The 144,179-nt window shown below is 38.1% G+C and overlaps 3 protein-coding genes across 4 annotated transcripts in view; all 3 read right to left on the bottom strand.

Moving 5' to 3' along the window:
* Window positions 1–9,098, bottom strand: part of DUT (deoxyuridine triphosphatase) — an 11,898-nt gene extending 2,800 nt beyond the window's left edge. The window contains exons 1-4 of one of the 2 annotated variants that reach the window (XM_090270571.1): window positions 9,059–9,098; window positions 7,899–8,037; window positions 5,911–6,002; window positions 3,740–3,784 (exon numbers count right to left, since the gene is read on the bottom strand). In XM_090270571.1, the coding sequence (XP_090126697.1) occupies window positions 3,740–3,784; window positions 5,911–6,002; window positions 7,899–8,037; window positions 9,059–9,083 (301 nt within the window). In that variant the 5' untranslated portion in view covers window positions 9,084–9,098. Of the gene's footprint in view, window positions 1–3,739; window positions 3,785–5,910; window positions 6,003–7,898; window positions 8,038–8,563; window positions 8,799–9,058 lie in introns of those variants that run through there. The other variant, XM_090270570.1, reaches the window with a different exon arrangement.
* Window positions 9,099–30,938: 21,840 nt separating this feature from the next.
* Window positions 30,939–116,933, bottom strand: SLC12A1 (solute carrier family 12 member 1). Its single transcript, XM_090270569.1, has 28 exons — window positions 116,882–116,933; window positions 115,163–115,782; window positions 104,909–105,043; window positions 104,681–104,756; window positions 99,189–99,284; window positions 98,581–98,676; window positions 96,506–96,645; window positions 94,675–94,785; window positions 92,106–92,217; window positions 90,456–90,583; window positions 82,705–82,789; window positions 81,180–81,331; window positions 79,941–80,048; window positions 79,495–79,618; window positions 77,577–77,678; window positions 75,448–75,603; window positions 72,316–72,415; window positions 71,357–71,468; window positions 63,132–63,272; window positions 60,692–60,798; window positions 56,958–57,040; window positions 46,329–46,472; window positions 43,743–43,874; window positions 43,396–43,507; window positions 40,842–40,928; window positions 33,720–33,855; window positions 32,223–32,290; window positions 30,939–31,233 (listed from the first exon to the last, which is right to left on the bottom strand). The coding sequence occupies exons 2-28, from the start codon at window positions 115,577–115,579 to the stop codon at window positions 31,098–31,100; spliced, it is 3,396 nt and encodes a 1,131-aa protein (XP_090126695.1). The 5' UTR covers window positions 115,580–115,782; window positions 116,882–116,933; the 3' UTR covers window positions 30,939–31,097.
* A 6,375-nt stretch (window positions 116,934–123,308) lies between these two features.
* On the bottom strand, window positions 123,309–123,727 carry CTXN2 (cortexin 2). The gene has a single exon (XM_090270565.1). The coding sequence runs from the start codon at window positions 123,668–123,670 to the stop codon at window positions 123,425–123,427; it is 246 nt and encodes an 81-aa protein (XP_090126691.1). The 5' UTR covers window positions 123,671–123,727; the 3' UTR covers window positions 123,309–123,424.
* Window positions 123,728–144,179: the final 20,452 nt, after the last annotated feature.

The following is a 144,179-nucleotide window of genomic DNA, read 5'->3' as shown; positions in this document are numbered from 1 at the left end:
CATTATTTGTATGTATCTCTTACATATCACTACACATTCAGGTTACATCCACATTTCTGCTATAATAAACAAAGCAGCCCTGGACATATATCCTTGTGTATTTGTACTTCTTATTCTCACCAAATAGTTTCCAAAAAGCACTTCTCTGGGTCAAAGTGTGTGTACATTTTAAATTTGAATGGACAATCTGAAAAAAAGGTGTAACACTTCAAACTCCCATCACTGAAATTTAAGACCCATTTCCAAAGTTTTGCAGTACCAGACGGTAACCATCGTTTTCATTCCAGCCAATGTAATGCGTAAGAAATGGTACCTCATGGTACTGTATTACTTGGTTTCCCTGATCACTACTAGTGAAGCTGGACTTTCCTCCTCTGTGCAATTGTTGCACATTTGCATGTCCTCTTCTATATTTTGATATTTTTTTCTTATCTGTTTATTTAACCCTTTTTTCATATGTCTTGCAAGTATTTATTTTTTTAGTCTATGCTATCTTCTACTACACAAAAAACACTCCCTTTTTGTAAGGGCCTTTCTTTGCTATCCTCAGTAAGTTGTTCCATCAAATTCAAATGGCTGGGGGTTTTGAATTCTGCAATGCCAGGTGACCTACCAAGATTTTATGCTTGGCACACAAACATGGGAAAAACCTTCAACTAACTGAAAGAAATGAAGTTGTTTGAAATCAATTAAAATGTAAGGAAGAAAATAAAAGCTCTCAATTAAAAAAAATTTTAGCATGAATGCCAACAGTATAAAAAAAACCCAATAGTTCTTATTTCATTTACCACTCAAAGGCAATTTGACCTTCAAGAAAAATCCACATAAGGGACATATGTTATATCAGGGATATTTCTCTTCATGAGAAAGCAGAAAAGTATTTCAAATTTATCACTGAAAAAATCATGGATTGGAACTGGCAGAGTGATTAACTGACTAGGCAAAAATTTTACTGTGTCAAGACTTTGGCATGACATTTGCTGGAAACCTTCTTTAGTGAAACTGTGCACACCTACCAGATGTGAATTCTGAACAGAAACCTGCATACTCAACTTTTCCCTTTGACCCTTATTTACAGCCTGAGATTTCTAACATCTCTTCTCTGAACTAAAAACTGTGGCCAACTATGATAAACTTGTGCCTAAGGGACATTTTTAAGGTATTTTGTCTCCAAGAATACACCACAATGTAATTTTATAAATAATACCACACCAACCACCAGGCAAACTAACTTTCCATTTCTTTTACATGCTTTTTTTTTTTTTTTTAAATCAGAGGGTTGTTTTATTAAACAGAGCAAAAATTAGTAACAAAGGTTCCACATTAAAAAAAACTTAAGTCCCTAGGGCACAGGAAATAGAACTTGTAGGATCTAATATGTATCCAACAGTGTTAGGTGCTTCACATATATCATCATTTAAGCCTCCAACCCTTCACAGGTGGTCACACTCATTTTCACTGTTGCTTATTCCAAAGCCCATGTTCTTTTACCAACCCTTTGAAATTTCTTAAAACACATACAAATTTTTATTTATTTATTTATTCTCACCCAAGGACACAGTTATTGATTTTAGAGAGGAAGGGAGAGAGGGAAGCATTGATGGGAGAAACATTGATTGATTGCCTCTCAAACGTGTCCCAACCAGAGATCAAACCCACGGGTCCATGGGACAGTGCTCCAACTGAGCCACACTGGCCAGGGCTAGAGACTATTATTTAAATGTCTTTAAGTTATATGTTAAATTACCACACTTTACCTTGTGAAAGTTATTTTTTGAAAAACAAGCATAATGAGCCCAGACAATCCTCAACCTTAGTGGGCTGTCCACTCCTGCTGTCAAGCTCAGCTTCTCTCAGGAACTACTTTTGGGCTCCTGTCTTGCCCCACAGAACCATCTAGTGATACCATGGGGAGCCTTAAGGGGCAGGCAGAAGGTCGCCCAGGGACAGGCCCGATCCCATGCTTATCCCATGCTTAACCCATGCGGTGCATGTGACAATGAGCTTGGTGGATGCAGCAGGGTGATCCACAGCATTTAATTGTGGTGGAAAGAAGAGCAGGTTGTTATCATATGAATGGAGATTCCAGTTTTTAACGTGTAACTTGGACTTATCTTTGAGCCAGTTTTCTCGTCTGCCAAAAAGGAGCTTTATAAAACTGGAGGGAGGCAGAGAATTGAGAATACCCATTTATATCAGAAGGCCAAGACGTCTTGTTAGTGAAGCAATATTACGGGTGGAGATAAAGAAGGGTCAGAACGCCGCTAGCTGTTTCTGATAGTGGCACCAAGAAAAATGTGTGGTGTTATCTTTCCTGATCACTTCCAAAACACTCACATTCCACGAAACTCTTCATGAGTCTATCAATTAAAAGCTTTATCTAAAATTTTTTAAGATTTTTAAAATTGTTGACAATATTACAGATGTCCCCTATTTCCCCCCGTGGTTGCCCACCTCCACCCAGCACCCCCTCCCTTGCCTCAACATATTTGTTGAGGATGGACATGCTTGGAGTCACACTATGGCAGAAATTCCTGTTTTCATAAAGTGAGCATAGGCTTTTTTCTTTTTCTGATTATTCCTATTTCCACTTACAATGGAAACTTCAACTAAGTATTAAATATGGTTCTATGTTAACAGAAAATAAATCAGTGGTTACCTAGGGCTGTTGGTTTTGGGGGAAAGAGGGAGTGAATACTAATGGGTATGGGGTTCCTTTGAGAGATGATGAAAATGTTCTAGAATTAATTGTGGTGATGGTTGCAGCTCTGTGAATACACTAAAACCACTATGCTATACATCTTAAATGGGTGAATGCCATGAAATGTAAATTATATCTCAATAAAGCTATTTTAAGAAAATTACTTCATATGGTACAAATTAAAGAGAAAGTTGGAGGGAAAAAATTTAACAAACAAACAAACAAAAAAAGAACAGTCAGGACATGAGAACCCTGTCAGTGGGCTCTGGATCCCAATAACAAGGAGATCTGAAGCAAGGGAGGCACACTGGGAAGGTGAGGATTTCCGCACAGTAAGGGGCAGTTAGGGATCTCGCACGCATGGTTAGCAGAGACAAGGCTCCTTCATGAAAGGGACCTGGTGAGGATGTTTTTGACTTTGGGAGACACAAGTAAGGCTTTGTTATACGGGAAACAGGAGCCACAAAGAACTTGCTCAGCAAGAAATTTAGATAGGAAAGCAATGTCGTCTCTCCTGACTTTAGGAAGATTCTCTTTTGTATTCTGCCAAACATAGATACCTCTCTTAAGGAAATAAGAAAATTCTTACAAGATGCAACTGCATTTTCTAGAAACTTTTGCTTAGGTAATAATAATTTTATGTATACTTAGTAATTATTTAAGCAAAATATAATTGCTTATATGACATAAAAGCTTTTTCTCCCCCTATAATAACAAACCTTGTATGAATGGAGTCAGTTTTGGACTAAATGCAGATTATCACTAAACCAGGGCAAAAATCCTATCTGTCAGATAGTGTCCAGTTAGCCTCTTAGTAAAACAACGTGCATTTCATATAATAGTCATCCAAAAATTAGATACAATCAAATAGCATTCGAAATATCATAATTGTCTATTATTCAGATAGAAATTTCTGAAAAGACACAACAAAAACCATTTCTTGACTTGAAGATAAAAATAGTTTGTCATTTGATTACTTCCTCTTAAGCAAAGTAAATACTTAGAAATATTTACAGAATAAAAATGTAAACATAATACCTCCTACATCTATGAAGTGTTTTGCAGCCAAGCCAGAACGTGGAGCTAAAAAACAAAAAAGGAGAAATTGGCTGTTTTAAGGTGGAAGATCAATTACTAGATACGATCAACTCATTTCCTACCATTGACATCTTCATCTTAACTTCAGCAGATGGTTCAGAATTAAAGAATACACTTATTATACTGTATTACCCAAGTAGAACAGTTTAGAAAAATCTGACAAGGTTTAAACTGAAGCCAACCTAAGCCAGTCCCCCCCCCACTACTCTGGCCTGTGGTGGTGGAGCCATGGACTGCTGGGATAAACTGAAGGTGAGCAGGTGCGGACAACCCTCGGCTGTGTAGAGGTCCGGCCACAGGGGAAGCACTGTTGTTGGTAGGGGCATGGAACAGAGGAAAGGGACTTTGAAACATCAACAGGTTGCCTCTTATATGCATCTCGACAGGAGACAACCCACAACCCAGACATGTGCTCTGACTGTGAACAGAACAGGCAAAATTTTGCTTTGTGGGTAATGCCCAACCAAGTGAACCACACCCACCAGGGCTCGGACTTCTAAGATGTGAGTTCTGAGCTTGTTGCAATATATTGTAGATGGGGAGAAGTGTGGCAGAGCTTAGTCTAAAACTTGGGACTCCTCGTGATACAGATGCCAAAATACATGTCTGCATGTAACAAATGAACCAGAGTAAATGGTTTAATATCAGTCAAGCAAAATGCCAAAAGCTAAACCTTAAAAATTCAATTTACTATGCTTCTTGTTCTTAAAATAATAAAATAAATAAAAAGCTAAGTTTATACCTTATACTTGATGACTTGAGCATCAGGCCTACCATTTATTTTATTCCAGAATAATTTAAAACCCAGAATCTTTGTGAATAAAGGCTGCCCCTTCCTACCTTTACTTTTATTTCACTCCATCTCCTGATCACCACCCCTCCCCAAATACACTAAACACATGGCCAAAAAGAGATGGAGAGCTTATCTCATTTTTCTCCTCAAGAATTAGCAGTTCCCACTCCCATGACTAACACAATAGTGGTAGTCTAGCTACTACCTCCTCCCCCAGCCCTGGGGGAGGGGTCACAGTTCCATTTGCTCCTTTATGTTTACTCTGAAGTTGGTCAGAAAGTAATTATGCTCTTGAAAAGTTCTGAACTCTCTTTCCAGTGACAACTGAATCACTCCAGAAAGTCAAACCTGTGAACTTACACTCCATTTTCTCCTAGCCCCGCCCACTATGAGGTGTGTCCCTCAATGAAGACTATCCCTCCCCTCACACATCCTAGGGGGGCAACCCCAAGGGGGTAAGGCTAAGTGACCTGATGGACTCTGGGACCAACAGGGGTGAGAAGTCTTACTCTCATGACATAAAGTACCATGTGCCACTATCCTAAGCCTGTCTCTATTTTCTTACATAACTAACATTAGCCATTCTCATCACCATCTTCACAAAGAAATCTTGACTTCACAGGCAATCTGATTTTTGAAGGGGGAGTTGGTGGTAGCACTGGAAAAAGCACCTGTTAAAAAATCACATATATTTTCAGTTTTTTCAGTGAGTTAGTTGTGAGAACCTCTTGGACCAATGTGAGTCTCCTCAAAGCTGCAATAAGGAACCAAAAAATAGCAGAAAGGCAAAAGCAGATATCGGCATACCTTGTTTTATTGTGCCTTATTTATCGTGCTTTGCAGATAACTGCATTTTTTACAAATCCCTCCACCAAAAAAAAGATGACAACTCGCTGAAGGGTTAGATGATGATTAGCATTTTTTTAAGCAATGAAGCATTTTTTAAAATAAGGTATGTACATTTTTTTTAGACATAATGCTGTAGCACTCTCAATAGACTGCTAACATTATAGAGTAAACATGAACTTCTATGTGAATGGGAAATCAAAAATAAATAAATAAATAAAACCAAACCATGCACCTCGCTTTATTGCAAAACTTGCTTCACTGCAGTCATTTGAAACAGAACCCGCCTCTCCACCGTGTGCCTGCATGGAAATGCAAGTTTTCAAATGGCTGCAGTTGCCGCCACTGTTGGCACTTCTTTATTTTAGGACACAGGCCAAGCAATATCCCATCCCTCACTTATACCCTGGATAAAACTAAGGTGAAAGGCATTGCCACAAAGGAAGAGCACGACAAACCCTTAGTCACTTACCTACTCTTCCATAGCACCCAGCAGGAAGAGCGATCTGAAGGTCGGTTTTCACAAGGGCTTTCTCCATCGGTGGAACGGTGTAATCATAGGCACTAGGATAATATAGGAAGAAAATAGCTGGTATTTAGATAACAGTAATTCTCTATGGATTTTTTCTGGTGAAAGTGGGGGCAAGATGTAAATGTAGTCTCCCCTGAACAAAATTTGGTGGGGAAATTGGTTAATTATTAGCAGGAGGGGGCAGAAAAGGCAGACTTTTGAAAAGGTGTATGCTTCACTAACACAGTATGAAATGTAGAACAAAGAAAGAAGGGTAAATAATAGCTAACACTTATGAAGTCCTTACTATGCCCAGGCACAGTTCTGTTTGCTTTTTATTATAACTCATATATTCTCACAACAGTCCTCTAAGGGATTATGGAAACCATGCAGAAGGAAAGGGGAAATGGGTGAAACATGAAATGGGGTAGAGCTGGGTTGCATGTGCTCTGCTGGTCTTGGTAGTATAGCAAGCACACCAAGCTGCGGCCATGACTTTCACTGGCCAAGGGAGAGCTGACCTCTGGGAACACAACCCTGGAGATAGACACCGCTAGGGAACTGATTCTCTGAGGTCCAGCCAGGAAATGCTACTACTGTTATTACTGTAGCCCCTTCCTGACAGAAATTTAAAAAGCAGAACTGGAAGTTATTTTGCAAACCTTCATTAAACCAATAAAGCAGTAGTATATTTTAACTTCCCACACTGAAATTTGCTCTGAAATAGTTAAAACACTAATTTATTAAAAAGATCAGTTATTTCCACATCTATTTCAGTGTATGAAGCTGCTCAAAGTACCTTAAATCTAAGTCTCTTCTAAGACTCAGAACAGTGCCTAGACATGGTATAGACAAACTACATGTTGTCAAGGTATTTTTATTCATCAAAGTTAAGGTCCTGAACTATATCCCTTTCAGCTACAAGTCATACCTCACTTTTCTTTACTCCCTTATTATCATCGTGCACTTCTCTTCTCCTGTCCTTACTTATGACTTAGAGGAGTAGTTTGCACATTAGAATTACCTGGAACGCTTTAAAATACAGTACATCCTAAAGGCTCAGGACTTAGGCATGTAATAAGCACTCCCTACCTCCAGTATCGCTTTCCAGTTATCTTAATCCTTCTAAGAAGTGAGAAAATAAAACAAAACCACTGCACTCAGGGTCAAAAGTTCTATTACATTCAAGCTTTAGGGCTATCAATTGAACTCTTTATAAACTCCCTCATCTATAAAAAGTAACACTCACTATTCAGATTGTTGTGAGGACTTTGGAAAATAGCATGTGGAAAAGTTTTTATTACAGGTAAAAAGTGTACACATGAAAAGCTGGTAGTATTACCAACATCCCTGCTTTTCACATGTAAGCCCTTTCTGAAATTTCCTGTCCTTAGGGCGAAGTTAAATATGGACGTGTGGAAAAATTGTATTAACCCTTAGGACAAAAGCAGGCTTCATTAATCCTGCCTAGGTATTTTCACAGTAGGCACCTAGGCTTCCACCCTGGCTTTTCGTTCCTTTGGGCACAGCATCGCACTCAGGCCTTGAAGGCCAAGGTGGGCCTTAATTCATCTCCACCTTCCACTTAGACAGCCATAAACCAATGTCTCAGAGGACAGTTATGTATATTTACTTACTTTCCCAAACTCTTTGCCCAAATCCCTACTGAATTTATGCTACACAGGAAAGCTAATATTTTCAACACTAAATGTCGGAAACCCTATATATATGCAAAAAACATTTAATTCTGTAATCTTTTAAGTGAGTGTTTCAAGCTGTGGCATGGCAGCAGAGGGCCTGAATGTAAGCTAACGAGACTTAAAGCTCTGAAGTCGGGAATTAGCCTTCTCTGCGAGAGCAGGGCTGGCGGGAACAGAAGGCGGCCCTCTCGCGCTCTTCGCCGGGACTGGCCTCCCCGGGCACAGGCGGCCGGCGGTCACACCACCCACCTGTACAGGTCGTAGCCGGCGGCCCGCGCGGACCCCTTGGTCGGGGCGGTGGCGTGCTCCGAGAGCCGGACGAAGCGGAGGCGCGTGCCCGCCTCCTCCGCAGGCCGGGGCCGCTTTCTGGGGGAAACGACGGGTACCTCTTCAGAGCACGGCATGGCAGAGCAGAACGTGGGCGAAGGTGCAAGCAGGGGAACAGGAAGGCGCGAATGAGCCTAGCCGCCAGCTGAGCGCCCAATTCTTAATTTCCCGTCGGCAACGCCCCGCCCCAGCCGCCCCTCCTGGATTAGCCCATAGTTTGGCTGAGAGGGGAGGCGGGGTTCGAATTTGGCGCTGGAAACCATTCTCCGAAAGGACATTTGGGATCGGAAACTACTGAGCCTTTTTAAACTTTCCAAACTTGGAGCACAGATCTAATTCAGGGCGGCCTCCTCCACCCACACAATAAAAAAATAACAAACACCCCACCGCGCGGGGGGACCTGCATGGACTCGCTTTCGCGCCATGGGGGCTGCGCGCCTACCCTCTAACCCCGCCAACCGAAGCCGCAGGATTTCCCGGGTCTGGCTTATCCGCCCGCCTCTTCCCACACCTCTGGGTGGGCGTGGGGACAGACGGCCGCGCCCCCTTGCTCCCCACGCCCTACGAAACGTGGGCCCCAACATTACTGGCGCTGTGACATCCTCGGCTCTGGCTGCGAGCGCTGGGCAGCACATTCCCCGGCGCGAAAGCGGGGTCCGAGGGCCCGCTGGGCCGGCGGAATCCCGCAGTCTCGGCTCCGGGCCGTGCGCTGCGCGCGTCTTTACACACTGAGCGGAGCAAAGACGGAAGGAAATGGTAGCGGAGCGCGTGGCGAGGGCAGAGGGATGTCATTTGCTTCGAGCCTCTGGTGCTGGTTGGCTATTCCGCTGCTGCCCGCGCCTGCCGGGTCCACACCGTAAACTGACCTCGGAAGCAGTAACCGCCGCCGTCTGACGAGGGGCGCACAGAGGCGGTGCCTAGGCCGCTCTCCGCGGGGCGTAGGCCCTGGGACGCCGGGTACTCGGCGCGCTCTAAGTCCGGAATCCGGCTACCTCTGCCTTCCTCCTAGTCTCATTTTTTTTTTCCCGGGCCCCCTTTTCCCAAGACTATCCGTGAGGGGCCCTGCCTGGCTGTTGACTTACCGGGGGCGGCGCCCCCCGTGGCCATGACTTCCCGGGTAGTAATCTCGGCCGCAGAAGCAACGGTGCCGCAAAAGCAACGGTACCGCATCACAGAGCCCGGGACCGCCCGCCGCGCTCAGTGCTGCGCCCCAGGGGAAGGCAGCGTTCTCGATTTCCTCGGCACACCTAAGGTGCGGGTGTGTTGTCACTCTTAAGCGGGGCGGGGGCAGGGTCTTAAGGACATAACCTCAATGACAACCCAGTTGAAATCCTAGCACTGTCTCGGATGATCCCACAGCAGCGCCGAGTCCCCGCCCCCCGTAGCTGTGATTCACAAGGGCCACGCCGGTGTAATCCACAGAGGGGATGGCCAAGTCACTTTCTGTATAATAGTAACATTATTTTTCTAGGGTACAAATGCCTTCATTTATCTCCGAAACTGACGCAGCAATATGAATACCAAATTGCAATGCACTTAGTCAAAGTAATTACAAACTATGGGGGCGGGGCAATTTTAGAAAAATGACAGAAAAGTTAGGGCATTACTGGGGAAGTTTTCAATTTCCTTTCTGTTTCTTTCCTTCCAGGCCCCACCTTTTCAGTCTCTTACAGGCTCTTCCTAATTGTTGGAATTCCTCTGGGTGAGGTCATGGGTTAGACTGTTTGCTCTCTTTTCCCATGGCTTTAAATATTACCCATACCATACCCTGAGGTCTCCTCAAATTTATACCTATGGCAACACGGTCTGGGCCCTGCTACTTCTCCAGCCTCAACAAGAGCCATTATCCCACTCACCTCTGGCGGTGATCTGGCCATAGTGGTTTTTGAACAGTTTGTAGACACACCAGACTTTCCTGCTGGGGAATCTATAGCATCCATCCTCGGTTGAGCTTCATGGGTTTCAAGTCTCAGTCTCAGAAAGGCCTTCCCTGACCAACTTAACTGAAGTAGTTGTCCTGTCTTCTCCACACCACCATTTTCTATCACAGGAATTAGGTTTTGTTTTGTTTTTTTCTAACTACATCACTTATTACTGCAACTGTACTTCTTTTACTGCATTTATTTTCTTGTTTACTATTTGCTCTAGTAGACATAATCTCAATGAATGTTGGGGCCATACATGTCTTTATTCACCTTTTTATTTCTGGGGCCTAGCTTAGTGTCTCGCTCAGAATGGTGCCTGATAAATATTTGTTTTATGGATGAATGGTAGAGATCTTATTGCCTCTTCCATTGGGCCCCTGTGTATGATCACTTCTCAAAGTCCTGATTTTTAATCAAAAGGATTTTTTCCAAATAATGCTTTTATAAGGCCCCAAATGAAAAACAGCTATTCCTGCCCTATCTCCCGGACAAACACCCTCCTCCAGTCTCTCTCCTCAGGGTTAATACTTCAGATTCACAGAGATCTGATTAAGATCACTGGGGAGAAGTAGGAGGGGCCGTAGGAGGAGTTTGTGGAGGCAATGGAAAGCAGTCTAGGACGGGATTGGCTGAGAAGCTGAATGCCTCCAAGGCCAATGGAAATAAAAAGAGGGCTGGCGCTTTGTCTCACAAGCTTTTCTGGCTTCTGAGCTGGCTCACTCTCAGGCTCTGCCTCTGCCTCTGGGCTCTGGCTCTCCTCTTTCTTGAGGATGCCTGTACTATTGTGCTGCAGCTGCCTGCATAGTCCAATGGACGATATTTTATATGGGAAGGAACTCCAGGCACAGCCTGGGTTGGGGCTGGCCTGGCAGAAGGTGACAGGTTTATTCTTTGGGTGTTCTAGAGGGAACAGGCTCTGAGGCAGAAGCTTGCTGTTCTTCCGGAATTGTGTAGCTTTTGTGTATCATGTAGTTTTAGTTTGTAAACTAACCCTACAGAAACTAACAGAGAAAAAGAGGAGAACTTGAGTGTTGGAGTTTAGCCTTAATTGATAGGCTTACGTGATTAAAGCTGTTACTTAATAGGCTTAAGTGAGTGCTTTTGAATAAAGACTCCTTCCCTTTATCACCAAACCTTTGTTTCTGGCATTTTGCCTAGATGATGGTGACAGGCAGTGAACCCCAATTTGCTGTTCAGTATCACTTCCAACTATTTGAAGCTCTTTCTACTGGAATTTACCTCCCTATTTCTAAATTATATGTTCTATTTTTTTTTTTAATGGCATAGAACTTATCTTCTGAATTAGGGTAGTTGAGACTCAATTTATTACCCTCCTCTCCACCTCATTCTCCCAAAAGTTTTGAAACAACTTTTGGATAAACCGTTACTACTTACTTTATAATGACTATGAAAGTATTTACTGTTGAGACAAGTAATGTAATACGATTATTTTTTTTTCACTTGTCCCCGTCAAGTTAATAATTGCCTTATTTTTCTATTTGTCTTTATTGATAGTGGTGTTTTTAACTCTATTGCTTGTTTTTTCCAAATGCTCCAGTGGATCCAATACCTTAAACATTTATCACAGCAAATGAAACACTGAAATATATCAAATCCTCTTATCAGTTCCATTGTCCCTTCCTTACTCTCCTCTATTCTCTTCTTCCAATGTGTGCAAGTGACCCTCTAGTCCTGCTGAATAGCTGTCATCCTGAGACTTTCCCTCAGACTTGCTTATTGTATTAGAACCCTGGTTTTATGGATCGAGTATCTTCCTCTTAGTTTACTTCTCCATTTTGCTGAATTATTTTCTGTAGCATTTTCCTAAGGAAGTTCACAGGAAAGAGAAACCATCTGAGTCTGCATATCTTGTAATGACCCAGATATAACTCTCACTTCATTCATGAAACGTCCTTACAACCAGTACTGAACTCTGCATTATCTTATCTCATAACACTATATATCATTCATTAGCTGTATAGTATTGGGTAATCATCTCATGTGTATGAACTTTATCTTTCACATTAATAAGAGTCATATGATAAAGCCAGGTATCGTTTATAAAACAAAGAACACACCCTCTCTCAAAAACAAAAATTATCTGCTTGTGTTCTGGCAAGATAATCAGAAAGCATGGGTGATAGCCATCTTGTTTATGGAATGGGTCCAGTAATATATGCATCACAAGGAGAAGGATGAGTACAGTACAATATGATATTTTGAAAGAAACCATATTCACATGATTTTATTACAGTATATTATTATAATTGTTCTATTATATGTTGTTTATCTTATTGTGCCTAATCTATAAGTTAATTATAGGTATATATGTATAAGAAAAAACAGTATATGTAGGGCTCGGTACTCTCTGTAGTTTACTGTAAGCGTCCACTGGGGGTCTTGGAATGCACCCGTTTCTGATAAGAGAGAACTCTATAGTGATTTCTCTCTCTTTAAGAGAGACTTACATGGTGATAATTTTATGCAGTTTTATTCTAAGGGTTTTATAAATATTAACTCATTTAATTCACAACAAGAAGAAACAAGTGCTATTATTATCTCCATTTTACAGATGGGAAACTGGAGCACAGAGAGGATTTTTTTTTTCCCTTTTCTTTTTTCTTTCCTTAGAGCCAGGATTCAGCTTCAGATAGGCTGGTGTCGGAGTCCATGCAGTTAGCGGCTCTGCTCTGTAGGTGTATGTGCCCTATTGAGACTGGTAACTTTTAAATACCACATCTGCTGTTGGCTGTGTTCCCCAGGTCTGGGGAGGATGTGTGCAGTGGGTTAACCAGGCACCCTAGTTTCACGGTTGAGAACACCCTCCTTGTTGAAGCAGTTCCTAACAAGCCACACTCAGGTTTCCTCCCTCCTCACTGGCTGCCTCTTCTCAGTTTCCTGGCTTCTCTTCTCTTCTGAACCTCTCTTCCTGCTCAAGGTAAAAAAAAATCTTCAGTCTTTGTTCTTCTCTCTCTCTCAGACCTTCCATTACCTAAAGAAATGCTCCTCCTAGGCACCACTTGATTTTTCTTCATAGCGTGTGTTGCTACATGAAATTACATATTTATTTAATTCACTTGTTAGTTGTATGTTTTCTCCACTAGCATGTAAGCTCCATTATGGACTTAAACTACCTTGGGTCCTTTTCAGATGGTCTATGTTTCTTCTTCCCCTTGTTCTTTTCAGATGTTCTGTGCCCAATTTAAAAACACTATACCAGCATATAACTTGTGAACTCCACAGAAATATTCTGGTTGGGCTCTCACATGCTTTTGTAAGAGCAGCACATGGATCTTACGCGTATAAGTAGATCATGAGATTGTCACTAAGTTGAGTGGCAGCTAAATAAACAAGAAGCTAGCAGCTGGTCTACCACATAGGCATTTATTGCTACAAAATTACTTTGGACTAACAAATTATTGCTGCATCATACTACAAATGTTTAAAGGGATCAGAAGAGTTAACATACAAAGACAGAACTACAGTTCTCACTGACACTGAGCCCAATCTCTTAACATAACCATCATGGAAAGTTGATTCTGAAATATGCCAGTGTTTATAGGAGTACCAGGAGATAAAATTCTATAATTACAGCCCAGAGAAGGACTACTGTTATTTCATTTTAAAGCATCATTGAGTTTTCAGGAAGTAAAGAAAATAAAAGCAGATGGCTTAAGAGCCAAAGTACACAAGAGAATCACCTAGAAAGAAAGCTTGGCCAAATGCACATGTTCAAACCCCACTTCAAACTGACTACTCAGAATCTCCAGGGTTATTCTTGCTGTTCATTCCTAGTTAAGAACGGGCAGTGGTCCCCAACCTTTTTGGCACCACAGATCGGTTTTGTGGAAGAGAATGTTTCTACAGACAGGGGGTCGGGGAGGAGGAGTGTGGTTCCAGGATGATTCACAGGCATTACATTCAAGTTCACCTCCTGTTGTGAGGTCCAGTTCCTAACAGGCCCAGACTGGTACCTGTCCGCTACCCAGAGGTTGGGGACCCCTGCTTTAGGGAATTTATTTCTAGAGAATGCTGGGATTAAGACATGCTAGAAAGAATTCTTTTACATTTAGCTAATATTACGAGCTTTACCAAAACCACTATGCTATGGACTGTTTTGATAGAGACTCCATTACTTAAGTATAGAGGTGAGTCCAAGGCCTTTGTTCTTAGCAATAAATTTCGAGTACAATTTTACTAAGAATAATTGCAGACCAAGCAACATTCAGAATATCTGTTTGTTTTTTGGTTAAGCCAAATGGAGACCATTAAAGCAAATCACGAAAGGTGCCTTATCAACAGTTAAAATAGGACTAAAAGTGTGAAACTCACTGTAGAATATAAAGTGAAATTTTGAGTAAAAAGAAACTTGATATATTTGACAGTTTTAATTGTAAGACTAGACAAAGAGGAAGGGTTAGTGAAAAGGGGAGTATGTGGACTAAACTGGAAAACTGTTCCATAACTAAGTGTTAGAATTCTGCTGTCTCTCCTGGCTCATATGATCTCTTTCAAATCATGTCTTCTTCTTTCTTTTTTTATTTTTTTATTTTTTTTTTATTTTGGTTTTTCAATTACAGTTGTCCCCTTTTCCCCTAATTTCTCTCCCCCACCCAACCCACCCCCTCTCCCGCAATCATATCCCTCCCCGCTGTCCATGTCCATGAGTCATTTATACGGGTTCTTTGACTAATCCCTTCCCTTACTTGTCCCCCTTCTCTCCCTCTCCCCTCCTCCCTGTTGACTGCTATTCTGCTCTTTGTTCTATTTAGTTCCTTTGTTTGTGTTGTTCTTTAGTTTCCTGTATTAGGTGATATCATGTCTTCTTCTTTCATCTTTGAAAAGCATCTGATTGGACTGGGAAATTAGCCATATAATGTATTATATTGTAACCATCCCGACTGACTGGTCCCTGGTTGAGAGGTTAATTGTCTGATCTTCTCTGGACAGACTGACAGAACTGGTTTTACTCCAGCACACCAACTGTTTTTATCAGTAGGGCAGTGTAACTAGCAAACACTGTGAGACTTTGTAAACCATCTGGTGAATTACTGTTGGTGATGAAACTCCTGGGAAACTTTATTGACCTATCTCTCCTGGGAATCTTTTCAGGTCATCTTCAGCAATATTCACTAACCTTCCAGCATGACCTTTGGCAGGTCCAGAGGATGCATCTCAGATCTTCTGATATTCAGAGCATAATTTGAAAAAAAAAAATCCCATTTGTAGACTCTTGAACAGAGCAGTCAAATGAACAGAGTGATTTTTGACAAGAGTGGGTGGAGTAAGTTTCTAAGATGGCCTGGAGACTAGAGAAACTGGAGAAATTGGAAATGTTCTATGGTGCTAATCCAAGCTTGAGGTGATGAAGACTGTATTAGTTTTTCAGTGCTGTGTAACAATTGACACATCATATCACCTTAGTGGCCTAAACAGCACAAATTTATCTTATAGTTCTTCAGGTCAGAAGTCAGACACAGGCCTCAGTGGGCTAAAATCAAGGTGTTGCCAAGGCTTCGATCCTTTCTAGCAACTCTGAGAGAGAATTCATTTCCTTGCCTTTTGGAACTTCTGGAGGCTGACCACATTCCCTGCCTTGTGACCTTCAAAGACAGCAATGGCAGGTTGAGTCCTCTTTTCTTATGCTGCCATCTCTCTCGTTTCTGTTTGTAACTGGAAAGCTTCTTCCCTTTTAAGGACTTGTGATTAGGTTGGGTCCACCCAGGTAATCCAGGAGGATCTCTTTAGCTAAAGGTCAGTGATCTAATCACATCTGCAAAGTCCCTTTTGGTATGTAAGGTAATATATTCACAGGTTCCATGGATGTCTTTGGGGGGCCATTGCTATGTTTAACATAAACCCCTAGAACAGATATTGTAAGCAATCAATAGGACTTACCTTTCAGCTGGGCTGATGGTGCATAAAGTCAATTTGCTATGAAAATGGGATAGAAGAGGTGGATGAAACTACTGAAATCAAACATCAGTCATTTGGGTAATTTCACCCCTGCCCACCATTCCAAGATATGACCAGGTCTGTCTGCCTGCTGCTTTTAAGAGGGAAATCCTGGAAATTATGAACCAATGGCTATCTTGGGGAAGCTTCTAGATCTAGGATCAATGAGCCTTACAACAGCCAGGTCTGCTCAGCAGTGTTTTCAGGGGTGTGCTTATTTTTTCACCTTCCCTGAGAGTGCTGGCGCCTCTCCTGCTGGCTCCTGGCTGCTGGGACCATCTGCCTTTTTCTGTTCCTCTCTTCCCACTTGAGTCCCAGCTCACTCAGGCCCACTTCCTGGATGGAGCAAGCGGGACCAGGGAAGCAGGGTATGGAGAATGGCTGTGAAAACAGAAAAAGATGCTGGGGGCCACATGGAATTGGTTACATGAGTGGGGCCCACTGGGAGCGGATTTGGGTGAGGTGAGTGTGGTGGCAATGGTTCTGAGCAGAAGTGAGCATGAGAGTCTTTTAGTACCATCAAGAGTGGTGCCAGCAGACAGATGCCTTACCTCAGACAGTTGTGATCTCTCTTTTCCTGAATCTTGTTGGCTGCACCAGATTTTCTCCATGACACTGAACAACTGTTGTATGGTTTTTCTGTTATTAGCACATAATTTTTCTAAATTAAAAAAAAAAAAAAGGACAGGAATTGAAGTTATGCTTTTCTTTTTATTGAAATTTTTTTGATTATGTTGTTACAGCTGTCCCAATTTCTTTTCTCTTTGTTCCCCTCCACACCCAGTGACCCCCCCTTCCCTCCAGTTGTCCCACCCCCTTAGTCCATGCCCATTTGTTGTCTTATAGTTCTCAACATCTTCCTATCTACTCTGCTTCCTCCTACTATGCTTCTTAATTCCTGTATCATCTCCCTCCCTTTCCCCGCTTCCCCCTCCCGTTCCCCATACCTATAATTCTTTTCTCATTCTTGTTGCCTACTTAGTTTGCCTTCATTTTGATTCCCTAACTTCTGTTGTTGGTTGTTGTGGTACAGTTTTCATTTTAATGTTCATAGTTTTGATCCTCTTTCTCCTAAACAAGTCCCTTTAACATTTCATATAACAGTGGTTTGGATCTGATGAACTCCTTCAGTTTTACTTTGTCCTGGAAGCACTTTCTCTGCCCTTCTATTCTGAATGATGCTTCGCTGGATAGAGTAATCATGCTTATAGGCTTTTGCTTTTCATTACTTTGAATATTTCTTGCCAGTCCTTTCTTGCCTGCAGAGTTTCTTTTGAGAAATCAACTGATAGTCTTATTGGAACCCCTTTGTACATAATTCTCTTCTTCTCTCTTGCTGCTTTTAAGATTCTCTCTTTATCTTTAATTTTTGATATTTTGATTATAATGTGTCTTGGTGTGGTTCTCCCTGGGTCCAGTTTTTTTTGAACTCTCTGTTCTTCCTGGACCTGTAAGTCTATTTCCTTCCCTAAGTTAGGGAAGTTCTGCTTCATTATTTTTTCACATAATTTTTCAATTTCTAGTTCTTCTTCTTCACCTTCTGGTAACCCTATGATTCACATGTTGGCCCATAGGCTTCTGAGCCTCTCCTCATTTTCCTCACTTTTTGTTTCTTCTTTCTGCACTGGTTGACTATTTGTTCCTTCCCTATGTTCCGATTTGTTGATTTGATCCCTGGTTTTCTTTACCTCATCACTAGTTTCATATGTGTTTTTGTCCATTTCAGCAGGACTAGCCTTCATTCCTTCTCTGTCTTTTTTAAGATCTGCTGTTAGGTCTGTAAGCATTCATATAACCAAAGCTCTGAACTGTGCCTCAGAAAGATTTCCTCTCTGCTGATCTGTTAGATTAGATATTTGCTGGCTGGTCAGCTGTGTCACTGGGATCTCTATCATGATCTGTGCCATCCTGACAGTTTTGTGTTTACCTTTGCTTCCTGGGCGGGGCTGTCACACCTCCTACGCTATAGAGGGCGGAGACCCATGCACTTGTCACTACCGGGTCACCCTTCTCACTACGCTGTGGTGTTTTGTATGGGGGTGGGGGTCCAAGATGGATTCTGCTGTTCACTCTCTACTGAGAGAGTAGGAGCCTCCTCCTCCATCCCCATTCCCTCTGGCCCTCACAGTCCGAGGCAATGGGGGTCTGCCTTCTCCGGCATTGGAATCGCAAGCTGACGAGTTGGTCTGCAGCTGGGGGTGCTCCCCAGGCACTTCTCACCTCCCCTTAAATACGGGTGTCTGTGCTTACCGCTGACTCACTGCCATCACTGCAGCTGCCGCCGCCAGCACAGCTTGACCTCTCCGCCCTTGCTTCGCCCCTCCTACCCGTCCAGATGAGCACCACTTCTTTATAACTTCATATGTTGGGCTTTCATGTAGCTTTATTTTCTGGAACTTCTGGTTATTTCTGGTTTTGTGGTAGTTGTAGTCCTTCTTAGTTGTGGAGGAAGGAGTGTGTCAGTCTAGGCCTCTATCTTGGCCAAAAGTCAAAGTTATGCTTTTCAACTATGTCTGTGTAAACAAAGCCAGTAATTACCAAAACTCAAATTGCTGCTAAAGCACTCCATATTTTAATGTTCACACTGTAGCCCTAGTTACTATGTCTCTGCATATATCCTGGGAAGTTAATCCTGAATTAGGAAACAGAAAAACTGATTAAAATAAAATTGGGCCAAGTTCATGATTTTTATATTTATAAGATACAAAATTTCTGTGAGGAAATATGCAATGCTAATTAAATTATCTTCCTGAGTGATAACAACAAACAAAGCAAAACAAAAAAGAAACCAAAACAATGGTAAAATAAGGGTAGCCATGCATAGAGATGTATGAATTAGGCTTGTTGTGGTTTCAGTTGATTGTGATTCAAAATTCTGTGCCTGTCAAACAACCTTTACTTACTAAGCTGCACAATCTCACTTCTTTCCAGTCTAAAGTAGATATTATCCATTTTTCACATAGCAATATTTCTTCACATTTTACAATTTTAACAAAAGGAATTTTTCACCGAACTTCGAAGATAGCATTATTAATTCTTATAATGTTTTAATCACTGTCTTTTTTATTGCCTTTAGGACAAAAGAGCAGTTAGAAATGTTCAAAGAAAAGTCAGCAAGGTGAGGGGCCATTGTTCTTGTGCCTGTAGGCATGGGCTAAGTGAAATTGAGTATTAAGGAAATAATGTAGAAAATTTGAGTCTCCACATTTTCTTTTAATAAATTGGACTAATTGGGATGTCTTTGCAACATATCTTTCTTTTTTCCTTCCAGGCGCACTGTCTGTCCCTGTCTACCTTGCTCTCTTGCAGGGAGGCTGACCTTGCCAACCTCACCAATGAGCTCTCCTGTCCTCAGCACTCAGAGACTCAGAGGGAGAGGGGAAGGGAAGGTCAGGGTCCCCTCTGCATGGCCTTGCCCCTCTGCTGAAGACCACTGCTCTTATCAATGTTGCCCTTTCTTCAAGGCTCTGGAAACTGCCTCGTCCGCTTTCCCTATAGACTTGGCAATGAGGTAAGCTTCAGGGTCATGCACTCTCTTTTGTGGTTTTGACTTCCCATATCTTGTTCACACCTGTATAAATCCCTCTTTGTAAACTTTCCTTCAAATATCCTAACTGAATTGTACTGGTTCATGTTACAACCCTTACAGAGACACAATCTGATTCATTTAGTCCTGCATCTAAATTCTTCCTGCATTCTGGAGCCACCATCATATCTTACCAGGACTAAGAAGTGATATCCCTATGTCTACTCTTTATAGCTTAGAATCTCAAGATTTCCCATCACAAACACAATAAAATCCAAGTTCCCCACCATGGCTCAAAGCCCTGTATGATCAGGCTCTTATTCCAGTTCATCGTCTTGAGTCACATTTATCTTTTAGGTTCTAGGACACACCAAGTTCTCTTTTGCTTGAGGAACTTTGTTCTTGTTACTCTGTCTGGACTCTTTCGCTCCCTGCTCTTCATTTGGTGAGCAGTGTCAAAGAAAAAAACAATAAGTAAGGAGATAGCTTTTACTAAGACTATTGCAATAGGAGAGCACCCCAGATCTCAAGATCAGAGTATATACTAACTTTATGTGATTGCTGTAACAAGTAACCACAAAATTCATGGTTTAAAACAGTGGAAAGTTATTCTCATATAGTTCTGGAGTCCAGAAATCCAAAATAGTCTTAATGCGCTGCGCTGCCTCTGCGGGGTCTAATGGAGAATCTGTTTTCTTTGCTTTTCCCCACATCCAGAGCTGGATTCTTCAGCTCATGGTCCCTTCCTCTATCTTCAGAAACAGTAGTATAGCGTCTTCTCTCTGAATCTGTTTCTCTCTGCTTCTGTTCCATGGCTGCCTGCTCTTCTGTCTGTAGTCAAGTCTCCTACTTCCTTCTTACAGGACCCTTGTAATTATTTTTGGGGTTCACCCAGACAGTCCAAGATAATTACCACATCTCAAGCTTTTTAATTGCATTTTTAAAAGCTCCTTTTCCATACATAGTAGCATCCATAGATTCCAGGGATTGGGACCTGGAGATGTTTTAGGGCCATTATTCAGCCTACTACTGTGTGTCTCAGCAGGGTGGTTTTGGCTTAGATTTTTATAGGGAGGAGTAAGCAAGTTACAGGTTGGGTTATTTACAGTTGGGATTGTGTTTCAATCAAAAGAAGTTTCAGTGAAATAGGAAATTTTTTTTCTGTGTCTAGGTAGTTTCAGGGGACAAACAATTCAATTCTTTGCTGATCATTCATGAGGTAACAGATTCAGGCAAAAGAGGACCTGTCTGGGTTTGGTTTTGTCACAGGTAAGTGTGGAAGTCTTCTACAAGTCTTATGGGAATCACGAGGAAGAGTGGACAGCAAGTCTTATCTAAGCCGTGCAGGGTACAGTGGTTACTGCAGTTAGCTGTTTTCTAGGGCACAAAAGAATGAGAAGTTGGGGAGAAAAGAAAGGCTGAGGTGATTTCTTAACTGGCACTGTTTTTCAAGAACATAGGGCTCGCCTAAGGTTCATCATTGTCAGCACCTCCTCATGAAATATTTTTTCATAGATACCTTTCCTGAGTACCTTATCTAAATACTGCCCTTTTCATTACTCTCTGTCATTGTTTCCTCTTTATTTCTTTCACAGTATTTTTAATAATCCATAATTATTTTGTGCACTTGTTTACTTGTCTAGCTAGACCATAAACTTTTTGAGGTCAGGGAACATGGTTGTCTTATATCTTAAGAGCTTAGAGCAGTGTATCTTTATAGCTTTAGAGCCTGGCATATTTTTACTGAATTGACAAAAGAAGCAATACCAGATGGCTGATAAACTCTTGAGAAACTGTCTAGTAATTACCTCATTGGTAGTAAAATAAATGAGAATAAAAGTAACAGATAAGCAGGAAAGAGCCAGAAGTCCCAGGCAGGAGGACCCACGTGTTCAGAGACACGCAGAGGTGTATGTAGAATGTGGGGTATCACTGGTGTGAGCTGAGCTGGGGACAAATGTTAGAGAGCAGCCCCCAAAGGAGGTTGGGCTTTATACTTCTTATTCCCTCCATGGTCCTGATTTATTCATCCTTTCAACAAATATTTGTTGAATGCATTCCACGTGCTAGGCACTGGTCTAGACTTTGGGGACACAGCAGGGAACAGATCAGACAAAAACAAGTCTGACAATAAAGAGAAGAAGCAATTAAAATAGTGTGGGGAAGTAACAGTGGAGATGGTGTAAAGTGCTTAGATGCTGGGTATATTCTGAAGCCAACAGGATTTGCTGATGGGTCAGATGTGAGGTGAGGGAAGGAAGTCAAAGACATTCCAAGCTTTATGGCAAGGATGGGGTTGCCGCTTATTGAGATTTGGAAGAGTGCTAAAAATGTTGCTTTGGGAAAGAAGGTCAAGAGCTCAGTTTTGGACACAAAGTCCGAAGTGCACAAGTATATTAAAAAAAATATATAGAATTCATTTTGTAAATGTACCTGTGAGCATTAGGAAATCATAGAACTGCAGATCATATCTTTCCAATGTGCTGGTTGCATTAACAGCTAGAGTAGTTTAACATCTTTCAAGACGTGATATTGCTTACTTCTCTGAACTTCTCACCTTCCCTAAGAATATTTCTACCACTTCTTTGTTGGGAGAAGTACAAAAGGAAAATTAGAACATTTTGGAAATAACAGCTGAGAAGTCTGTATGGACTTCTCTGTTTCCTGCTCTCCTGGGCATCGGAAAGCAGATGACCTGCGTTCAGAAATTCAGGAGAGGTTCCAGCTTTGGAGAAAGAGCTGTGTTAGAGCAGAGGCCTGTGCTCTGGCCCTCCAGGGCTCTGCAGCCCAATCCATATCCAGCATGTGTTTTTGTTTTTTTTTTAAAGTTGACTTTGTAACTCTGTCTCCAAACAATCTTCTAATGAGAGATGTTCCAGGCTGAGAAAGAAGGCAGTCTCCTTTCTCCAGATGTCATTGCTAGTCACCTTCCCTGAAGCAATGATATTACCTGGATCTTGACCTCAACCTCTGAGTTCTTCATTCCTCATCTTGAACTATCCAACCTGAAAATATTCTTTAAGTCTTAACAAAGAGTGCCATACATGCTGCCTTACTGCAGTCAATCCATGTAAATTAATTTTCCAGATAACTGAAGCTTAGCCATCCTACAATGTCAATCAAATGAAGGAGAATTTTTCTGAGGAAAACTGCACATTGTTGCTTTCTTAACCAGAGCACATGGAATAAAAATCACATTTTTCTGCCATTAGGCTGTCCTCTGACAAAGTGATGATGTCCTCAGGCTCATATGCCTCCCACACATATGACCACGGACTAATGTGTCTGAGGCTTGTATTTGCTTTTTAAAAATGTTTTTTGAAGCTTTGCTGCATCATCCCCGCTGTCATTTATTGCTGGTTGCTGCTAATTTAACATGTTGGAAAACACTGTGAGCAAAACCATGTAAACAGAACTGTGTCCAAATATTCTGTCTGAGAACCTTGTTTTAGTAGCAGAGGATCTTTGATGTCCTTTTCAGTTTTAACTTATTTTTATGGTTGTAGATTTCCTGAAAAGTGGGCATGATATATTGTGCGTAGATAGTGGAGCATTTACTTGGCTACTTCACAAGCCATTTTTAACTTTCTATCTGATTCCCAGCTTGACTCTTAGTAGCTGAGATGTGATCTTCAGAAATGTAAGATGGCATCCGTGGGAGGCAGAGTTCTCAGATGGTCCCCAGGCTTCCTGCCCCGCTCATGTTCATACCCTGTGTAATGTCTTCCCCCGAATCTGGGAAGGACCTACTGGTTAGGAGGGGATGTCACTGCGGTGATTTAGGTTCGTTACCTTATGTGTTAGGCAAAGGTGAAAAGATTTTGAATATGTAATTAAAGCCCCTAATCATTTGACTTTAAGCCAAGCAAAAGGGAGACTGACCTAAGTGGGGCTGACTTAATCAGGCAAGTTCTTTAAAAGAGGGTCTAGAGGTAAGAGGTTTTCTCTCCTCCTGGCCTTGAAGAAGCGAGCTACCATGAGTTCTCCAGCAGCAAGGAAAAGAGTTTGACCAAACCATGAGAGCTTGGAGGAGGACCCTGAGCCTCAGATGAGCCCACAGTACTGTCTCACCTTGACTGCCATGTAGTGACACCCTGAGCAAAGAACCCAGGTAAACTGTGCACTCTCAGCTCATGGAAACTGACATAATAAGTGTGTATTGTTTTAAGCTGATATGTTTGTGATAATCTTTTATGCACTAATGGAAAATTAATACAGCATCCTATTTGAGTTTTGTGTTTTAAAGGGCAAAAGAACACACAGGTCTTGCAATGAATGCAGGGGTTCACAGAGACTTTATTACATTATATAGTTAGCCTATCCTACTATGGATAATATCGATTCTGAGTTTTATTCAGCCCAGGAAATAAAACTCTAGAACCTGTTAAGGTTATATTTCTCATTCCTGAGTTTCAGAAACTAAAATATGCAGGGCTCTAGTGGTAAATCCAACCCAACATTTCTCTTCTCTATCACTTTTCTTTTCACACAGGAATCATAAATTAAAAATCTCATGTTTTTAAAAATAACCAAAATGAAATAAAACTAAACTTATCAGTAGGTGTATGGTGGGTTCAAGTTTGTTACATATGACCTTTACAATAAATACTACCTCAACATGAGTTAATAATTAAATAGTCTAGTAGGTAAGTAGTTTGTTATTTAATTTTTAAATATTATTTTGAGGAATTATTATTGGTGTATTATAAAAAGTAAATCTCTGTCTCACATACTTGTCCTTTATTAATCTCATTTTCCTCTCCAGAGTCAACCCTTATCAGTTTCCTGTGCATGCTTCGACAGGTATTTTATGGAATTACAAATAAATATTTGAATAATTATGAATTATTATTAATTACTAATCAACGTTATTAATTAGAGTAACTGATTTCCTAACAACAAGATCCTTCTGTATTCCTATATCTGTAGTCCAGATTATGGTAGATTATTATTTGAATATATTAATAAAATTGAATATATTATTATTATTCAAATATATTATTTATTTATTTTTAGAGAGAGGGGAAGGGAGGGAGAAAGAGAGGGAGAGAAACATCTATGTGTGGTTGCCTCTTGCACATCCCCAACTGGTGACCTGGCCTGCAACCCAGGCATGTGCCCTGACTGGGAATCGAACCAGCGACCCTTTGGTTTTCAGACCAGCACTCAATCCACTGAGCCACACCAGCCAGGACTGAATATATTATTAAAAATAAATAAAGTACTTTATTTTGGACTTTTACAAGAAAGTGATTTGTACTTTCCAGTTTTTGTAGTCAATGACAATGCTTTAGTATTGAGTTTCTACTAGTTTCACAGAATACTGAGGAAGGGAAAGAAAGTTTTATTTTGCTCTGTTCAGCAATAGCTTAAAAACAATGGTAATTATCTTTTCTTTGAAAGTTTAAAAAAGCCACCTAGAAAAAAATCCTATCAGTTGTTGCCCTTTGGAGCTATTTCTTTGACAATCTTTGTGTTTTATTCTGAAATATTAGAGTTCATTGGGTATTCTATTTCTTGGTTTTACCAATTTTTATTTTACTAGAAATTGATACATTTAATTGGAATTTAATAATTTACCCATCTAAAGTTTTAAAGAGCATTCTTCTCCAAATTTGTACCCATGGGTCCCTTGCTCATTTGCAAATTTGTGTATTTATATTTTATCCTTTGGCATTTTTTTCTTTTTTAACAATAGCAACAAACAGCATTAGCGTGTATCAGCTGTCCTGTTTTTTGTCTTCTCCGAAAATAATAATATCTAACACTTCATTAAGTATTTACCATAAAGTACTCAGCCAGGGCTGTGCTCAGCTATTAATACACATATTACTTCCCTGCAACAACCCTCAGGGGCAGACTCTTAATAATCCTCACGTTACATGTGAGAAAATGGATTCTTTTTTAAATTCTATTTTATTGATTATGCTATTACACTTGTCCCAATTTTTCTCCCTTTGCCCCCCTCCATGCAGCACCCCCACTCCCTCAGGCAATCCACCCACCATTGTTCATGTCCAAGGGTCATGCATATAAGTTCTTTGGCTACTCTGTTTCCTACACTGTAATTTACATCCCTGTGTCTGTTCTGTAACTGCCTAATTGTACTTCTTGGTCCCTTCACCTCTTAGGAAGCTTGGTAAAGATTCCTCCACTAATAAGTGGGGAAACTGAGACTCAACTCCTTTCTCTCTGACTCCAGAACCTCAGCTTTTAATTTTACATTTCTGCCTTCTTCCTTATTTTGTTCTTCATACTTTCCTTTAGTTATGTCCAGCTTCTTAAGTGGAATGTAAACTTGCATTTTCCTTATTTATTAATAAATGTATTTATAGGTATAAACTGACCTCTGAGTACTGCTTGATCAGCGTAAAATACATTTTGTTATGTGGAATTTTCAGTATCTTTTTTTGCTAAAGAGCCCCAAATTATATTTTTAACCTGCCTTATTTAGAAGAATTTTCTTTCCCAGTAAGGTTTTTGGTGTTATTGTTTATATATTTGTAAATAATGTTAGTTTTATTACATTGTGATATAAATGTGATATTTACTACTTCTACATTTTATAATTTACTCAGTTATCTAATATATAAATAATAAGCACTCTATAGATTTTTTTTAATGGTGTATTCTCTATGGGTGAGCACTGTTGTATTTGTTAAATCCATTTTGTTATATAGTTTGAATTCTCCTGTAATTGATCTGTCAAAGGTGGTGATATAGGTGAGCTATTTCCTAGGAAAATTGACTTTCTGTGACTCTCTTCTTATATTTCAAGCAATTCCTGTATTATTTATGCCAAATGCCATGCTATTTGTTTACCTAAAGCTCCATTATTATTATAGCTATATTGTGCCTATATATTTTTTATAAACATAAAATGATACTCTCCTGTCCTTTCTAATTCTTTTAGTCTTAAACTTTGAATAATATTGCCAACTCTATTCTTTTTGTTTGAATATTTCTATATATTTTTATTTTGTTTTTATTCTGTTAATATATAATTTAGGATATGAAGGTAGAGATAGTTTGATTTTATTTATTTTTATTGAATTTGAGAGTCTTTAAGAATGATAATTTTTTTTTTGCTTATTTCTTATTCTGTTCTATTGTATGATCCTATTGTAGAAGTTTTTAATGAGAATTTTTCTAACTTTTATTTTTAAAACTTTTTTTCTCGTTTTTATGCTCTTTATATATTGGAATTTACACACAATTTTGAAATTCCAATAGAAGACACATTTAAGCTATTCTTTTTAAAACATCATACTCAAATCTGTAATTATGTGAATTATTAATGCCAATAATAAAATAGTGTCTATTGGTTTTTCCTTGTAAGAAGTGCTGCATGACTAGCACTTCTGGTGGCCTGAGGGCCTGTGGAAGAATGGAGACACTGTGCCTGAAAGCCCTAAAAAGGCATCTCAATCAATACAACAAAAATGGTAAGTGATAGAATATTTTGTCATAGTCTTAAAGGCAGAGGTTTTCCTTCCTTAGTGGGACCTGAAATAATGGTGTGTCCAGAATGGTGTCATAGACAAGGTGGAATCTTTTATGTTCTCTTTGAAAACATTTTTTCTGCACAAGGAGGAAAAGACTGAAATAGTTTTCAACATCTGGATTTCTGAAAGAGGTAAGATTGAGCTACACACCAGGCTGTGGAGAAGAGGTTTTAGCTGTGGACCAGGGATGGCATGTGTGGGTGAGTTGTGTGTGGCTCTCTGAGGGTGCTGGGGTCACATGCTGGGGCCTGGAGCATGGATTTGTCCTTGCGGCTCTTCCTGCGACTGATGGAGGTGCCATGATCTGTCAGCAACTGGGACATCTGAGCACCGGAGTGTGTCTCACCCAAAGAGGAATTTCTTCTCCTCCCCTTATAGAGTCCAGGCAGATCTCATCCCGATGTCAGCATGTCCCCTAAATCTCTGTTTAGGAAAATGTTATATATATCTAGGTGAACTGGCTTTCAGTGACCCATGTGGTGACATCTAGCCAGCAAGGACCCTGCAGGTGCTAAGTCTTGTACCCACACTGCCAACAAGCAGGGGTAGCTGGTCTTCTGTGGGTGGCACAGGGACCTCCACCACACCACCTAGTATTGTTACAGTCCCCCTGTTTAATCTTAGCTAGAGGCCTGGTTAATATCAGCTGGCGGTGCCAGTTGAGTAACCCAGCAGCCTGAGAGCAGTGAGACCCAGGCACAGGATGTTCATCCCTACAAATTTTCTCTGTGTTAGGATGAGTTGTGTATTGAGGGTGGACCTCTCTTTGGCTCAGCCTCTGTGGCATCAGGTATCTCTCTGGGATCTTTCAAGGGCACCCATGAGAGGCCCTACTGCAATACCCAGGTCTGCTGTAAGCGCCCACCAAGCACACGGTTTGGCCTCTCTGGGTAGCCATCTCTGAATACTCTGGGCATCTGGAAAAAGGGCTCCCACTCAGTGTTGCACTCTCCTACTTCGGGCTTCTCACTGCCAGCTGCAGATTTGGGGAGGTGTTAGTGGAATTCTCCCAGGGTCTCCTGTAATGATTTTCTGTGACATGTTATTTTCTCAGGTGGATTGGTTGCAAGCTGACCTTTGACAGCTTCCTTCAATCTCTCCCAAGTAAACTATTTTAAAAAATGTTAAAACATGGGCAGCATCCTTCCTTAGCATCCTACTATGATGCCAGATTTTTTCTATTTTTATGTTTGTTTGGTCATTTCAGGGGGATCTGACAGATAACAGAGAAACAGAATTAGGTGCCTTTGCTCCAGTAGTGCAGTTTGAGTTTTTGGTCCATTTGTTTGTTTTTAAACAGAGGTCTGGTCATCCTGCATATAGAATGTCTGTAGGACTTACAAAGAGATACACTATGAAAATTAGTGATTGAATATTAGTATCTGAGACGTAGGGGAGGTCTGGGTTGGAGGGAGAAATCTGGGAGACGTCAGCCTGTGGCGGGAGTTAGACGGTCACTGAAACAGGAGAGACTGCCTAAAGCTGCGATTTCAGAATCATGCATCCCAGTCCCTGTCCCAGAGCTTCTGATTTAGCAGGCCTCTGCGAGTCTCCAAGAATCCACAACCTTTTTTTTTTTATTTTAAACTTCCATTGAAAGATTCCTAAAATTGAGTATTAAGAGAAGAACTTGTAAGGCAATGCTTCCAGCATGGCCCTATTCATGTAGGAAAGTTTGATGTTTATACTCACGTGTGAATAACTGCATGTTAGGGATGGTGGCAGGGCCATCACTGAGAAAGTGATGGTTTTGAAAAGTCCTTGCAGGGGAAGCTGATGAGAAAAGCCAACAAGGGGGAGGACAGTGGTGGCTGGGTGTCAGCGCACGTGCTTGTGCAGCGGTCTCCGTGCTGAGGAAGCCAAGTGTAGACACGGACGCAGTGGGGCTGGGTTAACAGAGCTGAATGCAGCACAGGACATGGACAGGACACTGATGGCCACAAAACTCTGTGTTACCTGACCGCAGCCCCCATTCTTTCATATTTCTGTCCCTTTAACCTATTCCCAACACAGCTGCTCTTGACCTTAAAATTGTCAGTCCCTGATTGCCACCCGTCTGTTTTCTCCAAGTCCATGTCCTTCTCCTTCGTTAACTTAGAAACCAAGGAATGTTACTTTAGTCTCTCTCTTGCCAGTAGCCCACAGGAAATTAAAAAGGAGTTTAAGGTCAAACCATTCATAACTGGCGAGGGTGTTTGTGTGTGTGTGTGTGTGTGTGTGTGTGCATTGTTGTTGTTTAACCACTACTTTATATGGCCCTTTTGGTTGGCATGGTCATGTCCCACCCAGACCCTATTTAATGAAGGACTCGGTGCCCGTGCAGCTCAGAGTGCTGTCAGCAAGAAGACTTCAGCTCTCAAGCCCTTCAGGGACAAGTTTGCACCCCCCTGGCAGGCCACAGCCAATGACTGATCAGTGAGGGAGAATAAAGGCCTAGCCTCTCAGCCCTTCTTGGGACTATTCTGAAGGGACTTTTGGTCTCCAGAGCATCCTAGGGGGTCAGTTGAGGCTGTCCTTGGGCCTGCATCACAGCTTACCTTTTCCTCCATCCTTCCTGCTTCCTCCTCCTCTCTTCTGGTGTTGATCCCAAGGGCACTCCTTAAACATGCTCCCCTCAATTCTCTTTGTCTGTTTCACTGTTACAGAAGTCATTACTTCTCACCTTTCCCAGAGACCCTCCCAAGTGTTTCAGAGAATGTCAGGCCAAGACGAAGCTGGGCACACCTGCCCCTGGTCCCCATGTCTAGTCATTTGAGGTGCATAGGGCTCAAGAGAGAGGGTCTAATCCAGGGCTGAGGTAAGTCGGATACTCCCACATTTGGAGTGGGGATAGCCTGCTGCTTAAGCTTTGCTGACTCTTGCTTCCCTGGTCATCCTGAGCTGAGTCTGTTCTTGGAAGTCCTAATCTTAAATCTCAGTTTAGACAATCTTCAGATGAGGCAAATGATAGACGTTTTCAGGCTCACATCTGCTTCACCATTGTACTGTGATCTTAGTGAATGGGAAATAAAAACATGACCTAGGCCAAAGCGAATGAATTTCAGTGCTTTTATTTCAGGTTTATGGTTTCCCTTATATTTTATCCGTTAGAATACACAGTTAAAACATATCAGGGAAAAAAAAATCAAGTCATTTATCAGAAAATAATATTTTGATGGTTTTTTTTTCAATGTGATTAAGTATTATACTAATACTAACAAAAATGGGGAAAAAATCAGTACTTCTATATTTCAAATTTTGCAAGTTTTCTCCACATCTTAATTGCTCTTTTAAATCCATATAATCACCACAGAAAGTAACTAAGTAAATGATTCAGGATCTATTTCTTTATAATGTTTGAAAATTTGTGGTTGTTGGTTTTCAATTACTAGACATCTTTGAAGATTTCATCTGTGCTAACCACTTAATTAGGAAAATATGCAAAGTAATACTATGAGGGAGATTTCAAAATATTTAATAGGGAGGAAAGTTAAGTTTTTATATTAATAAAGGAATATATTACACTTAATTAGAATATATGTTGCCTTCTAATCCAGCTAATACGCATTTCAGTCAGCAGCAAATTGAAGCTGTATGTTACTGTCAATGATTGCTCAGATCCCTCTAAGTATATAATCTGTCTTACATTAAATAACCTTATTTAGGTAACTGCTTTAAACATTTTGTAGACTCAAGTACTTCTTAAAGTTTTCAGTTATTGATTTTCAAATCTTCTTTGTAGGTATAAGCCTCTCAGAAGGGCGAGCATAATCACGTTTCCTGCCCAGCTGGCCTTTTCCTTTGATAAACACCCATGTTACTCGACCAGCCTGTCAATAAGCATTAAGTGAGAACCTGCTGTGGGGCTGAGGCCTCCACGGGGGCCTAGGAGCAAACAAAAGGTTAGTTTTGCCTGGAGAAGCTTACCATCAAGTTGCTGGTTTTCATGAGCATAAACCAGCATGGGTTTGCTTAATTTTCTTGTTTCTCAACAGCAATGACAAAGATGTTTTTCTTAGGTATATCATTAGCTTTGACACTACCCTTAAGCTGATAGGGGGGAAAAAAGCTCCTATTAACTAGTGAAAAAATGGTGACAAAGTTTATGTAGAATCCTGCAGCATAGTCTCCAGAGGTTACCTAACTGCAGATCAGATTTACAATATCAAGTACTGGACCGGTTCTTAATTATCCATACGTTAAGTTCAAATGTGTTCTAATTTTTCATGTTTTAAGAGTAAAATGTCAGGACATTTTTGTGGTTTCCTCTAACTAGTAAGACAGGAGGGAGGTTCTTCGTGAGGATTTCCAACCATGCCATGTACAACCAATCTGATATAGATCCTTTTCTTGCTACTGGGAGGCTCCTGACAGCATGGAAGAAAAACAGAAAACAAAGGTGCGAGTTACTACGTGTCATCAGTAACATCACGAGTTATCTGAGCTTTTAATAAGCAGCAGCCTGAAACTTTTTTACCCTTTCTCCAAAAAATGAAAGCACTGAACTTATTCTGAATATAGATACTAGACTGTTGTATTTCTCAGATAATACAGATACCTATAAACCAGAAAATTGGGCTTAGGCATTGTAGAGAAAAAAACATAACTATAAGTTTGTACTTCTCTTTAAATGGAAAATTTTATCAACCAATACTTCTCCCCTTTCTTGGCAGAAATAATTTTTCCCACTAGTTTAAAGCTCTTATATTTGGGAGAAACCTCAGAAGCTAGCTATTTGAACCACTCAATTCAGGAGACCATTCTATGTCTTTGATGGATCGTCCTCCAGGCTAGAGCTTGCTTGAAGACATATTATCTTTGTACACAGGAGTCAGTTCATGAGCTATAAATGTGAGGTTGTTGGAGATTTTCATATTTAGCTATCAATGTTTAGGTAAACAAACATCCATATTTTCAGCAGGTGCCCCCCTAACATTGGTGGGGTGGAAGATCTCACCTTGGTCTCTCCACGAACGGCAAGGAGCCTCGTGAATGTGCAGTGGACTCCGTGACTTGGGAGCACCTACCTAGCGAAGGGGCCTGTGAGCCTCATTGGCTGGCTTGAAGCTCGTTAGGCAGGAATTCCAGAATTAGATTCCTGGAGCCTGGTCTGGAGGGGCAGCCGGGCCTATAGGTGGGCACTGCCCTGGCACAAAGTACAAGTGGGGCCTTCTAAAGCCCATGGGCCCCAGTTTTCTAGGTCTCACAGTGACATTTATTTTTTTTCCACTGTCTAAAATCCCACATGTTCCAGTTTTTAAAGTTTCCACCTGAATAAGCATGAGCATTTACATTGATTAACCCATTTACCAAAGATTTCTCTGGAACATTCTTAAATGTCTGCAGTGATACTTACAGGACTATGAGATTAGCAGCTCTTGAGTGCTCCTGTAAGAGTTCATTCAGTCGAACTTGGCGGTAACTCTGTGAACAACATTCAGATTTTGTTGAGGGCAGTTTTCCCAGTATTTTAAATAAGAAATTTCTGTTCTTACCTCAAATTAGGGACAAGTAGAAAAGCCTCATTTTTAGAAAATATTGCAATGATTTCATTCAGGTTTGCAAACACACAGTGTTTTAAAAAACTCATGAGAAAATTTGGAAATATAAACTATAGAACCAAATTGTCACTGTACTATAGTGGCTTATTAAATTCTAGGGGGGGAGGGAAACCAAGCAAACAGCATGGATAACAGTAAAAAGAAAATGACAATGACCAGTTCTGGGGACAAGGTTTGTGGCTGAAGAAAACTAACCTAATCTTGATACCCGTTTGACATCTCAAGAATATATATTATATCCAAATCTACCTTTCTTTAAACTCTTTGCATATTTTATCAGCATAGGGCACTGGTTTCAACCAAAAAAGCACCAAAAGACTAACTTGGGAAAATAATTACACTACTATTCTGCAGTGATAAGAGCAATAAAATATATTATTATATTTCATTGGTTTCAGAAATGTGATTCCAGATATGTCCTTGGCTCAGTTATATGAAAAGTCTTTGTTAGAATTGGGCAGTTTGTTACGCACAGAGTTTATGCTTCTTAGTAATTTTTCCACCAAATTTGAAACGCTTTTACTATCTCTTGCTCTATTTTGTTCCAACTTCAGCTCCTAATGTAATTTATTTAAATTTTGTAATTTAGAGGTTCTTGTGGTCCTTCTTGAAAGTCCAATCCAATTCAAATGTCAATTCTTCTACTTGACTCTTCAGTCCCTGCCCTCTTTATCACCCTCATCATCACAGCTTTATTCAGTGCAAGCCAGATGGGGGTAACTCCCATCTTGTATTTTCTAGAAAAACTCACCATTTCACATCCATCCTACAATGTGTACCTGACCCAGCTTTCAACTTCATTATTCCAAGTACATATTTTCTCAGATCCCTATATTAATTTTCACAGCTGTCTTTATCAGGTTGAAATTCTTTGTTATTGTGTCAAATTGTAAGTCAATCTATCTTTACTTTGCATACATATTGACTTGACTTAAATTATTTTAGATGGATGGGTCTGTCTCCTGTTCTATAAAATTAAACTTGAAAGGAGTTTTCACAATATGTGTCAATAACCTGTGTTTCTTTTCTTTTTTTTTTTAACTGTTAAAAGGAATTGATTTCATACTAAATAAATAAAAAGTTTTCTAAATCCTCCCATCTGGTAATATAATTGAAAAGCACTTGAAAAACACAGGAACCCTGGATCTTAAATAATGAAATTCTGTGAACCCTGGATCTTAAATAATGAAATTCTATAATAAAGACATTACTTCTTGATCTTTAAATCAACCATTTTTCTTTTTTCAGCTAGTTAGACAGCAAAGTAAAAATTAAGGAAGACAGGTCTTTACCTTTTCCTTGACTGCTTCCAGTTCAGCATCTGTAATTTTCCACGGAGTTTCTCTCTTTAATTTCTCAGCAGTTGTTAAATCTTTGCAGCTTTCATGGAGCCGATATGGTTCTATCATCTCTTCAAAAACTTTCCAGCTGAAATTGGAATTATAAAGGATGCCTCACAGTGGGAAACTAACTCATTATTTCACAGATACTCGAGGTTTGACTGGCTCCACTGGTTGCACAATCAGAGCTGAGTGTCATGTAAATCTTTTAGGAGTTATCTTTGCAAGGGACATACTGTGAGTAAAATCGTGACTATATTACTACCTTCTTATCCAAGGAAAGGCCTTAACATGTTTGAGGACTTGTTTACCTTTTAGGTATTAGATTCTCAATATAAACACACAGACACATAAGATAGTAATTATTCTGTGAATACATTTTCTACACAGTATAGTCAAAGATACAGTTGTAATGTTGACAATTTAGTCCAGAAATGAGTTTCCATCCACCTAGTTTACAGATTCCATGGAAGACATGCATGAACCAATGTAGGAGATAAATTAGTTTCCTTGGGAGTGGGGTAGGGCTGCCCTCCTCACCTTCAGTCCACATGACAGCCCACTCATGGCAGGCAGGAGGTGTGGGCAGGTGGGAGAACAGCAAGGGCTCCCACAAGTTCAAGACTGTAGAACAATTTGAATGTTTGCTGCTAATAATGTAGCCTTTGTCCTTCTGCTATTGTTGCCTGAGCTTTTCAAATAACTATTGTTCAGGTGCATGTTAGAAGAAAGAACAAAATTCTGAGGCCATTTTAGAGTAATTAAGGAGAAATCATTTAGTAGAGAGCTAGAAGCAGCAATATGTCAGCATGGTGGAACATTTAAAAAATTGCTGAAAAATCTCACACATCTTTTATAACAATCTCATATATATATATATATTTTAATGATAGCACAAAACAAACCTTATAATTTATGAGAGCAGCTGTCTTTGGTATGCTACTCTAACAATCTCAAATATAAATAATTTTCTTTAGTTTTATATAACATAGCTGACTTGTAAATTAGTAACTTTGGAATGAGTGATAATTAGATTCAATGTGCTGTTAGGCTAAGAAATTAAAATATGAAGCCACGAGTTCAATGATGTCGTCAGTCGGCATGATTCAGGATTCGCAGGTCAAAGTGGCTAGATTACAAATGAGTAGAACGGACCTGCCAGTGTGCCTTTGTTAGGAATTGGAAAGATACTTCATGCAGTAGATTTCTGACACTTGGACTTATTTAGAACTGTAGACAATGACAGGGAAGGAATAAGACAGATATGCCCTATTATTCTTTCAACCACACGATACTTGCATTCACAGTTTCCTCCCACAGTGCCACACTTCCAGAGACCTTTGGTGGTAATCAGTGCAAAGGGGCTGGCCTCGGAGAGAAGCTGAGTTCTCCCTCCAGCTCTTCCATCCTCCTCCCCGACATGGATAACCTCGCCTGTAAAAGGGGGTGATGATGGCTGGCAGACCTGGCATGAGGATTGGAATGAGGGTCAGTGTGACGATTTTGGGGACAGTGCTATGAAAAGTGTGCAATGGCCTGTAAAAGCAAGGAATTTGTTCTACTGCACAGCCACAGGATCGAGGTGAGCAACTGAAAGGCTCTCTGTTCAAGCATTCCATATACTTCTTTTGATCAGGATAAGAGTTTTCTTTGCATCTTAGTGGGCTTATTAGAAAGACCAGGTCAAAAATAGTTACTTAAGAAAGAGAAGGTGGAATGGAGGTTGTTGGTTGTCTCCCCAGCACTTACACTAGCTTCCCTATTGTGGTCTGGGTGGGAATGACTCCATCCCCAGCATCGGCCAATCCACATGATTCTATTCTTTCTGCCAGAGTGGTTGGCCAAGATGGGCACATAACCCAGGCAAACTTGATGAATAGGGAGCTAGCATGCCTCTTGACCATAGTGAGTGGTGTAGTAGCTTAGATTGATACAGTCTAAATGGTGCCTGTGACCTGAATTCAATGACTAGAGAAGAGACAAACTCTTTCACTGAACATAAATTAGCAAATATGTAGTCCTGGTTGCTGTGGACAGTTATCTTGTTTTTATTAGCAAATAAAACTTTGATGATTTCATAATGAATGGTAGAGTAGAGAGAATGAAAAAGAGTTCTTGATTGCAAAATTAACTTTCTAGATCAAGCTTTGCCTAAAAACCAGAATAAGAGGGAAGACCCCCCCCCAACACAATTTACTTAGGAAAAACTGTGCATTTATTATTATATGTTTAAATTTCAGTCACCTTCAGCGTACGTTCCATTTGATACACTACACCTACTGAGACGTTTTTATTCCATGCTCAAAGCAGTTTTTGACTTGTTAATTTTGATGCCTTTTAGTGCTTCTGCCAGTTTTTGTTTCACCCCTTCCATATTCGCAAATAATTTCCCTTTGATAACTTTTTTCATCCAGGGAAACAAACAAACAAAGAGTCTCTTGGGGTGAGATCAGGTGAATGGGGAGGGTGGGGCATGGGGTCATGCTGTTTTTGGTCAAAAACTGTTGAATACTCAGCATAAGGTGAGCAGGTGCACTTGTAAATCACCCATCATGAAATGGGCAAACACATTGAAAAGGTCTTCAAAAAAATTCCCTGAAGCTAAACACAGCCTGTCACAACAATGCCAGCTATTACACTGACACAGATGGGTTCCTAGAACAGTCACCTAGTGGGGGTAGCCTGTACTACAAGGGGCCTGCCCTCCAGAAGATAATTCTGTTTTGTTTTGTTTTTTGGCACCCCCCACGTACACTTGTATTTTTCAGTTATGTGTGACAATAATTTCTATTAAGTCACTATGAGTTTTCTTTTACTTGCAATTGAAATATGCTAAAGTAACACAGAAGGTTATCATGGGGATGTATTTGCACATTTATGTTTTCTGAACTCTTACTACTCCTTGACTATGTTCATCTTTGGTTTCTTCATCTTAAGGCTCACTCTGAGCTGGTCATTTTCCATCTCCTAGCTAAGTGATCCAAAGTTAGCTGAAGATTTTTATTCTGATTCTCATTAAATGTGATTTTTCTTATATTTTTAAATAACTCAAGAATAGGCCAAGTATTACATGCTATTAAAAATAAATGAGATTTAATTCAATTAAAATATTAACTCTAGCTGTCTTGCCTTCTCTATCCTGTTCTTCATAATAACAAAGTATAAAATGTTTTTAATTGTTTAAAAATTTCCCTCCTAATTTATGTAAGATTTCTTCTCTCCAATTAACATCGGCAGCCGTCCGTCTTGAGAGACGATGGTGTAGCTTCTTAAGAGTCTATCTGCACTGCCGAGAATGGTTGTGCAGTCCGACTCGGGAGTGACACGGTATCTGTCTCCTCCCGTGTTGAATCGACATCTTACGATGACACTGGAGTGTCCTCTCCAGTGAAGCTGAAGCTGCAGAGCCTGGGCAGGGTGATATGGAGAGTCTGCTGTTGCCCATGCAGCAGAACCCCCCTCTCTTCGCAGCTGAAGGATCCAAGGGAAAGACGGAGTCAATACAGCTTGGCTTCAGGTGCGCCGCAGGAGTTGCCGGTGTTGACTACAACGTCAAACCGCCTTAGGGACTCCGGCTCCAGATTTTCTGTCGGGGTTTACTCCCTTAGCCTTTCCCCTGAAGAGGTATGCCGCAAGGCAGCGGAGGTTTTTTGGAATCAGAGTTTTCCTTCTCTGATGTGCCCTGACTGGAAGATCGAACCAGCGACACTTAGCTCGCAGGCCGACGCTCAATCCACTGAGCCAAACCAGCCAGGGGGACCAATTAACATACTAGTTGCTTTTATGACTACTCTAGCATCTCTAAACTAAATTATCTAGTTAATTGCTTCTAGTTTCTCTTGATTTCTGTATAAAGACTGTTGTTCTTTTGGCCTATGACTTTTAATTCAGTTACACAGTAAAAAATGAAATTCAACCACAAGAGCTTTTCAGTTTTTCCTGGCTCAATTAGTTTCTCATTAACTTTGCTTTTGTACTCACTCTCACCCTTGCTCTGTCATATAATAGATAATGTTTCTATGATAAAATGTCCCTATCAAGACCTACTGATGTTTTATGGTAGTTGAAAAATTTATTAAAGGCAATTTAAGGGCATGTAACATTAGCCTCCAAAATGGGAATCATTGACAAACTATCCTGGGCATTCTGCATCACCCAGTGACCAAAAACAAACAAACAAAAAAAAAAACAGTGACCCGGAGATAGTTGTTAATGGTAGCTAAGGGCTGCCCGGCCAAGAAGGTCCAGGTGGGAGCGGAAACTGAGCCAGTGCTCCAATATTTGGGCCCTGGGCTGCATTTGCCCAGAAGAAGAGTTGTCTTTCTCTCATTGAACTACTCAGTGATGCTGCCTTTAAAAAATTATCACAAAGGTGCCAGAGGTGCTACCAGTGGCCATATGTGAGATTTACTGAATGACCATTTGTGTTCTAAGATTTACCTTCAAATATTGGAACTGCCATTGCCAACATCAGATATGGGACTGCTTTATAAAGTAACATGGCATCAGCTATAGCAGAGGCTGAAGAGAGGGGGCAGCACGTCCAGCACACTTCCTCTTGGTGGCCCCTTGTCTTTGTGCCAAGGTAATTGCTGCAACAGGTCTCTAATTGCAGTGGAAATTTAATTTTAATCCCTCCCCTGCATCTTCCTCAAGACCTTGAAATATCAGGAAAAAAATCTCTGAGATTGTGAAAACTAATTCATTTTTTTTTTCCTGTAAGAAACGCCCCACTAAAATGGTGTCCATAATTAAATTTAGATGCCAGGAAACAAGCAAAAATGCCAGCGTCTCTGCTTCTTACTACTGTTCATAGAGTTTGATCCCTGAAAAGAGAAAACCATGGCACAAAGGTCAGAGGTAGTAGGATGAAGCATGGCTAGACTATGCTGGTCAATGAAAGAATGAAGAGGCATGGTTAATGGAAGCAGTACATCTACATTATTGGTGGTAAAACATAAATGATGGGTATGAGGAGGATGACCATGGCATAGACTAGCATGAAAGAAAGGGAAGGAGCCCTGGCTGGTGTGGCTCAGTTTGTTTGAGAGTTGTAATGCAAACCAGAATTTTGCAGGTTCGATTACTGGTCAGGGCTTATGCCTAGGTTGTGGGTTCAGTGTCTGGTTAGTGTGTGTATGAGAGGCAACCGGTTGATGTTTCTCACATAGACGTTTCTCTCCCTCTCTCTCCCTTCCTTTCCCGCTCTCTAAAATCAATAAGCATGTCCTTGGATAAGGATTTTAAAAAAGTGAAGAAAACAAGGACCTGGGTAGAGAAAGCCATATTGATGGGTAAAGAGGCAAAGATATAGGAACAAATTAATGAGCAGGCATAGACAGTCCTTGCTGATGATAAGACAAATAGCAAGAAGAAGAATCTGACTACAAGTAGGTGACAGATTTGTGCCCAGGACTGAGCCAGGGCTTACAGAAAATCTAAAGTCAGCAGAGCACACTGTGACTACCCTCCAGACAACAGTAAATGGCCCCATACTTGCCAAGCATTGGCAGGCTCTGGCGTGTTGCTAAGTGGCACGTATTAGGGAATTGTCGGACCTGCTCTGTTATGCAAGACAATGTATTTCCACCAGTTAGAGCTCCAAGCTGAGCTCATTTGATCACATCACTGCAAATACCAAGAAGCAATGACTTAGTAAAATTCTTCAAATGAAATATGGAAGGGTACCAGAGCTTATTGAATAACAACCCAGTTCATATCAAAATATTAATTCCACTTATCAAGGAAAAATCTGTTGTTAATTTTTCTTAAGTATTTGTAACTAGAAGTACAGGAATGCAAAGAACTTGTGGTATACATGATGTGAGGAAATACTGCCTAGTAATAACCTAGGTCAACCCTGACAATTATAGCTTATTACAGTTAAGGTGTTTGGTAAAGCCATTTTAAGTGACCCATAACCTTGGAGGAATCAGGAATACCCTCCAACAGCATGAAGTTCAAGATTGTGTTCAGTAAATAAAAATGCATCCTAAATTTGGATGATTTTCAGTTAGTTATTAAGCTCATATAGGATAATAATGAATCAAAATAGGGGAAGAGCAAGAAGATTTGGGGAGTCTGGAACGGCAACCCAACAACAGCAGGAAAAAGGAGAAATGACTGTCAACAGAAATGAGAAGAGGTCCAATAGGCCAGTGGAGACCTAAGTCATGCCTTTGTGACTCTCTCTACTCTAACCTTGGAGGCCCCATTCCACTCCAAATCAAACATGTAAAATTATATTCAGATGCAATAATAGACATGAATTTGGACTGTAAACAATTGAAAACACTTTATAATTGTTAACTTATTGCTCTAACTAGTTCACTTAATGTACAATCAGCTGTAATTTCCAGATAATCTTGCATCTCTGGGAACTCCTGTGAAGTTCTAACCTACAAATTGTTTTTAAATATCCTGGACTTGACAATTTTATAAGTAAGGAGGGTTAAAATGCTGTCATATTTTAAAGATATTTAAACAATTATTTCAATTTTGTTATTTTTGAATTTTGGAGCCAATACCTTTCCTTGTCAATCTTCACATAGTTTTAATGACCCCCTTTTGGGACCCTTATAGGCTCTTAAGTGTTGAATCCTTAGTGCCTGAAAGCTAAAATGGCCATGGAGGGCTGGTGTTGTCAGTGTGCCAGAAAGACACAAGCTGTTTCCATGTCTTCTTGACTGGAGCTCTCCATTCAGGATGCCCCACCAGTAACTTGAACTAACAGAAACTTGTCCTGCCTGCTCAAATCAGAATCCTCTCAGCTTATACTTCCTGCTATTCTTGCCACCATAGACACCAAGAACATGAAGGGCAATTCTAAAATGCAAACTATACTGTGTTTCAACAATTCTCCCTCTCAAGTTCATCTTCACCATAACAGTTTTCCTTCCTTTAAAATATACTTGATAGTACTATGTCATGATTAAATTAAAGTCCCTTTTTATCATATCCTATTAGGAAGTCACTGCAGTAAATGCATAACATTTTTATCCTTTTAATAACCAACACCAAAGAGTTGAGAGAGTATCACAGATTAAAAAATGGACCTTGTCAAATGTTTCATACCTTTCTTTGTTTGGTTTAATATTGATGTCACCAATGATATGGATGTCTGCAAATTTTATCCTAAATTTGCTCAGAAGGGAAGCCATTCTGAAAATATAAGAAAAAAATGTTGTCATTCCATATTTAGCTATATTTCAATCAAAGAGTTTTGTGTTTAAGATATCAAAAGCAGTTATGTCTTATTTCCACTTAGCTTTCAGACAAAGTCTTTGGTTAGTGTTTGATTTTCATTATCATACTTGATAGATAAGTATGGACCAAGCTATTCCACTGAAGGTAAAAAAAAGAAAAAAAAAATTCTTGTAGGTGCAGATACTGGAAATAGCAAACCCAGCTGTGCATTATGTTTCAGGGAAAATAATGTAGAGCTGTCAAAGTGTCTTTATCATTTGAAAAAAGAACAAGTTTTAATTTTTATTGACTATTATTTTGCTGATAATTTTTATAGTTTACTGTCAAAATCTGACAAACTAATAAGTATATTGTATGGATCCTGAGAAAGAAGATACCTACAGAGAAGGGCTCCTGGTGGCTAACTAGACTCAAATTTAAAAGCAGAGCCAAGCAGCTATTTCTAAATAAGGGCCTCTCACACAAACCACACTTCAGGGAGAAGCCTGCACTGAACTTCCTGTCTGCACTGTGTTCCTGCCATTGGAGCCAGCTCTTATAAAGAAATTCTTGGAATTGTATTTCAACCAATAGGACTGAGGCTTTCTCGGTCCAATCAGCATCTTCAGTTAGCAAAGGTAATGCTATAGCTACATCAGCATCTTCTCTGACTAATCAGAGTGGCTCCATTCTGACCAATCATGGCAGTGCTTTTTGGACCAATCAAGCTGTGACTATTTGTAGTCCCCATTTGCATGAGGACAGACCAGTCAGGGACCAGGGATGGGGACTTCTCTCTATAAAAGTACTCTCCACTCTGGTTTGGAGAGTGCACTCTTCCTTTCCACCAAAGACAGGGACTGCCTTTTCCCAGGTGGATCTGAAGAAGTCCCACTGGAGCAGGGCAGAGCAGAGCAGGACGAGCAGACGGGCACAGAACGGGCCAGTGCAGGTGGAGCGGACTGGGGCAGAGCACAGCCACTTGCCGCAGGGCCACCTCCCAACCGTGCTGTTTGTAGCTGTGCCGCTGCATAATTGAGCTGTGACACTACCGAGCTGTTTCACGGCTGTGCTGCCCTCACAGTTGTGCTGCATCACACTTGAGCTGTCTGAAGTGATTACAGTTTCCTTCTTCATCACACCCCAAACTGGGGGTTCCTATTGGTGCTGAATTGATGCCAATGACCATTGGGTGACAATATATTATTATATATTAGAGATTTTTCCCCCTGGAAACTGAGAATTTTGATATAATTTCAAGTTACAAAAAATTGTAGGGATACTACAAAGAAATCCCAGATTCATCAATTGTTTATGTTCTGCCCCATGTGATTTATCATTCTCTTTTTCTCCCTTTATATATTTATATCTATTTATGTCTCTCTTCTCTTTCTTTGCTTTCTTTCTTGCTTTCTACTTATCTGCCCACCTACCTATCAAAGACATTCTCTTATATAGAGTACAATTTTTCAAATCATGAAATTTAACATTGATATCATGCTATCATTTAATCCACTAACCATTTTTAACTTTTATCAGTTGTCCCAATAAGACACTGGAGACTTTAAGAAAATATAATTGTTGCAGACATCATGTTCATTTTCATTTTAATATGATCCTCTTTAAGAGAAATTTAATATATGATACCTCATAAGAAGAGGGAAAATACTTTAAAAAATCATTGAATAAGAGCCCATTGTTATTTTGTGCTTTCTGGAAGTAGGTTCCAGAAAGGGCTCAGGACTTGGACCTGCCATGAGGGCCTGAGAGCCGCTGACTGTCCTTCTTCCGCATTCTCACAACTACACATCTGCTCTTCATGAGTAAGTTAATAAAGATCCAGACTTACACTGTGAGACTTTCTTTGTTTTTATGTTTTGAATTAGAAGGAGTCTCAACGGTCATCCATTTAAACTCTTCCAAACTACAGATGAGAAGGCGGGGACCCAGATATGGGTAGTGCCTGTTGCGGGTCCCAGTCCCGTTGGTAGCACGGCTGGGACTATGACCAGGGGCAGTCTCTCAGTTCTCTTTTAACTGAGCAGTGCTAGAGTCACTGCTGGGAATTAACAAGTTTGGACCTCCCAGGAGAAGCTATTGGACACATATTCCTTCAGGCTCTGCTGTTCTGGGATACACTTACTAGTCAGAACACAATGAACTTTACACAGGATAATGATACTCGTATTCAAGACGAGATGAGGCTTCTGTGCCAAACTCCTTTTTGAAAGCGTTTATGGCAGAGGATAAAAGGACCTGAAGACAGTGATTAGAAAACTTATACAGATAATTTATTGCCTAGAAAACTAAGTAACCATGAGGCCTATCACAGTGGCTTGTTCTTTAAATTTACTGTACCTCAAAGTCACTTCAATTTCTTATAATTAAAGCATTAGAACAACAAACATCCATAATGTTCTAATAGAAGTGATAAGCTGCTTACGCAATTTTTTCTTCTTCAATTCGGTTCACCTTCCCTCCGACATAGATTCTTAATTTACAGTCTTTCCATTTTTTTCTGAGAGTCAAGATATAGGGGATAAGGAGTGTTAACCCTGAAAAAGAGTAAATTACGACAGAAAGATGAGTGTGTCTAACTGAAAGGAAACGAATGGCTTTGCATCTTTTTTTCATCCCCCCTTTCACAGCTCCTAAATAATTTAAAGTCTTTGGAGAACACAGAAATGTTATTCTTTAACTGGTATCTTTTTCATATACCTTCCCATGCAGTTTGTTAAATTTATCAACACAGAAATCCCACTCCCTGGTGCATATTCCAGAAAATGTTACCTCCATCATCAAACAGCCACCAAACATCAATTGTGCCCTTTCCTTGCTTCTTTTTAAATTGCGTGCTGGCTTCTACCAGTTTCTGGTTGAACTCCCCCACGTGCATAGACTGGATTGTGTTAATGCTGCTGTCTGTAATGAAAGAGAAAGTAGTATATCCATCTGTCTTTTGAGGAAAAAAACAAAATAACTCCAACAAATCTATTCAGAAAAATAGAGGAAGGGTCATGAATCTAAGAGCTTTTTCACTTACAGATAAATAATGAACTCTGTTTTCTGAAAAGGGGAGATAAAGGTTGAACATACAGTAATTTATATCACCTTTAGTAGTTCAAAAATACTTTTTAAACTTTACCTGATAATATGTTTTAGAGAGAGGAAGGAGGGGAGAGAGAGAGAGAGAGAGAGAGAGAGAGAGAGAGGTCAATGTGAGAGAAACATCTGCATCCTGATCCTGACCAGGGATGGAACCCCAACCTAGGCATGTGCCCTGACCTGGAATGGAGCCTACAACCCTTTGATGTATGGAACGATGTCACCCAGCCAGGGCCAAACATTTTTGATATTGGTTTTATGGATTATTTTCAGGTCCTTGGTAATTGGTCTCAGAGTAAAATTATTACCTAGACATGTAACAGTGCTAATAAGCTAGAAAAAAAATCCTGAGTTCTACAAATTTCATATATAATCCAACTTAATCATATTTCAACTTTACTTGAAAGCAGAACATGTGGTGATCAGTTTTCTGGAAAAAAGTAATTGAATTAGAAGTATTCCTTCATTAGGCAGTTCAATGGTGTAAACTCCACACATGCTCAGGTGGCCTGGGATAATGTGCACCTTGACTTTGTACGACCCTTTGGTCCTAATGTCAGCTGTTTGACTCCTCTGCTTTCTTTTCAAGCAGTCTTATGAGGCTTAAATAAAGCCATTTGAGCTATTTGAATTTCTGTGAATGAGATGAAAAAGCCAAAAAATGTAGAAAGACAGTTTTTTTACTAGAATTATAATGAAGGGTGCACATAAAATATTTTAATAAAAATTTTAATGCAATTTCCAGTCTAACATGGAAGCAATGAAAGTGTTCCAGGGACTAGGCTGGTGTTGGAATTGGACCCTTGTTTCTATTTGCCAGTAGGGGTTTCTTTACTACACTTTAGATATTATTTCTTATTTCCATGTCTCTCAAAGTTGTGACTTTATTGCTTATTTCAAAGACATGGTGTCACTGTAGTGCTCAGAGGAGAGCTGACAGCCGCTCAGAGCTTCCTCTCTGATCTAAGAGGTTCTAAAGATGCTTTGTTCTGTCTTTTGCTGTTTTCATGTTTTGGGTCTGTCCATTCTGAAGCAATTATATTATATTGTTTTTATCTCCCTAGGACTGCTGAGGGAGAAAGTAAATGAATTTACAAAATGGACCAAACTCTGCCCCCACTTACATGCACATCAAAGCATCCAGAGGACTCAAGTATGAATACCTGGAGGCAGAGCTGGTCCTTATCTAGAGCTCAAAAGAGCCGTTAACTAACAAAAGCCCAGAGCAGTGGAGGAGCCTACATTAGAGCTGCATCTGAAATTTTAGGTGTTGGATATAATACATAACATTATTTTGCTTTTCCAAACAATGAGATGTGTTGACTTTCAGAGGAGTGTATTTTTGCCAGAGGTATTGTGATGCAGAACCAGGCTTCCAGAATAAATAACGAGTCTGCCTTCATTAATAAGGACATTAATGCTGCCCTCCTCGCCGTCAGCTGAAGAATAGAAAGAACAGGACTGGGCTGTGACTCCTAAATTTCCCGTTGCTTTCCCAGGCTGTACTACTGAATTACAGCAGGTTCGATGGGCAGTTAACTCTTCTCACGCATAAACCAAATATTTGGAAAGAAAGAAACAGTTAGCATCCAGATGGTCTTGCTCTAATATTTACAGCCTTAAAGTCCTGATCATACCTCCAACTTCAGATTTAAACACACTTCCTTGAAAATGGCATTTTAAGGGTGACAATACATAGTCAGTTTTCTTAATAGCCCATGCAATATTCCAGGCACCTGAGGCTACCACTGGTATTTGAAGGGGTATATAAACACATATATGTTTTATATGCATATATAATTTTCGTCCTTGTGCAATAGTAGGAAAACAAGGAAACAAAACCAAGCCTTTTCCGGGGTAAGGGGATAGCCTCTTCAAAAAGTTGGATTCTGTCAGTCTAGCACAGAAGCCTGCTAAATTTCACTTTGGATCTTACTATTTGACTTGAAGACCCTCCTAGAGAAATGATCTTTCATGGGCCTCACACCAGTGAATGACTTCAGTTAACTAAGATTATTTGTGCATGACAGAAATAAATGTTAACATTCTAATTTTCTACCAGCAGAGGTCGCTATGGACCTCATTAAACTCAAAACTGCAGTGATTGTGGAAAGAGCAATTTAAAAACAAAAAAACAAAGACAAAAAATCCCCCAGATATTTGAATCGACTGTTTATAAAATTTATAGCAAGATTTTTTTCATTTTCCAGTCCTCTGTTCCTAGGATGTATACCTAATATTTAGATATAAGTCTACTGCTCAGCCACTTACCTTTTTTAGAAGTTGGCTTAGTAATGTTCAACTTGCCAGCTTTTCTAAACAAGCCTCGGATGCCTCCACTTCCTTCCTCACTTTCATTGTCTTTGATAGTGGCTTCCAAAGCCAGCCTCTCCTGTTCTAATTTCTCTAACTCGTCTGAAGAGAGAAGACAAAATCACTTACTCAGAGAGACAACGTTTTTAGGAACACTCACAAACTATTTTAATATTAAAAATGGCATATCTGCAATAAAATCATTAGCATAATACGGTGTTTTTCTGAATGATTATTAAAAGGTAATGTCAGTAAATTATATTAAGAAAGTGATAACTATTCCCAAAATAGCTCTATGTGTTAATTATAATATATGAAAGTTACTATGTTTTTACTTGTAAGGGCTGTTTAATGACATCTTTATTCACTTCATTTAAAACCAAAAAGCCAGATCCACTGTACATAAGATCGTATACACTGAAAGCCTCTGATTATCTGACCTGAGCTACTGGGTCAGATGTTTTACAGGTGGAAATGACAGAATTACAGATGTATACTAAGTATATATCAGGCACAAACAATGCCTCCTTAGTTGAAACATAAAATAGGAGAATAATGATTAAGGAAAGATAACCAAATCTTATAATAAACTTCATAAGCGCTGAATACAAATGACAGTGAAAGATATCCACCAACAATTCTTTCCTATAAACAAAATACTTTCTGGAGTGAGTGACCAAAGCGAAAGCAATGGAAGCTAAGATGTTTGTGTGCCTGTCTGAGTTCAAGTTGTGAAAAAAGGGTCTCATGACATTTGAGTCTGGAATAACAGTCAGGCTATGCAGAATTTCCTGTCCAGGATTCAGACCCACTATCCAAACTTCGATGTTGTGTCTGGCTGCCTTTTATCTTTTGGGGATTCTGATTGTGATAAAAAAAAATTCCTAGCTGCTGTGTAATGTGTTGCATCATTCTGTGACCTCAGCTTGCGTTGGATCAGGGTAAATAAAGACTTTCCAAGCAGTCATAGGACAGTGCTAAAGTGATGTGCATTCTCACGTACAGTGAGCAAGATGGCCTTCTTGTCAGATCCCCTCGTCTTCTTGCCTGCCGAGAACAGAGCCGTAGAAAATGAGCAATGTTCGAGACAAAGAGTAGAAAAACTCGATTCAGTGTTACAAAACCCAGGTAAGGCTTCTGCAAATGTCAACCCTCAGAGCCTGTTGCCTTACCTTTCTGGGAAGCAAAGCTATACAAACTCTAGATTTATCAATTATGCACTAACTAAATCTGTCAGGACAGTCACATCCCTAGACGGTGCTGTTATTCAGCTACACAGAATTGCCTGGCCCCTTTCCAGGTCTTAGCAATTAATCTTTTGCCAGTGGCATGAGATTTAAGGTCAAATCACCCATGTGATTTCCCCAAAGCTTCAAAGGCTCTCCAGATCAGCAGCTATAGAAAGTCTGAGAAATTAGACTGATGGTATTAAAGCTCAGAGAGGAGTTTCTTACCCCTGACTTTTGAAAGGTGAACACAAGCTGCACTGCACTGGGGTCATGACCGATTATAGCTCTGCCACTGGCTTTATGTGATATTAAGCAAGTCACTGACTTTTTCTATGCCTCTGATTTCCTATCTATGAAATGGAAAATTGTAACCCTTCCCCCTTTCCCTAGTATTGCAGAAAGAATAAACAACAGTTCTTGCATAGTGCTTTGGAGCTCCTTAAAGAACAAAGCAGCCAGTGCATTCTACAGCAGAGTATTTATGCAACTCCTGGAAATGGGTTTAGTCATGCAAAGCAAATTCAGTATTTTGGAAAGCCCGGGAGTTATTTTAGCAGCTACTATTTGTTACACACTCTCTAGGTGCCAGGGACTGTGTGCATGTTATTCCTTAGCAAACGACTCTGAGATAGTTACTGTGATTACCCTCATTTTGTGGATGAAGAAACTGAGGCTCAGAAAGGTTGAGTAACATGTCTGATGTCACCCAGCAAGTAACAGGATTCAACTATAAAGAGGTCTGCTTGATTTCAAATCCTGCACACTTCCAACTTGGAAGACCTTTTGCTTTTGGCTTATTGCTATTATTTCAGAGTTGTCTTATTAACCTCCACCTCTTCATCATCAGAGGAACCTGAACACTCTGAAGCACGTGGCATAATGGCAAGCTAATTCCCCCAAACACATCATTGCAAAGGGAGGGACCCTAAAGATTCAGCTACATGTATCAGGCTGCCCAGAGCAGCAACATCGGCAGCTTCCTGGCCCTTGGTGACAGCCCCCCAGCTATTATTATCCATATTTTGGGGTGTTGCCGGGGCAGCTGTAGAGTAACTAACTGCTCTTTGCAGGCATCTGGAAGGTGCAGAGTTGTCAGCTTCTTTGGGGCAACTGCAAGGAGAGGTGGGGAGGCAGCTCCTTTGCTTTCCTTTTTTGGCTAGCTCCAGCACACCCTGGGATTAGCCAGTTAGTTGCCATGTTCTTTGTCCTCTAGTCTGGACTAAGGAGAAAAGAAGATTAATTCTCCTTTGTAATAGAGTCAGCTCACTGAGTGTACCCGGAGCTGCTCCAACAATTTGCTTGGAGGTAGATACACAGCCCATTCTGGACAGAGCAAACTGCAAACCCCAGGCCTGACAGACAAAACAGATTTGGCTTGAGTGAGTCAGATTCGACAGTTCCCTCAAAGGCAACAAGGGCAGAGTCTATTCTAAAGGCTAAAATCTGCTTCCTTGGCCACCTGGAATTTTCAGATCTGCACAGTGTTGTGATCCTTGGCACAGTGATTTTGCAAGTTCTCATTAGAGTTAATTCTTAATTATTCGCTTTGTAGGTGATCTGAGGCCTCCTCCTGCACACTCCCTCCTGTCCTCATTTTAGCACCACGTGGAAGTGACGTTCTGATGCTCTGTTCTGAATTCTCTCTCTGGTGTACTGCTTGCCTATGTTTGCCTAAGAAATCAAGAGCAGACTTTGTCAATAGGAGTGGCCTAGCTGACCATTAGGCTCAAGGCGGTGAGCAAGGTAGAACAAATGGAGAGATATGAACTGATTTCCACAAGACTGACAATAAAAATGACTAATTTCATCACTGCTACTACAATCACCATCATTACTACCTTTGTGATCTTCAGGATTCACAAAGCCCTTTCGACACAGTATCTTATTTGAACCCTATGTCAATAGTCGGATGTAGACAGAACTAGTAATATTCTCCCCATTTTAATGTAAAGGAAACTTGGGTTCAGACTGTTCAAGTGATTTGTCCAAGGTTGCACAGCTGGCAACCCAAGCCTTCTGCTTCCAGTTCTGGTGTTCACCCCACTTTACCATCATTCTTCAGTGATATGCTCCAACTGTCAATACCTGCCTATTGAAGGAATACCCAACCTGCATTTTTTGAAGAAACCACCCCCAACTTTCCCAATCAGAGAAATTTACATAATGCTCTACATTTCCATAAATACTCTGCTTCAACCTTTATCACCGAGGGAAACAGAACAGTTTGAGATACATGTCTGTTTTACCGCCACTAGACCACAAACTCCTGAAGGATAGCTTAGGCCCTATTTTCTTACCAGCATTTACTGAGGGTTTATTCTGTGCGAAGTACAGTCATACCTCAGTACTCATCAGCTTCAGAACTCATCAAATCCCGTACTCATCGCATTTTGATGAGAAAAAATGCTTCAGCACCTGTCACTTGCTTAGGATTAATCGCACTTACTAGAACTTGTATGAGTCACAACACCATCGTAGAAGAGAAAAGGCTTCATCACTTGACAAGTACCAAGGTACCCACTGTACAGTGTCAAACACTTGGCAGCCATTGTATCTTTTAGTGCAAAATAATAAATATATAAGGTAGGCACTATAATGATTCCAGTTTGAAAATGTGAAGTGAAACAGAGGATAAATAACTTGACTAAGGTAGGATAAATAACTTGACTAAGGTCACACAGCCAAAAGTGTCAAGCTGGGATTTGAACCCGGGTCTATCAGATTCCAAAGCCTATGTTTAGACTTCACATACTCCCTCTCTCATGTGCTTAGTTGTGCCCACGTCTCTCTGCTAGTGCCCACCACCATAACAAGTACTCAAGAATAGTTTGTTGAAATAGAACAGGTCAGTGCTATTAATAGACTTCAGGACATTTGAAATGATTTTCTCTATAAAAGGAGGAAAATAAGTGAATGGTTATTAGGGATGGAGGTGTGTAACATGTGTGTGGGGGGAGGGGGTTAGATGCAAAAGACAATGTTTGAAAAAATGGAGCTAATGGTGTCGTCGTCGGCAGCCGTCCGTCTCGAGAGACGATGGTGTAGCTTCTTAAGAGTCTATCTGCACTGCCGAGAATGGCTGTGCAGTCCGACTCGGGAGTGACACGGTATCTGTCTCCTCCCGTGTTGAATCGACATCTTGCGATGACGCTGGAGTGTCCTCTCCAGTGAAGCTGAAGCTACAGAGCCTGGGCAGGGTGATATGGAGGGTCTGCTATTGCCCATGCAGCAGACCCCCCCCCTCTCTTCGCAGCTGAAGGGTCCAAGGGAAAGACGGAGTCAATACAGCTTGGCTTCAGGTGCGCCGCAGGAGTTGCCGGTGTTGACTACAACGTCGAACCGCCTTAGGGACTCCGGCTCCGGATTTTCTGTTGGGGTTTACTCCCTTAGCCTTTCCCCTGAAGAGGTATGCCGCAAGGCAGCGGAGGTTTTTTAGAGTCAGAGTTTTCCTTCTCTGATGTGCCCTGACTGGAAGATCGAACCAGCGACACTTAGCTCGCAGGCCGACGCTCAATCCACTGAGCCAAACCAGCCAGGACACGAAAGCTAATGGTGTATACAGAGGTATAAAATGAGTTGCTAACCGAAGCTGATTGTATAAAACAGGCTGGAAGGTGACCAAAGGTAGGAGAGGTGGGATTAATCAGAAGAATAAGAGGCAAGGAAAGGGGTCCTACACCCCAGAGAGGGCCACCACCTGAGCATCAGGTGGGAATTTTAATCTTCCATGTTAGATAATTCCATACTCCATCATAATTTGCAAAGCCATGATACTAGAAAGGGGTGGGGGGAGAGTAGGAGAGTGAGAGAGAGAAGGAGAGAGAGAGAGAGAAATCCTGCCCTCTTCTCATCCCAATATTAAGAGAATCCCTGAAATTGGATAAAAAAGCTTAGGCTTTAGGTTCTCTCTGTTGAGTGCATTTCTAACAAATTGCATACATAACCCCAAACAGTTCTTATAGTAAAACCAAAGAGCGAATCCAGAACCGTATCTTCATGAAAATGCCAAACCACTTGAATAGTAGTTATTCTATTTTCAAGTGCTTTGTAACTTGATTGTATGGTAACCAGCTGGAATGACCATATTTTGAAATTCAATTTAGTTGTCAAGACTGTCTCGAATGTTCTATCCTCAATCTTTTTTTTTTTTTTTAAGATGTCTTTTAGAAATAGGCAGGAGTCTACACACCACAATTCACTTTGAATCTTAAGGAGAGAGTAGTCAATTATCTCACAACAGAAGGGAGAACAGGGAAACCCCCTGAGGAATTGCATCCCCTTCCACTCTGCAGCATCCTTTTTCTTTATTAATTATTAAATCATGCTTTTTTTCTTTGGTCAATCAACTCAAAGCTGTAAACTCTCACATGAATCAACGTGCCTGGGTGAAGTCTAGTTGAACCAAAGGCAGGATGCAGTCCTGCAGTGGTCACCTTCCAATGAAGTAATTATTTACTACATTGCCATCTGTCTCTATTTCGCTAGGCCACTTCCTCAGACACAGCAGAATCCCCGTGCTTGGAGATGGTCATAAATCGTGCAGTTCTTACGTGGAATACTTGACCGCAATATATTGCAAATCACATGTCATCACTTGATTTCCTACCAGAATAATTTGGACTCTTTGTTGAAGTTGGCGAACTTGCTAAATACCCCTGGGAAGTGAACAACATGAAATATTGTGTTTTTTGTGTTGTTGGGCAATAAATTAATTTATTAAGAGATGCTATCAGCCACCAGTACTGAATGAGTTGCTGCAGAATACAAGTTGGAAAGTTATCAGTATTGATCTTATTTATACAAAAAGATATTCTCTTCACATGAGCCTGTGACACAGTATAGGAATAATTGCCATTAGCTAGCAAATTACCTATAAAGTTGATTTCTATCCACTGCTTTATTAACTACAGTATATGGGCACTCTGGATTGCTAATATTTCCTTTAAATTATAATCTGTGATGACACCTTGGTGCCTGTGTTGGAAAAGCTATGATGATAATCATTAACATAGTGTAATGCAATACTGAAGATTTATCAGGCTCTTATTAGGCCTTCTATTACAGTATAATATAATGAAACACAAGCTTATTTCTTCCAATTCAAAATCTAATTTGAGCGTTGTGCCATAAATTACATAGACTTCAAAACAATGCATGGAAATTTAGCATAAAGTTAATTTCTATCATTAAGCTGTTGTTTTTCTGCATGTTCTCCATGTATTTGTGTAATATTGTTTTTTTTTACCCTAGATAATTGGTACTTATAATTATTTTATTAGCATCCAACTGTACTTTCCCTTTCTTGACTAAGAAGCAGAAATATTTCAAACATCAAAGTTCATATAAATCAGATACATCCCATGGGAAATTAAAAGGGGATGCAGTTCACTGCCAGGATTCTTTCAGAAACAATACCTGCAGAATGAGCTTCTGTATTGCTTTATAGAACTAAATTGATGATGCATTTTGGTGGAATAGTGAGGGGTGGGAGCAATATTTTTCAGCTACATCACATCTTTCAGCTTAAAGAGATCAACATAACATACAAAGCAAATATGTAATCTAAATACAAGTGTATGTTGTATCCTCATTGTTTAGATGGAAAAACATTAGAGTACAAAAGGCAGACAAAATTAAAATATAGAAATTTAGCAACACGGCAGGTCTCAATATTAGGTTCTTATAATTGTCCTCAACATCATGTCTGTCTTATCACAGACAGGCAGCCCCTGCGTTGGTTTTTTGAAGAAATAGGTGGGAATAGCTTTGTTCCATCCCCATATCTCAGATTTTACCATTGCCTCTCATGTAAGTCACTGTCTTTTCTAGCTTTCCTTTTTAAAAGGTAGAATAGTGCTTCAAACAGACATATGCTTGACTCTCAGCCTACCAGCTCTACGAATGACTAACCTTGTGAATCTTGGGTAAGCCTCTATTTCATTAAAATGGAATGGGGTTAATGATTGTACTTTTCTCACAGAGCAGTGGGATGAGAGATATTGTAATATATGTGCACATGAGACATAATACATGGCACACAGTAAATACTCAAACTGTTAGATATTGTTGCTACTAGTGTATTAAGTTCAACTAGGAAGGGATATATAAATTAATCATGAGTACCGAGAGGGAGTTAGTAGTATACCTGGTCTCTAGATGTATTGTGAAAGGTTAATAAAAGCAGAAAGGGGACATAAAAAAGGAAGACTGAAGGTACCAAAGATAATCTTTATGCTATAATTTTGCATAGGATGTACTATAGTCTCAATTTTTTTAAAGCTCTTTGTACATAATCATAGAGTATACATATCAGATAGTGGTTCTTTATCCTATACAAACTCTTGATTTCTAGTTTCTTCTTCCCTCTCCTCCTCCCTTACAACACACCAGAATGGCTGCATCAGAAAATTTAGCTAATCCCTCATGTTTCCTTCTGTTATGATGGAGATGACTGTGAAACAGCCAGAGAGAGTCTGGACCCATCAAGCACCAGCACTCTCAAATCCCTCACAGGCTTTTCCTCCCTGTCGGATCTACCCAGCAAAGTTCTGATCCTTCTAAACCTGGAGGCCAAATGCTGCTAGAGCATAACTGGGCAACAAGAGAAATGGCTCCAACTTTAAAAAGAGAATTGAGACTAATGTGCACAACCCTCCTCCATTTATCACTCCACTCTTAGAAAACCACATACTGCAAGCACTTTTCTTCTGTTTCAGGTCAACTCTTCCATCCATGCCTTTCCCCCAAGTCCTCCCTAATCCTCCTGTTGCTCCAGGGTCTTACTTCATGGGTCCCTCCCCTTCCTCTGCCACCTGCACTTTTTTTTTTTTTTTTTTTTTTTTAACCTTCATATTCAACCTCTCCTACTCTGTTGGGCCCATTTTCTCAGTCTGAAAACATGGTTCTCTCTTCTGTTCTAAGGTCTGTAGGTCTCCCTATAGTGAATCTTCTCACCATTTAAACTTCTCAGAATGGCTGGCTACATTCATATTCTCTGCTTCATTATCTCATATTCTTTCCTCAACCCACTGTAATCCGGATTCTGTCAACACTGGTCTACAGGAGTTGTTCTCACTAAGATTATCTGTGCTGTGTCAATTACACTTTACTCACAGAGCTTTCTGGTGTATTTGACAGTGTTGAGCACTCTGCTGCCATGGCACCACAGGCTTCTAGGTCACCGCCTCTCTGAGAGCTCCTTTCCTGCTCCTCCTATGGGGCCCCTTTTCTGTGCCTTGGGGCTCTTTACTATACACATGCTCCTTTGACTCTATTTTCCAATGTCATAGTTTCAGTTTTCACCTTCACTCTCGTGCCTCCTGTATTAGTTTGGTAGGACTTCCATAACATGTACCACCAACTTGGTTGGTTAAAAAACATAAATTTATTTCTCACGGTTCTAGAAACTAGAGTCCAAGATCAAGGTGCTGGCAGGGTTGGTTTCTTTCTGATGCCTCTCTCCTAGGCTTGTAGATGGCCATCGTCTCCCTTTCCTCTGGGCCCTAATCTCTGTTTATGAGGACATCAGTCCTACTGGATTAGGGCCGACCCTAATGATCTCATTTTACCCTACTTCCTTAAAGATCCTGTCTCCAAAGACAGTCACATCTGAGGTTAAGACTTCAGTATATGAATTCTTGGGGATACATTTTGGCCCGTAGTATCTCCTAACTCTACTCCTCTAGCTCACAATTCTCTTTTAAGACATGGACTGTCTCACTGACTATTGAACATTTCCAGTAGGATTTCCCACAGGAGATTGTTTAAAACTGAGCCAGTCTTCCCTTCATTAAACCTACTTTTCTTATGTTGCCCATTTCCATGGGTAGAACCACAAGGAATCTTTTTTCACTCCTCCTTCTCCCAATTTCTACCCAACCAACCAACCAACCACCAAATGCTTCTCTTTGTACTTCCAAAGTACTTTTGTCCTCTCTCCATCCCTAACTCTAGTTCAAGCTGTCACCTTCTTTAGCTATAATTAATATGAAAATCTTTTTCTGATTTGTCTCTCTGTTTCCATTCATGGTCCTATTGAGTCCATGCCAACGCAATTGAAAGAGTATAAGGTTTAAAACCTAAATTTCACCACATTACTCTCTCACTTAAATCTCCTCAATAGTTTCTCATTGCTTATGGATTACGGGCCACATTTGTTAATATGGCAAATAAGGTCTTTTAAAATTGGGACCTTATATCAGCAGTCTCATATTTCACTATTGTCTGCTTCAACTTCTTACTTAAGTAACACTAATCTGCTTTTGGTTGCCTGTACATTGCATCCCTCCACATTGCATGTCTTCCCATCTTTGCTAATGCTCTCTTCTTTGCCAGGAATTCTAATCCCCAAGTTCATTTTTTTTCCTTCCCCGACATTGCCTAGTTAACTCCTACTCACCCAGTAGATCTCAAATCCAAGGTAATTTCTTCCAGGAAGCCTTCTTGGAATTAGATGCCTCTTTTCTCTTTCCCACTATACCTATTAATATACTCATTATATTCATTTCCACTGCTAGGCTGTGAGTCTATTGAGGACAGCGACAGACTCTCATTAGTCTTAGTACCCAGCACTGATACTTATATCATGGCTGCTAGATAAGAGGCACCCCCCCAAAATCCTTTGTTTTAGTGCCATGTCATCACTGGACTCTATTGTGAGGTTAAGAAAGAGAGAGAAACCATATGGATTATTGTCCTGTCCTAATATTTCAGTGACTTTTTAGATGTCTTTCTTATTTTATACACAAGAGGGTATGTTTAAACTTTAAGACTAAACAAGTATAGTTGACCCTTGAACTGTGCAGGTCAATTGAACTTTGAGGTTCAGTTGAACTGTGCAGGTCAATTTTAAAAAATCTTGTGTAAGTGGACCTGCTGTCCTCTACAGGGAAGAAGCAGAGTGTTTGTGCCTTTAACTTAGATTAGTGATTCATAGCATGATGCATTCAGGCTCATTTCCATGTTAGTTGTAAACTAGATCATAGACTCTTAAAAACACAATACATGGTTTTCAAAGGAAAGAATTAATCTTCATTTTTCGACACATTTTTCCGTTTAATTTACTGAAGGTGTTTATTTTCAGTGATGTTGGCTTTGTGGTTTTGTGATAAGAAGAATAATTGATGACAGCTATGGATTATTCTATATTTCTGGTTAGCAGGACAAAGGCCAGTTGTGTTAGCAATGGGGAAAATGCCGGGAAGCATACAAACCTAAAGTCAGCACAGGAAAGTAAGCTCCATTGTTAGGGGGTTTTGTCTGTAACGTGCATTGCTCAATTCCCAGCATCTAGTACTCCATACCAGCCATGAGCAGGGGTTCAATAAATATTTGTTGATTGAATAAGAGAAGTACCTACCTTGCACCTGAAGAACCTGAGAGATGTCAAACCCTTGGCTGATTCTGACTATGACCACACCAATCTCAAAATCAAATGCATCACTGAAAGTGGAAAAAAGGTGGTTAGTGATTTAAATGACTCTTTAATCCTCAAGCTTTGGACAAATATTGAACTTGCTTCTAGGATTTTAATGTAATTAAACTAAGAAAGTTTACTTTAGAATACAACCAAGAGCTGATGACTTTCTGTTTTACTTTCTTCTCCTTTTATACCTTTAAAAAATGTATTCTGGGTAAAGGAAGCTAACTCATTTACTGTGGAATCAATTTACTCAAATATCCTATCAACTAGAATTCTGGTTATGAGCTTATAACATACTTTTATAAAATTGATTTTTTTCTAATGTAAACAAAACAATCACTGAAATATTTAGAAGAGAAACTTTCCAGACTTCAAACACCCTTTGAAATTATCAACCATATCTCTTCTCCCATTGGGGAGGAATCTTACAACATTTCTGATATCAAGTTCCCAGTTAAAAATGTCTCCAGTTCCTCTAATGGACTTTCATTTGGACAGACATTTGAAGCAATGCTTTTTCATGGCAACTGTATGCTGTTGAAGTTGCCTGTTGTGCTTTCTCTATGCCCAACCCAATGGAATCAGATTATATAGAAGGGAAAGAAAGGCTTTCTTTTATCTCCATTTTTGTACAATATATATTTTTCCACTGCCTGCGAATAGAGGGCAAACCAATTAGTATTTTGAGTTCATTTACAATGTTCTCCTTGGGAGTGCCTTTGTTCTCTTTCTATGGATCTGCAGCTCAGGACCCTTTTCACTGGCCATTCTCCCCCAGAAACAATGCAGTTTGTGATTAACTCCCTATGCACAAACCAGATTTCAATAGCTAAAGTAAACTTAATTTTTTAAATAATGATATAAAGATATTTAGTATAATATGAATATACATTCAAAATTCAAACCGTTAAGTGATGTTCACTAAACAAAATAGATTCATTCTAACAAAAGTTGCCACACATTCCTGATAAATCTTGTTTCTAGTCATCCTAGATTATAAAAAAATAGACAATGTGTTCCACACACACACACACAAAAATTAGATTCTCTGTTAGGCAGAATAATTTCAGACCCCCAAAGACATCCACATTTTAATCCCTGGAACCTGAGAACATGTTACTTAGCATGGCAAAAGGAACTTGGCAGATGTGATTAGATTACCTGGGTGGGCTCAGTGTAATCACTTTCCTTGAAAGTGAAACTGGGAGGCTGAAGAGGAGGTTAGAGTAATGTGATGTGAGAAGGATTTGACCCATCAAGGGCTTTGAAGATGGAGGAAGAAAGCCAAGAGCAATGGGCAGCTTCTAGACCCTAGAAAAGGCAAGGCCATAAATTCTCTCCTAGAGCCTCCAGAAGGTAATACAGCCCAGCCCACATCTTGAGGTTAGCCCAGTGAGTTAGTGTCAGCCTTTTAACCCATAAAACTGTAAGCTAATAAATTTGTGTTAAGCCACTAAGTTTGAGATAACTTGTTAATGCAGCTAACAAAAACTAGTACAGGTTCTAATTAAAATTAAACTATACTTAAGAATATTACGGGCATTTAAAATATTTTATTCAAAGAAAAATGGTGAAATACTATTGTAATAATATCCTTATGAGAGCATTAATACTGTGCTTACTGTAAGTCATAAAACCAAACCAAACCAAACTGTTAAAAGAGAAGTACAGTACAATATGGTTGTATATTTGTCTTCCTTCTATATTGACATCATTGCTATGGTAGTAAGGTCATTTAACTTTACCAAGCCAGCTAAATATTATACTAGTACAAATTTGGGCCACCTTAACACTGAACGTTATTACCAAGAAGACCAATTACCAATTTGGTATAAAAGTCAGAAGTCTCCTTGGTTTAATATTACTAGGTTTAATTATTTTTGTCCCTTTGAATTTTTAGGCTGCTTGGGATCATGTGGGCGGAGGTTGGACGATGATTCCAGTTAATTTTGTATCAAATAATGGACCCTATGGCTACAGATTTACATACTTCTTCTGATAGGCTCCTCCTCTTTTTTGTTCCCCAAAGTGAAGATAACATTTTTTCCTCTCTACCCTCTTTTTCCCTCAAAGGTAAAGATGGAATTGTACTGAAAAATCTGGATAACAGAGAGCAGATCTAAATCCATTTCTAAGAACTTCAGGTCAGCAACTGACTGGGATTCTAAACCTATCAAAATGCTGTTTGCTGAGTCTGGCAAAATTCTAACCCTGGTCACCTGGTTTAGGCTTAACCTAATTAACTTAGAGCACCAGCAGGAGCCAGATGGCAGCAGGTAGATTCTGGACATTATGCATTTGCGGAACACAATCCAGGAGCGTGCACTTAATGCATAGGTTCCCCATGCAAATTTCTGTTTGATCAAGTAATGGATGTAATTTCAGAAGATAAACATTATTTTCTTACGCTTCTTTTTAGTAGAACTAATCTAGAAAGCTTTTGTCATGTTGCCTAAATCTCCCCCAAATGATGGTAAATGTGGTGCTTGTTCTAGCAGGGGCTTGAGGACATGGAGGTACTGAGTATATGTTTGTTTGATGGGTGAGGATTTCTTTCCTGTGTATTCTGGAATTTCCAGATCTCTCAGGGCATGTTCTTTACTCTGTGGTATAAAATCAGAGTGAAATCAGCCCTGGGCCAAGAAAAGCTTCCATTTTCAGAGCTGTTGACACAAAAGATGGCTGTTGGCCAGAGCTAATATTGCCTCCCTTGAGATGAATCTGGTTAAGTATTTTCAAGCCTGGAGGAAAAGATCAATTTCCTAGAATGGTCACTGAGGGCACCTTGTGCCTCTCTGTAAGTATAGCATTTGTCTTCTCTGATGCAAAGGAAGGAACCAAACCAGGTAATACTTTGGGTATATATGTGCTTCTGGAGGCAGCGTAACATGTGGTCAGGAGTGTAAACTTTGAATTCAGATGGTCCTGGGGTGAAATTCCAGTTCTGTCACTTACACAATTTGGTCATTTTCTGCATGTGACTTAATTTTTGATGTCTGTGCCTCTGCTTATAAAATGGGAACAATAGTAGTGCTTACTTCAAAGTTTTCTTGGGAGAATTAAATGGGAGAACTCATGTTGAGGACATGAACCTGGTGCCTGCTCATCTTTTAACACCTATCATTATTGCCTTTATCCCCAAACTCTTCCAATATTTAAGTATCGGATGCCATGCACAACACCACTTAAAACTCGCTTTTTGTGCATAAAGTAACTCTGCCATGTGGCAGAGACTACTGACACATGGGACCCTCGTAACAACAAAGGGAGATCTGAGGCTTTGGGCTAGTGACTACATTCCCCAAGGCTCAGAAGAAGACATGACTGAATTGGGCACACCAGCTAATCCAAGAGTCCAGCTATTTTAAAAGAAAAATTCCTTTCTTACCTAGCCGTTTTTTGCTTTTAATCTCATAAGTAGGTTTTAAGGTTGTAACTCTTAATATTCACCTTTTTCTTTGATACCAAATTCCCCTCTACACTGTTGCCTCTGATGCTATGATTCCTTCAAGTTCTATTATTGGCAGCGTTTTTCCACTTGGGTAAAGAATTCAGAGCACCAAGGGAATGTCCTCCTGTCACGCGATTTAGTCTAGTATACCAGTGTCTGTTATGTACTGCCCTGGTTAGTGCTTTATAAACAAGAACACATCTTGAAAGCCATCACTTACTGTATGATTCCCACGTAGTTCTCAATCTCTGCTAAGGGAGCCTTCTTCCAGTTTTTTTTATATCCTATCACCAGAGTGTTTGGTTTCATTCTTCCTAAGCCCGAGGCCTAAACAGAGGAAATAAACACATAGGCAATCCTTACCAGACCAGGAAACCACCACTGCAAATGAAAAGTAAGGTCCAAAAGAGCACTGAAGTAATGTTCTGATGGTTCTGAAGATTAGATTACATTTTAGTGCCTGTCCTTCATGCCCATACCCAAGCATAAAATAGGAAGACAGTTCTAAATCATCTCAGCCATAAATGGATTTTAGATGACAGAAACGTAGCTTTTCTAAATTAGCAGTCATTTGCATTTCTTCTGACACACTCATTAAAATGGTTCAATACTTTAAAATCAAGTGAGGGTTGGCTTAACCGTTGGCATGTGTGTTGTAACTTAGTGGTTCAAAGATCATTTCCACGTGTTATGTCCATGATGGCTTTAGCAATAAAATCCGTGTTTGTAAAATTCTTATGTACAAAAAAATCACTAACTATACTACTTACATTATTTATTGAAGACTAGCTGGGCTATGTTTCCAGAATCTAATTCTTCTATATGACAGTATCATTAATAGCCATCTTCCATATCAGAAGTTTCATTCCCCCATTAAATGACAGGATGTGCTTCCAGTTAATTAAATTTAATCCAGCAAAGTACTATGTTAGGTGCTGTGGGACAATGGGGAGGCATGTTTTGTGGACTTTAGAAGCTTAGAATAAGGTAGAAGAAACAAGATATACACAAATAATTTTAATTCAAGTGCAAATGCAGTAGAAACTCTTCTGGAAGCATAATGGAAAAAAACTTGAATTCCATTGAGGATTCATGAGGAGAGGTGGCATTGGTTCTGGACCTTGCAGGTTGGTTAGTTGTTGACAAGCAAAGATAAGGAGAGCAGTGGGAATACAGGAAGGACATTCTGGGTCATGGCAACAGTGAAACAAATGATCAGAACAGGAAATTTTAGAGAGGACAGTAGCGAGTAGAAAAAGATAGACATTGATGGAGGATTCCTAAAATAAGCTTTGCTCCTATCACATTTGGTGTATTGCTCTTAGAAATGTACAGGTAACATCTGCCTTGGGCAGATGTATGGCAGTAGGGAGGGAGTCTTTTCCATAACTCTAGTTTGGAGATAGGATAATTCATTCCATACTTTCTTAGATGTAAAGAAGGCTTTATCTAAAATGGTATCATTGGCAGTGCTCCCTTTATCACTACTCTGTCCTTCCCTTTGTCATGACCCCTCTGTGCTCCATTTTTCTTTGAAGAAATCCATGAGAACAAATTCATGCATTGTCAAATTTTTTTACAATTTCTTCTGGATTAATATATGAATTGTTTTTCATACCTATGTCTTTTCTATCCCTGTTCTTACTCTATGTCTGTCCTCCTATTCCCAGTGGAAATTTTTATTATATTTTCAATCTTCTATGATAAGTTTACATTCAATGTGTAAGTTTCTCAACCCATTAAACCAAAGAGCTACTGAAAAGTAGCTCAATACTGAAGGAAAACTCAGCATCTCGCAATGGCCTAAAGACTTTTAATCTCTTAATCTCCAAAATATTACAATTTAATCAATAGTTTTTCTTTTCTGCCTGCATACACATCAGAGTTACCTGGATGTAGTTTGGAATTTTGAGTCACCTGTGTATGGCAACTCTGAAAGCTAAATGCTTCATTTGGTATGTGTAGAATCAGGGTTGCTCAACCATGTTAATGTCAAAATGATTAGAAAGTCAATCTTTTGGATTATTTTAAGCAAACTCTGGCACTCTAAATAATGAAGATTAGAACAAGGGAAAGATTTTATGTACTTCCTGCATAAGGGGAAGAAAAAATAAAGAATAAGTGAGAAAAGATGGGAGAACTGTATGCTTTAGTGTTGAACCACAGAGATTATTACATTTTATTCAACATTCTGGAAATAATTTAGGATGATAGAGATATTTTTCGTCCAGATCATCATGTGTTTATTTAGCCGAACAGCTGCCCTTACACCATTTGCAAAAGAAAAAAAGATAAAGAATGCCAGACTTGAGCATTTCTAGATGTGAAAATAGTTTGAAATTTTAATAGGATGCTGAATGTCGTCAACCATTAGGACAAATTTGCATTCCAATAACTACGGGTACAGAATTTATGCTGTTGGCCAAAGGCAACCTCATATTCCATTTCTGGTGTATCACTCATAGTTCATGGTAATAGAACCTTTTTGCTTTTGTTTTAGCATTGCATGTCTCCGGGAATTCAAAACAAATTCCTTAATTATCTGCACTTAGCTCTCACATTGGAATGCCTACGTACAGCCACTAGGTCTGGAAACTTCATTAACATGGAGAGCTAATTGTTTTTTGCCTCTGCACTCATTCCCTCAAAGTTATCCTTACCTGAAGGAGACTTCGAACACCATCCCTGAAACAGTCTGCTGCCACTGCAGCATAAAAAGCCTTGATTTTGTTCTTTATAAGCCAGGCCTGCTTCTTCGCCATGCCACTGTTCATCTCTTTAACACACAGCTTGCGCGGTCCCTGGATGACACAATGAAATATTGGTTAGAAGCCCTGCTATTATACATTGCACTGCTGTTGTTTTCTAAAAGGCAAAAATAGCTGGCAATGCCCCACTGAGTTAGGAAATGGGGAAAAGGGAAAACACCTCGATAAATGGGGATCAAGCAGATTCAGCTTTTTGGAGAGGGCCTGTGCTACTCCCATTATTCATTGTCTACCCAGGATGTCTAGATGGATTAATACTTGCTTGATTAACTGCCTCATGTGGAATGACATAAAAAGCCAATTAAATAGAAAGAAACAGGTAAAGTTAATTTTAATAATATACTTTATTTAATATAATATATTCAAAATATTAGGGAAACAGTAAAATATGATTGAAGAGGTTCAGAATAAATATACAGTTAATCTTTGACTCAATAGTGAGGACCATTTTTAAGAACAACAATTAGAGTTAGAGCCCAAGTGCAGGAAATGGACAGCCCTCTTGGGAACCAGACCTTGATGATTTGCAAATCCTTTCATGGGCTACTACATTTTGGCAATTATATTAGACCCATCAATTGCTTTTTGTGTGTGATAGGGATGCCCTTGCACCACTTTTCCCTGCGTAATGTTAACATGTTCCCACTCAGATAAATCAACATTTCCTACTCACTCAATGAATTTGGTGGGAACAAAAGCTTACACACCTACTCTTAGGCATAAGACCTGGGTTCTGAAAATTCAGGTCAAATTTTAGCTAGCCCCCAATAAACCTGCTGCCCCTGCATAACTGCTGGCACCAGTGACTGCCTATGCACTGCAAAGGTATCCTTATCTGCAGACAGGAATTTAGCAACTTCTCTGTTCTCAGAACCAACTTCCCCTCCTAATCAACTCCCCAACTGGACCACCTGCAGGGGGTCCTGGCAACTCCTGCACCCATTAAAACCCCTGCCTTGTTGCTGTTGAGGCTGACACCTTTTTGGTCTCAGCCTGCCTATTCTCAGCTGGCCAAATAAATCTTTTCAATTTATTTCCTGTTCTCCTGTAATTTCACCTCTCACTCTGCCGAACCTAACACCCACAGCATAGGAAGAATAGATTAAGAGAGAAGGAGGCAGGTGTTGTTATGGTAGGTAAAGCATTTTATAATTTCACGATTTGAGTTCTGGAAACTCATTTTTAACTAAAAATTTTATTCTTGTTTTTTCTACTTTAAAGGTCCAAACTGACTTTTCCTTGCATGTTTCAAATCAATCTAAAAGGTTTTCTGATTATCTATGTGCTGACAAGGTACAAATCTATTATTTTCCTGAGAAATTATTTCAGTTCACGGAGAGATTTAGAATTTTGTTGAATTGTCTTAGATTTCTTACAATCCACCTGAAATCTTTTTTTTTTAATTTTTGATTTATTTATTGTTTTTCTATTACAGTTGTTCCACTTTTTACCTCATTGCTTCCCCCTACCCACTCCACCCCTTCTCCCACAGTCAATCCCCACCTCATTGTCCATGTCCATGAGTTATTTATAGTAGTTCTTTCACTAAACCCTTCCCCTACTTATCTTCCTTCTCTCCTGCCCCCTACCCCCCCCTGGTAACTGTTAGTCTATTCCTTGTTTACATGCCTCTGGTTCAGTTTTGCTCATTTATTTGTGTTGTTCATTAGTTTCCTATATTAGGTAATATTACATGGTATTTGTCTTTTGTTGCTTTGCTTATTTTGCTAAGCATACTTCTCTCTCTAGTTCCATCAATGTTATTGCAAATGGTAGGAGTTCCTTTTTTCTTTCTGATGCATATTATTATATTGTGTAAATGTACCACAGTTTTTTGATCCACTCATCTACAGATGGGCACTTAGGCTGTTTTCAGCACTTGGCAATGGTAAATAGTGCTGCTATGAACGTAAGTGTGCATAAGTTCTTTTGAATTGGGGTTTCAGGATTCTTTGGGTATAGTCCCAGCAATGGAATCACTGGTTTAAAAGGCAGTTCCATTTTTAGTTTTTTTAGGAAATTCCATATTGTTTTCCTCAGTGGCTGCACCAGTCTGCATTCCCACCAACAGTGCACTGGGGTTCCAGTTTCTCCACATCCTCTCCAGCACTTGTTTATTGATTTGTTAATGATGGCCATTCTGACTGGTGTAAAGAGGTATCTCACTGTGATTTTTTATTTGCATCTCTCTGATGGCTAGTGATGGAATCATGATTAAAATGCAATGGTAGGTCTGGAATGAGGCTCAAAAATTTGCATTTCTAATGACTCCCAGGTGACATGGATGCTGCCTGTCCTCAGACCACATTTGGAGTCAAATGAGAAAAAGAGCTTTGGATGCATGAAAAAGATATGAGTCTTTGCAGTCAGACAGAACTGATTTCAAATCTAAGCTTGGCCACTTTGGAGGTAATTGATAATCTCTGGGCTTTTAGATATTATTTTGGAAACAGGGATCAAAATCTTTATCCTGCAAGGTTTTAAGTAGTCATGAGAAGTCCCTAGTCCAAAGCTGATTTTTATTATCTCAGCTGGGTGTTCACAACCTTGTTGAAAACCCCAACCTAATTCTACAACAGAGATGAAAGGGGCTGAACTGGGAACCAGGGTTTTGGGTTGAGATCTGGCTCTGGCACTGACTAGCTGATACCCTGGATATACCCTTTGTCCTCTCTTCATGTGGGTTATACATTTAAAAGAATAAGAAAATTGTCTAGGTTATCACTGCTTACCGTGAAAGTCCTTATCCACATGTTATTATTAAGCATTTGAAATGTGACTGGTCCACATTGGGATATGTTAGAAATGTAAAATACATACTAAATTTTGAAGCCTTAGTATGAAAAATAAAGTAAAATATCTCATTTATAATTTTATATTGATTGCATTTTGCATAGATAGAGTGCAGGATGACAGCTATGGGAGGTGGGGAAAGGAGGGAGTGGAGGGATTGAGCAAAAAGGATAAAGGGCTCATGGACATGGGCAGCAGTGTGGTAGCTGTGGGGAGAAAGGGAGTATAAGGGGACTAAATGGTAGTAAAAAATAATATTCCAAATACATTATATTAAATAAAAAATATTATTAAAATTAACTTACCTGGTTCTTTTTATTTTTTTTAAATTTGGATACTAGAAAATGTTAAGTTACACTTGTGGCATATATTAACTTTCTATTACACACAACACTGTGATTTCTGGGGTAACTTCTACTTCATTATTGCATTTAAATTGGATCAGATCTTTTATGTACTTATTTTTACCAGAATGTTTTCTAGAACATGTGACAACTTTTCAAAACAGTCTGAATGACTTACATTAAAGTTAAAAAGCAAGATACATCAATGAGGATGGAGAAGGTAAAGCTATAGAGAAGGTAGTTATTAAACCAGAAGGCTTAGCCTAAGGACAGATATATCATTATGGGTTACATTTTGCTCAGGGTTCTAGATTGTCAATGCATTTTGAACCACTACTCTTCTTTGGCATTCTAGACTCCATCGCCTTCAAAAGCAAGAAGCAATATTTTATTCACATAAGCTCAATGATAACAAGAGCCATGAAACAGAAGGAAAACCAACAGCTAGGAAAGGTATTGGACCATCAATATAGTGAGTTGCGCCACAATGACTGTGAGCCCCTGGGGAAACTGGCATTTATTTAAATAAATACAGTGTCACATGTGTCTATTTGTAATACAGAAATCCAGATTAAACATTAATTGTGACAGAGAGATTTACTTTAATGCCTAAAGATGCCATATGGAGAAGTCATAAAAATATTTCATGTGGAATCTCTCGTGGCTAAAAAAATTATAATATCCCTTTAGCTCACTTATTAATGTGAGGCAAGGCTGCAATACAAATGTAGTAAGCAAAAAGCAAACTAACAAAGAGGGAAGACGTACTAAAAATAATTATTCAACATTCAAATATGTCATAGTCATAAAAATACATTTTATCACTGTTAATATATTACAAAAATTAGTTTAGGATCCAAAATATGAGTACATAAATTAACTCACAATTTGAGTAAAGAAGCTCTAAAAATCTTAAATATATTATAACGTTGACATTAATTGAGAAATGGGTAAAGAAATTAAAATTATTTAGTCTGGAGAAGTTGATGGGCACTACAAATAAATGAATATTATGAAAAGGAATTTGCAAAGAAATTCCAATGTCATTAGGATTAAATAGAAGGATTTGGGCCAAGTTTAGTGTCCTTTCAAACTTTTATTTATCAAAACATTAAGAGTTCTATTGCTCTGTTTATGCTTTTGTAGCTGCTCTGTTTAGACTGTGGGAAAGAGAGCTTTTTCTTTTCTGACTTATCCATATTTTATCTCACCATGTATCCTAGTGCCCATTCATAGGTCATCCATTCTTTCTGTATTTGGTCATGTCACTATTTTCTTAATATCGTGATGGAAACACATTGACTTAAGGAGAAGAGATGCATTGAAAAAGAATGCATTTTCTTCTTAGCAGATATGAGAGTTAAAATTAAGAAAAGGTTGAAGATAGAAAAAAAAAATGAGAATTTTAGTTGAACTGCTCTCCCTTACAATGAGAGGAAAGGACAGGGCATTCAAGGCTTAAAGAATGTTAAAGAGAAAAAAAATTAATCAAAACAAATTTACATTTTGGTTCATATATGTGAAACAACTAAAAGAATACAAACAAAATTTGTATAACATTTGCTTTGGAGGGAGAAGAGCCATGGGGCTAAGTGGTTATAAAGGGGACTTTAGCTTGATCTGTAATGGGTTACTTCATTCAAAAAGTGAATGGAAGGATCTATGACAAAAAAATTAACAGTTGTTTATTAGGAGAAGTGGAGTATAAAGCTTCTTGGGCTATGAGTATATCACTGATTTATTACATGGTAATTCAAAGGAGAACAATAGACAATATTTTAAATCACTAAGCTGGATTCCTTAAAAAGGATCCCTAAATTTGTCGTGATGAAGGGTCCCTCATTTGAAATCTTCAGGCTGTGTAGGAAAAAGGCATGAGAGAAGGAAGAAGCTCTGATCGGAGAGCGTAAGAGTTAGTTGGATAGTTGGAAAGCTATAGTGTGGGCTATAGTGTAATAATGACTCTCTTCATATCACTCTCAGCAGCTTTGAGGGCTGTGATGCCTAGTCCTTTAAAAATGCCTTGGCTGTAGGAAATGGCAGCTGTTGCCACATGATTCTATCCACCCACCAGCAGTTAAATGTCATTGAGCTCTGAATCTTGCTCCTTCCTTGTAGTGTAACTGCAATTCAAGCTAGCACTTCACATACTGAAGGCCCCCAGAGGGACAGAGTACAGAGCCTTCTGTCCTGTGATTAGTCCAGTGGGATCACATATCTCATTCCATCATGATCAAGCTGTGGGATACCTAAAAAGTCTGAGATCCAGTGTCTGGGCCTGGTTTGTTTAAGAGTGAGTGTGTTAGGTTTCTGTTGAAGGGAATATGCATATTTTCTTTAAATCCTCACCTGAGGACATATTTGTTGATTTGAGAGAGAGCGAAAGGACAAATATTGATGTGAGATGGAAACATTGATTGGTTGCCTCCCATATGCATCCCAACCAGGGATCAAACTAGGTATGTGCCCTGACTGGGGATTGAACTCACAACACCAATAAACAGAGCCACCCAGCCATGGCAAAGGGGATATATTTTTTAAATGAAAATGGCAACTACAGTATATATCAAGATAATGATAACAATAATGAAAATGACAACTATAGTATATATCAAGATAATGATAATAATAACAATATGAACTAAAATTAATTGAGCATTTATTATTTGACAGAAATTCAGTTGAGCACTAGAAAGCTTATCTTATATAATTCTCACAACAACACTGAGAAAACTGAGGCAGAGGGAAGACCAAATTATGTGCCTAAGGGACCCACAGCTAATAGATGGCAAAACAGTGATTCAGATCTTGACCTTGTATGTCTCAAAAGCCCATGAGCATTAGCTTCCCAGCATTAAACATTAAGTTGTCATTCTTTAACATCACTGTTACTATTTAACCTTTTCCACAAGGCTGGCCTAACCACCAACCACTGTGTTTTTGGAAACATTTTTCTAATGGTGTGTTGACTTTCCTCACATCCAACTTCCATCTGTTTCTTTGCAAAGATGATTGAGGACTGAATGTGGAGCTGAAACATGCTGACAGCATCTGCAGCACCAGGAGCTCACAGAAACTCACTGGAAAGTCATTAACTGAAGCAGTAACTATTTTCTGTCCTCAGGAGGACCTCGGTACCTGGGAGTAAGTAAGAGTCTTGGATCTTACTCAGAGAGACCAGCACAGTAATATATAATGTGGTCCAGTATACATGTCAAACAACCAGGGCTATCAGATGCACAGACTTAGGTCCCTACTTCACATGAAATAATATTCCAGAATCATACTTTTAAAAATTATAGTTAAAGCAGCTAAGGGTTAGTTAAAAGCAATATCTTTTGTCTCTATAAAAAGACCTTTTCTCCCTTGCCAATATATTGACTGTTTATACTCCCAGTCCATTTCTCCTGCCCTAAAGGTATCATATTGCCTGGTAAACTAAGTTTTCTCTAAATTTCTAGAGAAGAAAAACACCCCAAACTGCTTATTTCATCAAAAACCCACTCCTGTATTATATTGGCCAAAATGAAATCCACTCATCCAGGGCACCAAAGTTGATAATATGAGAAAAGGGTGCTTGATCAGATTGTTTAAAACCCTCTGGAGTTACAGTTGGTCATTACTTAACCTGCCAATCTTAGGTAGTCCATGAGATCCCTTCCACCCCCTCCTGGATAATTGCACGGAGTTATATTGTTTGAGTTACTATCACGTAAGCACCGAGAGGAAAGAGAATATGACCAACTGGCTTCATATAGCATTTAAAGTATTGCCAAGTATAAAAAGAGGCTTAAGTGCTGGTCCTGATGATGTGATAAATTAACCCCTGCCTGATGGCACCCTTGACTGGCCCCAGGGTTACACAGCTTCCTGACAGTCCTATTCTTCTCCAGCAGGGTGTTCAGGTAGTGGTGTCTGATTCTAATAACACTGTCAGGATACAAGTCTGCTAAGACTTTTTCCTCATGATGTAACACAAAGCACAATTGGGTGGCTTAGACTGACACTCTCACTCTGTCGCTTTCTTGTCATTTGACCCTGTACAATAACTTACTCTCCCGAATCTCACTTTTCCAATCAGTAAAGTGAGAACAAGACTTCTTTTCCTTTCTGCCTTATGAAAATAGACTGTTATGAAAATCAAATAAAAACTGTAGGAATATGCCTTGATGAATAGGTAACAATTATAAAAATACATTGAAGTAGCTAAGAGTTTTGAGCGTGTGTGTGTGAGAGAGAGAGTTTGTTACAGGAATACAAGCTACAGATAGAGGTAGATTGGTTTGGAGGACTTAGATTTATTGTTTTGCTATAATTTTAATGCTTTCTCCTCACTTTAGAGATTGATTATCTGACAACAATTATGGTTGAATTTTTAGCGTATACTTTGATACTTCTTAGGAAAACTACTAATAAGTTGTCATTAGCCTACCACATACCTACTGAATAAAAAGGAATTAATTCAGCTCTGAATGTTTATCTAAGACATAGAAAACTTGGTTTAATTCCCCCAGATATCTGTAGTGTCATCAAGTTTATCCAAATATTCGATCTAAATTCTATGTGCTCTCATTTAAGGCCATTATGTCTGGTTCTCTCCTCATCAGGTAATCTATATAAGAGCACCCTGTGGCTCATTTCATCCTTTTATATTTCTCTGGGCAGTTATGACCCCAAATGCCCTCATTTTACTTACTTATTTCTGAGCCAGTTTGCCTTTCCTGACTCAAAGGCCATCATTTGGAAATATTTATCACTTTTAGTTGGTCTCTGATGAAATCAGAAACACATATTTTCTGCTCATTTAAATTCAGGATCACGGGCTCTTGCTAGTTCTTGCTATATGAATCAAGGAAAAGGGCTCTTGTCCAAGCTGCCTTGCCATTCTCCTATCACTGCATATACCTGTTTGGCTCACCTAAAATAACACGAGGTGAGCAGGGAGGGCATAACACTTTGCTGGGATGAAATGGCTCTTACCACAAAGACTTCACAGCATATGCAAAGGCCACTGTTCTTGGTAAAGGCGTGAGTTATGTCCAAGAGAGCAGGTCTTGTCATGGGTCCCCCTGTTAAGACAATGCACTGGGGCCTGGAAGTGGAAAAAAGAAGATGTGAGAATTGACCATTGCAAGAAGTCTATGAGCTCAGAACTACCCCACTGGAAGTGGCAGGTAGAGGTGGCTTGGCAAAATGAAACCAACTCCCCTCTAAAAATTTCTTAGATTTCTCACCAGAAGTCTTGAGTCATCCTGCCTAGTCCATCTTGTCATCTTTGTACTCTTCGTTTAGTTAGTCACAGCAAAAAAGTAAAGTAAGGATAGATGGTCTTGGGCTTCCCTGGAAACTCTCCTATTCCAAATCTCAACACAGCCTGTCCTTTTCCACCCAATATTTTCCTTCATTCTCCTTGAAAAACTTGTCTTTTTAGGGCCCAGTAAAAATGCAATATAACTAATGACTGTGGGAGAAGGGGTGGGCTGGGGGGGGGTGAGGAGCAATGGGGGAAAAATGGGACAACTGTAATTGAAAAACAATTTAAAAGAACGAAAAAAAAGATACAACTAATAAAGAGCTTCAAGTGTTACTTCTAGGAGACTTCAGTAAGCCACAAAATATTAAGTTGAATGGTGACAGCACTGAGGATTAAGGTTTGTGGGCATTTGGGGACATCTCTCTAAAATCATGTCGCTTAGATCACCTCTTTCTCCCCATGCGTGGAAGGTGACCCTTGGCACTATGAGGGTATATAGTTGGAGGTGGGCATAGTTCAGAGTGGAAGAGAAGAAGCACTTAGTTACAGGAGGCACTGTCATGAAAAGGTGATAGTTTGTATGACTGTCTAGCCTTAGACTATACTCACAGGCTGTTTCTCCCCCATAAAGGAAAGCAACTGCTAACTTGGAAAAACAGCAGGATGCCTGAGAAGCCAATTTTACCTGAAATTTTTTACATGGTCTTCCACTGTGGTTAATTCCAGAGCATTGTCTAAAGCACTCACGTAGGAAAGAGCCTGTGTGGAGGAGCCCCAGTTCACATCTGTGGATGAAAGAGGAATATGGCATAAAAAATACTGATCTTCCTTCTGTGTACTGTGAAGCATTTTTATAAGCAGTAACCTTCTATGATTGTCCGTAGCTATGTCAGCAGCGATGAGCACCCAAATTAGCGAACATATAATGTATTGCCTAAAAGAGCATTGTTCTTCAATGAGCACTTTGTGAATTCTTAGAAGCAAGACCTTTCTCCAGCTAAAGATCAGACTTGAAAGCTGTAGCCCCAGAAATCCTGCATTGTGGAGAGGCTGGGTGATAACCAAACTGAAAACAATAGACTTGGGAAAATGATCATCATCTGAACAGATTCAAGGGTTCATCACAATTTCTTAAGCTGAAAAAGAATGAGGTATTTGTTTACACAGATAGTGTGTAGCAATCTTCATATTTGGAATTGTAAAACTGAACAGCTCAGTAATTCTTACTTCTGGGTGTCCATGAATAGAATCAATCATTCTTAAGCATTTTAGTTTGATCTTTTAGGATCTAATCTTCTTAATAAGGGAGATAAGCACTGTCACACTTCACCTTTCTTTGAACAAATTAAATATTAGATGGATTTTCTAAATTTTATAAGAGGAAGTCTCTGATGGGAATGTATATACTCACTCCAGAAAGGAGACAGGGACATCTTCCCAGTTTTGCTTAGAAGAGTGAGGAAAATGGTGGGGGATCATTATCTCAAGATAAAGAAGATTAAAATTGATTAAGTGTTGACTAGGCATTAGGCATTTAGCACACTTTTGATTAAATGTTCTTATAAAAACCCTACTAGTCAACTGGATATTTATATGTAAGAAACTAAACCTTAGGCATTACCCAAATTACATACAAAAAATAACTCAAAATTGATAATAAATATAAGTTTAAAATCTAAAGCATTAAAACTTATAGAAGAAGTTTGTAACCTTAAGTTAGGGAAGGATATCATGATTAGAAGCAAAAAGCAAAACCATAAAAGAAAAATAAATGGATAAATTAACTTTATAGAAATTAAAAAACTGATCTTTAAAACAAGAGCAGAAAAATAAGAAAAATAAAAAGATAAGTCACAAACCTGTAATATTTGCAAAACACATACTGTAAAAAATTTGCACTCAGAATTTATAAAGAACTTTTACAACTGAATAATAAGAAAACAACTCAAAAAATGGGCAAGATAGTTAAAGAGACACTTGACTAAACAAAATATGTGAATGGCAAATAAGGTTTCAACATAATTAATCATTGATAAAATGCAAACTAAGCCACAGTAAGATAGTACTTCACATCTATTAAAATGTTTTTTTGTTTTTGCTTTTGTTTTTAAATCAACCAACAATACTAAGTGCTGACAAGGATATGCAGCAATTATGACATTCATTCATTGCCGGTAAGAATGGAAAATGATACTGCTACTGTGGAAAACGGTTTGACAGTTTTTTATAAAGTTACATCTACATTTATTACATGACAGAAATCTCACTCCTAGAGAAATGAAAACATAGGTCCACATAAAGTCCTACGTGTAAATGTTTATAGCAGCTTTATATATAATTATTCCAAGATGGAAACAACCCAATGTCCATCATTGGTGAATCCATTAAAAAAAAATTGAGGCATATTAATATAATGAAATACTACTGAGCAGCAAAAAAGAACAATTGCTTATACATACAACAACATGGATGAATCTAAAAGCATCATGTCAAATGAAAGAAAGCACACATGAAGGTTACATAATATATAATTCCATATGATATTGTGGAAAAGGCAAGGAATATCCCTTTTAGGATGGAAATCAGAAAAGTGGTTACCAGGGCTATATTGTAGGAAAGAGACTGACTACGGAGGAGTGTCAAGAAACTTATAGTGAGGATGGACTTGTCCTTCCTCTGCCTTCATTGTGGTGGTGGTTTCAAGACTGTGAGTTCGTCCAAAGTTATAGACTACATGTAAAAGGGGTGAGTAGGAGCAAGTACCACTCAAGTTCATCAGGATTCCAATTACAAAATACTTAATCCAAAGTGGGAAACTGAGGGAAAAAATTACCACCCAGTTTATAATGAATGCTATCACTTCAAAATGTTCTCTTTAATTAGATATCAAATGGTAAACGGCATGTCAACATTCACCTGACATATAAGAGCACTATGAGTATCTTGCTAGTTGCACATTATCCAGATTTTTATATCTGAATTTGACTGAACAGAATAGAAACTATGGAAGCCATATTTCTATATAACTTCAATAAAGGTAGACTTACTTGAACTCCAGAAAAATAAACAAATAAATAGGTGAATTTACCATATGTAAATTATACTCAATGTTAAAAATACATGAATTAATAAGGATAAACAACAAACAACTCCCTCCAAGGTAGCTGCTACCCTCTCTGCTTTACTTGTGGAGTAGGGGTAAGGGGAGTGTGGAGGTGTTCAGGCCCCTGAGACTGGACCTCTCAGTACCTGACTCTGTGGTCCCAGCCTCTGCCACCTTCAGTCTATACATTTCTCTCCCTTTTTCAGCAATTCATTCATGTCACTCTCATCTTATCTACTATTACCATTATAATCATATTTATTATATTATATCACATTATATTATATATTTCACTGCTTATGTGCAGATTTATGAACTCCTTGCAGACAGGGACTGTATCTCACTTACCAGGGCATTAGAAAGGGATACAATGGAAAGCTTGTGGGGTTTGGTATCAGACACTGCAGTTAAAATGTCAACTCCTTCAGATCCTGACCATTACCTTGGCAAGAGGTCAACTCTTTGAACTCTAGTTTCTTTATCAGTAAAATAGGTCTAATAATACTTAACAGACAGCATTATTGTGACGATTAAATGAGTGCATGATACATAAAAGATGCTCAACAAAGTTAACTATTTTACTACATTCTATGATTAATAGCCACCATACATATACACACCTAAGAGCAAGGAGCTGCTCAGTAATGCTTTGTTGAATGAATGGGTACTTACAGGCTGCTTTGTAAACCCATTGCTACACAGTCCTTATCCTACCTGGTTTCTTATATGTCACATAGATATAGAGGAAGAACTCAATGACGTAGGTGATGACAGCTGCCCACCAGTTGATGACAAACATGACTGCACAGCACAATACAGCTCCAAAAAGAGAAACCCACATGTTGTAAATTCTATATGCAGGTCTCCATCCTGAAAGTAAAGCAACAACAAAAAATATATCACCCTCATGCCACTGCATATTACTAGGATACAGGTAACATGTTTTGTCCAAGTGTAAAAATCAGAACTTTTAGGTCAAGTTTCTGCTATTAAGTTTCTGTAATCTCTGGTCCCTGGCCTGTGAAGGTGTAATTATACCAAATAAAGATGCTGTGAAATATAGAAAAATGTGTTTCTCATGGCCCCTCCATACTTCTGCATGCCCTCTGATTGTCTTCTCAAACTACGAAACCTTGAGCATCAGATATCTATGCCCTTGGGAGTTTAAAGGAGGCAGGAAGAATGGAAAAGTGGGGTCTTGTTGAGGAGGAGTGGGAGGAACTGCTTGGTGGACCAAGGAGGAGAAGGTTAAGATGATGGGCTTGTCTTTCCATGAAGAAGGCATAGCAGTCATAAAAAGTCAATCCATTAGCTTCTTGCTAGCTCTTCCATATCCTAAAGGGATAGTGCTTGCCCTTCCAGAAATAATAATCGATGGGATGAGAGGGAGAAATTTATCTGCAATGTCTTATCTTCTTAAACCTGATACATTAATGTGTTTTGCATTTTCAGTGAAAATATTTCTCACTATTCACATATGCAGTGAAGTTTTCCTGTTTTATTAGTTCCCTGAAATTAAAGAAGCTGGGTAACAGTATGATCAGGATGGGGAAACTGATCTGAAGGGTACATTTGGTCTATGGATGAAGTACCTTTGAAATTTGGAGTTGCCAATACACAACAGAGCTTTCAAAGTCTGCTAGAGCAAATTCCTAAATTTGCCACAAGATGGATATAGTACTTTGAGACCTTCACTGGAAATACCCTTATTTTTCTGAGTCTGGCTGTGTACGTGCATGCATGTGTGCACACGTGTGTGAAACAGACAGAGAAGGAGGCAGAGTAAGAGGTGAGGGGAACCTCAGTTTCTAGGTCTGTGCATCTGTGTGTTCCCCTCTACGTGCTTTTTTGTTTTCTTCTCTCTTTTTCTCTCTTCCTCTCTCCTTCCTTTTCCATCTTTCCCCTGCCAATCTCTGTTACTTCACCTTACTTTTCAAAAATGAAAATAACATGGCACGGAGGCACCCATTTCTATGATTTGTCATATTCTCTGACTAGAACTTTCTGTTCTCTGCTTAAAAGAAGGCAACAAAGTGGAAACAGAAAGTCCTCAGTGTTTTCTGGAGCCTAGTGGCCTTGGGGGGAATGAAGGTTCTCCTTTTTATCTACCTTCCGTTTTATCGGCAGCAGTTTTTTCAAAGGAGGTTCAATTGTGGCAGGCCCTAAAAAGTGGAAACATGTTTATATCCCTGATCAAAGTCCTCATGTTGAAGAACTTTCTGAAGGTTTGTAATGACACGTCTCTCTTCTGGTGGAAAGGCAGGCAGAAGGATTCTATTGGCCAGTGGAAGCAAAGAAGAGGTGAGGGATGGCTAGACAGGGGAAGGTTCTTTGGTATGAAACTTTGCACCACTTTAAAGCACAGTCTAAGAGGGAAGGGATGCCACCAGCTTCACAGCGGATCTGCATTGACTACACTCAGCAGGTAATTACGGGAGCTACTCATCCTTCTCTTCTGCACCATGGGCAGGAAACAAATTGATAGTAAGGAAGTTACAAATATATACATTTATTCCACCTCCGTGGTTGCTTTCACCCTGGAAATAAATAGTGGTGTTTTTCTACTGCTGAAATAAATGTGGTTTCTCTTGCAATGAATAATTTATTGCTGCAGGAGAAAATTGACTTTATGGTTGGTCAAAAAGGCCATTGCTCAAATGATTTTTTTTCCATTTCAGAAGTCATCCCCCAACTCACCAAAACAAAGTAGATTACACTGTCCACTGGGATATTTAAAAACAACAACAGATAAACACAAATTAAGCACTTCTCCTGACTTTTTTTCATTTTATTGACACTAAATGTTGGCTTAGGCTTATTTTAGTTTTGAAAAGTCATCTTACCTGGAGATTTGGCATAAGAGGCATGGAAGCAGGAGAAATTAATTAGTGCATAGGAGGCCAGGAAAAAGTTGGAGATGATGGGAGCGATGGTGTTCAGTTCCGCTGTGAACAAAACAGAATTGAGCATGTACATATGAGTGATGAGACCAGGGGCTGAAACAGCTGTTGCAGCCTGGAAGCTTGACTTTATTTGGAAATTGAATACATAGCTAGCATCTGTCAAAGTTTAAGAAGTTAGTGATTTTTCTTTGGGGCTGCATTTATTTTAATACCTTTTCTTAGAGTTTCTTTTCTATAAAGAAGCAAGAAAACCTACCAATCAAGAACTCTACTGGAAATTTTTTTTTTTTTTTTTTTTTTTTTTTTTTTTTGTGTGGGAGTGGATAGAAGATTTGAGGAATGGGCAGAGGACAAACTCGCCTATAGTTATTCCAGAGGTACCAGGTCCTGTGTTCTTTTCCTTACGTGCATACCAAGGCTCTGCAGGGTGACAGATTAGTTAAATACCAGTGCATCAGAAATGCCTACTTGGAAATCTCTCTACATATATCCAACTTGCTCTTTCTGACTTTAAACCTCTTATTAGTCATTTGTACTTTTCTACCTCTCTAGAGAGTTCTGTCTCTCAAGATTTGTCAAAAATGTTATACTGTGGTAGCTAAATATCCAGCATGATTTAATTCCAGCTGAATTGTTTACTTTGTGATAGCAGTAATAGTTTAGAGATAGTTCTATTTCTCTGAATGTCATATGTCTATCACCTTCACTGATGCAAATGCAGGGGGCAGCTGGGCGTGATTCTAGAACATGGAGGCCAGCAAGAAAGCAGGGAAAATGGCTGCCACAAAGCTGGTGCCATGAAGCTGCTCTGTGTTGTTCTAAAAGTGATTTTTAAGGATATTATTTAATTTATACCATTTTAAAAACTTTGTCTATTTGATCACTTAAATGCAGTATAGGGCAATAATTTGAAGTCTTAAAGCTTAAATTACATAATTGAAACAGCTCTCCAGAATCTTTTTTTTTTTTTTTTTTGTATAATTAAAAAAAAAAAAAAAAAAAGCCTAACAAACCTTATTAGCTGTAACAAATACCTTCAACCTTGTGGAAATCTTATGAGGCTTCACGAATTACAGTCACTTCCTGAGTGGCTGTGATGAGGAGGAGCCCTCACTGTTTGGCACCTCTGTGCTGAGGAAGGCCCTGCCCATCTATGCACAGTTACCACCATCCTCACCTCTTGCTCCTTTTCCTCTACTATGCTCACCAGCAAAAGTGATGTCTCAGGGAGCAGCGAGGGATGTGCAGGCTACATTGATAAGAGCCTCTCCAAGATTATGTAGTTGTTTCTATATTGTTTAGGGAGAAGGAGAGGAGGTTACATTCTAGGTTAAGTGGTTCTCAAATTTCAGTGGTTTATGAATCTCTGGAAGATCTTGTAAAAGTGCAGATTCCTTGTCACCAGAGATTCTGATTCTAACTCTTGGGTTGTGCCTAAAAAATCTGCACTTTAACAAACCCACAGGTGGCTCTGATTTTCACACAGGAGGTCAAAAGACCACATTTTGAGAACAGACACTTCAACTTCCTTGCTCCTCACCGGCTAGGAGATGTAAAGACTGATGACAGCTGGGGGAGGCTCTGGGATTAGCCAATAATGGGCAGGTTGGAGGATGGATTCAGTTACATTTGGTTGGATGGATTTCCAACACTCAGATTCTAAGAGGAGCTTAAAGTCCAAGTCCATTTCAAATCTTCAAAGGACTGGTTTGTACAAGGATTTCTCATTTCCTTCTTAGATAGACTCCACTATTCCCAAATATTAAACATAAAACAGGTGGCTTCTCAAGCTAAAAGGAAAGCTTATGAGTATCAGAAGAATTACTTGGCTTTCGGTAAGAACAAGGACTGTACGAACCAATGAGAATGAAAGCCATGGCTATCACAAAGGTGAGAATGTATCCTCTCAGTGGCTCATTGTTTTTCCCATATCCTTTTGCAAAGAACTGCAGGGCTTTGTAGATGTTGTCCTTGCACAGAGCCTAAAGGGAAAAAAAAAGGAGAGATTCGTTACTTATGTCAGTGTATGATCATTTTCCCTGTGTGATTCAAATAAGAAGATGTGGCAAAAGGTGGAGTGTTACACAATCTGAGGCGCAAGGTAAGACTACAGTTCATCATTCTTTATATTATTTGAATCGATCTTGACTATGGGGCAGAGATAGCATTTGAGCCAGATGCAAACATTAAACTGTTTCAGAAAATGATGGAAGGTGACTGCTAGTGAGAATGAATATTTCAGCTTGATCCATGTTTAGTGACAACAGCAAGAGGGACAAGCACATGCTCTTATGCCCATATCACCTGGAACACTTTGGGCGCGCTGACAAGGGAGGCCAGGGCCGAGGAGAGAGTTGCAGAAAAGATGCCAGCCGTGATGAGGGGGCCAAACCCGGACACCATGCTCATGACCTTGAGAAGAGAGGTTCAAGTAAGAAAACTCAGCCAACAGACAGTAAAAACAAACAAATAAAAATAGTCAAAAATTTTTTGAATGCTTCTCTTTCCACTTTCTGTGATTTGGAATCTCCTTTATAAGCGAATGACCTCTAACTAGAATCCCCTCCCTGTTTCCCCACCCATTTCATTCCTGAGTTGTTAAGAGTTTTGTTTTGTTTTTTTAATGGAAATGGCTTTTTTGTTGATTATAGAAATAATCAATGCCCACCACAATACATTCAGAAGATACTGGAAAGCATAAAGTAAGAGGGTTTAAGTATTTTGACATTTCTCTCTCTATCCTGTGTGAGCATAGGTTGCTTTCATAACTGGAAATTCTGTCTTACAGAAACTGGTATTTTATTAAGGTCTGCAGAAGGACTCAGCTGTTTACAGTCTTTTTAAAGGCATCAGTCTTTCTTGTTCTTGCACATAGAGGCTTTTCAAACCTTTGTTTTTTCTGTGCTCATTAAACAAAATTTTAGATCTGAGACATGATGCGATTCTATCTATTTAAGTCATATTTTGGAGTAATGGCTTCAACCGAGTTAATTTCTCTTTGCTGACTGTTAAAATAGATGAATGAAGCCTTCACAACAAATTTGCCTCTCCCTGTGCTCACCAATCGTTCAGACAAATTAATATGTTTCAAGTCCTACAGTTTCCCAACTTCCCTGTTCCTTTCCCTTTACTTACCTCCCCCTCTGACACTCAAATTTCCCTATTGGCCTTGGGCCACTGCATTGGCTGTTCCTCAGCCAAGTCCCACACATGAACTGCATTCTAATGCTAACTAACCTTTAAGTCTCTCCTTCTCCCCTCCATGAAACCTTGCTCAGTGACTGAAAGGCATACAATGTTGGGTGGTGATCCTTCCCTGGTGGAGCAAGTGTCCATTCTCTTCTCACCACAGTAAATGCAACCACAGCATTTGCTACGACTCAATACCTGCGTGAGTCCCTTCTCTCCCACACCATGTATTCCTTGCTAAATTCAAGTCAATCAATAATCAATCAGTTTCAGAGTCAGAAGTGTCATTATACATGATGTTATAGAAATGAAAACAATGGCAAAAAGTATCATTATAGTTGCTGCAGTTCGAACCTGGAAATTGTTCATCAGCCCATACTGACAAGGCTCGTGTTGACATCTTGAGAAGTCATAGCCCAACCCACAGGCTGCTGAGCCATTGCAGTTCATCCCGGCAATGATGGTGTCATTCATGTTGCCAGTGGCATCGCGGACCACACAGGCCCCTGGAGAAACAACAGTGGCTTGTTATTTCTTTATATGAAGACTTCTGTTCCCTGAGGGGTTTCTTCTAAAAACATACTCAGTTTACTTAGAGTCTGAGCAGGTCCATTGCCTCTCCTGTCTTCACTGTCAAGGCTTCCTGGGACGTGGTACCTGGAGGCTCCTGACCTCTTGAAGCCTGGAAGTATCCTTTGTGTCTAACAGGCTGCCACTTCCTCTGTCGTGGGGGGTTTCAGTCCTAGCTCTCACTTGCTTCTGTAAGATACTTGGATATTTGGAACACCTTACTTTTTGATCCCCTAATATGCATACACAGTGCTTTGCATATAATACTCAATTCAGATTTCTGGCTTAGTGCTACTGATTCATTGTTTTTCAAGTAGGATTTATTGTCTCATCTGTGAGAGAATCAAGAGACGGCATTATTGAATTCGAATAATTAAGGGAACCAAGCGCTTGTTTTCAACTATTCCTTGCATAATTTTTAAACAGACGTAATTCTACAAGACATACAATTTTAATGGTTTAAATAATAAATAAAATATTTGGGGATAAAATATTAAGATTTCTTAAGTAAATTAATGGTCAAATAGTAGTCTAACAAATATTTGCTTCGGTTTATCCCATTTTTTCATACATTTAGATGTTTCTGTTATTTTCTATTATAAATATTCTATGACCATCTTTATGCATATATTTTTCTCTGTATTTCAAAGTATTTCTTTAGGATAAATTCCAAGAAATGGAGTTATCAACTTTTTAAAAATTCTTGATATATATTTTAATCACTGACATTCCTTATGAATTTTTCTAACTATAATCTCTGAAATTATGCATTTTATAGGATTTTGAAATACATTAACATAACTGTGATATATATATATATTTTCTGAACTTCCTGAAGGATAAATACTTTACAAACTAATGTCAACCAATAAAACTGCTCATTTTGCTTTTCAAACTCCAGCCAAGGGTGAGTTCTCAGTCCTTACTAACAATTATAAGAGAGGCCCCAGTGTAAGTTAGGTACTAATGAGAACCATTAATTTCAGCCATGAATTCATTTCTTTAAATCTAGGAAACACTTAAGAATTATAGAGTCTTTAAGTTGAAAGAACCACTTAAAATAATCAGTGCAGGAATTTTTTTTAAAGCCCTAATAGGTGGCCTGCTTACCTCTACTCTATCCCTGACCCAGAGACACCTATGGTACAGTTTAATCACGTTCAAACCCCTAGAGCATCTAAGAAGGGAATTAAAATTATTGCGTTTTAAAAAATGTTCTGCTTATGTTCCACTGAAAGCCCATTGGCTATGAAAACCCATGAAACCCCTTGTAAATCTGGTGTTACAGCACCAGAGACATACTACTTACCCACACAAATAGCAACTCCTATATAGGCAACAGTGGTGATGAAAATGGCCAGCATTGTTCCTCTGGGGATAGCATCTTGGGGATCCTTTCAAATAATAACATGGAGATACAAGGAGACGGTGGCATCAGAAAGAGAGGTCACATGGAGTTATCTCTCTGTTTTCAAACTTTTAGGCTACTTTTCCTAAGGCAAGTTCTAAAGAAAGATCAAACTAATAGTAAAATGATGAGCTCAAATTCTTTTGGGATAAAGACAAAGTGCTTAGAGTGAATAAAGAAATCTGTAGAATTTTGCTCTAAACAGAAGATATCTCTAAATGCCCAGGAGGGAGTTTTTATAGAGAAGTGTATTAGTTAGTTCACTCACTAATGCCTCTCTCCTTCATCTCCTGTGAATTTCATGCTGATTTATTAAACCTTAAATTATTAGGAGAAATATCCAACCATACCTGGCACATTGATGTGTGTGTGTGTGTGTGTGTGTATGTGTGTGTGTGTTTTGTACTAAGTGTAAGCCTTAAAAAAAGTCACCTTTGACTAAGCGAAAAAGGATGATCTGCTAAATTCTACAATCTCTCAAATTTCCCATTTGGAGTCTCATTCAGGCATGACTGCAATGGGAGAAATTTAATTTCCATAAGCAGGCATAAAGAAAGAAACAAATTTAGGCTTATATAAAAAAATGGGCTTTTCTTTTGCTTAATGTATATAAATTCACTGAGCTGGACCCATATTATATATAATATACCATTTTATGTCCTATTTGGGGGACTAAATCATATCATAATCAATTCCAATCAGCATAACTTCTAAATTATCAAATTCAACTTAACAGGAATTATTAAATAGGTATTTTAATATATTTATTGATTATACAGGACCATGCCTGGCATGTAATAGGAGTCAATAGATATAGAGCTGAAGGAAGCACAGTCTCAGTAGACATTAGTTCCTCCGCCAGAGCACATGAAACTCATCAATACAAATAAGCAATTAGTGCAGTTAAAGTATAAAGTTGTTTTTGTTGTTGTTGTTTATTTGTTTTTTTAGTTTAAATCTGCTGATCAAATCCATCAGAAAGGTAAACTCACGGTGAATGTAGACTCAACTTGACAGCTGCATAGTCAAGCAAATCTGTCCCCACATCATCCTGTGGAGTCACTCTGTGATCATTAATTCCTTCCCACTCTTTTAGGAAGGTTTTCACACATGATTTGTCTAATACAATGATTTTCAACTTTTTTCATTTCATGGCACATATAGACTAATTACTAAAATTCTTCAGCACACCAAAAAATGTATATTTGCCTATCTGACAAAAAATAGGTGTAATTTTAATGCATTCATACTGGATGGCTACTGTTGTGTTGGCTGTTGTCTTTTTTATTTTTATTTTTTTATTTTACACCCCAAGGGAAAGGAAGTCTTTGTCCCTGACTAAATAATCAGGTGTTGCATGCTTTAAAAATTCTTGCAGCACATGGGTTGAAAATCACTGGTCTAGTACGTACATACGTATGCAGCCTCCCAAACTACTGTTTCCAAAAGTGAATGTGGCAAGTGTGTGCAAAAAAGCATGTAGAAGAAAGAAGAAGACCACTGTGGCTGAAATGGGCCCATCTCAGTCTTCTAGTCCATGTTCTGTTTCAGTGTTTATTTTATTGATTAAGGATTTCTTGGGATGTGAGTGAAATGTGAAAAACTGATTTAAGTGGGAAGAAAGGAAATATATGTAAAGATTAAGAGTTACGAAGATGGAAGGCAGTCTTGTACCTTAAATACAAAAACCTGCTACAAGCTCTAAAATTACTTATTTAGAACTTACATGAGGGTCAAACTTGACCCAGCTGCCAATATCTTAATGTATGATCACATGTTCACATTGTCTGGTATGGCTATATTTCTCCTAGACAGGGCTCAGGACTTTGACAAATGCTTAGCTTTCATTCTAAATGTTAGTTTCCATCCCCCTAGCAATAAACCCAAATATAACTTCCCTTCACCTTTCTTCATTAAATAGTATATATAAATATTCTATCTATCTATCTATCTATCTATCTATCTATCTATCTATAATACCAACATTTTATTAGATTACTGCTTTTGGAGTATGTCAACCATATCCTAATCTTACACTTCTGACACTGCATTCTAACTCTCTTGACTTGACTTGACTCCTCCCAGGCACATATTTACGGATTATCAATGAATATGTTAGCAAATAGGAGGCTCAGAGTAGAACTTTGTGCCAACTCTCATTGACTGCCATCTTCAGAAGAATGCTGGATTTTGAGCAGAGGCAGAATCTTGCATATTCCCATAGTGTGTAAAAAATGAATGTTTACTAAGTTGAACTGAATCCATTGTGTTTTGATTATTTAGTTTCACTCTCAAAAGAGAAATATGAACTGAAGTTTCCTCACCACATCTCAATATGCTGTCACCTCTCAGTCCTTAACATGCTTGACCACTCTGGCTTTTGACGATAAAGTATCGCTTCTCAAAGCACTCTTTTCCCTTGGCTTTCAGGACCCCATTTTGTCCTGGGTTCCCCAATGTCCTAGGCTGCCTTTTCTCTTTCTTCAAGAACTCCTTTTCCACCATCAGTACTTCCCTTTGCCCAGGCCTGGATGAACCCATGCACATCACGGATTCTGGTCCTGCCCCGGCTCCTTTCTGGAGTTCCAAGGTCATAAATCTAGCTACAAACCTACACATCTCCACTCCGATGTCCTGCCAGTTCAACCTTAATGGCCAAGTATGAGCTTATTTTTCCTCATCTATTACATCATGGAATTAATTTAGTAGGTTGCAACTACCATGAAATGAGTAAAATAGAATAGAACTGAAGTGAAAATAATCAGAAGACATCATCTGTAGTAAAGAACTGTTTGGGGAACATTTTGTATGTGTACAGTTGGTTGTGACATAAATGTTTTCTTACTGCAAATCATAGTAAAATAAAACATCCTTTTTACCTCCTCTTCTAACTGTAACAAAAGCTGACCATTTTGATCCATTTCCCCTGCCATAGTCTTAATCCAAGCCCATGTCACCTCTTGTCCAGACTTCTGTGATATCTTGTAATTGATCTTTTTGCCTCTAGTCTCCTTACCTATCACTCCCCCCAACACCGCCCCCACTGAATACACACACACACACACTCCATCCTTCGCAGTCAGTGGGCAGGCTCTCTCTAAAACATTATTTTGATCTAACCTCCTTAGTGTCTCTAGCTAGTTTTGGGATAATATTCTAATGCCATTGTCTGTAGTTTAAAGAACCTCTGAGTTTTATTTAATAGTATAAATCAGGGTATATACTGAAAATTAAGCTTAATTGTAAAATAACCAAAATATCTTTAAATGGAAAGAAAAAATCTTTTTACAACATTACTGTGACTACTTGTGCCCTGAAACTTAGGATTGGTTATCTTTTGCATTTTCTTCACATGTAAAGTCAAAATCAGAGATTTCTCAGTACAAATTGATAGATAAGTAAACATGTCTACTAACATAGCATTCCTAACTCAAGTTAGCATTTATCTGGGAAGAAAGATATTGTAAGTTCTGCCTTTTCAGATAGTGATATTTTTTAGTTCATTGCTTACTCCTAGAGTGCCCAGGATACAGAGAAGTTCCTTTATAAATACACTTTCTTAATATATTGATGAAAAGATTTTACTTGTGTGCCCCATTATGCATGTAAAATAATTTCCATCAGCAGCATCTATCTCTGTGTCTTCTTACATTCCATTCCTCCTGTTCCAAATGTCCCTCTCTTCTTCTGGATTGAGTGGCACTCCTCTGAAAGTCTTCACTTACTTCTTTAGGGACAGCAATTACTATTTCTTCTTTACCTTGCACGTGATCTGTTTTTGCTTCTTATGAGTCAATTGGAGTAATTCTGTCTCTCCATTAGTCCATGGGCTCCTAGAGGGAAGGACTGAGTTCTTCTTTGCCTCCCCAGTGCCTTGTGTAAGTGTTGGTTAAGCTGAACTGACTAGTAAGCATCTCATTCAAAATTGTCTTTAAGGAGTCTAAGAGAAGCACAGTATTCTATAATTCAAATGTGTACTCACAGTTTGTAGAAACTTAAATTAGTAACACCTGATGCTTTTCCAAATCTGAGAAACCGGAAGCTCAACATTCATAGCCAACTTTCACTAAGCAGTGATACTACTTGACTCATTTTGAACAAGTTACTTAATTTTTCTGAGCCTCAGCCTAATCATTTTTTGTGCTATATCTCTGCCCAGGAATTTTCTGCGGCACTGTGGTTCTTAATATAACAAATGCAAAAGCCTTTCTTCGTTCACTCAATAAATATTTATTGAAGCCTCACTAGCTCCGAGGATACGGCAATGAACAAAACCAAAGGCAAAGGATCCACTTTCACGGAGTTATATTCTAGGGTGAGAAGCTCTGGCTCAGGACTCTGACACCTGTTTCTCCTCACCTTATAAGGTTATCTAACCTCATCAGGGTTCCTCCAGTTAAGCTGTGAGAGATCCTCCCTGTTCCTAGTTTTCCCCATGCCTGACTGTCCTTTCGTCTTCTCTGCTGTAATACATTCTCTCACCAATAGTCAGTACTTAGCGTTTGCTTTCAGTTCACACTTGATTATTGCTGCCATGAGGATATATCCTAACTTAATAATTATTTGTTCATTATTTTTATCTAAATCCATTTTTAAGGTATATTTCATTGATTATGTTGTTATAGTAGTCCCAATTTTTTCCCCTTTTCTCCCCTCCTCCCAGTAGCCCCCTTCCCTCCAGCAATCCCATCCCCCTTAGTTCATGTCCATGGGTCATGCATATAAGTTCTTTGGCTTCACCCTTTCCTATATTATTCTTAACTTCCCCCTGTCTATTTTGCATCAACTGATTATGCTTCTTAATCCCTGCACCATATCCCCATTTCTCCCCCAGCTGATAACCCTCCAAATGATCTCCATACCTATGATCCTGTTCCTATTCTGGTTTGCTTAGTTGGATTTTGTTTTCATTTTTTAGATTCAGTTGATAGTTGTGAGTTTGTTGTCATTTTAGTGTCCATAGTTTTGATCTTCTTTTTCTTAAGTAAGTCTCTTTGACATTTCATATAATAATGGCTTGGTGATGATGAACTCTTTTAGCTTTACCTTGTCTGGGAAACACTTCATCTGCTCTTCCATTCCAAATGATAGCTTTGCTGGACAGACTAATCCTCGTTGCAAGTTGCCTTCTATCACATTGAGTACTACTTGCCAGTCCCCTTCTGTCTGGAAAGTGTCCTCTGAGAAATCATCTGATAGCCCTATAGAAACCCCCTGTGTGCAACTCTCTACCTCTCTCTTGCTGCTCCTAGGACTCTCTCTTTATCTTTCACCTTTGGCATCTCAATCATGTTGCGTCCTCGTGTGGTCCCCTCCGTGCTTCCCGGACCTGTATGTCCACCTCCTTTGCAAAATTTGGGAAGTTTTTCTTTTTTTTTCAATTCTTGCTTCCTCATTCTGCACTGGTTGACTGTTTTTTTGTTTTTTTTTTTCATATGTTCTGAATCATTGATTTGAACCCCGGTTTTCTTCTCTTCACCATTGGTTTTGTGTGGATTTTCCTTTGTTTCATTTAGCATAGCCTTCACTTCTTCTCTTATGCATCTGCCATACTCAAGCATATCTGTCAAGCCTGTGAGCATCTTTATCACCAGTGTTTTGAATTCTGCATCTGTTAGATTGTCTATCTCCTCATCTGTTAGGTTGGCTATCTCCTCGTCGCTGAGTTCTCCCACTGGAACTTTGATCCATTTCTCCTTTTGGGCCATACTTGTCTGTCTCCTCATTCTGACAGGCTCCTGTCTTTGTTTGCCTCTGTGTCTTAGGTAGAGCTGTTGCTCCTGTTATGTTGTAAGGGGCAGAGCCTTAGGGATTGGTCAGTACAGAGCGACCCGTTTCAACACGTTGTGGCACTGTATGTGGGGGAGGGGTCCAAGAGGGAACAATGCCACCTGCCCAGCACTTGCCCCTTTTCTAGGCACGTCCCCCACTTCCGCACTGGACTGGCGCCCCTCTTGCTGCTGCCCTGGCTGTCGTTCCCAGAGTGGGTGGGTCTGTGGGTGTTCTAGGACCGTGGGTGCCCTTTAAACAAGTGGACTCTGCTGAGAGACCGGCAATTTCTGCCGTCACCCCAGCCTCCACTGGTCTGCACAGTCAGAAGCAATGATGCTTGATTTTCCCCGGTGCTGGGACCGTGAGCCAGGAGGTCTGGTGAGGAGATGGGAACGCTTCCCAGGTGTCCCTCTTGACTTTTATAAATGTGTTACTGAGCTTTCCACTGGCCTGCTGCTGCCACCCCTACTGCTGCTGCCACCACATCGCATCCTCTCAGCCCTGGCTTCGCCCCTCCTATCTGTCTGGATGAGTATGTCTTCTTTATATATTTGTTTGCTGGACTTCCATGCAGTTTGATTTTCTGGATCTTCTGGATGTTTCTAGTTTTGAGGTAGTTGTATTCCTTTTTAGTTGTGGAGGGAGATGCAGCGTGTCTGTCTATGCCTCCATCTTGGCCGGAAGTCTAACAATCCATTTGTACAGTGCATACAGTTTTAAATATATTTTATTGATTATGCTATTAGAGTTGTCCCAATTTTTCCCCCTTTGCCCCTTCTACCCGGCATCCTCCAGTCCCTCTGGCAATTTTCTCTCCATGGGTCATGCATGTAAGTTCTTTGTATACATATCTCTCAATGGCTCTTGTGAATATTTCTTGCCTCCCAAAGTAGATTATAGATTTATTAAGGTAACATTTGTGTCTTCTACTTTGTGTGTGTATGTGTGTTAGATACTGTTTATTGCCTCCTGATATTCTTTCTCACCGTCTCCCTTTTACTATTAGAACTCTGTAAAATTTTATCTGAACACATGGCAATCCAGCTAAAGACTACCTTTCCCAGCCTTCTTTACAGCTATGCAAGGCCTCAGACTAAATTCTGGCCAGTGGAATGTTAGCAACAGTGATACTCTAAAGGTCCAGGAATTGCTTGTCATCTACTTCCTTATTCCCCTTCCCATGGACTGGAATGTTATCTTGGAAATGATCAGTCATCTTTGACCTTACAGATGAGGACAACCCCCAAGGGACTGGTAAAACAAGGGAGGTTATCTGAGTTCCTTGGCTATGTTTTGGAGCAGGTCTTTTTTATTCCATTGGGTAGCTATGAGCTTGAATTTTTATTTGCTAGAAAAACTTCTGTCTTCTTTAGGTCAAAATTACTGGTCTTTTATAAAATATTCAAACCAATATCCTCACTAATGCATGCTTCTTAAAGTAATTAACATAGAATAATATAAATAAGTGTTAAATAAATACCCATTAAATGAGTGAATGTGTCCCTGAATTTAATATCAGCATTTAGCAATAAAGTAATTTTTTTTTTCTTAAATGTTCCATGTTCTTACACATTATGTGTTTAAAAGAGAAAGTGGTGGTTCTGGTATTTGTTTCCTTGAACTGCATTTATTTTGTTGGAAATGTGACACACAGTCATACTCTGTTCTTATATCACTAAATAAGACTTCTGGAAGGACTATCAGGAATAGGATAGTTTGGCATTAAAAGATGATTTTTAAGTAATGAGGACTCCTTAGGGAAATTTTATGACTTGAAAGCTGCACAGAAACATGAGCGCTGTTGATCTCTACAGCTCTCTGTGCTGCCTGCCAACTGCACTCCAGCCCCCAGGACTACAAAAGCAGAGAAGACAACTTACCTCCAAATCTCCCGAGATATTGGCACCTGCAAGAATCCCTGTAGCTGCTGGGAAAAAAATGGCAAAGACAGAGAAGAAGCCTTCGCCTTTTGTGAAACTTGGCCCAAAGTTTTCTGCAAATATTGATGCTGCAACACAAATAATGACAAAATTACCATGTAGATGTTCTTCACAGATTAGGAGATAAAGTTACCTTTATAGCCCTAAATGCAGATGTGTTCCTATGATCTAAATGAAACTCAAAGATATTGGTGATCTCCTGATGACCCTTATGCTAATATTTGTCAAAGGTCAAAATACATATCACAAGGTTGCAGATCTCTAGAACAGAGCTCTGAAAAATCAATAAATTTTGTGCCAACAGAGACACCTGAAATTCTTTGAATCTAAAAGACTGAAAAATGAAGAAATGGAGAAATCGTTCATGGTAATACAGGCATACTCACAAACATACCACACATATACACTGTCCTACACATATACAACTACATTCTCGCATGCATAAATACCTTAATCAACATGCTGCTTTCCCATGTCTTTTTTTTAATTGCAGAAACTTGTTGGTCAGGCTACCTTACAGTTTTGCTATGAATATTCTAATCTACCCATCCCCTGGTGAGATTGAACTTTAAATCCTTATACCAAATTCTCATGTATAGAAGGGTAAAATCATGAGGAGTTTTGATCATTAAATAATACCATTCCACAGGTTGTCACCAAATTACTTAAATGAAAAGAATAATCTAGAAGAAAATACATAAATGGAAAGAAAGCAAGAAAATGAAGAAAAATGTGAACAAAAGAATCTGGAACATTGCAAAAATAAGGAAAGAAGATTTATAGCATCAGAAAAACAATACAGCTAGGAGCTGGAAGGAGAAAAAAAGAATAAAAACCAAAAGGATATTAACATGCAGAGCAAACAAGAAAATCTTTACAAAGAAAAATAATCAGAAAGAAAGAGATGATGTGATGTGAAAAGCAAATGAATACTGACAACGAGCAAATGAAGGGAAGTCTTTTTAAAATCTCAGCAGTAGCTTCTTGAGTAAGCTAGAGTGGAAAGTTACAAAAGAGTAGACCGGTGAAATAGACTAGGGAAAGAAGTCAAATTCCATATAGAGCGATGTTATCATAGGATGCTACCCTAAGTACCTTCTACAGCCCTTTACACTTAAAAACCTGACAGTGATGTTTAACTAGATAAGGCTATTAAAAAGTAAGGTGCAAAAAAGCCTGATAGGGAAAAACAACTACGCCTGACTTTAGTGCTCTCAATGGTTGAACAAGCTTTCTTCTCGTTCCTTACATGTGCACTCTTTTTCTACTCTTTTGACAACAATAACAAGTTGTCTAGCACTTAATGTTTTCAAGAACACTTTTCCATCCACTACCTTATTTGCTTTTTAAAAAATGCTCTCATGAAGTTATGATTACCACTCACATCTTGCCAGGAAAATGTGAGACCCAGACAGGTTAGGTGAGCCATCTAGCTGGTAAGCAGCAAGGTTGAGACTCACTCTGGCTTGCCTAAACCCAACCCCTGGCTCTTCCTGGGATCACAAGGCTGGAGTGGGAGTCACAGGGATGGTGATAGAGGTGAGCAACAGGGGACCATTTATTGTAAAACAGCTCATTTGTCACACATACCTTGGTAATTAAAGAAACCTCTAGACTTCTTCTCATTGTTGGATGGAATGACAGTTCCAATGAAGAAGTTTGCAATAGCAATAAGAAGAATGACCAGAAGAATCACTTGAGCCTGGGATGGCAAAGAAAAAAAAGCCAAATTACATTTATTTAACACCTTTTTACCTAATCATAAAAGTTATGTGCTCCCTGAAGAAAGACTCTGATTATTCCATTTAAGACTCTATTACTCAGATGAGGACCCCTGGCTGGTTTGGCTCAGTGGATTGAGCGTCGGCCTGCGAGCTAAGTGTCGCTGGTTTGATCTTCCAGTCAGGGCACATCAGAGAAGGAAAACTCTGACTCCAAAAAACCTCCGCTGCCTTGCGGCATACCTCTTCAGGGGAAAGGCTAAGGGAGTAAACCCCGACAGAAAATCCGGAGCCGGAGTCCCTAAGGCGGTTTGACGTTGTAGTCAACACCGGCAACTCCTGCGGCGTACCTGAAGCCAAGCTGTATTGACTCCGTCTTTCCCTTGGATCCTTCAGCTGCGAAGAGAGGGGGGGTCTGCTGCATGGGCAACAGCAGACCCTCCATATCACCCTGCCCAGGCTCTGTAGCTTCAGCTTCACTGGAGAGGACACTCCAGCGTCATCACAAGATGTCGATTCAACACGGGAGGAGACAGATACCGTGTCACTCCCGAGTCGGACTGCACAGCCATTCTCGGCGGTGCAGATAGACTCTTAAGAAGCTACTCCATCGTCTCTCGAGACGGATGGCTGCCGACGACCCAGATGAGGTAATAAGAGGACCCTTACAGATGACATCTTTATAAGCCTTATTTGGCCTGGGTATAGATATTACATTTTCAATGAGGGCATGTGATGGGGCACTTGAACAAGAACATTCTGAACACTCTATGTACTAGGTAGGTAAGTTATTGAAGTGTCCTCAGGAATATAAGTGGAGCCCAGAGTTTTAACACTGATAGAATTTATTTCCTTTTTAGGCAGAATACCATGGACTGCCCTCATTCCCAGTGCTAACTGCAGGAGTATGAGCACATAGAATGACTCATGAATTCCCCTGACACTTTGTGCATTTCATCTTGGGCTGTCCACATGTGCCCAGCACAAGCAGTCTGCAAGGCTTACCAGCCAACTGGTCTGTTTTTTTTATTTTCCCATACATGTAGAGGTATTTACTGGCTTGGATTTCCATGTGCTGTTCATTCTGCTAAGAAGGTACTTCTACTCTTTGCAGAACTGTTTCCTTCTCCTCATCCTTTAAGTCTTGGTTACCTCCTTGGACAGGCCTTTCTTGACCACTGAATCTAAATAACAGCTAACGTTCACCAAGGGCTTTCAATACAACAGCTGCAGATTTAACTTTAGCGGTATTCTTTCAGAGAAGTAATACTACTAATAACCATGTGAAGTCAGTAATGTTATCACCGTTTAAAGGTAAAGAAACCAAGGCACAGATAAGCTAAGCAATTTACTAATGGTCATATGGATATAAAATAGGTTCAAATCCAGGCATTCAAACAGCAGAGTTGGAGCTTTAAATTCTGCCCTCTGCTCCATGAAACTACATTGCCTCCCTCAAGGAACAAAGTCACTGAAAGTAGATTCCCTATTATTTCCTATCTCAGTGGCCTATTTATTGCTTTTATAATACTTTTCCAATTTACCATTTTGTATATACTCGTTATCTCCTTGATTATTACTCATATCCTCATGGGCAGTTTAATCAGCTAGGGTAGAAATTGTGCCTGTTTTAGTCACAACAGAATATCCAGTGCCTAGCAGAATCCCCAGTACATGCAAGTACTTAATCCATTTTTGTTTAATGTGTAAATGCATAATCCATAAAAAAGTGCCATGCAGGAATGTTTCCTATTGCCTTATGTAGGTGGAAGACTTAGGCCTCTTTCCATTGCTGGTGGCCCCTAGAAGCCTAGTTACTGCATCTCCAGGCACATAGATTCATTTTCAAGTGTACCAATCACTGTACAGAGTTATGAAGAATGCGTAAAACATGCTCCCTGTAATTTCAAAATTTGCTAACTGTTTTACTGTCATTTCAATACAGATATTCTTTAATTCCAAGGCGTATGTTGTCCTCTAATTTGTTGCTGAAGAACTGAATTTCAGAGAACGATAGTTCCTGCCTCTATAATCTTCTCTCAACACGCTTGCCATTTCTTTGGGTTTTGTCACCCACAACCACCTTGAAAAGGGTTAGCAAGGGTGTGATTGAGAGATGCAGACTTCCAGCATGTGCTGTTGCTATGATCATAAAGGGATCTGCGCATAAAGATGGCAACAACCTTGGTGGTTGTGTCACTGTGATGAGAGCATAAAGAAGGACCAAGCCCGGGTCTGATCATGTCACATAAGAGTTGTCAATCAAGACTGCTTGGACTCATACTCTGAGGGCTTGGTGTTCCACATTGCACTAACCTGCAACTTTTCCATAGCCAGTAATAACAGCGATTCTTTCTAAATATGGGGTTCTATCTATCCCTGCAATTTGTTCAGGGCCTGACCAGCAGTTGTTGATAAACTTATTTTGAGAAATTCACCTTTGCTTCCCATTCCATTCCAGCTACTGAAATTCCTAAAAGAACCACCACTGTGATTGAGCCTATTATCCGGATATCATTGGTTGGATCCACCATCATTGAATCACTCTCCTGGGGAAAAAAAAAATCACAAAAATAGTTAAGAGTTGGAACCTTTTTTGGTATATTTTATTGTATCATTTAAGAGTAATATGAGATACTAATATACTAATGTATGGGGCCATATAAGATGATAGAAAAATGAAGTGCTTATAAACTTGAGAAGATAAAGAACTTAACATTATATTTTAATAGGCCTTTGATAGCCACGGTTAGGAGTTGGACATTTTAGAGCTTCATTCTAGTCACAGATTTAGGAGCTATTCTAGCACTAAGTAAAAGTATGTGCACATACACATATCATGTTTTGTTTCAGGAGATTGACTAGTTATTTGTGTGTATCAGGGGAATCCTAGAGGAATAAAAATGAGTGGTTTCCAATGTGAATTTTGGAAAATAAGTGTTATTTAATTAAAGAAAAAATGACACAAAGCAGATAATGCATCTCTTGAAGATAGCTTACCTTATGAACTACACAATCCACTCATTTATTCATTTAATTTTTAAATAGAGGTTAAGTTCAGTAAATGCTATCACTACTGCAAAGGAGGACTAGAAGTTTGTTCATATTCTGGCTAATTCATTCTCTCACATAAGCACCATCTGTTATAGATGGGGCACCTAAACTAGGAAATGCCTAGTTTTCTGCAGTGAGTTATTTTAATGTTTGAAGTTTCTTTTTGGAAATCTATAATAGTAATACAGTAGTTTCCACCTATTGGTGGTTTTGCTCTCCATGGTTTCAGTTACCCATAGTCAACAATGGTCCAAAAACATTAAACAGAAAATTTCAGAAACAATCCATAAGCTTTAAATCAACTGCCAGTCTGACTAGGATGATAAAATCTTGTGTTGTCCTCCTCTGTCCCAACTGGGATGTGACTCATGCCTTGGTCTAGTGTGTCCATGCTGTACACACCACCTGCCTGCCTCTTACTTAGTAGCCATCCAGGTTATCAGATCAACTGGCATGAGTACTTGGTGCTTGTATTCAAGTAATGTTATTTTACTTAATGATTTCAAAGCACTAGGGCAGTGATGCTGGCAATTCAGATGTGCCATAGTCATAGGATGCTTCCCTTAAGTCAAAAAGGAGCACAGTACAGTAAGGTATTTTGAAAGAGACCATATTCATATAATACTTATTACAGCACATTCTATTAATTTTTCTATTTTCTTATGAGTTATTATTGTAACTCTCTTACTGTGCTTAATTTATAAATTATACTTTATCATAAATATGTATAGGAAAAACATAGTACATATAAGGCTCAGTACTAGCCACAGTTCTAGGTATCCACTGGAGGTCTTAGAACATATCCTCAGTGAATACGATGGGACTACTATATTGTTGCTGATAAAACACCCATTATTTATCTGATGGTTTGTGTTTTATGCAGTATTTCATGTACATTATTTCATTTAATCTGTATACATTTTTATATGAAATGTATAAAACAATATTAGTACATATTAAAGATTTGGAAAACAAAATTCAAGTAAGTAGAGGGACTAGTCCAAAATGTCTTGGCTAGTAAATGTGAGAGCCAGGATTTTAAACCAGTTCTGATGCCAAACTTAGGGTTCCTTAAACTATATCCAATTTTCACATTCTGCAGAATAAATCTAGTCCTTCTCATCTTGCCATACCATAACATGACCTAGTGTCCTGAAAAAGCAAATTGAGCCAAATTATCCTGCTTGGGTGAAGAAAAGAAAAACTTTTACTTACCTTAAGAAGGTCTACCACAGTCTCAGCAAATCCCACCACATACATAGCAACAGCCACTGCATTGGCAAAAGCAAAGATCAAGCCTATTGACCCACCGAACTCTGGCCCTAAGCTTCTGGAAATCAGGTAGTAGGCTCCACCTGAAACAAAAATGAATATATTTACTTTGAGAAACTGTTAAAGGATTTAGTTCATAGGACAAAATGATTTTGAACTTTTGAAATATAAATTATTCTAATAAAAATATCATAATTTCCTAACAACTTTAGGAATGTTGTGTTATGTTAATGAATAACTTAACCCTTCTTTTTATTTTGTATATAATCTACAATAGAACTATCCTGACTTAATAAAACAGTTTATTGAAACCTAATTATGCACAAATGTTAAAATAATAACAACAAACTTTACCAACAATGCTTTGTCTTTTACAAAAATTCATTAGAGAGTTCAAATCAGTAATGTAACTGAGGTAAAATAGTTTAAATCAATAATGTAACTGAAGTAAAATTTTATATCTGTAATTTCCAAGAACAGGCAGGCCTAGGCAAAAAAAGGAAGTGGGTGAAGTTTATCATTGTTATTCTAACTTCCTTTCTGTTATAATTTTCTGGAACATGTTTCCTGTGTAAGAAAAAATATCTGTATAGTACTCTGTGTTATTCACTCTAGAAATCAGACTTGTTGTTTTTTAAATGTTCTTAGCTCAAGAAGGCATGACTATTGCCAAATATCTATGTGTGTATGGAAGTAACAAATGGGAAGAAAGGTAGGGAGAGCTTGGAGCAACTGCCTCTTACTTGGACCTTGAAAAGGTCGCTCTACATATGTCTGTATTTCTGTGCACATGAAAGACTGCACTGGCCTGGTTAGCTGCTTAGAGGGTACTGAAGGCACACAGCGATGGCAAAAAGGACTAGATGTTGAGAGGACTGGGTAATTAGATGTTATCACAGACACAGTAAATTAATAAATTTCTATACTGAGCTAGTCTTTGAGGTGGACAGAATCAGTAGGGAAATGACATGGAAATGACATGGAACAGATATATCTATAGCTAGTGGGGGGGGGAGGTTAGGGGTGGAGAGATTGAACCAAAAGGAGAAAGGCCTCATGGATGTGGACAGCAGTGTGATTACTGCTGTGGGGAGGGGCAGGTATAAGGGGACTAAATGGTAATGGAAAAAAATACAATAAAGATTAAATTTAAAAATCAAAAAATAAAAATAAGAACAAATCAAAATAATCTTTTACTAAAAGGAATTTCATCCACTGTAGTAACTCCTATGGGTTAATGGGCCAAAGTTCTCTCTAAAAATGTAACCTATTATCTAAGTGGGGCAAATCCCCATTATTTCCTTTGTCCAGATTACATTAAATAAATTAACTAGCCAGGTACTGAGACTTGGCCAAAATGAGAGCCAGGCAGAAATTGTGAGAGGAGATGTGTTGTGGGCAGGATGGTGCTTTAAAGGCCTTGGGTGAGAAACCTGGATAAGATTCCCAAGTACAGACCCCAAAGAACTAAAGCAGAATGGGAAGGGGGAAGAAAGGAAATTAGGACATTGATCAAATTTATCCACTTCATTCTCTGCTTAGGCCTGCTTGTTCCTGGATGATCTGAGAGAAACTCTTTGTTTCATTTGTTTTTCTTTTATTTTTAAAGATCTTTCATGGCTGTTGGCCACTGGAAGCAGAGTGTTGGCATGAGCTCTGAGGAATGAGTGGGAAGTATCAGCCAGGGCACTGGGGAAGGCCCATGCTGAGGGGACCTGGGAGACAGCCAGCAGGGCACATCCAAGGCACAAAGAAATGCCTTCTTTCTAGACACCTGGCCACTCTCTACTTTACAAACATGTTTGTTCACTGTAAGTGGAATGGAGAAGTCTTTCCTGGAGCTCTCTTACTATCAGTTGAGAAGAATTTTGCCTTACTCCTTAAATTTTGGGTTATTTTATTTTATTTTAAAGATCTGGAGACTAATCAATATACGATTTTTATTTCCAACATTAAACCTACTCTAGACATTACCACATAAACAAAGCTTGTAGTCATAAGTAAACAAATTGGCTTACCTCCTCTTACTACTCCATTTGTGCAAATGGCAGACATAGATATACCTGTGAGTGTTGTCACTACCACACTGAGGCCAATGATGATGACTCCAAGACCTGCAAAATCCCCCAAGAAAAGTGTTTGGCTCCAGGACTTCACGAAGTCCTCCATACTTCAGGAGGCAACAGTCTGACTCTTGTCACAGAAGGATCAGTCTCCCCATGAAAAACCTGGAATGTTCTAAAGAATCCCACTCCACAAAGGTCTAGGAAACACCTGAAATGTACTAAACTTTAAAATTGAAGCCATGTTCAGGAATCATTTTCCAGCAGAGGAATGCAGACTTGCCTGAAAAACAAAACATTTACCCGAGGAATTTGAACATCTGTAAACCAGGACCTGCAATGTGTGAGAGAGGTGCAGTAGAAAGGAGACCACAGCTGACCAGACTGAACCAGGACTACATTCACAGTACCTTACGTTTCCTTCGGCATCCATCTCATCAAAGGGTTGACCAGGCTTCAAGGACATTGGCCTACTTTCTTGTTCCCATAAAAAAAAAAGTATATAAAAAGTTTTGCCTACCCGTAGCAAGTGATGAGAGCATTAGATATCTTAGAAATTTTACCTCCACGAACAAACCCGTTAGTTGCTATTGCGGAAGTTGACAACCCAGTAATAGAAGTTACCATGGTGGAAAGAAGAATTATGAGAACTCCAAGACCTGTCAGCAATGAAAGATAAAAGATATTATATTTTACTTTTTTCCCTTGGATTCTCTATTGCCACAAACTATACTGCCTTTAAGTTTTTATGTCCAAGCCTTGGGCCCCAATGGAGTTCCTTTGTGCTAAGGAGAAATTGGTTTGCCTGGCATACAGATCAAGTCGGAGAACTGCTCATTAGGATGAAGGATGGTTTCCAAAAGTAAATACAATCTAAACTGCAGCCCTGGAAAGGAAAAGTTGACTTATGCTGGTGTCCTGGGAGAGAAACTACCCTGGCTGTGAAAAGAGAAAACATGACATTTGACCTTCTCGCTTGCTTGAAAGAAACCTGAATGAGAAAGTTGGGGGGTTGACAAAGGTTAAATTCTTCACCGCTCTTCTTGTTTGCCTGGGTGTGGGGGGAGGACCACTTGGATTACCTTTAAAAACACTCCAGAAAGGTCAGTGGTGAGCTATTTGAGCCTGTGTTGCCTTTACCTTACAAATGATCATGCAGGTCACAAGTTTAATTACCTCCTCTGACATATCCATTTGTGGCAATAGCAGAGGTGGATAAACCAGTGATAGCAGTCACTGTCACGGCTAAGCCGATGATAATCACACCAAGACCTCAGTTGAGAGAGGAAAAATAAAGGCAATTAATTGGTGGAACAATCCCATTAGGTTGTTTACATAAAAGCCAGGAAGTCTAGGGTAATCAGCAAAGGACTACATTTGATTAATAAACTGGCCTAAAAATCGCCACAGAGAAAGTGCTCAGCATTCAAGTTTTTTGCCCATAGCAGCACAGATCCTAGAACCTCAAGAGCTAAGATATAGACTGCGAAGTTGCACGTAACTAAGTAATTATGGCTGGTCAAAATTTAACGTGAACCCTGTTTATGACGATGAGGTTAAAGACACCTATAAACATAAGAATTGGTCTACACAATACTAAGCTGTTAATATAACTAAAGAGTAAATACTCATCTTTCCAGGTAACTATCTTTTTATGTACATTTGGTTGTGTAGGAGTGGAAAATTACACACAATACAGCCAATTGTTCATCTGGCAGATAAGTAATGTGGAGAGAATCAAAATTGAACTACTTTCACTCACTGGCTATGTGACTTCTGACAAGGTACTTATTTTCTGAGTCAAAAGCGGCAATAAAGTTGGAAAGGATGAGTGGGTAAGTGGCTAGCCTTGTGCACAGCATACAGTACACAATCAGTGGCACTGCTGTTTGACCGGATCCACAGTAGTCATAATAACCATTGTTTATTAAAAGCCAACTGTATATCCAGCTATGTGTTAGGTAACATCAGGAGTGCACGGAGCAAATAAAGTGAAACGAGAAAAAGTTTCCCTCAGGAATCTTATGGTACAGAAGCCAACGATTATGAAAGGGAGAGACGGGTAAGGCAGAATTTACAGGAAGGCAAGGGTGCATTTACCTAAGGATTATTTTGAGCTAAAGGCAATTGAGAAATAGATAACTCCCTATATTTGCCTAAAAACAGGACATAAATTGGTAAAGGCACCAGAGACAATTCCAGATCTTTATAAACTGGAATTGATAACAGAGGAACATAACAAGGTTCACTTATCTCCCATTCGTTCCCCCATATATTTGCCTTCCCACAATTTGCCACCCTAGAAATTCAGTCCTTTCTCTTTGTCTTGTCACCTCTAAAAATGTATCATTCTCTTAAAATGCTGAATAAGCCCAAGTTCTAGGCACCACTTTATTACTCATTGCTGAGTCTTCCCGTGCGTATATACACTGCACGTGTTAGTAAACTCATGATTGTTTTTCTTTTGTTAATCTGCCTTTTGTCAGCCCGCTTGACAGAGGTACGGCCAATGAGCCTAATATGGGAAGAGGAAAAACAGTTTTCTTTTGCTATAATATCCTCCTCAATGAAGGCTGACCCAGAATTCAGGGAGAAGATTTGGGGTCACAGACATGAAAAGCACCCTGGCTCCAGCCAGAATGTTTTCACCTGGGCGTGTTTTGTATGACCCCCTACATAAAATGGATGCTTCATAGTTGTTAGCAGGCTCTTTTGTTCCAAGGATGATTAGAAAGGTAATCAACTAAGAGAGGCTCTGATCTTTCTGAGCATTCCCTGGGAGAAAGGGAAATCTAGGGAGATTAAGGATAGAAATGGGAATGAGGTACTGGAGGCTGGCCCTTTGCATACTCTCAGCTATATCCTGGCTCTAGCAGAAATCTCTAGGCTATTTTACAGGTTAAAGTGCAGTAACAAGAGGCTAAGTGTGGGCACAACATGCAAACTTGGACCATACTGCTTTGGCCCTATATACTCTTTAAAAGTCTGGTGTTAAAAAAAAAAATAGTTGCACTAAATTCTGCATATCTATTGCAGGAATCCTGGGGTGAGCAGCACCTCTACAACACTATGTGACCTCAGTTCTTTGTACCCCTAAAAGTGACTTCTTATGATTTTTTGCACATCATTTTGCTCTTGACTTTGTTTTGAGTAAGTTTGATATCAAATGTTTAGCTCACCCTAGCAACTGTACAGAACCATATAGTTTGCATTTCAGGGCATTAAACCAACTCTGATTTTATTATTTCCCTACTCTTGCCTCTATTTTTTCAACAATTCTTAATTTATCCTTCAGCATTGCATACATTTCCATAAACCATATTAAATCCTGAAACAAATTTTACACACCGGAACAGCGAGAAATTAGCTTCTCTCTCACAAACGTAAAATCCCAGTGTAAAAGGCAGTTTAGAGACCATTCAGTTCATAGTTTTCTCAAAGTAGAGTCCTTTAACCACCTGCTTCAGAAAATGCCTGGGGTGCTTATTAAAAATACCCAGACCTACTGATGTCAGTTCTTTCAAAGTAAATACCTGTATTCTGCAGTTTTATAACGTAATTTTCCCGGTAATCCTTATGTACCCCACAGTATGAAAAACTATTGCACTACCCTCAGCCTATCTCAATTTGTGCCTGTCTATTCAGAGAAGGAAAACTCTGACTCCAAAAAACCTCCGCTGCCTTGCGGCATACCTCTTCAGGGGAAAGGCTAAGGGAGTAAACCCCGACAGAAAATCCGGAGCCGGAGTCCCTAAGGCGGTTTGACGTTGTAGTCAACACCGGCAACTCCTGCGGCGCACCTGAAGCCAAGCTGTATTGACTCCGTCTTTCCCTTGGACCCTTCAGCTGCGAAGAGAGGGGGGGTCTGCTGCATGGGCAACAGCAGACCCTCCATATCACCCTGCCCAGGCTCTGTAGCTTCAGCTTCACTGGAGAGGACACTCCAGCGTCATCGCAAGATGTCGATTTAACACGGGAGGAGACAGATACCGTGTCACTCCCGAGTCGGACTGCACAGCCATTCTCGGCGGTGCAGATAGACTCTTAAGAAGCTACACCATCGTCTCTCGAGACGGACGGCTGCCGACGACGGACGACGATTCAGCAAGGTTCTTTAGCACTTTCTTCAAAGAATTAATTGGGAAACAATAAATCCAGCTGCCTAATTTTTAGATGAGAAAATAAAACTCACAGAATATGAATGACTTGCTTCAGGTCATACCTGCTTTTCACATCTTTCTTCCCTACCTGACGGTTACGTTTTTGGGAAACCCCAAACTATTCCCAAAGCAAAACAAACAAACAAAAAACCTACTTGCACTGTTTCTTTTCTTCTCCAATAGAAGGGATTCCAGTGGGACCCAGGTGGTGACTTAATGAACCATTTAGCTTTAACTTTAGAGCAAAGGCCAGTGAAACTCAGTAAGAGTGGTAATAAGTTTCTATTACTCACTATAGTCTCTTGTCTGAGATTTAAAAGAAAAAAAAAAAAAAAAAAAAACCCTGCCATTCAAAGGAAAGGGTAGTGCAGAACTTAACACCCATTTAGTTAGAATTTTATGCTCTTCTAACGTAGGATTGAACTACTTAAATAAAAGGTCCTTATTAAAACAACACTGATGTCTGAAACCATAATAAACAGTTTAGCAGAAGATAGGATTCTTCCTATTTTACAGTTTTGCAGTAAACGTAAAATTGGATTGCCTGTGAAGAGTAATGCAATATCTGATTAAAGTTCAGATTATTGCATCAACATATGGATGGTAAATAAGGTGCAATAAAAAGAATTACTCTTGCCCTTGGCTATGCTCACACCTCCAAACCAAGTAATGTTTCTTGATGATCTCAATAAGTTACTTAACTGCCCTTAAAAGCCTAATTTTGCATGAAACCCTGGAGCAAAAACTTGGCAATATTAAGGTGCAGATTTTCCATGGACAGGCATATACTTATTTTGGACCCTGTGGCTGTAAGCATTCATTTGATATGCATCATAAAGCCAGCAAGCAGCCCTTTGTCAGGAACCTAGCAGTTGCCAAACATGAAACATGGAGAAACTATGGGAACCCGTTCCAGTTTTTCAATTTACAACCCAGCCCTTCCTTTTTTTGAGTTAGTATTCTGATGATTCTGCATGTGTTTTGAGGAGAGGAGGCAATAAATAGTGACCAAGTACCTTTTAAATGTGAATTGAGATACATTCTGGAATAGTATCTGAAAGCACATCCAAACCTCTATGTTCTTGATACTAATGATTTATAAGTCTTCCCCAAGAGTGAATCCATAATGTATTTTCCATACATAGAGTAGAACATCATTAATTTTTATCACAGTAAGTCAGGAACTTTGATAAAATTCAAATACATTTTTCAAAAAATGTATACTCTCCATAAAAATATTTTCCACAGGAAAAACACTTTAAATAGAATATAATATTTAAAAACATTAAATAATCAATCATAATAACTTCAACATCATCAGTTTTCCATTTAGAAAAATTAGCAAGAGATATATACATGATCTCTGTCATTTTATCTATCACTTTAAGCTTCTATCTAGCAATACTTTGTTAACCTTTGTTTTTGAACTGCTGATATCTGAAAGTAACACAATTATTTTCTTTGGAAAATGTTCAACAATTCCGCATTTTTATTAGTCAGGTCACATTTTCACTTGTTTTCCACAAGTTATTTTTACTTAGTGAAGTTTTGCCAATAATCATAAGGGGGATACTCTGGTAAATGTCAGTACGCCCCCAAATATGAATATTATTATTTAAAATGAATGTGTATCTACATACCTGTACAGCTAAAACTCTATGAAAATATAAAACTATTTCCTTGAGAATTTATCTGGTTGGCAAGCTGGAAAATTCCAGCCTCCCGGGGGTTAACGCTTCACCTTTCCTCTCTACAAACGTGGTCTAAGAGGAAAAGTAAAAGACCCAAATGCTCTTCTGTGACCTTCAACTCCTATTCAGCATTAATGGTGAACACAAATTGCTTATTGAGCTTATAATGTACATCAACAATTACATAGAGGAAAAAGTGCTTACCGATTCCAGCTTCTCCAACGATCCAGGAGAGGCGAATGAAGAGCATGACACCCCAGATATTCAGCATGCATCTTACCTGTGGATCAAAGGCACATTGAAAGGGACATGAGAAGTGAGAGTGGGCAAAACCCAGGTCTTTGCAAGTCTGGCATTCAGGCCTTGTTAACACTCAGTCTACTAGAACATTGAATGGGGAACTTCCATTTGTAAACATAGGAGCTTTCTCACCAGCACACCTTTCACCCATCCGAACTTCACACCACCGGATTTATCTTCTTCTTCTTTGTTTTCAGCTTGTTCATCTCCAGGCATCCCATCACCATTGGCAACCCTGTCCGCTGAACCTGGGGCCACTGCCACATTCTGCATTTTTACAAAAAGAAAAAACACAGTATATGGTCAATAAACATATGGTTCCTTAAAAATTTCAGAGTCCATAAAAAACATAAATCTTTAGACAAACAAAAATTCTAGACATTTTAATAAGATAATTAATTTTTGCCCCGGGAAGCTGAGTCGTTTTAGGCACCACAACCAACTGCAGGTGTGGTGAAGGAATCTGGGCAGTTCTACTAGTAAGTATATTACCTTAGAATTAATGGCCAGATTTGGATTTGTTTAGAGCACAAAAGGAAAAAAAAGAAAAGAAAAGAAGGGATGCAATAAAGAGGGGAAAGCCCATCACAAGTGAATGCGGGTCTTTGAGAAGCCTTGGTAAGAGGGCCTGAAAGTTAATCTTCCTTGTATTATAAAGTACTTGGCCTTTCTTCCACTATCCTCCCTGGGCTTCATTTCACTTATCCAAAATAATGATGATAAAACTTCTCTACTCACGTCAGAGTATCTTTAAGAAGTTTCAATGAAAGAATATAGAAGTTTTTATTTTATTTTATTTAGTTTTAAGAAAAACTTATAAAGGCATCACATGGTTACAAGAATTCTACTTCAGTGGGGAAAATTTCTTTGACATGCGATATGCCTTTGCCAGAGAACTGTTGGCTTTGCAATTAATATTGTACAGAAGGAGAGAAGTCTCATGATTAGAAAGATAGGCTGAGTAGAAATAAGAAGTAAATAATATGATAAAGGTTAAACCTTTATTTATTTTCCCTGTGGCTTAATTTTGAAAAGGGCCTTCCTCGTCAGTAAGAAGTCTATGAATTCAGTGGGGGGGTGGGGGTGGGGAGGGGGAACAGCTGTTTCTCTCAAGATCAACTCCCTAGTTTCTCTTTTAGGTATGATTTTTATTAATTTCAGATGCATCCCCTTGATTTAGCCTGATACCTATCTGACTCATTAATGGTTAGACTACGTATACCCCATTGTGCTCCCCGAGCAATCTTTCCCAGGATGAGTTCTAAGACAATTGGGAAGTCTTTAATTCAGTACTTAATTATCATTATTAAAGAACAACTTTATTTTGCTTAAATGTTTGAGTTGATTTAAGCCTAGAATGATGTGTTTTGGTATTACTAGCTAATAGGTCTTGGATGAGGACATTTTTTCCCCTTTAAAATGGAACTGGTATGAAATATGTATTCAGTACTTATTATAAGGACCTTATTTGGGGGATGTGTGAAGTTCTTGCCCTTGCCATGCTCAAGGATTCTTGCTGCTTTGGGCTTTGGTGTACCTTCAGCCTACTCACTGCAAACTGACCTTCATTTGGGCTGCTTATTCCAACTGACTTTTACTTCTTGTCTCCTTCTCCAAGCAATTTTTTTTTTACCTCTCTGTATAAATAAGGATTTCTCCCAACTTCGTTCTCCCATAGACTTTTTTCATGATACTAATGTGATACTTGGGTAGCCAATGTAATACGATGCAATAAGAGTCATTGTATGTCAACTGAATTAGAGGAAGATGGGGATGTGGGTTACTTCTCCTCACTGCCAGCCAAGGCCTCACTCATCCAGTAGGCCATCAATAAGGAGTAACTGAATCCATACGGTGGATTTGAAGGCCACCTGATCTCTATGTCTTAGGAGCTGATAGCTTAGTTTCTTATCCATTCTTGCTTTCTATTTCTTTTGTCTTCCTTCCCTATTGAATATTCCATTTCTCAATCCTTTGTTCAGGCCACATAAAAAAGGAAAAGGAAAGAAATAAATCCCAAGCCAGATTATTTTATTATCTTATAACAGCATTGGGGAAAAAAGTTGTATGACAAATTGATAGTTAAAATTTAGTTTTGAATTACCTAAGGTATATCTTAATTAAGCATCCTTAAGTCCTTACTTGCACAGATAATTGAAAACTGACATAATATATTCACATCAATGTAAGATATGAATAAACAAAGTCCATAGAAATGGAGGCTGATCTAGCAGGGTATAACCTAGTGCTCTATACCAGCCACAAATGCAAGTTATATATGTAATTAATAATTTTTCAGTAGCTACTTTTTAAAAAGTAAAAAGAAATTAGTAAAATAACATGGGTTCAAATGTGGATCCTTAGATTAAAAAAATATTTAATTTCTGTAGAATATCATATTTGTAATATTTGCAATATAAATATTCATTAACAGTTGTAGCACCCCATATGGTAGGAGGAACCTGAATCACAGACCATCTTAATAATATATTTTACTTAATAGGATCTATATAAAATATTACCATTTCAACATATAACTGAGTTAAAAATATTAATGAGCTATTTTACACTCCTTTTTTCATACTATGTCTTTGAGATCTGGTGTGTATTTTACACTGATGGCACATCTCAATTTGGACTAGTGACATTTCAAAGGCTCAACAGTCACATGTGACTTGTGGCTAGCACATTGGATGACACATGTCTACATAATACAGCCAATTACAGATGGATGAAACAGTTAAGGTTGTTCTCCAATTAAAAATTCAACTTTTCTCTGAAAAAATTCTACACATATAAGGCAGCTGAATGGGTCAAATATAAATGTGACTTTCGTTTTCCACAGCTGGAAAATCAGTGAGAGCAGGGAATTGAGAAATATATTAAAATGTTCATGAATGTTGAAGAGATTATTTGGTTAGGAAATTCGTTTATTGTCTTAATTTGAGAAAAAAGCTTAAAAAATTATCAGTATTCTAGTTGATCAAGATCCCATGGCCAGATTAAGAAGTAAAAATTGCCAATTATAGAAACAGTCATGGAGTTATAAAGTACAGCATTGTAATAACTTATATAAGTGGTCACTTTATAAGGTATATACATGTCTAATCACTATATTGTACACTGAAACTAATATAATATTGCATGTCAATATAATTAGAAAATAAGTTAATTTAAAAAATTGTTATTTAAATGTTAATATGCTTTGGGAAAAAATAAAAGATGCATGGCCAGACCATCAGCAGCTACTCATTCAGGGAGAAGGCAATTTCCTTTCCCTGGGTTAATTGGGGAACCCCTGAGACAAAGCCTTAATCACTTGCTTTATAAAGGCTGTCTTGGGAATAAAACCCATGTTTTATGATTAAACCTGAACTTGAGTGTTTGGTCCAGGAAATTGTTCTGCTCTCTGATGAACTCTGAGGGTAACTGTGACTCTTAGATCTGGATGAATGAGAATGCCCATTCCTGTAAAAAACATCTTACAAAGTAGGTTAAAGGATGAATAGGACATTCAACATCAACCCTTAAATGAACACTTCCATTTGATTGATGCCCTTCTACTCACGTTTAACAGTTTATTACTAAGACATCATAATATAAAGCAAAAATAATCATATATGGAAATTAGTAAGGCAATAATTTTCTTAACTCTTCAAAAGTAGAGTTAATGTGAAATGTCTAACCCTCCCTTAGGTAAATATGTTCAACCTGCTAGAGTTTCAAAGTTTTAGATATATTTATATCTTAGAGGGAGAAAAAAACCTCAAATGCATATATTTCTTCTATTGACTGTGAAGGTCTGATAGTAAATTTATAAGTACAGAATCCATTTCCATTGCTCACTCTCATGTGGGAGCTGAAACACCACCGCACCATATAAACTAGAAGACTTGGAATCTAGTTTTGGCTATGCAATTAATTCAGGGTGTGTCCTCCAGCAAGTTATTTAACCTTTCCTGGATACTGAAAATGAGGATAAATCCAGTGGGTTTTCTGAAAATTTTCCTTTGAAGCAGTTTAAGGCAAAAATCATTTTTCTATGTTTGCCATCATCCTGTTCTGACATGGCAAAGTAAAACTTGGTTCCACTTCATAATAAATGCCTCTTTTTCCCAAACAGCAGTTAAAAAGTCACCTTATCATCAAAGTCCTGAAAAAAGCTGCAGGTGGAGCGTTTGAAGGGACTTGGGGGTTGTGAGCTATAAGCAGTGGCAAGCAGACTCCTGGCTGCTGCATGTTCTTGGGACCGAAGTCTGAAAGACTAATAAAAGTTTTATGATTGCTGCCTGAAACCAGTTTTTTTCCTTTATACTTTGAATTAATTTGTTTGTTCACATTCCATTATCATAAATGATGAGCCACAACCTTTCATAAGTGCATTTTAAAAAGCATAGCTTTAGGGAATTGTTTTTTATTTACTAAGAGTTTTTACCTCTGCATTAAGTATTCAGAGAAGGTAAAATAAGGTGTCTAAGAGAGAAAAAAAAAAGAAAGAAAAAAGACCATTTTATAAAAATCTTTGCCCCACTAATACTGATAAACCAGTAAAGCTTCAATCACATACAGATTAAGGGGTAAATGAAAAAATTAACATTTATTTTTTAAGTTCTAATTAGATACATGTCCTTAAGTTTTTAGCCTTTAATTTAGGTATAGCAGAAATTTAAGACCATTACTGAGAGGTAGTTCCATAAACATTTAGGCCTACATGATACCTTCCTCATTTTTTAACCTTTCTTTTATTATTGAAATATTTAAACCCATGCAACGGTATGAAGAATAATCTATCTCATGTTCCGATTACTCAGCTTCCACAATTACCAACATGTGGCCAATATGATTCCACCTAAGCCTCTCAGACTACTGCTGCTGGATTGCTTTAAAACTAATTCCAGGAAGGACTAGATAATTCCTAAGGTTCATTTCAGAATTTAAAAAACATTTGATTCTAGTCATATTTTATATCTTAATGCTCAATATTATTATGTTTGTATATCTCTAGCCCTTTGTGATAAAGGGGAGTATTTTAAATTATGAAAATAAACAAAACAAAACAAAACCGAAACGAACTCATAGATACAGAGAACAAACTGACAGTTGTGGAGGATGACTGAGAAAGGTGAAGGGATCAAGAAGTACAAACCATAAAATTAATTCTGGGTACATAATATCATAATACATATAGTCAATAATATTGTAATCACTGTTTGGTGACATCCTGGTGATCAACTTTTAAGATATATAAATGTCTAATCAATATGTTGTACACTTGAAACTAAAGTAATATAGTCAACAATGAATGAAAATAAAATTTAAAAAAGGAAATAACAGGGCTTTTTCTTGTTTTAAAATTTATTATAAACAATGCTTCTAAATCACGGTATAATTTATAATCACAGTATTTTTACTACTTCTGAAAACACATGGCTCACATGCAAATTGACTTAGGTTTTTGACAACTTGGGTCAAAAGGTAGGCTATATGTGATAAACCATGATAACCCAGAATAAGAAAATGAAATTAAATGATTTTTAACATTTTCCAAGTATACTTGAAGGGAACTCCCACTCTACTCAGCATCACTAAACTATTTATAATGGGAAATTAATCTTTTTTTTTTTTTTGCAGAGTATTTTAATAGTGAGAGCTTCCAGATGTGGCCTTAGGCACTCAAAACTCTAACAGGTATTAGAATAAGGCCTTAGTTGCAGAGTTTCACTCCTACAAATATTTTAGGGGTAGCTTCTGGTCATCACTGGCCTTCAAAGAATTTATTGTCTCAGTTTTAATGTCTACTTATTTGCCTTGGTGATATTTCTAATATCCCCAATTTGAATGCTAGAGATCCAATTTTGAACTTTGAAGCACTTCATAAAAAATTACTGTTTAGAGAATGCATTTTTACATTTTGTTTGTCCTTTCACAGAAGATAAGCATTTCTACATTGACTTATGTGGTTAATGCTTGTTAACTTAACTACATATCATTTATTTCTACCCATAGCAATGCCATTTGACTTATAAAATAAAATTTTAGAGAATAGTGGTCAAATCTCTTTAACTCACTTTATACAGCAGCTCTTGTAAATAAATGGCTAATAAATGCTTTTGATGATGACAATGAAAATTGAGACCTACAATTAATTCTGTAGGGAAAGCAACATAATCTCCTGACATAGTCCCAAAACAAGGAAGAAATTGGGATCTCCTGCTGAACCTGTCATGATTGAGGTGCGATTCTTCTTTGTGCCTGAGCTCCGTGAATTTCTATCGCCACAGAATGAGTCGAAGCAAAGAACTATGGGAGAGTAGGCTGAGGATGAATTAAGGTTTAAAGAGCATGGACTCTGGAGTCGTGTTAAATGTGGGTTCAACTTATTAGCCATGTGACTTTTGCTTCTTGACCTTGGAAGTTTTAGTTTTCTAAATCATTGTTTTCTAAGGTCCACAGGATTTTATAAAACTTTCACCATCTATAAAATAAAAATAAAAAAATAGTACCTAACTTGAAAAGTTGTTATAAGGATTGAATGAGATTTTGTTAAGTGTGAGCATCATGCCTGATACATAAAAAGTTTATTATATATATCAGAGTTACATTTAATGCTTTTATTTATAAATTTCTTTTAGTTATTAATAATCTAATGACCCAAATGTGAAGTCATTCTGCTGTTGGTGTTTTGAATCAGTTTCTAAACAGTTGGCTTCCTTAAGAAAGATATTTCCATTTTAATTTTGTAATATTTCATACATTTCATACATAATTTATTTGAAAGACATGAGAACATTGACTTTGACAGAAAGGCTATATATTATCCTGATTCCCTTGTAATTATATTTTCTTCTGAAATGCTACCAACAATGGTGGTTAGGAAGGCTGAAAAGGAGTTCCACGGAAAGGCGGCTATAAGAATTAGGCTGGATTCTAAAAATGGGATTAGTCTTACATAGTAAAAATACTACATTAATCTTTGCCAGATATATAATAATCACTACACACATGTTTTGATATAGAAAGATCTCCAAAGTGTATATTTTTTAGTGAAAACAGCAGAGTATAGGACAATGTGTGATTTATATATATATTTGGGTAGGCACAGAAAGTTTCAGGAGGGATTTATAAGGAACCCTCAGTAATGAGTCCCTTGAAGAGAATAGCTAAGTATTTACATTATATAAGAGATATTTTATTATATATATTTTAGCACTTGTTAAATATTGGATCGGTGTATATTTTACTTTTTAAATAAACTTTTAAAATAAAAATTAGCTAGTATAAAAAATATCATCATCATTACCAAAAAACATTATTAAGTTTTATTGAGTTTCTATCCATTGGAGGCAATGTGCTAGACTTTATATTCATGTAAACATTAGTATTCACAAGCATCTTGCAAGATCAGCTGAAGTTATGTAGCTTGTATAACTGTAGAACAAGTAAGCATGAAGTACTTTTTTTCTGCTTTTAATTAGAATGTTCAGAAATACTTAGTTCATCATCACCAGTATAGGCATTTGACTTTTTACTACATAGAAAATGAAAAGAATTTCTTCAACTATGATTGCAAATCATTAGGATTACAAATTCTGTCAATATCTATCACTGCTAGAGTTTCACTTAAGAGAATGTCTTTCAAACTTATTTTCTATTTTATCTATTAGGACAAATTTGTCATGTAATTAATTTTTGATTTGGAAATTATAACCACAGTTTGCACAAAATCCAATTGGTTCCTTACTAAATATGTTCTGCCATTAGTATAAATGTACTGTTCTTATGTGAATTTTTAAAGCAATATAATTACGGACACACAAAAGATCACCAAACTTGTGATGTGTCAATTACTTTCTACTTTTAAATTAATTAAACATTATCATTTACAATTGTTTTTGCATACAAAACCTGTTGCCTATCTTAATATTGTCATCCCAGATAAAGTCTAAGTCTTATGTTTGCTCTGGTTGTGATTTGAGAACTACCATAAAAATGTCAAGGCCTACAAGGAAGTGGCAGTGTAGTTACATTACATTGCAGGACTTCATCTTTTATTTGGGGGTGTGGGCAGAGAAAAACAGGGTCAATAGTTGTAGCAACTTCACTGTCAAGGAGGAAAGAGTTGAACTGAAGAAGATACTACTGTTAATATCTGTAATCAAAGGATATCATAGGTAGAACATGTAGAGAAAGACTTATCCCTACGATGTCAGTGACTCTACGATGGTCCTGACTATCGGAATGTGCCCTTTGGAGGTTCTGTGGTTGAATTTGAATTCTATTCCCAAATTGGTTATGTGGATACCTCTGTATGATTTAATCAAAATAAAGCACCCTAGATAATAAGGGTCAGGTTTATAAAAAGAGCAACTTTTTACTATACTAATTCAGAATGACTTTTCAGGGCATGGGGCCTAAGCCTGATTTTTAATTTATTTATTTTGACATCCCCTTGTATATGAGGAAAATAATGCTAAAATTCAAAGTTAAGTCCTCAGTTTCATTTTATATTTTAAAAAGAATCTGAATCCCAGCTATCACATTTATCAAGAGTTGCTATTGCATTGCTACTGAATCAGATGTGTTTTTAACAAGGTTCCCTCAGAGTTTTTCTCCCCATATATATTTACATGTTACAGCTTTAGAAATTTTAAATAAACTACTCCTCTCTCTCCAGAATATCAGTGCTAGGAACAATGTGAGTTTACTCCATCTCTTTATAAATAGGGTTAAATTTTTATTTTCTTTTGTTGTAAGTTGGGGAAGGGTATGAATAGAAATATTTAAATTTTGGTCACAATTTTGTGAAGGATGCGGTTTTTAAAACGTGTACTGATGTCAGGTATGGTTGAATAGAATTTCATGTCTTTTAAAAGAGGACTTAGGTTCACATTACTTCTTCAGAATAAACTGAAATCTCTTTATAATGCCCTAAATTTTTCTTTCTGCCCCTCCCACATCTTGGAAACTCCTTGTACCCTCTCCTCTCAGCTTTCTCCCCGCCACCCCGTTCCTCTTTCTTTTTTTCTTTTCTCCTTTCCTAATCCTTCAAATAGAAAAGGAAAGTGATACCTCAGTCTGATTTCAGAAGCTTCAAATTACCCCCCTTCTCAAAAATCTTCATGGGGGCTATCATTTGGTAACCTCTTTTGATTATAATATCAAACATCCCAGATAAACTCTAAAACTTATGTCTATAAAGAAACCAGCCTTGCAGCAGCGTGTTGCTGATATAGCACAGAGAACAGTCAGGTCTGGTGGGGAGGAGGGGCATTACAAAGTTCACGGCACTGGCTCATCCTGTCACTCAGTCTCTGGTGGTAGAACCCAGAGTCAGGGACCTTAGACAAGGAGAACAAGTTTGGGGTATGGGTTTCCTTGTGAAAAGAAGGATGAGCAGGAGCTAAAAGGAGATTTTTACCTTTATTCGCATCTTTCATGAGATCAGTATCCCTAGAATCCCCAGAGGATAATCATTTAATTTAAAAGTTATTGAATACGTAAGTGAATTTGAAAGAGATTGTTCCAATCAACTTTTTTCTTATCTCAAAACTTGAGCAAGAGTAAACTATATTTGGATATGTGACAGCTAATTATTCTTCTTAGCAAGTAATTACATCCATAAAGAATGATATTCATTCCCAAACTTGTTCCAGAACAACAGGAAGATGAAGTGCATCAAGGTATTTTAGAGCAAGTTATGGAAGAAGAAATCTATGAAGCTTATAAACGATTTGCTATCAGACTGGAAAAAGTGCTGCCTCATGTTTTTGGCAGATTTGGGAACCTTGACTATATTCCTTAAATAATAATAAGTTTAGCCACATCTGCTGCTTCTGTACTTAAATTTAATTTAGTTACTTTTATATGTTTAAGTGCACTTGAGAGCCTCAGGCAAAGCTTTGAAGAGGGAGGGATAAAATGCTGAATCTTATAAATCTCTGCTGCTTCTTTAAAGAATGTTAAAAATCCCCATGTGCACTAAAGGCTGGCACCACAGTATTAACTACAGCAAGCATCTGGGACTTTTTTCTTTTTTTTTAAGCTGTTGTAGAAGCATTGATCTGAAGGTGAAATCAGCTTAGTATTCAGTTTGACATGTTTAACCAAGTGTGAATGGAGTAGACCACAATTGTAAACAAGCTACGATGTATTGTCTAGCTTTCAGAGTCAATTCTCTAGTTCTCTGCCTTCAGACAGTCAACATTTGCGAAACTGTTTTGCGTATTTTCTGTTTATTGGAAACTAGGGACAGTCACGTAAGTAAGATGGACGGTTTGGAATAGACCTCTCCATTGGACGCTTTCATATTCCTAGTGTTATTCAAGAACAGGAAATCACCTGAAGGAGGATGGGAGGCTACCTGCTTGTGCCCTTAATCTTACTTACCTTGGCAAGTTGCTCGTGAAGCTCAAGCAGACTGGGTCGGTTGACCTTGGGCCCACTGACACTGCCTGTGTTGCGATAGTACTCGATCTTGGGAACAGCATCCACCGTGTTGTGGCCGAAGGTTTGTAGGTAGTATGTGTTTGTGTGAGAATCATAAGCATGAAAACTGGCATCTGTTTTAGCGGTGTCTCCATTTTGGAGGAAATTGTCATAGCACTCCTGTTTCCCAGGCCTAAAGCTGATTCTGAATCTGTTCTGGGCTTCATCCCCAAAAGAGGTTTCCTCATAATGTGGAGGGTCGGTGTTATCCGCCGCAGCACTGCCCTCGTGGCCCTCGTTTATAACATTAACCTGAAAGCGATTGGTATTACTGGGTACTGAGTCCAGAAACACGTTGGAAGAATTGTTCAGTGACATCTTCCAACTAGATTGGGTTTTGGACTCAGCTATTTACTTTATGGTAGTTGTTTTTTATTTTTATTTTTATCTATATATTTCCTCCTCAAAATAAACACTAATGTGTTTACATTAGGGAGCTCCTGGCTTTTGTTCTAGAAGAACTCAATGAATAGATTCTTGATGTATTGTCTCCTATACAGTCTTCACATTGTTCTTCAAAGCTGTTATTGAAAAAGAAAATTAAAGTTGTTTGAAGATATTTAAATGGGAATGGGGGTGTGAGGAAACAGTGTTTTTTCACAAGACATTCAATTTAAAAATTCATTTAATTAAAAATTACCTGTCCAGAACCCCTTATCACCTGAGCAATTAAATCTCATAATTAATAACTGGAGACCTGTTTCAGCAAATGGAATTTCCAATGGAGTCATTAAAATGTTACCTGTGTTTGTAGTATTTGCTTAGACCCTGTGCAGTTAGATTCAATATGATTTTAGAAAAGCTATAACTACAGATTTAGTACAGTAAGACCTGATGTGAATATTCTTAGCCTGAAACACAGTTCACCGACAGCACTAAATGTTGAAACTGTGAAGCGTTTTATGATTGATATATATACATTAAATGATAAGTAAATGTTAAAATATTTAACCTTTTAAAAATATTCTTGTTAGTTTATAAAAATGCTTGTCAAGACAATGTTTCTTTAAATTACCAGATCTTTCAGTAGCCTTCAAAATATTTGATTTGCTCATAAATGTGTCTGTTTTACAAATGCTATTATAAAATCTTTATAACAATGTATGAGTATTCGGGGCAAGGATATAAATCACAGTCCTCAATAAAGTCATATGCCACATTTAGGTTAAATAGTCATGCTCCACTAGATTCTCTTTAATGAAATTTTCTCAATCTTTACTGAGAAATTTATATTTGACTTTCAGATAAACAGGCTATATAATCATTTTCAAAATCCATGGCATAACCCCATCTTAAAGCACTCTTTTATTAAAATAATATCTATATCTACCTTAAAATTTCTCTTTCCAAAGAAAGTTCTAGATAGATAAATACATTTTAAAAAGTTGCCTTGCTTCCTACTAAAACTATTTATTTGAATTTAAAAATTTCAACTTCAACTCTCAAATAAACTTTCCTTGGGGAAATTCCAAGTGAATCTATTATCTCTTTAGTTTTTATGGAATATCCCACTCCTCTTTATAGTCCTTGATATCCTTGCCCTTACTTCACTCTTCAGACTCTCCTTCACGACATAATATTAAGTGTAATTTTTACCCTGCCCAGAAATGTTTAACTTACCATACAGAGCCTTCTTCTCAAAAAGCGTAACCTGCTTCAGCATCACCCAGGCATATATGGGGCACTTAGCCTTCAGCTCAGAACCTTAGGCTTCTCCTTATTGGTTAAAATCTTCCTTGAAAGAGATGACTGAGCAATGATTGGCCTGGAATAATACGGTCTGTCCTGCCCAGTCATTAGCCCTGAGGAAACTTAGGTACTACATAAACTGGTTAACTAGTAGTAAACCATTAAACCTTTTAGACAGAAATTAAAATAAATTTTCTTTAATTCATAAGGGGAGTTGTATTATTCAACAGCAATTGCCAATAATATGTGAGCAGTGCCTTAGTTGTTTGGAGCTAAATAAATTGAATCCTGCCTTCTTATTTCCCATAATTCTTAGTAACCCCCTATTGTTCAGCGTGTGCAGAAAATACAATGCTCCAGAGATAATTTCTATACTTTGGAACTACAAAATACTATCTAAGATCATTTTATCTTGCTCATAGTACATATTGCTTTGACTCTTCTCTGCGTGAGAAGTGAGCAGATTGAGAGTATAATCAACGAATTATTGAAATTATTTTTACCTAATGGGAAAATGGTTTCAAGAAGAAATCAAACTGTGGATAAGTTTCTCAATGGCAGTGTTAAATGACCTTTTTGCATCCCTTTGAGAAACATTTTTATCAAACCCAGTTTTTGAGTTTTGTAGAGGGAAAGGTTTGGCTCACATTTGTGATGTGGTGATTACTAAGACAGCACAAAAAATTCCTCTGTGCAGATTCTGTCACGGTTTCCAATTGTGATGACTGAATAAATCCTCCTTGTGTTTTATACAAAATTATCCAAGTGAATTTCATACCTGAGTAGCACAGTTGTGGTGTGATACAGTGGTTAAGAGCAAGTCTCTGGAGTCAGAGTGCTCCATTCCCATCCTGATCCTGCCACTTCCTATCTGTGTGATCTTTGGCAAGTTCCTCAATCTTTCTGTGCCTTAATTTTCTCATCTGTAAAATGCAGTTGTGGATAATTTTAGAGTCATTGTAAGTATTAAGTGAGCCAATTTGTGCTTATACTTAGCACTTGCTTTTACTGTTTTAGCAATCCTTACTATTGGTGACTTTTGCTTAGTCGCATCCAAGATTCTGGAGTGAATCATCAGAGACAGGGATAGGTATTATTCCTATTAAAATAGGGGGAAATGTAGGTTGGCGCACAGATAACCAGATTTTATAAATAGGGATAGAGGTACCTAAGTAAAATCCCTCAGGTGCTCTTAGGTAAGTGCCATGCTAATCAGGCCATTATCGTAAAGCTGTATCACACTGAGGTCTGTCCAGAAGATAGCTAGCCATGTAATATGAAAAACAGAGACATTTATTGAAGAAGATACAAAATACAAGAAACATTGTACATAGGACAATGATGTCTCAGTCCCCTTCAGAGTAGGGACCTTGGGACCTCACACAGTTCTCTCAGTCACCATCAGCAGCCCGGTTGTATTTTCCTGAATTTCATCGACAGTCTGAAATTTCTTTCCTTTCAAAGGTGATTTTACTTTTTGGAAAAGCCAGAGGTCAGAGATGCTGAGTGACCTGGGTGATTTGACATTTTTTGTAAAAACTGCATGAGACATGATGTATGAGTGGGCATGTTGTCGTGATGAAGCTGCCAATCACCAGCTGCCCATAGCTGCGGCCTTCTGAAATCATCTGAATAGTTTCCATGGAGGAATGTTTAAACTTCATGCAAAATCTGATGCAGATTTGTTGCTCTACTTGCTCAGTTATTTTGAATGCGATGGCCACACAGTACACATGCTCACTCAACAGTGTCTACCACCCCTACTGACTGGGACAGTGAAGTCGTCATTGTTCACACATGCACATTCCAGTGCACTCTCCTTGGCTTCCAGGTTACATGATGTTGTGCAAACCATTCTCATTAACAATGGCTGGACTATTATATATACAGTATATATATATATATATATATATATATATATATATATATATATATATATATAGTATATGGAGAGAGAGAGAGACAGAGAGACAGAAAGAGAGATTTACAAGTATGTACCTATAACTCCTTCTGCTCCTAAAGGTCACTGGGACAAGACATTTATCTGTTCTACAAAGGATTCTGACTTCCCATATAGAAGGTAGTCAGGAATAGGAATTAGTCACATTTCAGATTTGGCTAGGTGGGACTGGTTATTTAAATCATCTGAGATGAGGCTGAGACCCAAAACAAGTCCTATTCACTGGCCTTGGATAGGAGCTGTGGACTTACTTGCAGTTACTTTTGCCACATCTAGTCTCCCTTCTTTTAACTGTTCCCCCAACACATGCCCTCCTTCAGGGAGCCTACCTATTTCTCTCTTTTTATTTTTGGGGAAGAGGGGGCTAGAACGGACATTTATTATATACCATGTCCTAGATATGGTGCTGGGCAGGTTTGTTGTTGCTGTGTTTTTGCTTTTCCATTTTCATTTATCGCCTGAGCCATTTTTAAGTGTACAGTTCAGTGATATTAAATACATTCATACTGTTGTGCACCCATCACCACCAACCATCCCCATAACTCTTTATATCATATTAAAAAAACCTATTAAACAGTAACTCCTTATTCTTTCCTTTCCCCATTTTCCAGTCTGTTTTTATGAGTTTTACTACTTTACATACCTCACATAAGTGGAATCATACCATATTTTTCTTTTTGTAAGTGGCTTATTTTACTTTGCATAATGTCCTTAGTTTTATCCATGTTGTAGCATATTGCAGAATTCCCTTCTTTTTCAAGGCTGAATTATATTCCAGTGTATGTATATGCTACAATTATTAGCCATTGATGGGCACTTTGGTCGCTTCCATATTTTAGCTATTGTGAATAGTGCTGTTATAAACACGAGTATCCAAATATCTCTTTGAGATCTTGTTTTAAATTCCTTGGGGTATATACCCAGAAGTAGACAAACTTTTGGTTGCCAGAGGAGAGGCATGGGGGTATGGGTGAATAAGGTGAAGGGAAATAAGAAACATAAATTTTCAGTAATAAAATAATGTATACAGCTAGGGAATATAGTCAATAATATTGTAATAAGTTTATATGGTGATGGATGGTTACTAGACATACCATGGTGATCACATTGTAAGGTATATAAATGTAGAATCACGAATCACTATGTTGTATACCTGAAACATATAATAGTCTACATAACTATACTTCAATAAAAATAGAATTACCATATGATCTACCTATTTACTTCTTAAACTTTTTTACTCTACCACAGGCTATGAATGCTCTTGATAGTGGTCAGTTTCCTTTTTTCTTGCTGGCTGACTACATGGTAGTGAGAATTAGTTTTAGTTTTGGTCTTATATCAAGCAGACATTTAAATTCTAAGACTTTTATCTCAAACTGTGAAATAAGTCTTTGTTCTCTGTTAAAAGGCTTCAGACATCCTGGAGCTGGGGAGATGGTTTGGGGGATATGAATGAAATTACACCATCCGTAAAGCCAACCTTGAAAGATAAACCAGATTTAGGTATTTCAGACTGGTGAGTACGGTACTGAAAGGAAACTGTCTAGAGCTATTCTTGTCTGTCTTTCTTCCTGTCCTCCCTAACAATGCTCTTGGGAAAGGACAGCCAGTGGGGAATGATCTGGCTATGACATTGGACATCTATCTCTAGAAGGCTTAACATTTCAAGAAACTTCTATGTTGTGTCCATACTAGAAGCAGCCTTTTATATCTTTTATATTGTTGCTTGCTGTGAAAATATAGATGCTGACCTCTCTTTCTTCTCTCCCCCCAAAACATCTAAGGTGTACAAGAGGTCATGAATATATCCCATAGCTGAAGGTACTTTTGGTTGAAATAATTTCTGTTTAGAGGGATTGAAATAATACTATGGTGAAGTTGAGATCTGAAGAAGCTTGTGGATGTTGAACTTTCAGAAATAATGCTTATACTTCATAAAATGTTCTTGTCTTTTGGTTTGGGGGCCTTTTTTCTTTCTTAAATAGAGATCCAACCATATGTTCCAGTCACCAAAATAAAGGGACTTGGTAGGTGTCTTCCCTGGGAGGCAAATGGAGTATCTGGTACTTAGACGTATATCCTAGTGAATACTTTAAAAGCCTGGGTCACAAAGAAGATGCCTAGTGTCCTGACATATACAACTTTCAGAGTGTCTAACTGATGTGGCTCTATGAACTGTTCTTGGACCAAATTACTAACTGGCTACAAGTTGTCTCAAGCTGACACTCCTGTATCTACTGGGGTTTGAAGAACCTTGTTGAGGTATTTATATCTTGTTGAGGTATAGCCAGCACAGATGTATTCTAAATCTACTAGGAGATAGAAAGTATCTGGGAATCTCACTGAGGTGGCTGATTTTAGAATGCCATAGACCCGAGTAGTAACCATATTTGTAAGATATGGAGAACTATGTGGACAGTGTTAGAGTAGAGGAGGATGTCTACAAACAAGGACTCTGACATTAGATGGCCCAAGTTCAGTTACTAACACAACCACTCCCTGGCTTGGTGACCTTGGGAAATTAGTCTCTCTCAACTTCAGTTTCTTATCTGTAAAACTGAGATAATTAAATGGAAATAGTAATACCGAACTCAAAGGATTAATAAAAGTATCATATTACATAATAAATAAAAAGGACCTAATTTAGTGTTAAATATCAATCATTCTGTTTTAGTATGTTTTCAAGTGACACAAATATTTTTGTATTTGTTTATCTCCTGATAATCCTCCATTCAGTGATCACTGAGAGTCAGAATTTTATAGTTGGAAAGAATTTGGAATTATATGATTCTTTTTACTTAACAAAAAAAAAAAGAGAATGAAGACTAAAGAGGTTGAATAGTTTACACTAAATTAGTGCTTTTTAAGCTTTTAGAACCTCTATTACTATTACCAATGATAATAATGATAGTGAGGTATGTTTAAACAGTGTTTTCTGGTTTTCAAATTCCTTTCACATTTATTATGTCACTTAGTCCTCTCAGCATTCCTGCAAGACACGCAGGGTGGATTTCTTTATCCTTGTTTTGCAGATGCAAAAAGTCAGTCTTCTGTAAGTAAATTTCTAGGTCATAAAGCTTGTTCTTGGCTGGGCCAACATTAAAATTCATATCTCTGAGTTTAGGCTCCTAAACTTAAAAAAATTTTTCTCACATCTTAAGTCCTCATTCATCTCAGATCTCTGGGTTTCCAGGCATGTTTTCAGAGTTCACAGGACACTAGAATTCAAAGGGATATTAAAAATCCTTTAGTGAGTTTCCTCACTGAAGTCCCCAGAGATGAGATGGCTTAATCATGTTCATGTAGCTATAATGGTAGCAGGGCAGAGAATGGGCTTCTCATTTCTAGAACCTTGCTCTTTCAACCAGGTCACCCTGGAAATGCTACTTTTTTGCTGTTAATAAAAGGAGAGAAGGATATTCTCAAGATTCAGCAACGGTGTCACAAATACAGTATTTCATCTTTTCTTTTGTCTGAGTAGTATTCCATTGTATATATGTACAATTTCATGCTAAGAGAAATAAGTCAAACAGAAAAAGTCAAGCACCATATGATTTCCCTCATATGTGGAATATAAAACTGAAAGCAACAAATGGATAAAAGAGAAAAACAAACAAACAAAAAACCCTCATAGACACAATAGTGCAATAGTTACCAGGAGGACAAGGGGGTGTTGGTGTAGTGAAGAGTAGAGGGGGTCAAGTGTTTGGTGATATCAAAGAAATTCGATTTTGGGTGGTGGGAGTGCAATGAAATATACACAATATATATCATAGAATTATACAATTGAAACCTATATAATTTTATTAACAAATGTCACCTGAATAAATTTAATTTAGAAAGGGCAAGGAGGAGGAAGCATCAGTATGAAGCAGATCTGGTTGAATCTCAATCTAGGAGAGTTTATTGTAAGAGATTCAAGAAGGAGAATGTTTAGAAGGGTCAGGGCACTGTGAGATGTGGGGGTCTTTATGGCCTGTGTCTATTTGTAGGTTTGTGTGTTAGTTTTGTGAAAGTTTATTTTCACCCGTGAACATTTTGACCAATGGCTATTATTAGGAAAATTATATTAAATTTATCCTTTGGAATGAGAGTCCCTTATGTTTAAGACACCTGATTTTCTAATGTTAAGTGGGCTGGAGTTGGGAATGTGGAGAAAGTGTCTTCGTGTTACAGAGAGGCAGAAGCTGGAAGGCTCGGGCACAGTTTATCAGCACAAAAAGGAGGCAGAGATTTAAGGTAGATGTTTGAGGTAAGACTAAAGATGGTATGTATGGCTGGAATAATCCTTCCACTCTATTCATTAGAAACCTCAATACTGGGGGACAGAGGAAAGTGAGGAAATTCAACAATGGTTTATCACTAACACACTATAGTGGATAAATTAACCACACATGTTTATTGAATTTAGTGAATGAAAAGAGCCTGTCTCCAGCACTCTCAAGGCAATTATAATTGTAACCACCACATGTCCCCAGAGCACAGCACTAAAAGCCATAAAGCTGAAACTGTCAGGCGAGTGCGTATTCAAATGTCCCTTTGTCAAATTCTTCCACTTCATCTTCCCATGTAGACGAAGGCATGCTACTGTACGGGTCTAATAGGATTTTGAAGCATCTGATAATAAGAAGTCCCAAGAAAATACATAAAATCCCAACAAAAGCAAAGCCAGTTTTTTGCTCCAAAGTCAATGAGAAAGCCGATACTTCGTTGACACTCATCTTAGCTGAAGAGTTGCCACAGTAGGTACTACTCATTATTCACTGTCACATTGTTGTGGCTCTTCAGAATTCCAGCTGGAGTCACCTCTTGGCCTAGATGTAAAATTGGAATCAGTTTAGTTTTATCTGCATGTGGTATTGAGCAGATAAATTGTTTTATAAAATCTGGCATTTTTCAAACTTTCTTGACTTAACTCACAAAAGATGTTTGAAAACATCATTAGATATGCAAATTGGCATTGGAGAAGATACTCCTATTGTAGTCATTGCCTTTGTGAACACATAAAAACTGTGCCTGTATAGGCTAAATATAAAATCAAGCATGAAGGTAAATATTAAAATAACCCTAAAAGCTTTTTATCAAAAACATTGTGAAGTGGTTAAGCCACTGCTTCTTTGACCCAGATTATCATCTAATTTGGCATGTGTAGATACTATCATAAATAATTACAGGCTGTGAGCTGGTCAAATTCTCAAGCCCATGTTTCAAGGCCCATCTCCTGTGCCATTTTGTTTGAAACAGATTCTGATCCTTTTAATGTTTTCTCCCTTTTTCGCTCCTTAGCTTTTAGACTTATATTTATGTATTTTCTACTACTATTCCATTAACTAAATCTCAGTTTGTTAAGAGAGAAACTATTTTTAAAATTTTGTTTATAAGTGCAGTACCTAGCATAGCAACTTGCAAGTAACAAGCTACAGTTTCTGTAGACCATTAGCCATATCTCCAGTATCTCCATTAGCTCTCAGAACACCCTAATATACACAGAATCCAAATTAAACAGCATGTTTTCTATGAAAACGCAGCTTCAAGGGAAGCTCCTCAGTCCCCTCCCAACTAGCTTCCCACCACTAAGCTCCTACTATACTGAGATTCTAAAACTACAGTAAAAGTGTTGGTAAAGTGGGTGTCAAATTGAAGCAAAAGAATTTGGTGTCTTAATGTTAATTAAATTAATTACAATGTGAATCAGTTAATTAAATCAATGGTTACTAATCCAGAGCTACCCTTCTTGAGAGGACTATCACAAAATAGCTGGTCATCCAATAACTGAGAACATTTTTGTTTGTTGTCATTTTGAAATTTGGCTTCTGGTTTTGGTTGTTGCTTCTTCTGATAATTTTTAAGAACTATGTTTATTAAAATGACTGGCCCTTCAGATATTTTTTGATAGGAGGTAAGGAATAGAGAAAGGAAGTAATTAATAGAAACAAGACTTCTTGTTTTCAGAAGTATTTACCAACTAATACACTAATTAATATTAAACAATATTTTATTTTATAGTGGCTTGGATTACAATACATTCTGGAGTACACTGGTTATTTGACTTTTGTTTACTGAAAAGAAAAAAATATTGTATCAATCCCTCTGTTAAATTTCTTTCCATCGAGTCATTTTTATGTCCTAATAAGTATGGTATAGTGAATATACTTAAAAAAAATTAGAACCCCTTAGAGTGGCTTAGAATGGTTTTTCTAAAGATTGAGTTCTTGTTGTACAATTTATTCTACAGAAGCCATAGGAGATGGTACTGAATATGTAATGACCTTGGGAATTAACTAGAACTTTTTTGTCTTAATCTTTAATTTTATTGCTTTTGTCAATTGAAAGTATTTTATTGATATCTATACACACTCTGGTTCATTTGTTTAATGGGTGGAAAAACTGAAAAGCAGGATGTTTTTATTTGGAGATGTTGGAACAAACATTTGTCATGTAACTGACTGATTCGGCCAAGTAACTTTTTTGAGTTATTTTTTCGTTAAATCCATGACATTTCTAGGCTATACTATAAGAATATTTCAGGGGACATGTGGGTAATAGGAGACAGTAAACTTGCTTTACTGGTGAACACTGTGACGTGCCCAGCAGACTCCCTTCACTGAGTGACTTACTGCTCAGCAGCTGGGAGTGCTGCCAGCAGCTGGTCTTCCACTGTTAGCCCCTTTCACAGATGACCTCAGTAGCAGAAAGCTGCCCCACCAAAGTCAGGACACTTCCTAGGGAAGATCCTTTTCAATGACCAAATGATGTAAAAATTAAATGACCTAGATATCTTGACACAAAGGAGCAAAATTCTGAAGGAAAATTCTAGTTCTAGGTTTCCACATGGTTCCACATCACAGTTCAGCTTCTGTTCACTCCAGGTTAATTCCATGCTCTTTCACAGGGTTGAACCCAAGGGCATTATGTACTTAATAAATATGCCTTCACACCAAATTGCTTCAGAACCTGGTTTCTGAGGACCTCAACATCTCATTTCTGAGGATCTCAACCTACAACAATTTGTATCACAGAAGTTAAAACATTTGGGCAGCTTTAGTTATCTGTACATTTTGCCATTATGTAGAGATAGCCTACATTGAGTATAATTATGATATTGGCTAAATTTGTTTATGTGTTTTTAAAAATCATAATGTAGACACAGACACAGGGTCACAGCTGATCCATTAAAAGATTTAAGTCTTGTTAAGGGGGCTCATAGCCAGTGATTAATCCACTAGACTGTTTTTTTCTATTGAAATCTACTAAATGACCAAACAAATAAATTTAAAAAAGGTATTTTCTGGCTATGGCAATAAAACACAACTAATTTGTCACTATTAAATTAAAACAAGGAATCTTTCTACAAACAGGTAGTTAAAAATAGTCACAGTGATGTAAAGTACAACACAGGGAATAGAGCCAATAACATTGTAACAACTATTTATGGTACCAGGTGGGTACTGAAAATATTAGGGGGGATATTTTGTAAAGTATATGATTATCTAACTGCTATGCTGTATACCTGAAACTAATACAAAATAGTAATAATATTGAATGTGGATAGTAATTGAAAAAGCAAGGTATCTTCCTAGTTAGAAACACAAACACCCTTATATTTTGTATTACTATATGTCTAACATATATCAGATAATGCTTTGTTCTTAGAGTCTTAGATAACCTGTAAATTGAGTTATTTATCATTTTTAATGGAAAACTAACTACTTCTTGAGTCATGGCCACAGTTCTTGGCATATTGTAAATACTCAAAAATATCTGAATTGAATTAAATTAAATTTACTGAAAAATATAATATTTGACTAATAAAGTTCTGGTTTTAAAATATCTAAGTTTTAACCATCCAGAATCTGAAAATACATTTAGTCAAAATAAAAAGAACAAGAAAATTTTATTTGATTTTTTAAAAAATCATGAAGGTACCATGTAAAAATATTTACTAAGTTGGTACTAATATGTTCTAATAGACATGGACCTCTCTACTCAAAGAAATTCCAACTTGTAAGGAAGGGGATCCATGCACAAATAAGAATGAAATGGTGTAGGCTTCTACAAAGGAAACAAACTTGTATTTAACATAGGCTGTGTATCAAACATTACCTTACATGTTATTTTATTTAATCTCTATAATAACAATACAAAATTGACATTATCTTTAACATCTTGATGAAAAAAGAGATTCAAAAAGGATAACCAAGTTGAGAGGGAATGGAGATTTCACCCATTTAGGGATCAGCAGTCTTTCTTGTAAGGGATTGTATTTGAAATGAGTCTGGGAACTGAGGAGACTTAGATTTGTGTGGAAGGAAAGACCATGACAATAAATATGAAGGCAAAAAAATGTTCTGGATTCATTCAGAGGACAGAGAGCAATATGGCCCACGCAAAGGAGAATAATGGAAACAAACCATTAGAAAGGAACTTTTAAGCCAAAATTTGAAAAATCTTGACTGTCAGGCTGAGTGTGAAATTTATTTGCCTAAAGGCCAATAATGATGAGACTGAAGTAGACATAGATTTCAGGAAGGAAACATTGTGGAAAAGAAATGGCCCAGGTGAGAAGCAGTGAGGGCCTGGTCTACAGAGTAAATGTGTGGAAGATGGTATGGGTTTGAAAGATATATATATATAAAGATATGAAGGATAGGATTCAGCAACTAACATAGTGGGCCATAAAGACAGATACATCAAAGATGACTCCATTCTATAAAGGCTAGACAAGCATAAAGACAGTGCTTTCATTAACCAAAATAACAGAAAAATGAGCAAAGTGTAAATTTAGAAAGGAAATGAATAGTTCTGTTCTGGACTTAGTGAATTCATGGATCATAGTAGATACTTTAATAGGAAATTTTAAATAAATTAATCCAGATCATTTTGTCCAGCATAAAATTGCCAGTGGGGAGAAGATCTTAAGGGCATTCTTATCAAATAAAGTTCGTATAGAAGAATGCATCCCAGATAGAAAGTCTAACACATAGAAGCATCAAAATTTTGCAGATCAAAATTTAAGAGGTGAAAATAATTGCTGAGTTTTGATTAGGAAAGGAAAGATCAAGGACAGTAGTTGCATTCAAATATTTGAATTGTGATCCTGTAGGAAGTCAGATCTACTCGTTATGAATTGATCCAGGAGGCAATTTTGTTGTAATTCCATTAAGGTTCTAGTTGCAGGTACTAGAAAGGATTGAAGCTGCAAGAAGCCTAGGAATGAGCCTCAATGAATGTTTCTTTTACAAGGATAAAATGGAATCTGCTTGTGGAGCTATATAAGGAGTGATCAGAGACATGAGTAAATCCACAGTAGGAAGTTCACCTGTAACAAAGGAGGCTAAAAGTGAGGGTAAACAGTGTCAAATTCTTCAGTGGTAATGGGAACTAAACACTGAAAAACAGGGCATTTCCATTCAGAATTTTTTCATCGTTTAAAAGTTTCAGTTGAAAGTCCAGGAGGGAAACTAAATTGAAGAGGGTTTAGGAGTAATAGGTGAAGAGAAAATGGAGTCAGGTAGTAAAGGAAGCTGGACAGAAAAGAAAATTTTTTTGCACAGAAGTTAAAAGTGCAAAGAAAGAAAAATACCATATGATATCACCTAATACAGGAAACTAAAGAACAACACAAACAAAGGAACTAAATAGAACAAAGAGCAGAATAGCAGTCAATAGGGGGGAGGGGAGAGGGAGAGAAGGGGGATAAGTAAGGGAAGGGTTTAATTAAAGAGCCTGTATGAAAGACTCATGGACATGGACAACGGGGAGGGATATGATTGTGGGAGAGGGGGTGGGTTGGGTGGGGGAGAGAAATTGGGGGAAAAGGGGACAACTGTAATTGAAAAACCAAAATAAAAAAATTAAAAAAAAAAAAAAAAGAAGTTAAAAGTGCAGAAGTTGAGATCACTAGGCTAAGAACTTTTAATAATAAAAGCATGACTATATATTCAGTTTTTAAAAGTAAAGCTGAATAAATTCACTTGGGTTTCAAAAGAACTATGAAATTGCCATTTTTAACAAAAAACTTGGATAAGAAAGAACAGATGTTTTGTTAATATCTTAAAAGAAAGACCTTAATGTATTATATTAATCTTAAAATTCTACCTTGTACTGAAAATATAAACAAAATACAGGTCAAGGAGAATAGCTGAAAGTGTAGTATTCAAGGTTGAAGAAAGCCTGCCCATTTCTGTAGGCTGCTTCTACATAATCAGATAAGTACAAAATTAAGCAATTGCCTAACAATATCTTCAGCAAACAGATGCTCCTGGTAATTTAAGCCATATACGTAGAAGTTGAAATAAGTGTATTTTCAGGCCTAAATTTCCTAACATTTGACTAAACTCTTCGTTTTTCTTGTTCTGTGAGATGAACAGCTTGTTTCATTTTGTCACAGTCTAAAGTATTTCAGAGTACACTGCTAAATGGGCTGTGCTTTGCACCTTTTTATTGGTGTAGAGGATAATATGATATAAAAGCAATGTCAATAACAAGATATTGTTAAGAATAAATAGAAGTCTTCAATTACAACAATGATTTCTTCATAATTAATAAATATCCAAAATTACTCAGCAACTGTGGATAAATGATACGTTTTCAGTTTCTCTAATCCCTGTAAGAAATTGGAAAGCAAAAACAAACAAAAAAAATCATCAGGTTCTTCCTGCACAATGGACATTTTAATGCCTACTTCAGAGGGAAACCATCATTTTAATATCCTGTTTACTGGGAAACAGTAAATGAGAGAAATCTGGACTATAAAGTTACAAAACCATAAATAAATAAACATTTATGAGAAAAATAGTTAAGAAATACAATTTTCAAAAAAGAGTAGAATGTAAAATTGTGTGGTAGAAGTTATTCTTAAAATGCTGCACAACAAAAAATGGATAAAATCATCAATTTAAATATCAGGGTCTATATGTATTGTGATTAAAGCATTGAAGTACATTTTTGTAGTACTACTGCAAATGATAATATATTGGCCTTAGCCATATTCACTGAAATAAATATTTTGGTACTTCTAGAAGTGAACAATTGAATTAAAAACCCATCAATTCTTACATGCCAATTGTCAAAAACTGGGATCTCTAAGGCCTGACAAGTAATAGGATTGAGCCAAGGGTATACCTATAGATATGAAAAGGCCCAAATATCACTGCAGTTATTAACCAATAAACAAAATCATTCCATGTAAAATCTTACAAATAATACCATTGTGAGTAGTTGAGCCAAGATAGCAGTATTTTTTGTACCTGATATATAACCTATTATAAACATCAATGTTATGTGTGATGTTTGCTTTTTCTATGATATAAGTTTAGTAATTGGAGATATAATTCATTTTTTCAGAAACATAGTTATTTAATTTGCATGCAACAACATGCATTTTGAGAACCAATATTGAAAACACCATATGTGCCCATTAAAAATAAAGAAACTCCTGTATTTTATTTTAATCAACAGGTTTTTTCCCATTTATCTATCTATTAATAATATTCCAAACAGTAAATTGGAAATAACAACTATTATAGTGGACTATGATGTTCTGGGTGAAAAGTATTTTGATATTGGTCATTAGATATAATAATCTCTAATGCTAATAAAATGTACATTTATAATTTTGTGAAATGAGACATATAAGAAAACCCAAGCTTAAAAAATAACAATCCTCCCATATACACACATACCTCCACAAGGTTATTAAATCCCATTAAAAGTAGAGGGAAAGGAATATTGAGGCCACATCTGCACAGAGATAGTTAGTCATTAGGAATGGAATGTGTTGGAATCAAAAGAAAACCCTAAATTACAAACCCAGATGTCTTCATCATGATGAAGTGCATAAATTTCAGGCCTCCCAGGGATCCAAAACCTTGGGGTCTGCCAAATCCATCCCCCAACCTTTCAGATTTCAATCTTAAGAGAATTTCCTTCTTAAGAGAATCTTTGGATGACTCCTCAAGGACCCTGGTATTTGTTCCTTCCAAAGCACTGAAAACCTTGTCTGTAAACTCTCAAAATGTCTCACTAGAGAAACGTAGACTATCATTATCATTCTGCCTTGTTTGTCTGCAGTTCTTTTTGGACACATTAAACTGGAGCATAGAAACCGCCTGCAAAACATGGGAGAAGCATCAGCAAACTGCACACATACATGCTCTTTTGTTTTGTTTTGCTTTTGGTAGCAGCAGCAGCAGCAGCAGCAGCAGAAACATTTGTGCTCTTTCTCCTTTAGAATTTGAACTCACCATACCTGCAGGCTCCTTCCCCCATTCCCCCCTACCCCCTTTCCTTCTTCCTAGCATCAGAAATAACGAGAGAATGAGGACATGCTTCTCATCTGGACTGCCCTGGGACCCTTCGGTTAATGCGCAGGGTAGGGGGAGAAAGTTACTTCTCAGGCAGGGTTGTCTCACCTTCCATGCTTGTTGCCATGGAGATGAAATCCAGCGAGTAGACTTAACTGTTGGCAGGTTTGTCTGTGTTCGCTGATCGGTTCAGTAATAATGTAAAAGGCGTGTCCTGGGAACCTGCGTGGAGTCACAGGACCGTGCTTAGCGCTTTCCTGGCCTACGTGTGTAAATGTCTGTATCTGTCTGTGAGAGGCGGAGGACGTGGGCGCCCGTGAAGTACGTGTGCGCGCGCGAGTGTATTTGCAGGAAAATGTGGATTACTTCGATGTAGCAGTGTGTAAATATTTGCGCGCGCGCGCGCATTTGTAAGGGCTCTAAATTCTTACGTCTTTCTTCTCCGATACAGGGAAGATACAGTGAAAGGTTTGACTGGGGACTGCATGCGGCATTTCGGGTTGTTTTCCCCTGCTCTACCTTTTCTCCTCTATGCAAACCCAACCGGATCCCCTCCCTTTCTTAGGAGTAGGTGCCTAGGCGCTGTCCGTAGTGCTGAAACATTGCGTAGTAAGACCTAGCTCCAACACAGGAGCTGAATGACACCAGGCAAGGAACGCTCCGATAAAGCCCATATGTAGTTGTGAGGAACATTTTCTAAACTGTGTTAAATATATAAAATCCAAGCCTAAGCCACATTGAAAGCAAAACAAAACAAAAACAGCAAAAATCTCTCACCTCATTCTTACTTAGGGGTCTTGTCATTCTCCAAACTCAATTAGGTTCCAATTCTGTTCATGTTTGGATACTATATACAGAACCTACAAGTTGCAAACACCTGTAGATCTCTTTAAAACTTAATTATTGACCTTATGAATTATTAAATCGTCAGAGATTGGGTAAATTTAAATACAGAATTTTTCATTGTTCATTTAAAAATGAAACAATGTAAAGTTGTGTTATAGTTTAATAATAAAGACAAACTTTGTGGTCACTTAGAGTATTTACAAATTCAGAAAATTATATGGTCTTACAAAAATGGGCAATGTATAACTTGGATTTCATACTTGACTTTACTGAAAACAAGAAGGTTATTCTTTTTCATCTTATAATATGGGTGAATTAACTGCCCACCAAGAAAAAAAATAGAAGTATTTTCTTGCGGTTATAGCCATGGTCTTATAGACTTTTAAAAAACTCACTAACATCCTTCCTTTTATTTTTATTTTTTGTACTAGGTACTAAAGCAGTGTCTCTTGAAATTTAATGTACATATGAATCCCCTAGGGATCTTACTAACATGAATGTTCTCCTTCAGTAAATGTGAAGTTGGGTCTCAGATTTAGCATTTCTTACAATATCACAGGTGATGCTAGAGGTTGCTAGTCTCAGAACCACACTTAAAGTAGCAAAGTGCTAGAAATATCACAGTATTCTGGCAATGCAGTCATCTATAGAGCATGGGAAAGGAGGTTGTTTTCTTTCATCTATTATTCTCTGTATGTTTCCAGCCTGTTGCAGAATATTCTATTCATATAAGTACAAGTGTTAATCATCTTGTTTGCATAATATTAACAAACTGTATGAATTTGATCATTTGATTTTGATTTTAACTTTGACATTGTCTGGAAACATGCTATAGTTTACTTCACTCTATATTTTTATACTATGGTCTGCTATCACCATTCTCTTTTTCAGCCCAGCTCAAGGAAGCAGGACTAAGTTCCATGATTCTACTGTTGATGCATGGGCCTTACTCAAAGAATTTATTATGATTAGAAAACTTGACTTGTAAAATTATGATTTTAAATATGGCTCAATAGAAAGTGTGCATGCCACTGATTTGAAAAATCTGGATGTTACTGGCATAAATCTCACTCAGTTTACAAAGTGTGATGTGGCCATTCTGTCATTGATCATTTGAGTGAAAGATGATTTGTCATGTCATTGATATAATACAGATATAGTTAGATTTTGAAGGTTCCTTTGGAATTTTTTCTGGTGTTTTAAAAAATCCATACCCATGTCAGTTGATGGAGTGCTTTTAGTTAATGATTTTGAATTGATGCCAGAGGAAAGTTTTGACTTTAAATTAGATTCCTTGGTGTTAGTTGGTGCATGACCTTAACCTTTTCCCACTTATATTAACAAAGGTGATGCTTTGGAAAGTGGCTTATTCAGGAAAGAATAATGGATTAAAAATCCATTATGTTCCACTTCCTTTGCTAGATGCAGAGATACAAAGATAGATGAGACATGTCTCTGTGAGATGAGATACATTGCACAACTACTTGGCAATTTCTACAAAGCTCTATAGAAGCACAGAGATTAGTAATTGATATTTTATTCTTTATTGCCAAGGAAGTAATGAAAAATAGAATAAAACCCAGAATACCTGTATTTTAGGTCCTGACTAATGTCTGCTCTCCAATTTTAATTTTTAAAAAAATTGTTGGAAAATATGAAATATTTGAATGCTCTTTAAAGAACATGCGGTTAACCTATGCTTCTGGGTAGTCAGTGATTTATTTTCAGAGCAATCCAAATTATTAGAGAGGTAAATATGTGGGTGGCATTGTTTAGATCTTCCTCCAACAAAACTGCCTTTACTATGCTTTGACATTACACTTTCAGCTTATACAGAAATACTCTATATAAAACAACCCTCAGCTTACACAACCTGCTCTATGTCAACTATAAGATTGTTACTAAAAACTTGCCCAACACGTAACTTTATATTCCTTTATGACATCCCCCCAAAAACATTTCTTTTAATATCAATTTCATGAATTGAATTTTACACCACTCCTCCCCACTTAAATCATCCCAAATTAAATGATGCATTCTCTTCTTATGTACAATGTATTATATCATATAATTGATCACATCTGCCTTTACTTTTAGTTACCAGAGATGTCAAAGTCAAATTAAAAGCTACAAATTAGTTACTATATAAGACTAAGGCCTTTATATTTGCATTTTTTTCTCTATTGCTTTTACTGATGCAATTTGTTTTCCCAGATATTGGTACATAATTTTTTTTCAAATTATCAATTTTAATATATGTCCTCATGTAAATGTCCTCATAAAATCAGAAATGGAGTCAGTAAATAAAAAATAAGTAAATAAACACATTTATGTTTCTGCTTTTGGAGAAAATTTTGACTACTGAGCGAATTTATATGGTTGTTTCATAAGTTTGTTTTTAATAAGATACTAAAACATTGAAAAAATGATAATCTAGTTTGATATGAAGATAAAATCAAATTTATTATGACTTAATAATCAATGTTTAGCTACCAGAAGAAAATTTCAACTTATATATCTATATATCAGCTTTATTTATAAACATTTTGTTTCCTTTTTTCTCCTTTTACACAGTATTAGTAGTGTCTCTTATATTACTAGGACTTTTTGCTATGTCAGAGAGTAGAAGTGTTAATTACCTACCTTGTTAGAAGACATGGTAACTATAGAAATTTAAAGAACACGACAGGTCTGCCCTAATGAATATACTCAAGAATGAGGGTGTCACAAAGGAACCAAGAGCAAGAAATTTCCTTTAACAATTTAGCTCGGTGTTCTTTTCAAAGGAAAATTTTGCTTGCTTTGAGTTCTTGCCACCCTGGCTCCAGTTAACTAGACTTCCTGCTCTCACTTATTATAGTGGAATCATCTCTTGAACTTAATGGATCAACATGTTACCTTCAGGTTTTTATGGAAATTGGTCTGGCTGAAATTTGATTATTCTTCCTGAGCTAAAATGTTTGAATGTTGCTGTGCCTTTTTGTTGTTATTTACTCAAATATTAGATATTAAAACGTTCAAATAAAAACTTTAAAATGTTTAAAGGCAAATATGAATTACTTTTATTATAAATATTTACAAAATCAATCCAATAGATATTTGGCTTTAGATGGTATTAGAGAATTAGCTATATCCAAAAGTCAACTGTTTATTTTTTAAAAATGCATTTCTACTTGTTTTGAGTGTCATTTGAAGATACCTACACTTTCTTTCTACATATTTTTGGAGGATCAAGAATGGTTTTGAAATTTCAATAAGAAATATATGCCCTCTATCTAAAAATACACAGATGCAGATAATTTTGCTCACAAGTCAAGGCATTCCCGGGCCCTTGGAACTCCATTTTTATAATCCCAAAGTAATGCAAGGAGCAATTAAAAAATTTCTGCTATAAATAAATAATCCACGGTCCCATTCTCAGTTTTGCAATTAAGTTTTCTGTCTTAAAACCTATGTGGTTTTTGTTGTTGTTTGTTTGTTTGTTTGTTATTGGTGTGGGGCGTTTGTACATGTGTGTGTGTCTGTGTGTGTGTGTGTGTGTGTAATTTTCTCCCAATCATTAGTTTTTTTCCCTTAGATTTCCTTAGAAACCAGATGGAGTCACTTTAATCTGATCTCTAGAAAGTAGCCAATGCTGAATATGCTGAAATAGGATTAGAGAGTACAGTAATAGGCTGAATAAATTTGATTAGAAATGGCTGTGTAGGATTTTTGTCAGCAGTGAAGAAATTATATAAGTACGTGGACTCATAAGTGAATTGAGCATGGTGATACTTTAGTGTAGATAATGATCTACTGCGGTCTATTTGAAGAGTTTCACTGAAAATGAGATGCTATGTTTTGCTGGTAAACTTTTTTACAAAGGAGAATGTACCAACTATTTCAATTCAGAGTGCTCTATGAGGTTTTATTTAATTGGTTTTAATTTTATTGCTCATAAGCCTTACATTGATTCATTTAAAGTGTACTTCAAACCTCTATGATGTTTCTGTTGAATTTAATGAGTATGCTAGGGTATCTTGGGCACAATCTCCATGAATGTTTGAGCCATAACTACAGTATAATATATTTAATTGCCTTAAGTTATTTTGCTGGGTGAAAGAAACAAGGAAACAAAAGCAGTTTATTCTGCTATGATCTATATTTCTATAATATGAATCAGTTACTGGCAAGTGGGGATATCAATAAAGTGTGGAAATCAATTTGTTTATACATGATTTTCTCCAGTTCATTAGTGTTTTGACTACCAGGTAAACACAGCTTAACTATAACTCCACTAACACAGCTGAATGCAGTAAGCTGTGGAGGAAAGCAGTCCTATACACTCTGCCCATCCACCACTCTTTCTTCCTCTTGGCTCAGTTTTGCCACATGCTCTGCCTTGAAATTCATATTGAACAGTTCTTCCCCATCCTTGCGCATTTACCCTTATTTTCATAAATCAACCCTTCCTTATAATTATGCTTCATTCTTAACTAATTTTTTTTCATGTGAAGTTCTATATATTGTAATGTATGTTTTGAAATTTTATTTTTAACTGTGCCAGTATTTTCTTTAGGTTTGTAAATGCTTTTGTAGTGCTCTGGTTGTGAAGTGAGGGTGGGTCTACATTTGATTTTTCCTCAACATGATTTTTCCCTAAACCTTGCCAGTTACTTTTAAAATATAGTTGATTGATTATACTATTACAGTTGTCCCAATTTTCCCCCCTCTGCCCTCCTCCACCCAGTATCCCCCCTCCCTCCAGCAATGCTCACACTTAGTTCATGTCCATCGGCAGCAGTGCATATAACTTCTTTGGCTTCTCCATTTTCTATGCTATTCTTAACATCCCCTTGTCTATTCTGTATCTACCAATTATGCTTCTTAATCCTCGCACCTTTTCCCCCATTCTCCTCCTTCCCCCTCCCAGCTGATAACCCTCCAGATGATCTCCATACCTATAATTCTGTTCCTGTTCTGGTTTTTTGCTTAAGTTTGTTTTTGTTTTTTAGATTCAGTTGTTGATAGCTGTGAGTTTGTTGTCATTTTAATGTTCATAGTTTCAATCTTTTTCATCTTCTTAAATAAGCCCCTTTAACATTTCCTGAACTAGTGGCTTGGTGGTGATGAATTCCTTTAGTTTTACTTTGTCTGGGAAGCACTTTTATCTGCCCTTCCATTCTAAATGATAGCTTTGCTGGATAGAGTAAACTTGGTTGTAGGTCCTTGCTTTTCATCACTCTGAATACTTCTTGCCAGTCCCTTTTTGCCTGCAAAGTTACTTTTGAGAAATCTGCTGATAGTCTTATGGGAACTTCTTTGTACATAACTCTCCACTTTCCTCTTGCTGCTTTTAAGATTCTCTCTTTATCTTTAACCTTTGGCATTTTAATTATGATGTGTCTTTGGGTTCAACTTGTTTGGGACTGTCTGTGCTTCCTGGATTTGTATGTCTATTTCCTTTGCCATATTAAGGAATTTTTCTTTTATTATTTTTCAGATAAGTTTTCAATTTCTTGCTCTTCCTTTTCTCATTATAGCACCCCTATGATTCAGGTGTTTGTATGTTTAAAGTGGTCCCAGAGATTCCTAAGCCTCTCCTCATTATTTTTGAATTCTTATTTCCTCTTTCTGTTCTGGTTGAATGTTTATCTCTTCCTTATGTTCCAAATCATTGATCTGAATCCTGCTTTCCTTCCCTTCTCTGTTGGTTTCCTGTGGATTATTCTTTATTTCACTTAGTGTAACATTGATTTCTTTCTTTATATTTTTTGCCATTCTCTATGAGTTCTCTGAGCATCCTGACCACCAGTGGTTTGAACTCTGTATCTGATAAGTTGGCTACCTCTGGTTTGTTTAGTTCTTTTCCTGGGGTGTTGTTCTGTTATTTCATTTGGGTCATATTTCTCTGCCTCCTCAATTTGGCAGCTTGCCTGTGTTTATTTCTGTGTATTAGGTAGAGCTTCTCTTACTCCCTGTCTTAGTAGTGTGGCCTATGTAGCAAAGGCACCTGCAAATTTTGTGGTGGAATCTTAGGTAATTGTCAGGGTGAGGCAACCTGCTTCACTGCTTTGTGGCTCTGTGTGTGTGTTTGGGGGGGGGGCGGCTTAGAGAGGGGACAATGTTGCTGCCTGGCTTCTGGAGGCCTGCTTGACACTCTCCCTGCTTCCAGTCACCTCACCCATCTCCCATATGCAATTGGCTCCCTTCCAGCTGCTGCCATGGGGTTTGTGTATATTCTAAGCTTGTGTGGACCCTTTAAATGGCAAAAAATGGCAGTTTTTTCTGCCATCCCAACCCCTCCCTCTGGTTTTTATAACTAGAGATAATGGGGGTTTATCTTCCTGGTGCTGGATCCTGGGCTGTGTGGTCTGGTCTGGGATTGGGATTGCTTGCTCCCAAGGTATCCCTCGCAATTTTTATCTACCACGTATGAATGTGGGACCATCTGTTCCACTGCTGCCACCTCCTCTCCATACCACACCACCTTTCTACCCATCTCCATGACTCCACTCCTCCTACTCATCTGAATGAATGTGTCTTCTTTAAATTCTTGATTGTTGAACTTCCATACATCTTGATTTTCTTATGGTTCTGGGTGTTATTTGTTTTTGAGATCTAGCAGTAATTCTTTCTATAGTTGCATGAGGAGACAAAGGATGTCTACCTACACCTCCACCTTGACTGGAAGTTTTTTGCCAGTTACTTTTTAAATTGAATGTACTTTAGTTTTTTAGAGCAGCTTTAGGATTACAGAAAAATCAGCAGAAAGTATAGAAAGTTCCCATATACCTCCTTTCTCTTACCCCACAGTTTCACCTGTTAATAACATCTTGCATTAGTATGATAAATGTGTTACAACTGATGAACTGAAATACCTCATTATTAAGTAAAGTCCATAGTTTACGTTAGAGTTCCCTCTCTGTGTTCTTTAGTTCTATGGTTTTTAACAAATCCATAATGTTGTGTATCCACCATTATATATCATAACAGCATAGTTTCACTTACCTAAATATCTCCTGTGCTCCACTTATTCATTCCTCTCCTTTCACCAACTCCACTGCTGAACCTCTGGAAACCACTGATCTTTTTACTGTAGCTATAGTTTTGTCTTTTCCAGAATGTATGTATAGAGTCATGTAGAATCTGTTACCTTTTCAGATTGGCTTTTTTTTTTTCCATTTAGCAGTATACATTTAAGGTTCCTCCATGACTTTTCATACCTTGTTGGCTTATTTCTTTTTATTGCTTAGTACCATTCCATATATGGATATACCACAGTTTGCTTAACCATTAACCTATTGAAGCATATTTTAGTTGCTTCTAACTTTTCAAAATTATGAGTGAAGATGCTCTAAATATTCATGTGCAGGTTTTTATGTAAACATAACTTCTCAACTCATTTTGGTAAATAACTAAGAGTATTATTGCTGAATTAAATGATAAAAGTATGTAATACTTTGTAAGAAACTGTAATACTATGTTTCAGAGTGGCTGTACCATTTTGCATTCCTAGCAGCAGGAAAGGAGTGTTTTGGTTGCTTCACATTCCTGATCAGTACTTGGTGTTCTCAGTGCTTTGGATTTTAACCGTGCTAATGGCTATATAGTGGTATCTCCCTATTGCTGTTGTTTTTATTTTCTAATGGCATAAAATGTTAAACATCTTATGCTTATTATCTATCTGTATATCTTCTTTGATGAGGAGTCTGTTTAGATCTTTCCTCACTTTTTAATTGGGTGGTTTGTTCTCTTTTCATTTAATTTTAAGAGTTCTTTCTATATTTTGGATATATGTCTTTAATCAGACATATATTTCGGAAGGATTTCATCTCAGTTGGAGCTTGTCTTTTCGTTTTTTTTAGGTTGCCAGTTATTTTTAGTTCATGATTTTGTAGAACATGAGGAGTTTTTTTTTTTTTTTTTTCAGAAATGTATGCATTGTTAAAGAAGAAACACTTGCCTATTGATATCAGATTTCTAAAACTAAACTAACCATATAAAACTCACACCCCTCATATTTTAGGCAAAACAAAACTGAATGAGTATTTAGTAAGATACAAAGTCACTTTTGGCAACTATGGAAGACAATTAGAAAGGCCTACAAAAAGGCCTTATATCTCAGTACTATCTAAAAGTCAATATAATGTAAGTAGAAGTTAGTGGCTATTTTATAAAAGGATATTATTTAAATGATTTTAAGGAGAAGGTATAAACAATGTTCTGAGGACTGGTTAATTTTTGCATAGTATTTTATATATCATACTATGTATATAGTTCTTATATAACTATCTCAGAACTTTAGGTGATGCGCAAAGCAATAAACATTTGGGGAGACTAAGGTCTGATTTTTCAGAAATGTTTTTGACACTACTTTCCAGAGATATTAGGAGGCCAGGAGCAGAAATATTGGTAGAAGTAAACAGATGCTTATGCAAGCCTACATTTCCTCAACAACGTTAGGATTGTCAGAACATCTACATGGACAATACTACCATGCAGTCTCCTTAGTAATCTGAAGGATATCTAGAGGAACTCAAAATTGAGATTTGTTAGTGGAGTCAAGAGAATAATGTAAATTAGCAGTGTTATTACACACTTAATCTTATTTAGAAGTACAGACATTCTTAAATCTAACAGACACAAATGAATGAATGAATGAATAAGTGAATGAATGAATATAGTAATTCTTTTTTTTTTGTATTTGGGTACCTGAGAAAATATGCTGTATGGCTTAGAAATTGTGTCAAATGTTACTTATTGATGCTAAGCATCATCCTTACCCTTCAAAGATCTCCCTTGTATCAAACATTTTGCAGACTTTGCTTCCAGCAGCATTCCAACTTGAATTCTACCAATGAGAGGCACTGGTGCAAAATTTTAGAAGGGGAAGAGAGAGAGAAACCATTCATCTCAGCAACATTACCCTTGTAGGTATCATCAAATGGCTGACAAGATGAGATGTTATGCCAGTACCCTTTGGGTATAAAAAATTTTGAGGCCTACTGCCACAGGAAACAAGAATCGTTGTGATGGTTCCCCATAAATCCTGCCCTTTCTAATTTTTCAAACTCTAGAAGTCACTCCTAGACCTTTACTTCCCCCAGTCCTACTAATTATTGTGGTAAACCTCTAAATCTTTGTGCATTAAATCCTACATGAAATATTTATACTGTTTGACTTTATTCAAAGCTTTGTTTCTTTTCCTGGCTGATTGCTGAATAAAGCAAGACATGAAAACCACAGAAACAAACCTAATGAAGTTTGTTTAAGTATATATTTATCTGTGTATATGTGCATATATATATTTTAACTTGTTTAAAGAATTTGTGGATTGAAATGTAAAGACATGAGATCATTTCAGCCTACTATTCTATAATACACCATGAAGAATGCATCACATTTGTGTACTACTGAAAAATCATTGCTTCTAACAAATTAGGTTTGTAGGAACCATCAGGAATGGTGTGACCCTTGTGAAAAAATGCTGCAAAATGATAGAATTTTTGGATTCTGTTCCGTTTCATGAAAGTAAGGTAATAGAAATCCAATGGCAATGCCTAAAGACAGAGGGAGTTATTTTTCTCTCCAACAAGAAGTTTGGATGAAGGCAATCCAGGGCTTATACAATGCTTCTGTGAGGTCATAGATGTTTCAGTCTCCTAAATTACTGATTTGTCATCCTTAGCTTGTAGCTTTTGTCCTCAGAACTTTACTTCATGGTATCAAGAGGAATATTCCATTTTTTAGTCTTGCAGGAAAGAAGGAAAGCAAAGAACTTACTAGGAAAGACTCTTCTAGAGTCCACAGCATATTTCTTCTTACAATTTCTTAGATAGATTTGTGTCCTAGAGCCTCGCATTTTATCTGAGCACATTGCTACTCTAAACAAAATTGTAGTTCTGTCAATAAGGACAAAAGGGAGATTGGAGATCAGGTAGGAAGGCTGTGGTGTTCTACAACGTAAAGCGAAGGAACACAAGCCAACATAAATGATGTTTTCAGAAAAAAAATGTTTAAAGTTGTAGTATTTGTGTGATTACAATGTAGAAGCTACTGAAGCAACTCAGTTATTTCAATAAAAAAATAATGATCATCAGGATTCAGTTAAACTATGTGTAATAGAAAAAGTCTAAATAGTAGCAATTTAGTCAGGATAGAAATTTATTTCCTACTCTCGAAAACAAATTTGGGGTAGGAATATGGGAGTTGTTACTGTGTGACTGCATGAAGCCATCAGAGAGCCTAATTCTACTTTCCTGATATACCATCTATAGCATTTAGCTTCCAATTACAAGGTCATGTCATGGTCCAATATAGTTGCTATTGCCTCAGACGAGGCAGCAGCAGGAAGGGGCAAAAGAACAAAAGGGCTATTCTTCCAGTTAAAGTGAATTTCTTTCAAGAAACCTCCTACATGGTCCTCACAACATTTTGCTTAAATCTTACTGGCCAGACCATAGTTATGTAGCCATGCATAGTTGCAAGTGTGCCTAGGAAATGTGGACTTCTGGCAATATTCACAGTTACCTTAAATAAATTTCCATTATCAAATAAGAAGCAGAATAAGGATTGTATCATTTATCTATATGTTCACCATTTATAGGATTATTTTCAAATGCACAATACAGCATGTGGATTTAACCTTATTATTAATCACTCTAAGAAATCTATTTTCTCTTTTAAATGTTGTAATTGGACATTGAGAATGATATTAAGTGGATAACTATTTACAGTAAAACCAATATTTGTCATGAAGCAATTATTTTCATTAATACAGTAGTCCCCCCTTACCCTTAGTTTTGCTTTCCATGGCTTCAGTTGCTTGTGGTCAACCATGGTCTGAAAATATTAAATGGAAAATTTCAGAAGTGGACAATTCATAAGTTTAAATTGCATGCCTTTCTGAGTAGCATGATGAAATTTTGCTCTGTCCTGCCTGGGATTTTAATCATCCTTTTGTCCAGAGTATCTACACCATACAACATACCCTACTACCTGCCCTTAGTCACTTAGTCACTTTCTCAGTTTTGAGATCAATTATCATATTATTTCAGTGCTTGTGTTCAAGTAAGCTTTATTTTACTTAAGGATGACCCCAAAGCCATTCACATAACTTTCATTGCAGTACAGTATATTGTTATAACTGTTCCATTTTATTATTATTTTTGTTAATCTTTTAACTGTGCCTAATTTATAAATTAAACTTTTTCATAGGTATGAATGTATAAGAAAAAACATAGTATATATATATATATATATATATATATATATATATATATATATATATATATATATGGTTCTGTACTATCTGCAAGTTCAGGCATCTACTGAGGAGTCAGAGAACATATCCTCTATAGATAAGGGGGAACTACTGTATTTTTTGAGTTAGGATATCAAACTCAGAATAGTTAAAAGTATTACCATATGCCCTGACTGGTGTGGCTCAGTTGGTTGGGCATTGTTCCACAAAGCAAAAGGTTGCTCGTTCAATTCCTAGTCAGGGCACATGCCTGGGTTGTGGGTTTGTTCCCCAGTCCAGGCACCTGTGAGAGGCAACCAATCGATGTTTCTCATATCAATGTTTCTTTCCCTCTTTTTGTCCCTCCTTTCCCCTCTCTCTAAAAAATACAACAAATAGAATCGTTTAAAAAATTTAAAAAACATTACCATATAATATCTACGGCTTTGGACAGAAAAAGTCCAATTCATGCAATTATTAAAGAGGAGGGAGTAACTGTGCACTCAGGAAGAGAAGCAGGGCAGAGCTCTTGAAAATTTTAAATTCCTTTTAATAGAGTTACTGGGGTGAGATTGCAGAAAATTTTAAATTAAGAGCTTCAATTAAAAAATTTAAATTAAGTAATTTAAGAAATTAGAAAAATGAATAAAATTTGAGACTCAAATAAAAATATGGGAATTAAAGGAATCTTTAGTTTTCAAAAAAATCCCAATATTAAAAGTAAATCTGTTATTGGGCAATAATCCCAGTATCATACAGTTGAAAAATGTTAACAGTTACCTAAGGAATTCAATCAAGACCCTTGGTTTTATATGAATTATTTGAATAATTGAGGCAAAAGTAGAATTTCAGCCTGAATTATTCACATAATTGACTTATTTCTAAACTTCA

The sequence above is a fragment of the Furipterus horrens genome, unplaced genomic scaffold (assembly GCF_987537825.1).
Source record: "Furipterus horrens unplaced genomic scaffold, mFurHor1.1.pri manual_scaffold_3, whole genome shotgun sequence".
In the NCBI taxonomy this organism is placed as follows: domain Eukaryota; kingdom Metazoa; phylum Chordata; class Mammalia; order Chiroptera; family Furipteridae; genus Furipterus; species Furipterus horrens.
The sequence above is the reverse complement of the archived record's forward strand: the minus strand, read 5'-3'. Positions and strand labels throughout refer to the sequence as shown.

What these genes read in the sequence shown, in the direction of transcription:
- SLC12A1 (XM_090270569.1), bottom strand. Translation starts at nt 115,579, where the DNA reads ATGTCACTGAACAATTCTTCCAACGTGTTTCTGGACTCAGTACCCAGT. An exon ending in GAATGGAATGGGAAGCAAAG is followed by an intron (nt 92,218 to 94,674) that starts GTGAATTTCTCA and finishes TTGCCATCCCAG; the next exon opens with GCTCAAGTGATTCTTCTGGT. An exon ending in TATGCTGTGAAGTCTTTGTG is followed by an intron (nt 63,273 to 71,356) that starts GTAAGAGCCATT and finishes TGTGTCATCCAG; the next exon opens with GGACCGCGCAAGCTGTGTGT.
- CTXN2 (XM_090270565.1), bottom strand. Translation starts at nt 123,670, where the DNA reads ATGAGTAGTACCTACTGTGGCAACTCTTCAGCTAAGATGAGTGTCAAC.